Here is a 109,069-nt window from a genome sequence, read left to right on the forward strand (position 1 = left end):
CTCATTGGAGTGTCCCCCCCTACGGTAATCTTTAGTAAAAGCGGAAAGATTATTGCGCGGATTTGAGGATAGACCTGAGCGGTGTGTTTTGGAGCCTCGGCTTCGTGTTCTTTCATTTTTCTAATCGGCATTAACCTGCTATAGCCTAGCTGGTGCAGGGTTGTTCCCCTTTTTATATACGTTGATTTTGTTTTTGTAGGGAACATTAATTTTTCCCCTTTTTTCCATATGCGCCCTTCCCCACCTGGCCCCCCATAACCAGCCGCAGCTGATCCTCCAAGGCGGGGCTGGACAGCAAGATCTCCCATTGCTCGCTAGGGAAAAGGGTGGGGTTATTAGGCGAGGGGAAAATGAGATGTCCTTTCGTGGTGGCTTGATTAGCATGGCTCGCATTGCCAGAAAATGCGTCTTTTGCGTATCGCTCAACCATTGTAGTAACACCCTTGCACTAATAACGAGGCTGTGTCCATATTGTTGTCCGGCGATACAATAAGTAGTGCACTAAATCTACGTGCGTAGGCTATTCACGAAATATTCCGTGTGCCACTAATTCGCTCTTTCTATCCTAAGATTGGGACCTATGCCAGCCTAATCTTAAAAATTCGAATCTCGTTCAGCGGTGCTCCTATGTCTTCATAACTGGAGCTATATTATGGGCTACGCTATTCTGAGCGGGCGTCTTCTCGGCAACGGCAAGTTTATTAGGTACACTGGTGCAATAAAATCATTTGCAGTTCATCAGAAACCATTGGCAAAACAGAGAACACACCTCTGAACCGAAGCGCCAAGTATACCCCAAATAAATGTAAAGAAAGATTGATTGCATATTCGAAGCCAAAATAGAGTTCTTTATTGTCATTTTAACACCACATACAGCATCACTTTTTACCCATGACTTTTTGTGATGCCGCATTACCGTTAGTGTGCCTAATACGCTTAATTCGTGAAGCTTAGATAGAAAGCAGCCATTTTCTAAAATGCGTCATGACTTTATAAAGTGAAATTTATTCGGAATTGCTGGAGATCGGAGCCTTTTTTTTTTTTTTTTGCAGCGACTTCAGCGAGGAAACTCTGCTGAAGATTCGGCAGGTATAACAACACGTTTCATGCTCTGGTTCAGGAAAAGGAGTGTTCTACCTATTTCCCGCCGAAACCTACACCTTCACGGTAAGCAATCGACTCAGAAATAAGTAACGACCACTTGTGAACACGTGATGCGGGTAATTCTTTGGAAGGCCTAGCTGACCGTTAGCGCATATAGGGCTCCTGCGCTCGAGCGATGATGATGATGATGATGGATGTGGTGGTGTGGTGGTGATGATGATGATGATTAGAGGCCCTCTTATTGTATCGGGATGTCGGTTGCTACCAACCGACTTGCCTGTGTTATTCTACTTATTTACCCTAACCTTAACTAACCTAGTGGGTCAGCCACCTCCCCCCGTCACCGGTTTTAAACTCCCATTTATTCCCCCCCCCCCCTACCTGCCCTTGCAGACCTGTTTACCTCCCCTTCTTCTGTTCTAAATTCTAATTCGGTATATTACTCTTCCTACGTCACACTCTCTCCCCTACTTTTCTTCTAACACCACTCCAGCCGCCTCTTCGTCTCCTCTATGGCCCTGAAGTTGAGGCTCCCCCTCACACCAAATCCCAAAGCCTCCGTCAACGTCGCTTCCCCATCGTCCCGTCGCGATCGTATCTCTGTGCAGTCTAAGACAACATGCCCTACGGTTTCCGGATTCCTGCCGCAGCATACACAAGTTTCGTCCTGTTGCCTGTAGTTATCCGTTTGTTCCCGTGTTGTCATACACCCCGCCTGTGCTCCAAAGAGCAATGCAATGCCTCGCGTATTGCCATAGAAACATTCATTCCTGATTTCGAGCTTCCCTGTTCTATAAAACTCCAATGTTCTTTTTCCTTCCATTCTCTGCACCCAATTCGTCGTCTCTGCTGCTTTTACCTGCTTTCTAACTGTTGTGTATACCCCACCTTCCCCTACCGAATTTCCGTACCGCGTGGTCAGCTGTCTGGTCCTCCGTCTCCACCACGTCTCCATGATCCTCATTACAGGTACCTAAACACTCTCGCGTCCCATTTTTTCTCCTCATTTTCTCCAACAACCTGACAAACATTTTGAGTTTGATACTTTTTTGCGCAACTGTGATGTATGAAAACATTTAAAAACTTGTGTTCTTGGAAAGTGCATTAAATAATGGGCATTTTATGTTGCTTAAATTAGCGGCCAACCAATATGTTTAGCAGAAAAAACGCTCCCGTAGACCCCTAAATATCGGTCAATTTCCCGCTGTAACGATAGAGTTATTCTGCCGCAGGGCATAGGCAAGGGGTGTGGTTAAAGGGAGGGGGGAAAGGTAGGTATTGGATGATGATGAGGTAGCGTGATTAGATGAGCATGGGTGCACAGTTAAGGTGATTGGAACATGTTAATCGCGTTCTATGCCTTGTAACAATGAAACTGCTCCAAGTGTTTTATTTCCAACATTGTGGGAGTTCGGGGACTCGCACGGAACGGAAAATCCAGGAGAAATTGTTGGTAAATACAAGTCTGCGGGTTGGCCAGTCCTGGCGAATCCATTTCTGTGCCTCCGCTCCAGTTGTCACTTAGGAGGGGAATCTTGAGTCGTACTTCCACGCAGTTCTCACCATTCGGAATAGATCTCCATGTCATTTCTCGGTTTGTTGTTGTCCAACAGCTTTATCGAATGCCTCTTTGCCAATCCCACAGAGCGGGTCATTTTATGTCGGCCATTGTCATAATCACCAGATGCCGTAGAGTTTCTCACTAGCTTAAACTCTACGCCAGATGCATCCTTCTTTCATGGGTCATCGTCGTCGACATGGTTTTCATCGTCACCATCATCACCATCGTCATCGCCGTCGTCATCGTCGTCGTCCAGCCTGCTTGACGACGACGCCACCCATGCTCAGCAGGGCATGCGCAGTGCTCAATTTCATCGCCGTACGTCACAGTTAGTGCTAAGCCGAAATGCACCGGCCAACCCGGTTGTGCAGCTTCCCTTGACGTCGACCACGGAGAGGGACGCGACCAGTACGAGTGTGACAAAGCGGGCCGGCAAGAGCAAAGCGACGACGTGGCCGCTGCGGCACAACAAGACCGTGCCGGCAACCCTAACGGCTGCGGGCGGCCGACAGCAGCGGCGGCCACGGCCCGAGTTTCCCTGGCCTGCGGTGGCCGCAAGGTGATTTACGTCGGCGGCGAAATGGCAGGGGCCGGTGCTACAAGTTCGTGCCGCTGCACGGACACGTTGCTGCACCGTCCTTGCCGATATAGAAGCCGAGAACGCCGCTTACGACCTGCGTGTGCTACCCCGTCGGAGCATGGTGCCGTCCCAATGGTGCATCCCGGAATACCATCCCACGGGGACGCCCCGCGGCTCACGGTCCACCGCGTGTACAGCGCTGGTAACGTAGGCGTCATGGCCGTGGCCTGGATGTACGCGCTGTACAGGCCAGGTCGGGGCTGTCGTTCAAGGCTTCGCGGTCTCGACCCTCTTCGTTCTCTTCTGGGTGGCATTTGCTTGCATTCGCTTTCCGGCGTTCTGCTACCCGTGTGTGCTCCGCTAAACCAGAACGATTCAGACCCAAACTCTGAAATCGCTTTGTTCCCCTTCGTATTCGAGTGCAGCCAAAGATAATTTACGTTCTTTTGCTCAGGCAGATAATGGTTGAGGCCTTCGATGATAAAAGAAGCTTTGAAACTGTGGGTGGCTGAATTAAAGGTTTGAACGCTTCCGGTTGTGTCTTTCGTGCACGCGATAAATATTGGCCCGTTTGCGTACGATCTTTGCCGTGGTGCTTTCGTTGTCTCATCAAACGCGTGCTTATTAGATGCTGGCCGGTATTGTACAGCAGGCATTCTTTAGGCAGACGCACGCTGCTAATATTTGTATTAGCCCATTCTGTGTCGGCTTTGTGGCGCAGTGGGTAGAGCACCATGTACATTGCGTTCCGCCCGCAGGGTCGAGGGATCGAAACCAGGCGCCGGATAGTATTTTCTTTTATATAGTGTAGGGGGAGGGGTGCGAACAACGACGGTTCGGACTACGACGGGACAACGCGGGTGACATCGTGAGTTACTGAAATGCTCTGCATTTAAAAAAAAGCTGTTTTGCGCACTTTTCATCTCACCTTCGAACGCGTCGTCCAAGCTCGTTGCGACGGCTCCAACGGCGTGGTCACGTTCGTTCCTCCTGTTGCAGGCCTCGTGACAGTAGTCCGGGCCGACCTTACTGCAAATCCTTGAGCCGAGATTCTTTTTCGAGTGTCCAAAAAGGCGTTCTCTTCATTGTCTCTGAGGGTAACGCGACAGCGTGCGCGGCTTGTCTTCACCGTGAGATCTTAAGAGTCGCAAAAGAGTGCGAGAGATGGAGAGATAAGCTTAGAAAAGAGCGAAACGCGGGCTCCGCGTGAGAAACAGACAAGCGTTCCTCGCCACATCGGCACGCGACGCCAGCGAGGCCATCCGATGATTTCGCTCTGCTAAGGCACGTGCCCTTCGCGGAGGAAGGAGCCAATCTTCTGCTGTCGTTCTTTTTCAGTATTTTTCCAGCGCATGGCGGAGTCCTAGCAGTACGGGCAGAGCAGGTGCAGTGGGTCGGTGGAAGCGGCGGAGCCGTATTGGCAAGGTGCTCATCCTTGGTAGGAAGCTATGGGTCGATCTCCAATGTGCGGGTGGCAAGGGCTGCTGCCTTATGTTGTACCTCAGAGACAGGCTGGTTGGCTTCATATTGTCTGAACAGCGTCCTGACCTTGTGTCAATCCACACTGCTCGTCCTTATCCGCAGGTCGCTCTTCGGACTATTTGGAGTCAACTTTATCCAGATAGGATGGAGGTCAGAGCCTAAATGCTCAGGGTTTGTCCTCCACTGTCTCACCAGCGAGCTGCTGGAAGTCCACGTGAGGTCTGCCGTCTGGACTCGTACAGTGCAGCCCTCTTTGGAGGCCGTATGGGATGGCGCAGAATGACAAGCCAGCTGGCACAAGTGCGTGGCCATAACATCATGAAGAAAAAGGAATTCCATTATGATGCCGCCACTCTACGCACTTATTAATTTTGGTTTTTTATTTTTATTCACGCAATACACCATTGGGCATAATTAGGGTCCGCGAATGACAGTAATCCTGGCTTTGTCGCCTTGGAGTTGGAGGGAGTGCTCTCGCCAAGCTTCCCTCCTCTTCCAAACTAGCGTGCTTGTGCAAAAAGCAGAGAAGCAACCATGCTTCATCTTACAATGTGTATTTCTGGCTTGGCACGTGGCCGTAAAACTTGGAGCCCTCCAGTGGCTTCGGGAAACAGATACTCTACAACGGCTGAGGCGAACAAGACACGTCACAGCAGAAGTAAGCTTGTCTAACTTTAGTGATTCGCAGATAAATGGCTGACGTGACGCTGGCGGACACAAGGCGTCGTCAGGCAACCATAGTGCATGCGTTGTCTTCGAGCCGTACCGTACGACGAAGGTGGTCATGGATTCCCGAAAGGCACAGCGAGCGGAGACGCGTAATAGTCTAACCCAATTAACTGACGTCATTACATTTTATTCACGAAAAAAATATAAAAGTACAAAAGAACTTATATTCACGCACCGAAAGAAACACATTGCCTTATTCCCCGAAACAAAGCTTTTAGGAGTAAGCAAGGCTACATTTAATCCTAAACTCTTTTATCGTCATTTTCGTATTATTTCAAATAACTACCCTGTGCGCCTGCCACAGATCCTCAATTGTATACTTCAGCGTGTCATTATATCCACGATGACTAGCGTCCTTGCCCAACCTAACCCCAGAGATAGCGAGAGATGTGTCCCACCTCCCTGCCCAACCATCTGACGGTTTATCATCTCTCTCACTCCCCACTTACGGAAGAGAGTTTTAACATAGCGGCTAGCCTACGCTAACGCTACGGCGGTGGGTTACTGGGTCCCAACTGTGCATGCGCGCGCAGGGAGGGCGAGGAGGTCGCCCCTCACCGGAACGAATGCGGGGGCTCGGCAAGGCATGGGCCACCATCCCCGAGGAACGAATTCGCACCAGCCCAGTCGTGTCCCGGCACCCACGGCCGTAGCGTTTGCCTACGCTAGCCGTCATGCTAAAAACTCTCCGTCGTCGTTTTCGTCCACCGAGTCCTCTACTCTCTGCACTCTTCGGTCATGTGTTTAACTTCAAACAACATTCGCTCTATGCGTGTTTTTGTGAGGTCACGTTTGTAGCTCGACAGCTGGCGCAGTTCCCATAATACGCGGAGGCAGAACAGAGCGTCAACGTCGGTCTTGTGAAGTTCTGGGACCACGAAGCAGCTGCTGCCATCCACCGCCGACTGACTTTCGTTTTCAGGGACCATTCTCGTGACGTTGATGCTGTTGGCTGGTGCTCTTCTGATGCCATGACCGCTCGCTTCAGACACCTCGTCGAAAGCCGTAGACGAGTTTGGCTCGTTCTTGACGCAAGGCGGCAGCGTCGGCTGGAAGACGACAACGACAGCCTGTGAGTATGAGAATTGTGGGTTGCTAAATCCAACATACCAAATATTTCTACATTTTATGAATTTCAGCTCCGCCAATAGTGTAATTCTTCTACAAAAAAAAAATTGTGCAGGTTTTTACACCATTGGCTAACTTTTTCGCGCAGAACAAACGTGTTGCACTATATATGTAATGAATGCTATTAATTCAAGCAATTGGAGGCAATTCAAGCAATTTCCAACACGATATCACGATCAAGGCAGAGTTTACTAACGCAGTGGGCAGAAACTCCACAGTGGGATAAGTTAGGTGTGGCTGGCACTCCACCCCCCCCCCCCCTTCCGCAGAGAAGAGGTCCTCCAGACGGCCAGCGTCACCATATTTCAACGTTCATCCCCGTTTCGGAATGGCTATGGCGTTGTGCTGCTGAGTCCGAGGACATGGGTTTGAATCCCGGCCACGGCAGCCGGTTTTCTGATGGCGGCAAAAGCGAAAACACCCGTGTGTTCGAGATTTCGGCGCAGGTTAAAGAACCCCAGGTGGTCAGAATTAATCCGGAGCCCTCCACCACGGTGCGCCTCATCGCCTGCGTTGCGTTGGCGCGTTAAACCCCACAATCAATCAATAAATCAGTCTTACTCTTAACAAACGTACTGCCCCTGACGAAACCAGCCAGTATCGTCACATTTCAACTGCTACCTTTTTCGGAAACAGCGCAAGGAGCGACACTTACAAGATAAGGCAGGTCGACGACTTGTGGCCCGTCTTCGGTGGCACGGATTACTGGACGGAGGAATTCCCAGGACCGGAAGTGCGTCCAGGGGGACACGTAACCTGACTGTCGCATTCCTTCTTCTTTCTTAAGCTCCTTCACGAAGTAGTCGCGAAGACTCTTGATTTTATCCTTCACTCTGGGCACTGCGGGCGAGAAAAATGTGCTCATGACCCTCGGCATGAGGAGAAAGAGAAAAATACTCCGAGCACACATGAAATCCAGTGTGCGGCCAACTTAGGTATAACGTGGTATTTTTGTACTACGCCAGGGATTGCGACCATGCGAGTGCGGTTTATACACGGTGTGTTGCCGGGGCTACATCTACAGAAACATAAAAATGGAAGCGGTTGGGCAAGTTACCCTTCCCACCTTCGAACTCGTTGTCCAATCCCCTGGCGATGGCTCGCAAGGCGTGCTGGCGTTGCTCCCTCTTGTAGTAGCCCTCTTGGCGGTGGTCCCACAGCAGGGCGAACTGGCTGTACAGGCTGATGAGCCTAGCCTCTTTATCCACCGTCCACAAGGGCGTCCTCTCGTGCACTGCAGGCGCGTAACAATCCATTGTCTAGAGACAGCGTCCGCGGCTTCTCCTTGAAGAGTCGCCAGAAAGCGGGAGAGACGGAGAGCTAAGCCTACGAAAGAACGAAACGTGGGCTACGCTGTTCAGTACGATAGTCTGCCTCGCGTGCTGTGCTGCGAGACGCGCTTGTGAAGCGGGCGAGCGTTCCTTGTGAGTCACCTTCAGCAGCGCCTCTTCCAAGGAGGTTATACTAGAACTTTCTTTCCACCGGGCACGCGCCATGGCGCGACGCCGGCGAAGCCGTCCAATGAGCTCGCGCTGCTTCGGCGCGAGCGTTCGCGGAAGGAGAAGCCATTTTTTTAAAGACGATAGTCTTTCTTGGGCTACTTAAACCCAGAAATTTTGGTCTGTCTGTATGTCTGTCTGTCCGTCTGTCTGTCTGTAACTCGATTCAGACACCCGGCCAAAGTAAACTCCTTACTGCGCAATAGTCTTATATACACACAGCCAAATGTAAACGTCTAAGTCTGGTTGATATGTTCATACTTGTCAACTTTGTTGAACAAGAACAAGACATTACGCGAATATAAGACAGGAAATTAGTACACAAGGAATATTTACAGTGTTCCTTTATTAAAAAATTCATGAATGCTTGGTTTTTCGATATAAAATGATACTCTACATCTATTAAAGAAAACCGCCGCCTCCTGGCGGCATATGAAAAATCACGCGGCAACAGCAACGAAAGGTTCCACTAGCTAGGTTGCACGTTCTGCTTGGAACGCACGTGGAGCACGGCCACGCGGTTCTATAAACCTTGTAGTCGGCCGCCTCCATTCACGTGCGTCTCCGCCGTACTGCAGCACTGGCATCGAGGAACCCGGCCTGTAGCAGTGAAACGCGGTAAATTCAAATCGCCTTGCGCAAACCTTTAATGTGTTTACCGATGAGCGCGACGGTACAGAAACAGCATGAAAGGTGAGCGGGAAAGCAAATGCGGGGGGGGGGGGGGGGGGGGGGAGGGGCATTTCTTCGGCAACTGTCTGCAAAGACTATCGTCTTTTGACGACATTTGCAACGAAAGGAGCAGATATGCGGCCATTTTTTGTTTTTCTTTCATTATCTATAAATCCTTATCTAGCGTATGGCGAGGAACAAGAAATTGCATTGCGCGCCGTGGCGGAGAATGTAAGCCATCTAGCGTTGGGCCACAGCTCCATGCCACACGCTTTCGCTTCCGAAATACGGTGGGGTCAGGCATATGCATCGACTTGTAATAGCCAAGTTCACTTTTAAAAAAATCACGCCATATCCACGGAATGAATGATGATAAGTGGGGCGAAGCTCGAGAGGGGGAGATCATCGGTAACCGTAACTCTCCCGTGAAAGTTCGGCCATTACATCATTAGAAAGACGTAAAACTGTGTGCGTACATTGTACAAATCAACTTTTATTTTCGGAGTCAATGCTCCCAGGCCCAGACCTGGTGAAAGACCCCGCGCCATCGAGGACTACCCCGCACCTCCACCACAATTTGTCACGTAGGATGGGACACAACGGTAAAGAAAGAACTTTTATTAAGGGCGAACTTGTGCCCGAACAAGACGAGAGGAAACGAGCAAAGGTCCTTGCGTCTCGTTCGATCTCCGAGAACGACTGCCTGCGTTCGTGGCGTGATCTCTTGCGTGATCTCCCCCTCGCAGTGCACGTGCGCTCGCGCCTCCGTTGGCGAACACAGACAAGCCCGCGCTCCGGGTGCCGAGTTTGCGCTGCCGGTTGCAGCCGGTTCTTGCGCGAGCAACGCGGCCCACTTTGCGACATCTCCGAAAGCATGCGGCGGTCACGTACCACGAGACACAAGGGATGGACAGACCCATGACTTAAGGAGCTTCGCCCCTAAAACTATTCGTGATTGCAGAAGCCGATATACACCTACCTACCAGACCAAATGGCTCTCGCCCTCACCATTTGTGCACGCTTACAAGTTGCCCCTCCCTCTAACAACATGCACGCGGAGCACAACTAGGGCAGGCGCCGTTCCCGAACCGATGCGCTAGCCCGCCCACGTGTGCTCTACACCAGTGCTGCCAACTACCCAGCCGGATGCACCACCAAAGTGGCAGCGGTCACTACAGCTAGCTACTGGCCATGCGCACACATCGTGCTCTCTCCGCACCAACTCTAGCAGGGTGGCCAAGGAAACGGCCATGGCCTGTACCCACATCCCCACGGCACGGCCCGCGGAAGCTGACGATACCTGAGCTCTTATTGCAACAGGCTCCCAAGCCCCCCCATGCATATTCTTCCGGACTGCTTTCTGTCCTAAAAAACAACGTTACCTGATGCTTTGACCATCCACGCTTTTCTCATTTGTATCATCTGGACCTCTGGCCATGCCTCCCTTCCTGGTAATGAGCGCGCACAAATGACCTGCCGGGCGTCAGTAGTGGAAGGACAGATCTAGGGAGCCCCACAGACATCAGCTTTCATCACCCCACCCCATTAACCTCTCGTCACGCTCGCCTACCACCGCACACAAAGATAACCATTGCCTCCGTCCCCACCACTCATTATCCCGTGCCGACGCCACGTCGTGGCGGCAGCCCCAGGGACACACGTTTCTCAACTTGCACCAGGAGCACCTTTCGTTTCCAACCTAGTAATCTAGCAGCTGCTGGCTGGCAATATCCCCACTCTCAACCTCTACCATTCACTACGGGAGTGACCGCGACCACCAGACGGGCTTACCCCTATGCGCATCCCCACCCTGCCCTCTTGGAAGGCTGCTCTGTCCAACACTGACTCGCAAAACCAGCAACGGGTCCGCCACTGGAGTCCTGGACTGAGGGTGACGCTCAACGAGGCTGCTCTTTCACCGCCTAAAGAGTAAAATAGATGTTTTAACATTACCGTCCCTCTACTTGATGTTTTCGAAAACTCACCATCCGAGCGAGTGTAAGCTCGTAAGCCTACCACTGGGCCAAATCCTATGGATATCGAAAACCCCATACAAATAGCGATTTATTTATTTATTTATTTATTTATTTATTTATTTATTTATTTATTTATTTATTTATTTATTTATTTATTTATTGAGTGAGTGAGTGAGTGAGTGAGGGAAATGTTTACTGGAGCCGAGCAAAAATGAATGTTTCCGGCAAACATACACAACTCATCATTCATCAAGAACAAGCGTGCCATCGTACACACACCAACCAAGGATTTCCCAATACTGTCAAAGTACACCTAATACAGCCTTCACCCAACTGTACTACCTCCCACTTCCTCGGTGCCCTTCAGCACTTGAAGCTGAATCTGAAGATTCCTGAGGAACCCTCACCCAAAAATAACCACGTCTGACGGTCTGGGTAGCGGAAGGAGGCCCTGCGCAGCCCAGAGAAGGAGGTTCAAGCTTTACTGATCTCCCGGGTGGCCGTGGTCACTGCCAAAATGGCGCTCACCATAGGCAACTAACTCTTCTCGACAATATGTGTTTCTGCAATCCAACACATGCCCTCACAACACCTTTTCCGTGCCATGTTTTCTACACATTACCCAGGTACATGTCAACACTGTCCACCATTGTGCACTCACCTTCAATTACGTGCATGCCCACACACCCATTAACTTTTCACCCCCTCCTTAGTATAACGCAGAAGCAGTATCGCTGCGTGCGCTTCCCAGGTTGTGCAGATTGGGGGCCCTGAAGATAGAAACATGGCGCGGCGTAAGGAATACGGTGCGCTAAAATAGCTGCAGCCAACGAACGAGACGTTAAAACAGAGAAGGCAGTGGAACTCTCCCTAAGAAAAGCCGCGGTAAATGTTCGCCAGCGCACACAAGGTGCTTTAAGTAACGTCGAGGCTCCATGCTGTTGGATCGCCCTCCAAACACGCTGGTCGCTTGGACATTGTTGGTGTTTCGATGCGTCGTCGTTTCAGAAACAGCACAAATCTCGGGGCTTTCCGTACCGTGGGTCAGGCACGCAGTTGAGCGTTCTATTGAATTTGAATTACCCGCTATGGTTTTTACCAGGATATCGTTAAGGGAATTGAGAAATGTTGTCTTGAGTGTTACGCGCCCACATCTGTAGCGGTCCCTGCCATGCTAATAAAGCGTCCGCGGAAGGACATCATCACCGACAACAGAAGACAACGACGGTGGCAGCCAGAAGCGAGCGCCCACCTCAAGCTGGAATTTGGCAGTGCTAAAACTTAAACGTGCAAAGGAGGAAAGAGTAAACATATTTATGGTTTTCTAGAAAAAGTATTTCGATGTCGTTCCGGTAGGCTTGCCGAAAATATATACTACGGCGCAGAATAAAGACTACTTGATATCAGCAAGTGCCGCACCTGTGAAGGGAAGTCCCCTCGCTCACAGCTGCAGGGTCTCAAGCCATCGCGGAAGCCATTGTACTTCACCAGCATCGGACGAACCACATTACAGTCCGCACGGACAGCCAGGGAGCACTAGGAAGCTTCGCCATGGATGACATTTCATCCCCTCTCCACACTTGCCTGACAACATACATGCAAGCTCATCCCCATTTACACGTTTTCCTCGAATGGATACCTAGCCACCAAAGAGGGTAATGAACGAGCTCACGCTCTGGACCGCGACGCTAATTTCCCGGCATCCCTCAGCCATGACCTGAGGAATACAATCCAAGAGAGGATAGAGCGGTGCATCATAAAAGGCACCACGAACATCTCGTTAACCTCCGGACAGCAAGAATGCTACCTCCCTGCCCGTCTAAATTCATGTCACGAAGACACGCTACAGGTGCAGACGTTGTCCCTCCCCTGTGATATCTTTCTCCACTGCATACAGAAGTCACTAGGCCGTCCGAACTGTCAGGTATGCGGTGGCTAGCTATCCGGACAATCAGCACACGTATTGGCGCTGTGTACGGGCCACTTCGTCTCCCACATTTCTTTCCGTCAAACCCTTACCCCTGATATTCCGTACTCGTGGTCTAGATGGGCCGTTCCCCCCGAAAATCTACGGGCCGCTCTGTGGTCCCTGTTGGCCCTCAGCCAAGCCCGCCACCGTCGGAGGACGGTGCGATGTTGCGGAGGAGACGGTAATGATGAGTTATGTCCCTTTACATGAGAAGGAAGGATACGGGATATCAGCGAGCGTCGCGCCTGCGGAGTTTTCTAAGTAGACCAGGGGTTATGGGCTGACTTCGACACATCCCGCCCGAAGGCGTAATAAGAGGAGTTCAACGTAATGAGCTCAATAGAAGAGAGGGTTTTTATAAATTTTTATTGCCAAAGAAGTTGTGCACACAAAAAACGTTTAGGCCCACAAAAAGGCGTATTGCCGTACTTCTAGAAGCAACGCATTTTTTGTGGGTAAATAAAGTTGCTTTCAATTCCTTTCCCCCCTCCCTCCATTCCTGTATCCTTTGAAGTACCTCCCACGAAAGCATCACACGCTATAAGATGGGCCCTCAGCAGAGTACTCACCGTGCCATTCGATCCATCCGCGACAACCGACATGAGCCGCCAACCTCAGCACAAAGACCGCGCGACACGTGCTCGGCATCCCTGTCCATCCATGTGGGGCGACAGCATCAAGCTCCCAGTTTCCTCTGCCGGATGGCATTGTCGTGTGCGGCGACTGCAGCCCATGCTCTTCGTTCTGAACGCCCCTGTATTTAACTTCGAACAAAACTCGCTGTACGAGTAACACTGCGACGTCACGCTCGTAGGGAGACAACTGGCGCAGTTCTGACAAGACCCGGCGACAAAACAAAGCATCGGCGTCGTTCGCGTAAAGATCTGCGAACACGAGCCGGCGGCTGCTGTCCGCCCCCGTAAGATTTCCGGTTGCAGAAGTCGTTCGGGCGACTTCGGAACTGTTGGATTCGTCATTTCCGGTGCGGTGACCGCAAGCATCGTACGCCTCGTCAGAAGCCATGGAACAGCTGGGTTTGTTCTTGATACTGAAAGATAAGAGCGACATCGGGTGAGTATGGGAATGTTGCATTGGTAAAATCCACATCATCGAATAATTATTTTTCCCGCAAGTAGCCCCAGCCTGGTATGTAGCAACGAGACATTCCAGTGCAGCATGCGCGCACCTGCTAGTTTATGCTCCCACATAAGCAGTGTGTCAAAGTTCTCGGGGAGAAGTGGAAAATGAAATTTAGTTCTTAAACTGAACACCTGCACAGTTCTTTAAACTTATAGTCTTGGTAGAAAACTTTTATAGTTTCGGCCACCGCCATGAGCTATCTCGCTAAATATGAAGCCGTCATGCTGCTCTTTTTAATAAAACTCCATCATGTGCCCCGGGAAGCAAAACACATTGCGTTGTGAGCCGGCGATGACCAGAAAATTTGGTGTGCATTCAACTCGGAAAGAAAGAAAACAAGTCGTGACAGAACATGACCGAAACCAAGCACGCGCGGTTACAGACAGGAGCGTTAGCAGTTATCCTACACCTATTTTTGTCTTTACTATGCTGCTCTACACCTACGACACACGAAATTCATTTTTTAAGGCACACTTAAGTCGCCTTACGTGCTTTGAATGCAACAGCGTTTTGGCTGCCCTGGACGATACCCCATATATCCATATCACTTGCATCATGTCAGTTTCAGGAAACTACGTACCAGATTTGGAGTCACTAGCACGGACTTCCGAACCGCATACTACGACGATGACAGCTGTCTTCAAAAGTTCCCTGGCGACTCTCCGATTCCCGTAATTCCCATGTGGCTGCGACAACGCACCTACCCATTCACAATTTCTCTTGCACAAACTCAGGGATGATTGCAGTGGGTCCTCAAACATTACCGTTTGAACAAGATTTAGAGATCAGATGCAGTAAACACGGGAAGCGTGGATCTATTGCTCCAAGGAAAATTGTGCAGCGTACCCACCTGAATATGCAACTAAAACGGAGTTCCTCAACTTCTCGGACTGCTGTTAAATACAGAGCGCTACCAACTTTCTTCAAATCAACAGCGCGGCCTCTGCACGGCTACAGTGTTGAAATATACTTTTCCACTAAGCCAGGGTTTGCAGCCATAAGAGTCGGCCGATCCCTCACAACACGTACGCGCGGTATGTTACCAGGGCCACAGATAATCGTAAAATAGGAGCCGTTCTGTAAGTTGTTCGTCTCACCTTCGAGCTCGTCGTCCAAGCCCGTTGCGATGGCTCTGATGGCTTGGTCGCGTAGTTCCTCTTTTATTAGGCCTATTCACCGTTGTCCGACAACAGGCCGCACTTGCTGCAAAGGCTGCTGAGCAAGCTTCTTTTCCGAGCATCCACATGGCCGTTCTCTTCGCCGTTGCTGAGGGTCACGCGACAGTGCACGCGGCTTCTAGCCCCTCAGTCCCCCAACTGCCCCGCATGTGGCTTGAAATTTGACACCATCATTCATACCACGTGGGCATGCAACAACGACCCCTTTCCACTCATCCGTACCACCGAGCAATGGGAGGCGGCGCTAGCTCCGACCCGCAGATGCAAAAAAGTCTGACGGAACGGGCTGCCTTGGTCACCGGCAAACTGCAACTACCGGTCACCGCCCCCTCCTAGCTACGTATCGCAATAAAGTTTATTTCTCTCTCTCTCTCTCTAGTCCCAGTGAGATCTCTTGGAGAGTTGCGACAGCGGGAGAAACGTAGAGCTAGGCCTAATAAACGTGGGCTCCGCTGTTCGGAACTGTGGGCTCCACGTGAGGACGAGCATTCGTTAACCGCCTTCGGCAGCCACTCTTCTAAACATCCGCACGCGACGCCAGCGATGCCAACCGGTGGGCTCGCTCTGCTAAAGCGCGTGCTGTTCGCGGAAGGAAGACAACTCTTTTGTTGTTGTTGTTTATTAACTGTAGAGCACTTTAGGTGCTCGCCTTGTCGTCGTAGCTCGCTGCAATGCTCGATGTCAAGCGATGATGGACCCAAGTAGAGCATTGCGCACCGTCGTAAAACGTCCCACACAGGCTTCGAAAAACAAGCGTTTCAAATAGGTATGACCGTTCGAAACTCGTGAACTGCTGGCGCTTGTCATACATCTCCCCATTGTTTAGCGCGAAAAAAAAAAACTGGAGGTACATATTTGAGGCAAAATATATGCAATTAACCGGCAGCACCCGCGTTCATTTAGTTCGTAACGCTCGTTGGGTTGGTTTTTGGCGAAAAAAAAAACCGGCCGACACGTGCGGGAGGAAAAGCAAGCACAAAAAAATTACACCATCTTCCCGTGAGGAACCATGAGGAGGATGCGAAGCATCATGAGGGTTCCGTGTAGGTTCCATTGTGTTGCCGTTATGTTGTTTCATTTATCGGAGCACGAATGGGAACGTGGTGTGAACCCCCATGTAGAGACAGAGAAATGTAGAGACAGCGAAGAGACCGACACCCGCGTTACCTGATCGAACACCTCCTGGTTCTCGTCTTTCTTTATTGCGTGCACGCGCTTCCCCGCTGCCCGCCCTCTTCGTCCTCTTCTCTGGTTGAGCTGCGGCGCGTGGCACTTCCCGCCACAGCTTTCCCACGGGAAATTCAACATCCTCCTCGAAAGTTTTCAGTTCGTCGTTTCCGTTGACGTTCAGCTTCGCGTGCCTTCGTTGTATCAGTAGCTTCTTGACGTAGTTTGAATGAGTGAAGGACATATATAGGCGCGTTCGTAGCACATGCCACCGTCTCGGTTTGTAGCACAGTGGGAAGAGCCCCACGTACCTCCCGTTGCGGCCAGAGAATCGTGGGATCGAAGCCGGGCGTCGCCTATTTCTTTTTATAGTGGACTGCGCTGACGTCAGGCCAAACTCTGACGGGGCTGAAGAGACGCGCATGCGCAGTAGAGTGCGGACGGCGGACAACCATGACAACAAGGGAGGGAGGGACACAGCTAGCGTCACTAAATAAAGGTTTTAGACACAGCCACTAGTCCTTCACTCTGACACAGCCCAGAGCATGAGATGCTTCGCATCTAAAAGAACAGAACCCTGCCGGCGCTGTTTGAGGCAGGGGGTGCTAGAACACTGCGGAGACGGGAAATTTGAGTTACATTGGGTGGGAGCAGTGAGAGGATAACGGCGCTACAGCTTTATGGCGAATCACTGCTCTGTACTTCTGGCAGCTTTCACGTTAAGTGGAACGGCTTTAATATTTTTTTCCTCCGGAGTGGGGCGCAACGTGTAGTAGAATGCAAGGCCAGCTTGCACCGTGGTCGTAACACCGTAGAGAAGAAAATACCATGGAGTAATAAAAAATAAAAAAAAGAATCACTTTTAATGTGTAGCATTCTTTGCCGAGTACCCCCTAGCCAGCTAACGCCCAACATTTCCACAAAAATGCAGATTTTGAGGACGTCCCAACTGTAATGGCTATAATGGCGTGAAGGGAGATAATTGGGCGAACAGAATTGGTCGAAAGACAAAAATCCGAAAACGGCGAACAGTGTAACGCCCTTCATTTACACAAAAATTCAAGGAAGCTGCACTCACCCGCAGTACGATGCAGCCCCGCGTGGTGGGCGGGAATGTGAATGCCGAAAAAGTACGCCATGGGGAAAGAGGCTAGAACCACTGATCTCCACTAGGGTTGCTGGATGGCGCTTCGCCGCTGTCGCGGCCGGGCGCACGCACGGCCACCGGAAGTTCAACGGCTCGTCCCGGAAGTCGGGCGTCTGCTACGCTTTTCAACCGCCGATAAGCATCCCCATTGGCGCGTTTTGGCATTTTGTTCTCACTTTACTGCATTTTGGCGATAAACATCGCGTTCAGATCGCAACTTGTGCTATATCGAAACATGCGACGTTAATATGAACCAGAATTTAATTGCGAAGGAGAACGAAAATGTCATTGGGTCTTGGTTTGAGAGGAGACGACGCAGCTCGAACGGGATTTATGCTGGCGAGTGGACTTTATGATTCGTGTTAAGATGCACGTCTTACAATAAATGAACAGTCGTGAAGGGACTTGTATTAGTCGAAAACAATACATTAACAGCCGTGAAAGGACTTGGATTATCCGAAAATCAACTAGCCAAGCGAGTTCGATATCAACGCGGAGGAAGCAGCCTGAAACAGAAGAACCGATTTGAGGTTTGCTACGTGCAGACAAAAAAAAAAACCTGAAAATGACTGTGAACTGTTTCATTCGGATTGAGAGGCCTGCAATTGTACGAAAAAATCAACAATTACTCAGAACGTGTGTGCACATGTCCTTGTTACTGACAACGCAGTGCCCGGAGATGGTTGGCAATAGTGCATGCACGTTATTTTTAATTATTCTTCCCGCCTCGTCGCTGGAAAAAAAAAAAAACAGGCATACATGCACAAAGATGAATTTTGCGTGTTTATTGTACTGGAAGAATCTAAGAACTGCGATAGATAAGACCGTTTCAGTGCATTTTATAGTAGTTGAAAATTAAAAAAGAAATGCAGTTTCTTGCAAATGTTGAGTTCATAGATTTTCATGCAGCACTTAAGTCACACAATTATTGTCACATATGAAATGATTGCAATAACGTGAAGATTAGATCCCATGTTCCGGCAGTTCGTGACCGAGTTAGTTCGAGCTCATCGTTGGAGCAAAGCTGACTGCTCACGTACAGTATGCTCATCTTGTCAAGAGATTCACAGTTCCCTCGCCCACCCTTCACCTGGTTCTGTGTGACTAGTCGCTTGTATGCAGCCACAAATTGAGAGACTGTGGGATTGTTATTCCAGCCCCCTTTAGAACGCACAGCGGCAAAGAAGAGTTCGATGTGATCTTGCGAGAGTTTGTAAGTAAGAAAGTAACTGAGCGGAGAATTGTCCGAGAGGAGGAGTGCGGATGCCAGACCGATGACACTTTCAATGGTCACGAGAAATCCTAGAAATGGAGTTTTTCTGGGCGTCCTGAAAATGGGAACACCTGATCCGTCAGTGAGCCCCCTAATGTACTGCTTGGCTTCTTCGAAGAAGTTCATCCAGGTTCCCTTGTTGCTAGGTCGGAGCGGAGCTTTGAAACCCTTGGCCACTGGATTGCATGAATTCAGAAAATCAAACAGTTTATCAAACATACGAATAAATTTCACAGTTCCTTCTGAATTTTTGAACTGTGGGAGTTCTAAGTCTTCACGACAAAAATCTATGGCGTCAGCCACACTAGCGCTTAAAGTCTGGACAGCAAGGTTGACTTTCATCTTTTGTTTCTGCCACTGAATGTGTGCAGCCCGTAGTTTTGTTGCAGCACGCAGGCCTTCTTTGTCTTGAAGGTGTTGTAGCTGCACAATGTAGTGCCAGCTCACCGATGCGCCTGATGCGTCCCTGAGGCATCCAAGAGCAGAAAGAGCATTTCTAACTAACTTTACCATGTGGCATGCATCTAAAAAGCAGTACACCTTGTCTTGTGTTACAGGGTGAGGGAATGATGTTGACATCGCTGATGCTTCTTCAACGGAGGCCCCCAGGTCTTTGAACATTGTAAAATTACAACGGAGGCCATCACATGTCAATGATGTCACGTGCACTCCTGTCTCATGCAACTTCGTCAGACAAAGCTTCACAATGTTCGCACGCTCTTTTCCTGAAAGACCATTGATCAAAAAATAGCCACATGGTACCTTCCAGTGGGAGTCCAGAGATACGAGCATAAAAACAAGGGCTTCAGACGCCACTGCATTACTATCATCGTCTATTTCATTGCCAATATCCACGTAGCCTCGAAATTTTTTGCCATCCCATTCAAGGTGCTTTCTAATGGCCATTTCATCAACAACAAGTTTGCAGAGAAGCTGTTTGTTGTTCGTCTTGGCCTCATTGGCTTTTGCTCGGATGGCGTTCATTGCTTCGCCTGTGAATCCAGGTTCTCCGTTAATGGAACTATACCACTTAGTTATAGTTGATGGATGTGGCAAGGCACATTCAAATGTCTCTCTGACATAGTTATATGCCTTTGTCGAGTAAAACTGTACATACGCAGTGCAGGAGAATATTTGTCTCGGCTTAGCTTAGCAGACGACTTGTCGCCTTCAGTGGATGTTTGCTTGAGCAAACGTTTCGTAACTTCCAAGGGAATCCCCGTGAAGCACCTTTCAAGCATTGCCGAGGCATCTTCTGAAATAGAGCTGCTTGTGCTTGAGGTCATCAATTATTTCATTAAATGAGTTGACCTTCCTTCTTAATCGACGTTCTTGTTCAAGGCTGAGTTTCAGCTTTCTTTTCACTGTAGCTGCTGAATCTGTGCAAGCATCCAGTTTCCTCTTTAGTGTTTTTGGCGTGTCAAGGACCGCATAGTTGTGCTCGCCGACCTGAAAACAAAACACTGAAAGTTAAAGCTGTTGAAAGAGACACATTTCACGAAAACCACTCATCATATGACAGTCTTAGTAAAGCAGGCATCTGTTAGTAGCTTACGTGGTTTAACGCAGAAACTAAGCAACCAGGTGCACAGTGGAGTTTAGAAATTACCATTCATTTACCGGTGCACTCGAAAAATGCCACATCAGACAGGAATTTTATTATTTTCCCTGGATTAGTAAAACTGGTGCTGCAGCCATGAAAAAAGCAATGTTCTGCTCAGCCGCACGCTTAAGGCACTGGGCAAGCATAGCGAGTCTCACTGATTCCTGCCGCCATATTTAATGTCCATATAAATGGGTGAGACGTTCTATACCGCAGTGTAATACTACAAATAGCAAAAAATTTGTTATTCTCAGATTAAAAAACCTGGCTGTATTATTTTGCTCATACACACTTCTATATATATATACAAGGCAGTGTTTAAGAGTTGTGGGTAGATGAGAAGCATGACTGCTAACTTGATTCAAATTGGATGCTAGCTTTGGTGTGCATAATGTATACAAAGCTATCGTGTTGGTTACCACAAGATTGCAAGAATGTGGCCTGACTAACACTGGACTAATCACATTAAACCGAGGACCGACCGAGCAGCTGCACTGGGGCAGCGTAATATGAAAAAGGCAACTTGCATAGGCTGAGTTCTCTTGCGTCGCTGTTGGAGTGCTGTCGTTTGGCTGTTCCACTGGGGTCGCATCCACGATGGCAGTTCTCAGCTTAGGCGGCTTCCTCTCAGCAGTCCTCTGAAACGGCCGTGGTTCATTCACAGTTATGCTTAGTTATTACTGCGAGTGCAAAATGGTGTAAGTAAAAAAATATGCTGGCGTCAAGCATATTATAACAGTCTAGCAGTTTGGGAATTATACCACTACCATCTTAGACAGCTATTATAGCACCACTGAGATACATAATGCAGATACAAGCATTTCAAAAACTGAAAGAAAAAATTGGGTACTTAAAATTCAAGACCTCTCGCTTTGTAACGTAATGGAAATGTTTTTTCCAATTACGTTTTATTGCTTACATTACATGGTTTTCGGAGTAAGTTTGCAAAACAATTCTTCCTCAACCACAGCTTTTCACAGCTCCATGTAGATTTTATTGTGCTCCGAGCTAATTTGTAGGGCGTCATTTTTAAAGCGACTCTGGAAATATACTACGAAAGAAGGTAGCGCCCATCCAGGCGATTTCAGTGTCTAAAAAACGTAGCATCAGCTGCAGGGGAAGTTATACGAACGCTAAACGAGCGAACGGCGATGATCGAACAGTATTCTTTTTTTTCAAGGCCGCTATAGCATAATGCCAAGCTATGTACTATACCTTTTCCAGATGCTTCGGGAAAGAAAACAACGTGGGCACGGCGTCAGGCTGTAGCCGAGTTCGTGCCCCCGTTCTGTCAAAGCAGTTGTCAGTGAAGTGGTCACTGCAGAGCCTGCTGCCTGGGGATGGAGTCCATTTGTCCCTTCTTAAGTTTGCCACCCAACGCTGGTATAAATCGGGCTTAGAGCGAGGGAATCTGCGTAACAAGAGCCACAGCTTAAAAACGAAACATATATGACATTTGCGTTTCGCTGCGTATCACGCACGTCGTACAGAATATTGCAATACCTACAAGTGGAACGTCTTCCCAGACGACTTTTCTGGTCTGCTTGTGCAGTTGACGGCGCAGCAAGCAGGCATTTTTGGCAGAATGCGCGCGAAACCAGCCCATACGTAGCATGCGCTATGCTGGAACAAACGTTGGCTGGAACCACAGAACAGGGAGGATTTTAGAGAAGCAAAGGTCTAGCTTTGCCTGTAGTGCCAGAAAAAGCGTAGTGGCGGCGTCGTGAACTACCCAGTACGCCCGCTTGATGGCGCTGTAAACACGGCTTTGTAAACATGGCGGATGCTTTTTGCACAGGCCGCTTGAGCTCCTTAATAACATGGCTGCCCTCGCACGGCGGCCGCTGGCTCGCTGCTCCACGGCCGGACTCGACTCTCCTCCTCCCGCGCGCGAAAGGGGCGTCGAGTCCGGCCGTGGCTGCTCCTGCTGGCTCCTGGCTGGCACGCTGGTCGCGTGTTTACTTGCGCCGCGCTAGTGAAGTGATGTTACGCCAGGTGACCAGATGGCCTCGACTGGCACAGACCACAGTGAGCAGCAAGTGAGAACAAATCGTTTATTGACATCCGCAAGTTTACAGAGGCCAGGACATCATTTCATTACGATCGCTGCAATTGTACGTCGCTTTCGTGACAACATTTTTTTTTTTTTGCCATAACAACTCGTTCACTTGCGCTAAGATTTCGAACGAAGGGCACAAATGAAGTATTGACGGCGACAACGGTTTCCTTTGCACCGTCTTTCTAGCGGAGTGCATAACACTCACCTTCTGTTGGAAGAATCGAATATTCTGGCCTCGACAGCTGCCTTCCGATGCGGAATTTCCCACATTTGTCATTCCACAAGCACTCAATTCCCGTGTTTTGCCAGTCCTCTCAACAACTGATGGACGCAAAAGCACATAACAGCAATAACAGTCACGAAACCGGTGCTCCGCGCACATTGAAACGGTCGGCCGTTGCAGCGGTTTCAATTTGAATTGGCGGCTTTGTGGTTGCGAATTCAGAAACGAGGTGGTGCACCAGTCGGCTGTTCGTAAAAAGTTGCGTACATTTTTGCTCAACGGATGTTTGATGCAGAACTTGTTAATAGTATTTTTAAATAACACATTGTAAGCGAACTGTGTGGGCTCTTTGAGTCACGGAATGAATGTTTTGTATTCTATACCAAAAGTAACATTTTGCCTGCGCCGTCTGGTGGGCTTGATGGTCGAAAACAGCGCTTTAGGTTGGTCACGTAGGGCGTCGATTTTTACGCCGCCTATAGGGAAGACAGGGAACGTCCAAGCTTGAGCTGGAACGGCGGGCGGCATTGGCAATTTGCCCGACTTCCGGGACGAGCGCTCGAACTTCCGGCGGCCGCGCGCCGGAGAGCTCGAAGCGCCATCCAGCAACCCTAGTGGAGATCAGTGGCTAGAACAGCTCGAAATGGCACTCGTCGGTACCACTGTGGGGAGGAAGCTGCGAAAGCGGCCCGATGAGACCAACGTCGAAGTTCAACAGAAAGCTTGACAGCAGAACAAGAAAAAAGACCACTTAGATTTTGCCTTTTCAATTCTTGGTTTCGGTTTCGGTTTTACATTGCTGCAGTATTGCATTTGAAAAAATATTTAGATAGTAAAAATAAATAAATCCAAGCACAATATATTAGCCAATTGCAAAATGTTATTGCAGCGTTTTTGTTTCGAAACCAAACCACCGCTGGTTGTCATCGACAACAAAACATGGCGGCCTCCATGCGTTGTTTTTGGGCATGTTTCGGCGTCTTCGAGCGGTGGTCGTCTGCACTACGCTCTTCTTGATTTAGCGAATTGCTACCTCAGGTTATAGTTCTAAGAATGCACGCACTAATTTCCTTAATGTTGCGAAGATGTCGAGTGTAAAGCCTTGATAGTAGCGAGTGTGCCCGCGAGCGGTTGACATTGCCCGTCATACCCTGTGAACGGACGATGCTGCAGTCACTGCGAGAGTCGGTGCTTCTTTTCAGGGCATTTAGAAAATGTCAGAATGTATGCAGGGCGGTTCCGTACACTACAATGCGCGCTTACTGTGCATCATCTTCAGGTAAGGGGCCGTGTTATTTGTAAGTAGGTACAATGTGTGCTTAATTTAGTGTCGGTGTGTACCTTCGACAGAGTTCATATTGAATAACTCTGTACTCGCTGAGGGTGCCTGTTCTTCGCCCATGAGAATGAAGAGAAGCGTGGAAATGCTGTTAGTATCATTAGTGAAAGGAACGAAATTTGTGCTTATGTGTTGTGAGGCCAAAGGTACAGTCGGGGACTTAATTTTGCAGACCACGCGAGCGCGTGGCAAAAGCCTCCGATGCGCGCTCTGGAGGCCCGGCGCCTGTTGTCGAGACCAGCGCGGCGCGCATGCGCGTCCTGTTTTACTCGCGGGCACGCCGATTTTCTCGCTTCCTGCAGCGGTGCTGCAATGGTCACTCAAGCACCGCATCGCGACGCCTTTGTAGCATTCCTTTCTTCCCGATGGCACATTTGGCGCCTAACGTGACGATTGCGAGGGCTTTGACGCAAGTGCTCCCCGCGTCCTGATAAACACTTGCGCCGATTGCTTTATTTGCTTGTTTGGTGCTTTATTATTGATAGACGATGAGACTAGCGGCTTGCGAACGGCGTCCCCGAATGAAGCGCGTATGAAGCACAGTCTCACGGTACCGCGCTACCGACGACGAAATGCCGGCTATATGAATAGCGAACCGTTATTCACCTTGTTTATTTTGTAATTTGGCCACTGAACATATATTTCAGCTCACTCTCCGCTGTCCATAAAGTAGGCGATTTGCAAGTTTTATAAAAGAAATCCTGTTTTATTTTTAATGTCTGCTTCCTTACTTAAAAATGATTGAAAGACGTACTCATTTTAATTGTCTGTTCGTTCTGCGCGTCGGCATTATTCAAAACGACACCTCGGGTTCCCATCGAAGAATGGCATAACATTATTCGCTACTTTTCGCCGTAATACTGATCGCTACTTAGGGCCTTCCGAATGTTTTTGTCACTAATGAACGGGTGTTCAACCCATGAAAAACAATCAGCTTGTCCTCTGGTTTCGTTGTTGACCTTGTCCTTCCGTCCGCTGGGCATCTGCAAGGTGGCCCTTTTCTAATGGTGGCGAAAAGCGAAAATGGTCAAGTGTGTTCGGGATTTCGGCGCATGTTAAATATCCCCAGGTAATCAAAATTAATCCGGAGCTTTCTACTACGACGTGCCTAATCGCGTGTAGTATCGGCGCGTTAAAACCTCATAATGATTCAATGCAAGCCGACCTTGAAGAACTGTTCTGGCCTTGGAGCAATTCATCCCAGTAAGCAAGAATTCCTGGGATAACAGAATGTCTTGGTCTATTAGTAAGCCGGCAAAGTTCGCTTTGAAAAACGGATCTCAAAGGTAGCGGATAATTTTGCAGCATTCAATGGGAACCCGAGGTTCCATTTTTACGAATGCGATGGGCAGAGTGAACAGACAATTTATGTGAGCACGTATTTTTATCATTTTGATGTAATTAACTAGGCAGCAACAACACCGAAATAATTGCTTTTATAAAACTTGCAAATCGCCTACTTTATGGGCAGCGGAGAGTGAGCTGAAATATATGTTCAGTGGCCAAATTACAAAATAAACAAGGTGTATAAAGGTTCGCTTTTCATATAGCCGGCATTTCGTTGTCGGTAGCATGGTACCGTAAGACTGCTTCGTACGCGCTTCATTCAGCGACGCCGTTCGCAAGCCCGTCGTCTCATCGTCTATCAGCGATAAAGCACCAAACAAACAAATAAAGCATTCCGCGCAAGCGTTTATCAGGACGCGAGGAGCACTTGCGCCAAAGCCCTCGAAATCGTCACGTTAGGCGCCAAATGTGCCATCGGGAAGAAAGGAATGCTACAAAGGCGTCGCGATGCGGTGCTTGAGTGACCATTGCAGCACCGCTGCAGGAAGCGAGAAAATCGGCGTGCCCGCGAGTAAAACAGGACGCGCATGCGCGCCGCGCTGGTCTCGACAACAGGCGCCGGGCCTCCAGAGCGCGCATCGGAGGCTTTTGCCACGCGCTCGCGTGGTCTGCAAAATGAAGTCCCCGACTGTACACGACTGCACCGTGTCTGAATGAGGACCGTGGTCATTCTTGTCACCATACGACAGTTCCAATTTGTTAAGCAATACATCGTTCTATTATTTCGTAGATAATCTCCGCGTGGGCATGTGCTGTGTGTAGGTGTGGACTAAGGGCAGTTTTATTTCGATTTCCCGCAGTGATTGCTTGCGGGGTAGGGGGAAGGCTTACCTAAACGCTTTTATCAGGGGAGATAGCAGTATAAACACTTTGCCACGCGGCGACACTAGTCTGGAGTCGGACATGGGTTTTCTTTTTGGATATGATGAGAGGAAAGCCCGTCAGTCACGTTGCATTCGCCTGACAACAATTTTACTTCATTTAGCGACAGTCTGTTCTAGCCGTAGCTAGATTAACAAGCACCTGTACATCTGGATTAACACTAATTTAGATTTATATTAATCTAGATCTCTGATCGATATTAACACCTCTACAGATTAACACCTTTGTCCTCTACAGAGGACACTTCACTTCATTGGGATTCACACGCTTCACTGAAACAGCATTTGTATCCCAGTGCATAGAACGCAGTAAGTTCTCGGGCGGTGTGCTACATTTCTATCAATGCATCAGCGGGTAATTTCTATCAATTCTTGTCCTGTCACCATATGACGATGCAGATTCCTCTAGCAATTAGAAGAGAATAGAAATTCGACTTTTTCCTTTGTTTTATTGCTTCCTTCTCCCTGAACCTGTTTTTGTAATGCAAAACGTACTTTTGAGCACATATTGTCGACCTGCTGAGAGTTTTTATTTCTCTGGATATGCTGCCTCTCTGTCACATGGGTCTTTCTTTCTCTGCGTTCACTATGATGTCTCAAGTGCTGAACCAACTAATCACGAGTTCACGGGGTAGTTTCCTAACCACAGTGGCGGTTTGTCTGATGGAGGTGAGAAGCAAAAACATTTGTGTTTGTGACAGTTTGACGGCTGTGTAAGAACTCTACAGTGGTCTAAATTGATTTGCACCCCTCCACTATGGTGCCCACCATTGGCACAAGTGTAGCTTTAATGCGTAGAACCCAAACGTCAATGTTTAATTTGATTTGATTGATTATGGGGTTTAACAAGCCGAAGCTACACCTGGTCTGGGAGGCGCACCGTAGTGAAGGGCTCCGGATTAATCTTGACCGCCTGAGGATATTTAACGTGCGCTGAAATCTCATTAAACAAAGCTGCCGGGCAAGTTGGTGCATTATGATTGAAAAATCGAGTGAGACTTGCACAACTACACGAGGATAAACATTGAGACAAATGCTCACTTGGAACTAGTATTTATTTGGAATATCTTGTCATATTTATAGCTGGTATTGATTAAAAAGTTTAGCTGTCACTTTCTTAGTTTGGCAACACTGAATTGGCCACAAACATGGCTGAAGCGCCACGGACATGGCGCGGCTTGTGCCACTGCGGCTGCAAGCCGAAGAAAAATATAACACCGGCGTGCGTCGTCTGCTCCGTTTCAACCCGATTCTCAACGGTGGTGTCAACAGAGTTGTTGTTGGAGTCGAGGCATTACTTTGCGTTTAGCGGGCTAGAGCTTGGAATGTCCAACCCATATGATGCGCTTAGCACGGACAAGTACCGCCATCCCGCGGAGCCCGACGTAACCAGCGACGGCGCACTCACATGGTTGCCTGCATGCGTGCCTCGCCAGTGAATACAGGCTATATAGGTATTATCACTCTGACCCTGTACACTGGAATACACTGTGCCGAAATCTCAACACGTGGGTGCTTTTGCTTTTTGCCTCCATCCTAAAAGCAGCCACCGTGGCCGGGATAACAGCCATATCCTTGGGCTCAGCAGCACAACACCTTAGCCACAGAGCTACCGCAGCGGGCAAAAGTTGATGTTTGAATTTTGTGTGCTTCTTCTTGTTACCTTGCAGGGACGCCAGAGGGGGAGAAGGGCGTTGCTGAGCTGGGGAACGCCTTCTCATGGCGCACGCACTCGTGCGGGGAGCTGCGACCTCGGCACGTGGGGCAGGCCGTGACGCTGTGTGGCTGGCTGGCCTTCAAGCGCATGGACCGGTTCCTGTTGCTCAGGGACGCCTATGGCATCACCCAGGTCCTGCTGCCTGACCAGGGGGTGAGGAGTGCTCTCGCGTGCTGCTTCATTTTGGAGATTTACTAGGGAACATGCATCCCGAGTGGGCATACTGGGTGGGAGGAATTCCTGTCGTGTGTGCTGAATCACGGGCTCGGTCAGATAAGTAAAACACTCACTGATGTGCTGTAATTATTCCCAAGTGCCATTAGAAGCATCATAGAGGCTGCGACGGGAAAATTTGACATTCACTTGAAATGCAGCCGTACAGCTACAAATGAAGCCCCATTCTGTTTCCCTGTGGCATTGTGGGTGTGGTACTTATGCAATGCCATCTACTGGTTCACTTGGAACAGTTCTTTTATTCTTTTGGGCTATTGCTAAAGGGATTCTGCTGTTCACCTTCAGTAGCCGAGGGGTTGAATCACAGGATTTAACATCATTGACGTGGGCTAGAGCCCCAGTAGTACTAGTTTTTTTCCCTAAGGACAAGTTAATTTTTTTTGTATGAAATGCACCCTTAGGTCAATTTTGCACATTCTTTTCGTAAATAGGCATGGTTTGGTATGTTTTAGGTCGGTTTAGGAGCAGTGTGGGGCGTATCAACACGTTTCATTGGTGTTCTGCATTGCACCAGAACTGTCGGGCTTGCTGGGGACGGAATTTCACCCAAATGAAAGCTACACAGCAATCTGAGGAACTTCGAAGATAAAGAAAGATTTGCCCTGATCCAGTGAGCTTATCTGGGATGAGGCGGGACTTTTCTCCAAGTGCAAAGTTCCTTGGAAAGCTTCTTCGTAGCCGTATAGCTGCATTTCAGGTGTATGTCGAATTCCCCCTAGCAGAAAATTACTGCGGCACAGGGGTTTCCGCTAAACTGGTCGATTAACATAATATGAGGGACTGCTCTGCTCATTTGTTAATCCGAAAGCATCAAGTGCCTATAGTACGAAAAACCTGCATCGTTGTTTTCTGCCATAGAAAATGGAGGAAGCAGGTACAAAGACTGAAAACACTTTCAAAATTGTTGGAATTTGTGCCAAAGTGCGCATTCAAGGATTTCAATGAGGTCACTCAGTTCGAAAAAAAAATTACGTACATTGGAGTTCGTATGGGAGTCAAGCCCAGATCCCGAGAGCAGGAGCTGAATGCGTTATCGCAACACTAAGCCAGTGTGTTGAGGACGAGGCAAATACACCAACCAAGGGCGTTTATTAAAAAGCAATCCCAACGTTTGGGAGTCTACTCGGCTCCTTAGATGCCCCGGGCCCGGGTGATTTTTTGCCATTTATGCCCACAGCCTGTGACATGCAAGGGCAAGAAACGAGTAAAAGAAAAAAGAAGCTATCGTATATAACTGCTGCTTGTGCTCGAACACAATCACCCCCGATGAAGGAGCCAAGGAGGCTCCGAAACTTTGGGACCACTTTTTAATGAATGCCCTTGGTTGGTGTATTTGCCCTGTCCTCAAGTTTAACACAACCAGCGAGAGTTCTGTTTAAAATGTTCACATTTAAATCACCATGTTGCCTGCAGTGGCAGAAGTGAGTCTATAGTTCGTACCATAAGCTGCATGCAGCACTGTGGAAGCTAGAGCGTCCACTGAGGGCGCCTAACTCACCATGAAGGGGGTTTTCAAAGGACCTTTCAGTCTCCCCTCTTGGCAGGTGGAACCGCAAGAGCCCGGCGCCTATTCTCGCTTTCCTTCGCGGTGATTTAGGCCCCCTCAGTGGGCGCTCTATTGACAACCATTTAGCCTCCGCAGTGCTGCATGCAGCTTATGGTACGAACTATAGAGCACGCACCGCTGACGTGATATTGCGTGACAAATGCAAGGGACGGCACACAGAAAGAACAGGTGCACCCCAACCATGGCTAATGCATACCTGCCAACTTTTCCGAATTATCCGTAATATGTATGAATTTTGCCGCATCTTACGATTTTACGAATCGTGCCTGAAATTTTACGAATTTTCGAAAAAAAATTGGACCATCTTTAAATGACACCGTGGTACCTGCGCCGCCACGAGAAAGCAATACGTAGTATTGTTATCACCAACTGCGAAGCAGCGATTTCTGTCTTCTCGGGGTGGGCTACGCATCCATATCCAGAACTCGCTGCATCTAAGGCAAGTCTGCTTATAGTGTGTTGTTCACGGGCCGGTTACGACTTCCGTGTTCGTGGCGCTCTTTGTATGACTGCCACGTCCTGTGCTGTAAGACCCGTGGTACGACCGCGGTAGTTCCTTCACATTGCAACAGCGGGCTCGAAGCCGCGAGACTACTACCAAGTGTTCTTGAAATCGTACATGTAAGAATTTGCTTCCCTGCCCAATGGAGTTGCTGCTCATTACTCTACAACACTGGCGGTTTGGACGTATGGTTCTGAAAACGTGAGATCAATCAGACTTAAAAATTAAAGTGTGCTGCCCCCCACTTCCCCCAGTCCGCAGTTATTACAAATTTCCATGTCACCAGGTTGGCAGGTATGCTAATGCTTATTGTGGGGAAATAATGCTTGATTAAAAGCGAGTGAAATGTCTCGTAACTTCTCAACAGGCCTGCAACGCGCGTGTGAGTGTGTGTGTGTAATGGATCCTGCTGCATCTACTTAAGTGGCACTCGCGAAATATTTCCGTATTCCCGCGCATAAGTAGTCTTAAGGCGATTCATTTTTCTCTTTTCCTAGGCTCTCTTTCTCTTCTCCTTAGCAGCACAAATGGCAAAACGGCATTGCAAGTATACCCTTATTGCAAGGAGATCCAGTTCTATGTAGTAGGCGGCACAGTGTTAGCTGAATCAAGCATGCGGGCTTCTTATTCCTTACACACAAAATTTTGGCCATGGTGGCTGCTTTTCTAATGGAGGCGGGAAGTGAAAACGCTTGTGTGTCGAGATTTTGGCGCATGTTAGCGATATCCAGGTGTTCAAAATTAGTCTGGAGCCTTCCAGTACAATGTGCCTCACAGCCCAGGTGAAGCGTCGTCGGGGTGTTAAAACCCCACAATAAATCAATCAGTGAGCTTGATTTCGCGTTGCACTGTCGATTGAATGACGAAAACGGTCACAGGGCTGACAAGCTATGCTTCAGAAATATAGTGCTCATAGAGTGCTGTTCCTGAGTGGCCTGAATGTTCAGTTTTTTGATTATGAGGGGCAGTGCAGGTTATTTCAGTGGGTTATTTTGCTTGTTCCCACATCTGGGGAGATGTGCTGGAGACACTCAGATGTCCAGCTTGCTTCAGGCTCGAATGGGAAACAGCGCAACCACACTCTCCTTCGCTGAACGCAGAGCGAGGCCATGCGGACACAGCTGGAGTCGCTGCCTCTGGAGTCGGTCGTGCAGGTGACGGGACAAGTGGCTGCCAGGCCCGCGCATCAGTGCAACCCGGTCAGTGGGGAATGCAACACCTCTCCCTCAGTTTCTCTTTTTTAGAGCACAGCAAATAAGTGTCCGCTGCTGTGGTTTGTTGTTTGCTACAGCGGACAAAGGCGATGCTGAAGACAGAAGGAAAACGGAGAAAGAAAGTGGGAGGGGGAGGGCGGTATGCCGAGGCGGCGCGAGACTCTCCCCAGCGGCGAGATAACCGAGAGAACGAAGAGGCCACTGAATATGAACCCAAATTGAAGTGAAAGATAAAGGTATGGCAGAAGTGTGAGGGGGACGGCACTATGCCGAGGCTGTGCCACAGAAGCGCAGCACGCGCTGTGTGATCGGAATCACTTCAAAACCGTGCCGCTAGATTCATTCATTCCTCATATGCCTATAACATTAGCGTGTCATCTTTAAAAGTAGAAATTGGCCTGTCACGTCTGTCTTCCCACCGCTGCATTGTTACCCTTTGCTTGTTCCGTAGACTTTTTCACAGTCCACGTACAATAGAACTTTATATCTCCCCACCATTTCGCACACCTTATCACATTGACCATATCTTTCAAGTTGCCTGTCAATGTTCCCGCACCGTTACTTGCTGCCTCATTTTTTCTTCGTGCAGCCAAAGACAGGAATGAGCTCTCTCACCACATTGTAGCAATCACCTGTTGATCAGAGTTTATGCAGAGCATCACAAGCCATTTTTCAAGCTGATCCATGTATTTTTTGTATGTTTTTTTTTGTAACCCCTCCCTTTATGTAATATCCCTCAGAGGGCCATTAAGGTAATAAAATGAAATGAAATGAATGATAAATTGAAGGTGATTGCTCGGGTGGGGAAGTACCTTGTTAGAGTGCCTTGTGCCATGTTACAGGTTGTATCAGGGTTGTATCATGCAAGCGACAACAAGGGAAAGAAGGTGCTGCTACCATTATCTCCAAAGTTCTGAAAATGGCCGCTCTGTAGGTTGAAAGGCCCGCTTAACAATGCTCCTGCGATCACCTTCAAATCGATCCCGACTTTACATCAGTCCTTAGGTGTCCTCCCCGTTGCGTGGCTCATCCTCGAACCCCATTACATTTGTGTGGGAGGTTCAAACATGATTTACAACATGCTCAGCGGCAGCGACGCGCTGCAAGATAACAGCTGAGTAGTGCATGCTGCTGTGTGCCGTGACCCAAGAGACTGCAGTTCACATTGCGCCCGAATTTCGCATTACGAAGTATAGTTATCGTCACCCATTTTTTTGCTTTTGACAGATGTTGTAGGGGATGCAGGGATCCAGGGGCCTATTTCATGCGCATTTTTGTTTCACTTTTTTTAAATCAAGATGCAGTGGGTTGGGAACCAGAGCTAAAAAGGGCATGCTATTTCTTTCTCTCCCTGCTCCTATCTGCACATAGATATTGTTACAGGGGGAAGAAAGGGATTGGCAGAGAGAACAGTTTTGTAGTCCTTGGAATTGTTTCATGCAATTTAGCCATGCAATGCTCAAGACATTTTTATGATCCTTGTTCTCGTAACACGAATGACCTCTCCTCCTTGCCCAACCTTCTCGTGCCAACAGCAAATGGACACTGGCAGCGTGGAGGTGGTGTGCCAGGAATTGCGGCCACTCAACCCAGCACGGTCGGACCTGCCTTTCCTGCCCAGGGAGTATCAGCAGGTATGGTACTCTGCTGTTATCTCCTGAAATGTTGGCAGGGGTGATCAAGACACATTTTTCGGGACGGTTTTGAGCATTGCTCATGGCTGAGATGCAGAAACAGAGCAATGGGTGCCATTGTGCTTGACAAGGTAAAACATGAACCTGCTGTGATAAAGGCGCCATTTTCTGGACAAGTTCAGTACCTGGGAGCGAGGCTTGTGCACAATGCACCAATCAGTGTACACCGTGCTATCCGGGCCCGACTCTTGCGACAGTAGTGAGGGACACTGCTGTGACAGTGGTTTCAAAGAATTGCTATCCTCTAGTTTTCTCCCTAGCCCTGTCAGCTACCCCTCCCCCCCCCCCTTTTTTTTTTTCAAAAATTGCAAATTGTTTTTCTGTGTGCGTTGCACATTTTTGCACTTCAGTAGCTTAGAAACGATCAAGTGAGCTGATAGTGCAAGGATTTATTAATGTGCAAACATGAAAATAATTGGGACATTAGGCGGTTAAATTATTTTTTTTTTCATGTAGAAATTGTTTCTTTATTTTGTTAAAAGATATGACATCCTGTGCCTACAGAGAAAAAACAAAGGTGGTAGTGCAGGTATTTACAGACTTAGGTACATTTCGACGAACCAGGATTTCACTTTCCTTACCCTTATCTTCATACCTTGTGTCCGCTGGAGCTTCTTCATTTTGATAGCATCCACCTCTGTGAAAATGCAACAATAGTCATGTCTATCGCTAGAGGCATTCTTGAAAAAACCTTGCCCAGAAAACTAACAGTTTGGTGTTTGTGAAATGGGTTTTCAAAATGGTTGCTTGCCACTGGTGCCACCAAATTTTAATGCGACATAAAATTAGTTCCAAGAGATGCATAAAAAAAACTGCTTTTGTTATTGCACTCACCCGGGTTCGTAGTATTGAAAAACACAAAGATTGCAGTTTTATGACTCACACTGTTTTGTCTGTTGTTCCACCAAAATGGCTAATCGTTTCTAATTATCTCATGAACTAATTGAGCAAGGCATATTTGAAATCAGTGGGAAAAAAACAGCAGGTCTGACGAATTTCACAGAGTTTACTTGAAAATTAAAAGAAGTTGTTTTAAGACGAGTGTCCCCCCCTAATTAAGCAAACGCGCTGTTCGTCGCTCTCCTTCCTCCTGTTCCCCCCTCCCTGCAGAAGCGGGAGCCCCTGCGGCTTCGGCACCGCTACCTGGACCTGCGCTCATCGGAGATGCAGCGCCACCTGCGCTTCCGCTCGGAGATGCTGCTCCGCATGCGCAACTTCCTGGCCGACAAGTGCGGTACGAGGGGCAACTCTTTGGCTGCTTGCCTGCCTGCCTGTCTCCTTCCTCCAACTACAGGAGCTGCGACTATCTATATGCGCTGTATGGTTGAAACTTGGGCTCTTGTGGCTCTAAAACAGCAGTCCTAACTTCCCCAAATAAGTAAGGCTTCCCTTTTACAGCAGCTTCAGTCAGATTTGTCGGGGCTTCTAGATTTCACTGCAATGGGAAACAGCAACACCGAAACTACCTGCGGGGGCTCCTTCAAAACTATGCCTGGTCTCACCACATGACACGTCTACGCAGATTGTGGGGGGGGACCAGGAATTGCAAAGGCCCATACCTTTCTAGTATACCTGGGAAGCCATCTGCCGTAGGACGGAAACCACATGCGTGCTTTTGGCACATGCACACGCTGAAGCTTTTTTCCACTTGTTGCAGGTTTTTAGTTGTAGCTCAGTGAGTAGCGTCCTTGGAGAATCATTGTGATCACATAGTAGTACATCCTTTTCCAGTCACATCTTGGGGGGGGGTTGACCATACGCATTTTTCTTTTACCATGAAACGCCTCTAGTGGTATCCAAGCCATCTGCGATTCTTGTACATGCACACGTCTGGCCTGAACTTGAGTTTACAAGTCATGGGAGTGGTAGCCAAAACTAACCCTTGCGCTGTCTGGTTGAGCGGCACCTGCTATCAAGACCGTGCACAGTGCAGGCGCAGTGTATCAGTATAGCACCCGTGCCACTATCGCCTGCTCTTTTGCAGTTGCCTGATGCGCTGATAAATTGGTGCCAAATGAAACTCTCCAGCCATTTCAGGCTGCTGGTTAAACACTTTCTGTGGAAAGAGCATGCTCGTGTAATCAGCGGTAACTGTTTTCCACAGGCAAAGTTGGTGTGCTAGTCCTTGTCTCGTGCTTATAGCTTTTTTTTTTTTTTTTTAACATCTCTGCAAAATATACTGAAGTAGCCGAAAATCGGTTTCCGAGCAATACGGTGGTGCAAGGCTGTGTTTCCCTAACCGGCGAAGTTCTCCTGGCGCTGATTTATTGAAGCAAGTGCCGGTCACGCAGAAGCAAGTGATAGTGGCTTGCATGTAATACTGATTGGCCACGCCTGTGTAGTGCATGAGTTTCAACAGCAGGCCAGTGTTCGTACAGGTCCTTGAAAACCATAAAAACCCTTGAAATTGGGAATTCAGTTTTCAAGAGCCTTGAAAACTTTGAATTTTTTCCTTCTCCTTAAAAACCCTTGAATTCTTTGGGAAATAAATAGGCCCGGATATGTGACCTGCTTTTTATGGCTTATCATTGTGGCCCTGCACGCTCCCCATCGAAAACATGATTCCACAGTTTCAAGCCAGCTTAGGAGTATCAGTGGGCTGCTTTATGCAAGGGCTCGTACCGGAATGAAATACCCGTATCAGATGAGAAGGAAATTAACACAAGTCCCTTTCCCATGTTACATACTGCTTTTTGCATTGCCTCGTCCTGCTATTTATTTTGAATATCTGTTGTGCCCTACCATAGCTATACCCCACGACGTTTCGAAAATGCACAGTGCTGATCCCTCCAGAATGACATAAAAATGAACACAGATAAGCAAGACTTGGAATCTAAATGTGAGAACACAGTGCATCTATCTTCTAAGCTTTGTTGGAATATATCTTATTTTGATGCGTGATGGCGGGCGGCAGAGTCAGTAGAACCCGAGGGGGGGGGGGGGGGGGGGGAAGGGATGAAGGATGAACACAGACATTTAGGGGATGAGAATATCGGCAGGTATTAATTGATGATCTTCGCTATCCGAGACTGAGAACATTAAAAAGTTAAAAAGTGCAAAATGGCATGTTTTTCGTAAAGCTCTCTCATTATTATTGTGGGTGGCACTAAACTTGACCACTTCCAAAGGCAAGTTGTTCCAAAGAGATTTATCTCAGTCTTCAGTCATGTTTTTTTTTTTAAACCTAAACAAGCAAATGTTTTGTGCGTGAGCAGAACAGTAGTAGAACAGTTGGCACATGTTCTCCCCTGCACCCTTGAAAATGCCTTGACAGGGCCTTGCAAGTCCTCGAATATCCTTGAATTCTTGTATCTGAATCCTGTACGAACCCTGGCAGGCACCATGGAACCAGACGTCGCAGCGGTTAGTCTTCGCCACCATTCCCGTGGTCTGTGATCTTTAGCTCATGGCAGTACATGCTTGGGCACCTTTGACACCAATATGAATGCAAAATCTTTTTACCGGCTTGCAAGCAGTTCTTCGAGCATTGAGACCGCTCTCACGACAATGAGAATATATTACCTAATAACGAACCGCTTTTGGAGCTTATTCGTGCACGTTCTTTTGTTTTTGCAGGTTTTGTAGAGGTGGAGACACCAACTCTGTTCAAGAGGACACCTGGAGTAAGTGGTGCTGCTCCTTCTTCTTTTTGTTTTTTTTTTTAATGTTAGCAAGCTCCTGAACTAACCTGTAGAGTCAAAAACTTCGCAAATAAATTTTTGTTCAGCTGTAAATAAAGCTAAGCAAAACCAAGCAGCCTTCATCTTAAAAATAAGTTTGCACTTGTTGTTCATTACGTGTGCAGGAGGAATTGCAGTCGATGGAGCAGAGCTCTAAGTACGAACCATGATGCAGGTTGTTAGCGGGTAACTTTAGGTGACCAATTTGCATGTTGTAGTTGGAAGGAGGCAGTGGTAGTTGTGGGACATACGTGGGCTTCAAGGCGAAGCTAGTCCTTGACATTGTGAATGTAATCTAACCAAGGTGGTGGACACTGTAGTGATAGTGATTGTGGCGAAGTTTGTCGCTGAAGCGGGACTAATACGATGCACTGGGACGAAATGATAGATTTCGGCAAGGTATATGCATTTTACAAAGGTGCAACAGGAACTGTAGATTGAGGCCACATTTTATAGCAAGTTCGCCCAAAGTCTGATCGTATCCCGCAAAGTTGCCGGAATAGCAGTGCTGCATCGTTATGGGTTGGTTACATGAGAAATGTTCCACTAGCTACCAGCAGCGGCATTCTCTACAATGCTGTCTCAAAGTGCCGCAGTGGCTCCGATTACAATCAATGTGTGAGGAGAGGTAGTGAATGTTATCAGACACAGCGCAGTCACATGCAGCGAGATTGGCATGGGGATCTGGTGTAAGAGGATAGAAATTCAGGTAGGAAAAATCTTTGTATAGGAAGTTGGTGTTATAAGATAAGTGGCAGCCTATTGGTGTACCCTGCCCCAGTTCTTACTCTCGCTCCATTTTGAACTCGCAAATGTGTTTATTGAAATTACCTATTCATTGATAGCTCCATGGCTAACAATTGTGTCGCTATTTGCCCCTATAACTAGTTTTGTTGTATTTTTTAAATGCAAACTTGTTTAAATGAACACAAAGACTTGTAAGATAAACGTTACTTTATTTTATGGTGTTGTGAAAGTGCTTTTGAAAGAGGTACTGAAAGAACCACCACAGGTGTTTTGTTTGTTGCTTATTTGGAACTGCAGAGTGCAATTTGACTGGCTTCACCCTTTGTTTCAGTATTTCGAAGAAGTATAGTCTTAGCTTACCTGTGAATTAGCTTAGAAGAAAATAAAAATTCAGCACCCTCCTACTCTGTAAAGAAGAATAACCAGCAGAGCTAGGTGCAGGGCAAGGAGGGCAGGCGTTTGTAATTTGCATTTGGTTACCCTTCCTAGTTAATTAGCTGAATGAGAAACTACTCGAACATGCCTATAACGCACTATATTTAAGTGTTTCAGATTTCCCAGTGTTAGAATCACTAAAGTGGCGAGAATGGTGGCACAACAGAACCGGCCCATATTGCGAGAATTTTTTTTAGTGAAAAAAAAAAAAAAGAATGCGTGCAAATTGGCTGAAACGACTCTGAAGGTGGCTATAGCATTCGTGACTTTATCCTGGCAATCTAAAGACTCCCTTTGGTGCCTCTTTGAGATGTTGTACGTCCAAAGTGAAATAAATGTCAGCAGTGGTAATGGCGTAGTGCTGACCCCCGGCACGGCTGTCACATGTGTTCTCTCCAGGGAGCCCAGGAGTATGTAGTGCCGACACGGCTTCCAGGCCAGTTCTACGCTCTGGTGCAGAGCCCCCAACAGGTGAGACCTTGCACAGTATACTGGAACAGTTCAACTTTGACCGCAGCAGTCCTTTTTGTTGTGGAGGGTAAAAACGAAGACGTCAGTGTGTCGAGACTTCAGCGCACGTTAAAGAACCCCAGGTGGTCTGCATACATTAACCTGCAGCCCTCCACTACAGCGCACCTCATATAGCCCAGGAGTAGCCATGACGCATTAAACCGCCAAAACTTGAGAAATTTTGATGTTCCCAGGCAGCACAGTTTTTGCAAACTTACTTCTTGCCAGCCGAGTTCGTGCTGTCTATCTGTGGTCATCACAAACTTGTGGTCATCACAATTCCGTCAAGAAAACAGAGTTTTGGTGGGGGTGGTACCACTGCAAGACAACGAATGCGTACTAAAATCATTTGGCTGTGGTCGTCTGTCTAATGGACTGAGCCTACTGTGTGCAGATGGAGTCAGTGCAAGTTGCCCAAGTGTGCATCCTTTGTGCTGATCACTTGTTGATATCTGTGATAGTTTCGGCATAAGATCTGTACCTTGGTTGTTCCTTTTTGGGTGGCCGCGCACAGTTCAAGCAGCTGCTCATGGTCGGAGGCCTGGACCGGTACTTCCAGGTGGCCCGGTGCTACCGGGACGAGGGGGCACGGCCCGACCGGCAGCCCGAGTTCACGCAGGTCAGTGAACAATCCGTCACCTGCTCCTATGTCTGTGGTGGGGCACATTTAATTTTAAGGCCAGAGTCTTCAGGGCTTCACATGTGTGAAAAACTGGCATTGTTGTTGCTATTTCCTGGCACACAAAATTGTTGCTGCTGTAAAGAGTAAATAGAAAAAGACTCCTGAGTTTGTACGAGACTTAAACCTGGGTCTTCAGAGTGGGTGCTGAGTATGTTACCACCATGCTACCTCATCACGCTGCCAGCGGCGAAACAAGAGTTCATCTAGTGGATGCGGTACGGAAGTCCTGTCACGTGACACGTAAACATGACGGCACGCACGTTCAACAGGTACACCTCAGCCACAGAGAATCTTTTTGGGAAAAGTGTGGCGTGAGGTGCCGCCAGTCAGAATGTCAAAGCAATTCGCACCAATATACGAAAAAACAATGGTGGGGAAAGAGACGCAAATGTGGTGTACGTATTAGTAAAGGACTCTTTGATTAGCATTACCTTCAAAGCATGTAAGCCAACGTAAGTGCATCGAGGAATTTTGTTTTTGTGTGATGAACGGTGGTGCGTTCATTTACTGACATTTGAAACAAGAAAATCTGAAATTTTGTTGGGCTGATTTGAGTTGATGTGTTACATGGGTTAGTGAATATAATGCAGTGGCTAGGAAGGGCAGAATTGTCGTGGCTTCCGAAGACGCGAGGGGAGATGGTGGAAATAACTCTGCCGACGCCCGCAGGTTGATGTGGAGCTGTCGTTCTGCAGTGCTGACGACGTGATGCTGCTCACCGAGGCCCTGCTGCGTGCCAGCTGGCTGCAGCCACGGGGTTCTTCCGCCTCCACCCAAGACAGGGAGCAGCAGGAAAAGGCCCTGGCCACACCCTTCCCACGCATGACCTATGCCCAGGCATTGGAGGATTACGGCACGGATAAGCCTGACCTGCGGCTCTCCTCCATGCTGGTCAGAGAGACAGAGCACGCACTCGTTTTACCCTCTGCTTGCAATTACAGTAACTTTTTTGCGTGGTCCAGTTGGGTTTGAGTTAAGGTTGTATTGTGTAACATGCACGTGCAGCTAATATTGCCTCCATTGCAAGGGTGCACCTTTTATTTGGCTGCATGGTCTAGTTAGAAGTTAGCATTGAGCTTTAGGCTAGTCAGTGGTTCCGCAGAGCAGGATGAGAAATGGAGCACCTCACCAGTGGATTATACTAGCAAGGAGCTCCAGAAGATTGGGGAGCGTGTTGTTGCGCAGTGCTTCGGTTCTTTTAAATAGAGCTACGCGCTCATTCAGCCAGCTTATCTGCACATCATGCGTCATCTTGTAATCTCGCCGCACACTGTTTTGGGCTTAAAAGAGGGGCCTTGTGCATTCATTTTGCTACTGGTGGGTAACATTTGCATTTCATGATTTTTCCTACAGAGGTTCTACAAAGCGAACATGTATTAGTCAGTGCTCCTTGCAACTTCTGTGTTGTTGTGGCTGGTAGTGTAGTTACTTCGATCTAACATGCTCTCGATTCTAACACACAGCAAATTATCACTACCGGAAACAAAAGCAACAGGAGAAAATGTTTCTTCACAGTACGAGTTATTTGCAAGTGCAAGGACTTCATCTATTGACGTTCTTGGACGGTTCTTCATCACCCTCGAATAACAACATGCTGTTTGTGCTATGTACTTGCATTAGAGTGGCACCTCCAAACTCAAGTCACAAAAACTTTCAATAAACACCCTTGGTTGGCGTATTTGCCTCTTCCTCAAGTTTAACCCAACCAGACAAAGGTCTGTCACAGATGTTCACATTCAAGAATAAAATATGTGCAGCAAAATTCTGTCAAGAGCAATTACACTGCTTTCAAGGGCAGAAACAGAGCACATTGCATGGTGTTATTTTAGCAGCTTTTTGAGCTTTGGAGAGAGGGGAAGGAGGAGGGGGGGGGGGCAAGGAGAATCACTAAATTTTCGAGCAAAGAAAGTAGGGGTGCTTGCTATCTGCGACAGTTTCTCTCTGTAGTCTGGAATACCGTTATCTTGTTGCGTGCAAAAAGATAAAATGTTTTACTTTGGTGTTGGTTGCCACTGGCTGCTCAGTGTTAGATGCCTTGCTTGCTCGAATGCACAGCTATGGTTGACCTGCTGTGTCGGTAATGATAAGCAATCATTAGCGCAGTTTCAGCTGGTACTTGATCATACCAGGCATGCCATTCTTGGTTTTATTTTCCCAGGACAAATGTGCATGCTAGAATAGAGTAATTATATTTCATGGTGTAGAAGCTTTTGTACCATCATCACTGCTGCATCCATCATCATTCGGCGGCTCACTCGAGCTGCTCACTCACTCGAGTGCAAGTTTTAATGGCTCACTCGAGCTGCTCACTCACTCAAGTGCAATTTAATGGCTCACTCGAGAGCCATTAAAACTTGCAACCTCTGCTGTTGCCTCTCAGTACATAGAGGTCTTTGTCCCTCAAACATGGCATTCAGCGTCTTTTGTACTTTATTTGTGGAGATACACACCGACACACGGCACAGGCGTATGCAAAAGGACTCAGTTCTTCTAAAAAGCTTCTTGTGGCCAAGTCACAATGTGTGTGAGGCAAGATGTGCAGAAAAATGCTGAACGCATCGCTCATAATGGATAAAACATGCATCGGCAACTGTGTGAGTTTCTAGTTTTTCAAAGCATGACAGGGTATTTGGGAAGAAGGGCACGAGTGAAGAGGGCTACAGCAAAGGAACTGAGGGAGCGCAAAGTCGTGTAGGAAGAGGTGATGATGAGAACCATGAGAGGTGCACAAGAAGGAGCTTTCAGGGAAAGTTAATGAGGGTGTGTTGCGAAGAGAGAAACTCAGTGTTCAGCAGGAAGAGTAGTGTGAAGTGGAATAAGGCAGTTGTGTGAGGTTTGAGTTCAGTGATGCGATTGACAGTCTACCGTGAATTTCTTTTCTTTTTTCTTTTTTTAAGCATAAATCCAGAGTGTCTGTCTTGGTACTTGCTCTGACTACTCCCCCACCCCCTTTCTTTTTGTGGGTCATAGGCGGCAATTAGTGGTGCTACAGAAAGTGCACTCTGCTAACATTGCATGTTTCTAATGGATTAGAATTGGCTGATTCGTCTACTTGGGTTCTTCCATTCCTTTTTTTTTTTTTTTTTGTTTTGAGGAATGGGTGTTAGTGTGACAAGGAGTCGGAGGAGATTGTTTTCGGCATCAATATGAAGTTGTGGTGAGATTCGTGATAGAAAAACGGTCTCTGATAAAGAACCTTTATTTTTTGGAGGGTTTCCTTATAAACCTGTTACTGTATGTCTGCGCCTTTCAGCATCAATTCTAGCTAAGTGAATCAATCTAAAAAATAAAATTTCGTAAGAAATTGTGAAAATGTCAAGGGGAAAAAGAAACATCCCCCTCGCGAGGGGCACGATCAAATGCAGAGCATTTCGGCGGGGGGTGCGCTTGCAAGTCGTATGGATTACGTATTGGTTGTTGTTGTTGTAATTGTTGTCTTCCAGCCCCCTGCCGCGGCTATGACGCAACGTGGAGCGGCTATGACGCAACACAATCTAACACAATTCACTTTAATCCAATCCAAACCAAGCCAATCCAAGCCAAGCCAATCCAAGCCAATCGAATCCAATCCAATGCCCCTCGCGAGAGAGTGTTATAGTGCCGAAATCGCGCCACCACACGAACGCGTGATGTTGACGTCGAGATCACGCCAGATGTTAGTGACCGGAGCGCGCGAACGACATATGTGGTTTAAGCGCGAACCAACCGCGGCGAGAGAGCACGATGCGAGCGCCCCCACCTGTTCTTGCGCGCGAACCAACTGTTGCTCTGCACGAACCCAACGCGGCGAGTGAGGGTGTTGCGCACGTCCCCACCTGTTGTGCGCGTGAACCGAACGCGGCGAGAGCGGGCGTTGCGAGCGGAGAGAAGGCGAGGAGGATGCGGGGGAGAGGGCGCACCTGTGGCCGACGGTTGAATGAGTCAAGGATATAAGACGCGTTCGTAAGCTTTCATTCTGTGTCGGCTTTGTGGCGCAGTGGGTAGAGCAGCATGTACCTTGCGTTTCGCCCGCAGAGTCGTGGGATCGAAATCTGGCGCCGGTAAGTATTTTTTTTTTATATAGTGTAGGGGGAGCGATGCGGACTATGGACGCCAACGCGGGTGACATCGTGAGTTACTGAAATGCTCTGCATTTAAAAGAAAAAACTTATGCAGTGGTTGATTGTTACTGCAAGCAAGTAACCTTTTCCTCATTACCATTTCCTCATTTTTGTGCAACTGTTGAAGTCAGCAACTTAAATTATATCAGCGAGTGGAATTAACAAGAAAATTCTTTGATGCAATGTTTCTTTTCAAATTCTTTTGTTAGATTTAAGGATGAGTTGATAACTGTGTTGCTGCCTCATTATCGTCATAAACTGTGAAGCTTGTGTCATAATTGCATGTAATTTGGGCTGCGTTTTGTACTTGCAGCTGCGAGATGTGACTGCAATGTTTCGGGAGCCACACTCTGGGATCTCGGCCGCGCTCACTGGTCCGGCTCAGACGGAGGGGAGCTCGGTTCTGGCCATTGTGGTACCTCGGGGAGCCGTGAGTGCAATTCACCACATCCTTTTGTTTCCTGTCTGTGGCAGCTGTGTTTTTGCTGCTGGGTACCGCGCAATTGAGGAAATGCGGCTGCTGACAGGGAAACACCTGCTGCAACTCTTCGGGATAATGTGGACATTATGCCTGTGCCATACTGTGATGTAAAACCACTCATCATAAAAAAACTTCTGGGCACTTGGCGGATACATTGGGATACGCAAACAAGAAACAAGCTCCATGCAGTTAAACCAACTATAGGCAGACGCACAACAGGAAGGCTACACAGATTCGTTTTAACCGTTTAACCGTTTCACTGTTGGACCCGCCGCGGTGGCTCAGTGGCTAAGGTGTTGCGCTGCTGAGCACGAGGTCGCGGGTTCGATTCCCGGCCGCGACGGCCGCTTTTCTGATGGAGGCGAAAAGCAAAAACGCCCGTGTGTGCGAGATTTCGGCGCACGTTAAAGATCCCCATGTGGTCAAAATTAATCCGGAGCCCTCCACTACGGCGCGCCTCATCGCCTGCGTTGCGTCGGCGCGTTAAACCCTAAAATCAATCAATCAGTTTCACTGTTGGGTGTTTCTGGCCGTGACGCACCCCCCGTGTCGGTTTGGTTTCAGGAATGTCAGGGAACAAGCATAGCCATTTATTTGACTGTGATTGCACCTGGAATGTGACGCATCGAAAGGGTGGGGGTGAGAAATTGCCTTTATTCCACATCATATTTTCGGTTTTCCGTGCCCGCTTCCGGGACGGCGGCTCCATCGTTTTGTCATGAGAACCTGATGCTGTGGAACTCAACCATTCCTTGGATGAGGAGCTCACCAAATACGAATCTGAGTTCGGCTTGTATTTTTAATCGGAAGAGCCATCTTTCCAGTCTGCAGTCGAAGGGCCCATGCGGTCAGTCATCTGAAAGTAACCGCGCGCACGGAGGGGGCACTTTCAGCAGCCCGCACAATGCACGGAAATGGCGCTTTCTGAAACCAAGAAGGCAGATAGAGATGGGAAGTGGATACAACATGGATACAACAGCCTCATTTGCTGCTGACAGCGTCAAGCGAGGACGCGGCGAGCGAGCAAAAGCTGCAAACGAGTCACATTTCGTCATATGGAAAGGCAATGGCCCGCATGCCTAACTTGGCACTTTGTAGCAGACGCGTGAACAGAATAAAGAAACCTACAAACCTGCGGCAGATGGCAGAACAACCCTTGCACCCGTAATCGCATATGCCTCATGGTCACTGAGTCCGAGAAAGTAGAGCACACGGAGCAACCATGTCCCACAGCAATGAAGGGTGGGTGTGATCGCTCTGTACTCTTCAATTTACCGTATTTACACGATTGTAAGCTGACTCGAATGTAGGTCGACCCCCAAAAGTTGCATCTCTCAAAAAAAAAAAAAAAATGCGAGCGCCGCCTAGAAAATTGTATCACAAAGAGAAGCTCTTCGTCAGCCCACACGGCGGCTCTACCATCAATGATCGATGTTCCCACAAGAGCTGTGCGCTCGCGGTATGCGCGGTAGGTGCTAAAAAAGAAAAGCTTTTGTATAAGCACCCAGAATAACCATGCGCTGTGGGTTGAGCGGTAAAAACACATTCGCTGCGAGATGACAACCATCGAAGCAACCCGCAGCGGCCACTGCCGCGCGATATCAAAACAAACAACATGGCGGCTGACAAAAGCGGCCGTGCGCCATTTACTTTTGACCGACTAACCTCCCACCATTGCATTCAGAAGTGCACTGAACAATGTGATATGATTTGAGCTATGTTAGCGCTGCTCATTGAATCAAGGGATTCGCTAATACTCATTTGTTTATTAGAGACGAATAAGACGCTTCTTGATGCATTTTTGCACGCGATTCGTGCGCGTCGGCGTTGAGCGGGCGACTTTTTCACGCCCGCGTTGCCGATTCCGCGCACGCTGCAGCTTCTAGTTCTACGTCGGCATAGAGGAAAAAAAAGTTTTTCTTCCTCCATGTACGTCGGTATGACGCGTGACGAGCGCAGCAGGGGGAGGAGCCTGACGACTTGCCCCAATGAAGAGGCGCGCTTTTCATGGCGGCAGTTTGAAAGCGCTCGGGACAGCCGGCTGACGCCGCCGGAGATGTTTAGGCTTACCACGGTGGCGGATATTTGATTGGCGCTTTCCCTAGCGGCGCGGATGATGCTTTATAGTGTCGTTTTCGACCACATTATCAGCTCCTTTCCTGCACAAACACCTTCGATATCTTATAGAGCGGTTAGAAGCGGTCGCTGGAGCTACGCGCACCTCTTCGCGGCTGGTGACGCCGCCGATCGCGTAGCGCGCTGCATGCGGGTGGTATTCGCGGCAGTGTCAGCGTGGCGCATTTTTGTGAGCAGAAAACGCCCCATGTGGTTCACACTTTATTTAGACCATAACCATGGGAATGAGGGTGCAAAGCTGTGCCCACCTTGTAGCACCCCCAATTTCTCATTTCTCTTGCCGTTACTAGCGGTAGACGGTTCGATTTCGATTATAAGTCGACCCCCCAACATTAGATTGTCAAATTTGAAAAAAAGGGTCGACCTACAATCGTGTAAATACGGTATGTACCAACATAGCGTGGGGTGGAAAATACAAGCTTCTAGAAAGATTTGACAGATGGCGCAAACAGTCTCGGCACGCTTTGGAGCTCATTTTTAAACACATAATAAAGAACATACTGGTACGTCAGTTACACCGTGGGGAGGAAACACAAAAACGTACCGGTACGTCAATGACAGCGGAAGGGTTAATAGGGCACACATATGGCAAACGCGGACAAGTTTTATATGGGAGATCACGTCCAATTTATGTTAGATTTGTGTTGTGTACTCCATGTGCTAATTGAATGTAGAGAACTCGAAACAGAATGACGCAGGCGTTTCACCGACCTATACACAAAACACATACAACACGCAGCGCACTTTTTATCAGATGAAGCAATAGTTAATGTCACGAGAGTGTGAGCTTACTTTGCGGACATTGATTTTCTAAAGAAAATTTTATACTGTCTGTAACCATAGCCTGCTCCTCTGTCATGAGAACAGCGCTGAAGGCTTTCTTGGTGATGGTCAGAGGTCTCGCCTTTTTGCCTTGCAAACCGTTCGTCTCGAGGCACCGTGTTTTGAAGGCCCCACGTACTGGCATGCCCCAAACTGTTTTTATATGTAGTTTTCATCACTAACCGCTGGCCCTATATACCAATTTTTGGACAAGCACCTCTAACCCGCACACATTGGTGCTCTTTGGCCAAGTAGCCTTTGAACCACTAAAACACCAGCATCATTATCATCCCACTGAATTTTGCGACTTCATTGCATCAGCATTCTGAGCATTTGCATTTTTCAGACAGCGCATGTACTTACCACAGTCTTGCCATTGTTGTGAGTGAGTGAGTGAGTGAGTGAGTGAGTGAGTGAGTGAGTGAGTGAGTGAGTGAGTGAGTGGGTGAATAGGTGGGAGGGTGGGCGGGAGGAAGGGAGGGAGGGGGGTTTAGTACACGCTTCAAGTCCGAAGTACCCATGCAACGTGGAGCCAGTGGGTAGCAGGAGATAATACCTGTGGCACAGAATTGGCAGTGAATTTAGGCTTACCTGGCAGCTGCGGTGACGTCGCAGGTCACGCGAGTTTTCTTTTGGCATGGCATGGGGTTTTCCTGACTAATGGTGAATTCCAGTGGCAGATCCGGAACATTTTCAGAGCAACATTTTTGCCCCATTTGAAGCAAACACTTCCCAAAACCAAATTCTTTTCCAGTGGCAGATCGAGCGCTCCGCGCTCCGTCGCAGCCAAGGTCGCTCCGTGGAGCAAAAAAGTTGCCCCGCCGAAATCGGCGGAGTAGTCTAAAACGTGCCTTCTCTTCTCTAGTGACATTGTTATCATCATCTGCTCCGTCCCTTGTTTCAAACCGTCATGGCGATTGCCCTGATGAATGCGCTTAACTCTTTCGCTGCCGCCAGAAAAATGGCCGATTTTTAGGGGTCTAAGAAAACATTTTTTTTCTGCTAAAAATTGTTTAGGCACTAATTACAGGAACACGAAATGCAGATTATTTAACGACCTTTCCAATAACACCAGTTTTTTAAATGTTTTTATGTATCATAGTTGTGAAAAAAAATATCGAAATCAAAATTTTTGTCAAGTTGTCCAAAAAAAATGATAAAAAAGGAGTTGTGTATATCAAACCACCGGTAGTAGAAAAAAAATAGAAAAAACATTTTGTAGAGAAAAATCTCAAAAACACACCCTAAGAAAAATGTGAACTTGCGCGGAACAGTTTGTCAGATATAAAAAAAATGTTAGCACGCACAGTGCTCATGTCATGCGGTGAAGCCCAACCTCCAATTCAAAATGTGCAATTTCGGGTGGTTCTCTGGAATAAATCTGGCGGTTTGACATTATCAGAGGCACCAATTTGCCCCAAATAACATGAAAACATCTTGTCAATGACTGACTTTGCAGTTACAGCAAGCACAATATTTGCAACAAGCACGCGATGCGGAAAAAAATGCATGAAGTTGAAAACGGAACGCCGTGGTTGCTGCTTGTTGACGTTCACGGTCAGTTATCTCTCAAAAACAGAAAGTTGAGCTTTATTATCATCTTCTTACTCGCAATTGTAGCCTTGCTTGCAAAAATGAGGTACGATGCGCTAGAATCGTGTCCTGCGAACTTTATCCGAGTAGCAGTTGCGCGATAGAAAAGATCAGCACAACAAGCCTCCTCTTGTGCAGCGCCACCTAACATTTTTCAAATGAAACAGTACAAAAACTTATCGGAGTCTCCGTCCGAATAGACAGTTCAACTAAGCAGCAACATATACCCTCGTATGGAAACGAAACTGGAAGGCGAACAGCTGGCGCTGTAAGGCAGATTGAAGCGCTGTCCTCGGCGGAGCAGATATCTAGCGACTGGGTGTGATCTTGCACCTGAACTTGCACCTGAAGTTCTTATCGCAGAAATCGGGTTTGAGGGGGGGGGGGGGGGAATCAGGAGCGGCGTGCTTTGTTCGAGGATCAGTCGCGGACGCTCAAGGTGCCACGGCAGGTAACCTTGAGGTTGGGTAACTGCGTAGTAGCGCTAAATATGAATTTCGGGATGCAGAAACGAAACTGAAACTGTTGTAAACTGTTCGCGAATAGTCCTGGGGTAAGTAGAACTACCACAGAACTTAGAACAACGTGCGCAAAGGCAATAAAGCTGCCTAAACTCATAAAGTAGCTTTGCAACCAGGCACTGCTTGACATTTTCAGCCGATTTCTGGGATTATTACTGTCAGAGCATGAACATGACAATTGAAAATCGTTTGCTGGTTCACCATTCACGCCCTGATAGCAAAAAACAAATGCTGGTGCAGAGTAATTACGAGTGGCACATATTCTTCTTCGATAGCAGTGACGTGCGATGACCACGCCCTTTTCCACACCCGGGTGATTCAAATGCGTGTCAAAAATCACGTTTTCGTTGCAAAAACGAAAACAAAACTGATTTTGAAAGGCCATTTTCTGATCTAACTCCAAACAGCTTTACTTGTTCGAGCAACACCTGGAACGCTATGAGAAAGCGGTCCCAAAGTATCGATCAAATTGATAGATTTTGAATAGGCGAGGTAGCGAAAGAGTTAAATGGCCACAGCCACAAGGGGAAAGTAGATGCTGCACGGAGTGTAGCGTTCATGCTTGCTACTTAATTAATTAAGGAAAGCGAGTGCGACTCAAACAGCTACTCAAACTCGGAGTCAAGTGGTGGAGCCCAGCTCGAATGACAACTGCATGGACATGGCGTGTAAACACACCTTTGGCCTTTCTCTTTTTTCTCATCTGCGTGCAGAAAGGCCGACGAAACTTTTATCATGGGCGGTGTTGGAAGCCGTTGAGACTAAAGTATCTTCATCGGGAAAAAGCCGATGAAAGGACTTTGATTGAGACTGGGAAAGGAGAAAGCGCTTGCAGGGAAGCAGGCAGTGTTGGAAGCGCCCGTCGTGAAGGCTGCCAGGAAACTCCTGTTCCCGTTATGCTTTGACATTTTCTCCAGCGGGAGCGGTTGCATTCCAAAGGCAGTTTCGGAGTACCTGCTCTTCGAGGGAGCAGCATGCTCTGCGGTAAAGCTCAGCAGCCACTTATGATCTGCCATTTGAATTCACCATAAGTTCCTAATTCCCACGTGTTAAAGTTTTGCTTCACTGCCATATCAGCGCATCTAAGGTGGTGCACCCTTCACAGGAGTGCTCTTCTCAGGTCACGAAGCTTTTTGTTAACGTGCCACAGAATTACACTGGTGAAGGCTGTGAGGGCTGTCACTCCAAAATACGTTCCCCATGCAGCTACGTGCAGCATTTAGTATGAGCTAAATTTCAGGCTTACAGTTACAGTGAGAACTGTATGAGGAGGGAACTCTATGAGGGAACTATGAGAACTGTATGACTTTACCGAGAAGATGGCAGGCGAGAAGATGGACTTTACCGAGAAGATGGAGAAGATCCTGGCAGGCTCGCCACTTTTGTTGCGCTAGGATCGTGCAGAACCCAATGAGAAGAATGCCGGACGCACACACAGGACGGAATGTATTTACAACCTATTTAGCCACTCAAGGAAATGAAGGTCACTCAAAAGAAGAAATGTTCGCAAAACGGGTTCGGTTAGCTTTCCACGGCAGTGGCTGTCGCTAGACCCGCAAAACAGTTGCGTTGAGCACGGCTCACAGGTATGTCTTGCTGGGGCGCAGTGGTCGTCGAGGGTGATGGTTGCAAACTTGGCCGGCCGCTTCACGGACAGGTCGCCAACGAGCTGGTGTGGGACGCTCCGGAACACCTCCGCGACCAAGCACACCAGGCCCGGAAGTCGTGGCCAGGACTTAGCAACTCGTCGGTTCGAGCAGGAGCATGGAGCCGCTGACGCACCACGAACGTCGGCCTCACAGCAGCAGAAACCCTGGCTCGAGCCGGAACGTGACGATGCGGGAGAGCCTTGCGATCACTCGTGCCCGAGCCGCACCCAGACGGAAGCTCGCCTTGGTCACCGATGGCGACGGTCTCGTAGCGGACGGCACGTCGACCGTACGTCTGACGTGGGAATGCCCAGTCCAACCGTGCCCTGTCTCGGTCGCCCTGCACTTCCCGGGTTCGCAGCGCTTGCTCGCACCACGCCCTCGTCTTCTTCTTCTCCGTGGCGTCCTTTTTCCAGCGGCCACTTGGAGTCTCCCGCGATGTGAAATCTTCTTTCACTACTTTCACCCTGCCGCCTCCGAGCCACTCTTCACAATGATGTTCATGCGTTATATGGTTCTCACTGTTCAGTTCTTTGTGCTCTGAGTGAGAAATGAAAATTTGTTTTAAGATTCTGGATGGGCTATGGTACAAAATTAGTATTTTTGACACTTTGTTTTCTGATTACAAGAGGCCCAGCATTAAAAATTGGGCTGCTACTATGGCTCAACACTGCAGCATTGTGTTCGGGATACAGGCTATGTGGCTGGGTTGGCCTGCTAGCAAAATATCAACTGCATTTGCGTTTCGCCCAGCAATTAATGTCACACCGGATTCTGTCCAGTATGTGTAGCGAGGTGTTGATGTTAGAGAGAATGAGAGTTTCTAAGAAATTCTGCTAATGCTGCTAACTCTGAAATTAGACAAAATAGGCGAAACAGACTGCATATTTGTGTGTCGTGTGTTAAAGTACACTAAATAGGTGAATCTTAAGTGCATAGGGTAAAAAAAAACAAAAATATCCTCAAGGCCAGCATCCCCCTAAACTAGCTTTTTTAAAAAACATTGTTTTATGGCCCTGTCTCTGTTCTTTTTAAAAATAGCTACAGCACGAATATAAACAAGGACACAGAAAGACGACGGGACGAGCTTGTTTATATTCGCACTGTAGCTATTTTTAAAATGAATCACCAACTCGCCCAACAGTACACCTTGTCTCTGTTCTTTGCTTCGTGTTAATCTGTGAGCTAAAATGGGAAACATGTCCCCCGAACAACTGTGAAGCAAAAGCTGCAAGGTGGCAACACTCGCCACGCTGGCTGGCATCTGGTGGGTTTCTCTATTGCAACACTTGGTGACGATTGCAGGGCATGCTTCGGAGGCGGCACCTGGAAGCGTTCAAGAAGCTGGCTAGGCAACAGCTCCAGTTCCAGGTCAGTGTGCACCAGTGTTGTCTGGTGAAGGATCTCAGCGATGTGCGAGCGCCATTGTACTCACCCTGCAGCCATGGGAAGAAGTGCAACCCTAGTTCCTTGCAAGGGGAAACATCTAAATTGTCTTCCTGCCCAAGTTAGTCTTCCCACTGTGTGTGCCACTTGTGGGGAAAATGATTGCTGTTAGGTGCTTGGTTGGAGTCTGACAGCAACCTTTAACAATACTTGCTTGGCTGGCTGTAGGGGCTGAAGTGGGTAAAGGTTGGTGTAAACAAACAGTTGCCTTTGTTTTTAAAATTTTTGGTTGGTGTCAGGAAGCTATGGGAAGCACCGTAGTTTCCAGTGTAGATCACTCTAGCACTACAAAACATGCTGCAGGACACAACTTGTTAGCTCTGACGAAACAAGAGTGGCATGCACTGTGCTATCGAGAAACATAAACGTATTATCATGCGACATTACGGCATGGTAGCTGGATCAACTGGGTATGGAGTGTGGTGTGTGCACCCAATGTCTTGAACTGTTCATAGGATGAACTTTCGGCTCTGAAGTTCACATGCCAAAAGCTTACAGTGACACATCGTCTTAGTTATGTTGACGTCAGCCTTACTGAACGAACAAGCAGAAAAATTTGTTGAGGTAAAGAGGCATGTAAGTACAACGTACTTATCGAAGTAGCGAGCTGCCTCTGACTATTCTTTCGATCCTCAGAATATCTAGATCGGTTACGTCGTCGGTAATCACTCTCTTTTTTGACACTGGGAGCCGTGTGGACACTCACCACTTTTTTGCTGCTCTCACTTATGACCGACCTCCAGGTTGGTCATAGAAAAAGTATACGAACAGCACAGAACGTTACAGGAAGAGGCACTACAGATGATGTCACTGATTGTAATCTAAGAAACCCATTATGGTAAGCGGTATGGGTGTAGCTTTGGTGCACTAGCACCTATTCACATTGGTTGACTGCGTGCAGTTGGTAGCAACAGTGGGGAAGGGGGGTAGGAGGTCCTGTTTAAAAGGTGATGCCCTTTTGCTGATGGGGTGCGGATAAATGGCTTGCACCCCGTTCCAGTTTTATGAAGCCACCTCGTCTCTTACCCTGGGGGAAAATAAAAAGACAGGACTGAATGTGTCCTTCATGGAGTTGCAGTGTAGTAGCAGGCTGCAGCGTTTGCAGCTTCTGCGAAGTCACGTGCCTTGCACTCTCTCATAGCAAGTAGTCAATTGCAGTGCATGTGCGTAGCCCCCAAAGTTCTTTTTTTTTTGGCCTTTTTCATGCAAGCGGGGACATAAATTAAGATCTTCTAGTCTTCCATTTAACATTGTTTTCCTCAACCAATCATTGGATTGCTCTTATTTCATTCTCATTCTCACTCAGAACTGAATCATAGACAGCTTGACGCCATGCTACGTCAGTGAACAAATGTGTCCCCAGACTAGTTGAAATGCACATTGCACTCTTTTACGCTACCAATTTTATTTACGTACCATGCTAACAGGGTGAAACGTTACGCAGGGAGTTCTGGCAGAGGTGCCATTGTCTGCGCAACAAGAGTCGCCATCAGGGGGCAAGAAGCTCCTCTCCTTTGAAGCGCAAGGGCAGCTGTCGGCCATGGTGGAGGCTCAACCTGGGGACTCGCTCCTTCTATGCGCTGGCCCCACTGAATCAGCGGTGAGTAGGACGTTGTCAAAGAAAATTGGCTCTTGAGATGCCTATGCTGAGATTCGTGAAAGACAAGTAGCAGAATTCGTAACGATGTGAGGGGGTGGGGAGCAGGAGTGTGGATGCTCGTATTTTTTTAACCAGCTCTTGTTATTGTGAAAACTGCGTTGCACTGGAAGATTCTCTTTATGTAGACCCGCTCAAGTGACCTTTTCTTAGTTCATTCAGCTACTACTGCCGCTGGAAGTTTTGGCAGGATGGAGCGGATAGAACAAAAATTTGAAGCAACCGTGATGCAGCTTCTAATGGAACTTCGAAGTGTCTTTGGTGACAAAGTGCACATTGTTCCAGAAACGTTTTACCGCAAGAGTTTTTTGCAAAAATGTGGTATTGCTGGAGGCAAAAAGTACCATACTTACTCGATTCTAACGCGCACTTTTTTTTTCGGAAAAATAGGCCGAAAAATCACATGCGCGTTGAATCAGATACGAAACCGAAACTGCCGAAACAGCTGAAATTTCGTCCCACCCATTGCCATCGCCATCTCCAGATGCGCCACAATATTGGAAACGGTTTTTCGGACGCAGGAAGCCTAGGCGCCGAGGCTTTTCTATTGGCATTCACACAAATCGTCAAATTGTTCCACTTGCGCGCTTGATAAGAGCAATGGCAGCAGCGGCAACGAAGGTGCGCCGCTTCCACGGCTTACGAGCGGCTCCCACACGTTCACAACGAGCGGTTGGGTGAAGCGTGCGCCTCTGGAGAAGCTTGAGGGATGGACGTGCGAGGCGTGGGCCACTATCCCATCGACCATGGTTGAACGTTCGTTCAGTAGTGTGGCATCGCGAACGCGCTTGATGGCACCGATGTCAAGATGTTGTGGTCAGCGGGAAGCGACAAGGAGCTCTCGGAGAGCGACGAGGAGTGAGATGAGTGAGATTACTTCGGGAAATAAATCGCCCGTTTTTCTCGCATTCGTTTTTCTTGCTCACAAAGTTCCTTGCATGTTACAATCAGAGGTGCAAGTTTTTTCGGTTTCCTTGCCTGGAAAATCGGGGGCGCGTTAGAGTCGGGTAAGTACGGTATAGTCACCAATGCTGGCTTCCAGTTTATTGTGAGGGGAGTGTACAAGTCTTTGGAAGAGCCAACGTACCACATGGTAGGGGATGTATTTTTTTCTGCTGCTGCTGCTCCTTTACGTGTGGATGGGTATCTTGCTGCTAATGCCAAACCTTCAGTGCGTCGTCTGGTTTATAAGTTACCTGAAATAAGTTACCATAAATTGAATGAAATGCCTGTGGTAAAAATTGCCTGTCATCTTTTCTCATGAGATCAGGACTGTGGGCTGACTGCTTACACTGGTACTGTTCTTGCAGGCTTATGCTCTAGGCCTGTTTGCTGAAGTAGCGATAGTTAGTGGACCATTGCAGATGGTATTTGCCCAGTCTGTGTATGCCCTTGTCGATCCCCTTCTCTGTGTGAGACCAGATGCAGTTTTGCACTGAATGCATAGTATTTTGTTAGGACTGCCACTTTTCCTGCCTGCTTGTAGTCCAACATAGATTTTCATACTAGTATGTACCAGAGCAAAATGTGAAAAGTGTTCGCGCTTCAGCGAGTTTGCCGTCATGTACCGGGTAGGAATGTTCCACTTGTCCTTGGCTTGGCTTAAGTTACCAACAAACTCGAAAGTTGCCTATGATTAAAAAAAAACAGCAATATCAATGTAAGGTTGTTTTATTAACAAAAAAATGGAGCTCCGAAGGATTTATTTGTCAGAGATTACTTGAAGGCTTCATGCAAGACGAACAAGAAAAAAAAAATTATTCCTTTGTGTTGATTTGGCTTTCAGAACGGAAAGAATCCATGTGCCTAGCCAAGCTAAGTTGCAGAGGAATGTTGCTAGGTGCTATGGCGGTGCCCTTGGCAGCATGCAACTGCAACAGCAGGTTTCTCTCGAGTATGTATTAGGATAAAACTTTGTGCAGTACCTGTGCTTGCCACCTTCCCCATTGGAAAATGTGTCGGGATGGTTCCTTGACACACATTCAAGAGGAAACAACAGGAGGATAAAAATGAAGAGTGGCCATTTACACTTGGTTCCTAAGATTCATAATGTAGGACCCCTGTGGGACAAGTCCTCCTTTGCTAGGAGCCTGTTGCCATTTGGTGGTTGGGGGTCTGGTCAAAGGGGGCGCTGATAAAGCATGGCAGAGTGAGCTTTACCCAGTATTTGCAGATTTATTTTTTGTTTTTCTAAGTGTTAATGAGCGAGCTGTGTGTCTCCCCCTCTCTCCCTTTCTCTCTCTCTCGCGCAGAGGCAAGTGCTGGGTCGCCTGCGCTTTGAAGTCCATGAGGTGCTGTGCGAAAGCAGCCTGGCCGAGAGGCTGTGCCCCGACGACTTCCGGTTCCTCTGGGTCACCGACTTTCCCCTCTTCTGCCTTGACGAGGAGGGTAGGGGCCAGGGCTTCCACGTTCATGCCTTGTCTGCTTGTAGGCTGCACCCACGAACCAGGACATTAGGAGCTTCTGTTTAATGTTAGCAGTGCCTACGACATGCACTAGGGCACAGGTTTTGACACTGGATTGCAGTGAAGTCCATTGCTTCCCTCTTTCTCACATCCATTTCTCTCAGTCAAACCCTCGAGGCATTGCAGAAAGCTTGCTTTGCTGCAAAGCTCATTAGGTCTTCCTCTGACTTTTGGAATGTGTGCTGTTATAAGGTGGAAACTTTGTGCAACACCAAATCTGTGCAGTCAAGCACAAGCACAAAAGATCTGCACACAATTGGTGCATGGATAACTTTTAGGAACAAGAAGAGGTTGTTATGGCAATGTACGTCGCATGCTGAGCCAGTTCTGCCATTAGAGTCCCCACCAAGTCTTTAATAAAATAATACACAATGTACTCGTGGTTAAGAGACAGTCTCGGGAAAAGAAAGGACATAACGGCTACTTTCTGGCAGATAAAAAAGTGGCACTTTAGGCTGCCATACCATTGCAGGGCCACCAGGGTAATTGTTCAATAGAGCAGCCCATGCTGTACTCAAGCTAACACCCCAGGAGGTTTAGAACGATAAGGTGAGCTCATACAGTGATGATGAGCTCGTCATCATTACTCTCTTATTTCTTGCACTTCTGGCTAACCCATGCAACTACTTTGGTACTACCACAAGAATAAGGAAACCTCTGTTCTTTTTCTTGAAACGACGGTTTTCTTTAGAATGCAATTGGCTTCAGCATTGCTCAAAAATTTTTCAACTGAAGCTCTTCTGCATTAGATATTCCAACATGAGGACAAGGGGTAGCGCAGTGTGGTCCCTTGCAACCATAAACACCATGGCATCCACAATAAGCCATTGTATTACTGTTAGTCTGTAACTCAGAACTGGCATTAGCTCCTCACGGCAAGAAAGCTTGGCTTGTTCCCATGCTTCATTTTCACAATATCGGCAGAATAGTTCTTGTTTCGTCTTCCCATCTTTTTATTGTCCCTTTATATTGGATATGGACCCTGTGGTATTGTGGTTAAATTTATTTCTTTTTCTTTTTTTGCCCAATCTGCCATGTGTCTTATTTTTAAGGACAGGAAGAAAGACTGGGCTTTACCGTGCATTAGAACCCACGCAAAAAGTTGACCAACATTCTCGTTTACTCTACCTTGTGTTTTTTACCTGCAGAGTTAAGTCATTTTTGTTGGCTAGTTTGCTCTTACTACTCCATGGTCAGGCAACATTCCACCGCAGTGTGATTGTGTCTGTGGTGACCTGATGATGCACCTGGCCAAATAGAAGCAGGGAAGTGGTTTCTATGAGATAGCAGTGCAGTTGGTAAATTATAAGACATTTTTATTACTGTGAGTGAGCAGTCTGCGTGTTTCTGTGAGCAGGTGCAACAGGTACATGCGAAAGTCCACGAAACCAACATTTTGTGGTGGCCATCCTGTGGCTGATGCCACCGGTGTTTGTATTATCCCCACAGGGTCCGTGAAGTCCAGCCACCACCCATTCACAGCACCACACCCTGACGACGCCCACCTCCTGCACACCGATCCCCTCAAGGTGGGCAAGAATTGTTTGGCTGGCTGCTTCCTCTGTCTGCCTCACCTTGGAACAGAAACAGGCTAGGCCCATGGTTGTATACTTACATTTTACTATTCAAGGGGTGATGCCAAGACTGTGTTGTGGTTTTGTTGCGTCAATGATAGCCATTGGCTTGCTGGTAGCAGGACGGAACACATGCGCATCTATGTCATCTTAAATTAGATAAGTAGCCTCGAGGAGGCCCTGCAGACTTCCGTTTGGCTTTTTTGATCCCTGGAATCTGTATGGGCTTGGAGACCTTCTAACAGAATTTTCATCAAAGGGGCTCATGTGGTTGGGAAAGTTTACAAATAAATTGTAGCTGGGGGTGTGGGTTGTCAGCTACAGTGCTGCAAAAAACATTTTATACAAGGTGTGTGTGTCACTTCTCTCTCTCTCTGTAGGATCTAGATACCCTTTTTTTGGGGGGCATCTACAGTGCCTGTAGATATGACCCCTAGTCTATTGCTTGCTACACTCTTGACACAAAATAGCGCGGGGCCTTCAGTGTGCATAGCTAGGCAAATGCGACAATGGAGACTTGGCATCTTCTCCTTCCAGAGCTCCTGCCAGGGCTTAACAATCACAATGAGCTAAGCAACATCACAACTTACTCTTTCCTTGTCTGTTACTCAATTGCAGGTTCATGTGGGTAACTGAATGTTGTTCTCGGTTATTCATTGTTAAATTGCAACTGTGAGATAAAGACCGGGCGTGGGCTTCTCTGCCGCCGTCAATTATGCTATTGGCTTTAGCAATTTAACTATATTTATTTTAATGCACAGCAACGAATCAAATGCAAAACTTAAACCGCCAAGTGCAAACATTTAGTCAAACTGGGAGGAAAGCTTACAAAGGTATTCTTATATCTGAAAATGAAAAATTCGAAACAATCCCGAAATCTAAAAAATGCTTCCACACTCATAAGAAAGCAGTTCAGAGCAAATTGATGTCCATGCTAGAACAATTTTCTAGCTAGGAAGAATTCCTTGAAGCTGCGTGCCACTCGACAAAGGCAGTTCATCGGGAACACCAGCTTTTAGCAGACAATACGAGTTGCTGCACAGCTTCTCCATCAAGTCAATGTCCTGACCCTTTGTTGGGTGAAATGTCGATCTTTGCTGCCTAGGCAGCATGAAATCATACCCAAATATGCAATCTTCCTATAAATTTAAGATTTAAGACAAACAGAGTCAATGACACCAATAAAACAGATAAACCAGCCACTGTAGAGAGCAGAGCCAGGCAAACGAGGGAAGCTAAAGCAACCGCGGAATTGCTGCCAACGTTCCATCTATGGTTCATATTGCCGTAAACCATGCCTTGGTAATCATTTGTGTACATTTTGTTGGTAGTTCCAGGCTGTGCTGAAATCACAGCATCAGCTTGTCCCTTGCGGCTGTGCCCGCCTATCTTGTTTGATAGAGAAAGAGTGTAACCCATGGGACACTCACTTAGACTGTTCTGGCTTGATCGACAATGTTCTCATTCTGACTGGGTGTTTCTAGAAAGGACTGCACTCCCCGATAAATGCATGCAGACCGAAGGCCACGGCATCTGATTTGACAACAGTCGACTGTGTGCATCATTTTGCTTGGCTGCTTCTTCAACGATTGCTAATAAAGCCGGGGCACCTTAGGGGCCTGGCTGGTCATCGTACCTTATCCAGGGTCACAGTATGACACACCGGAACAGAGGCTTTGAAAAGAAAACCACTTCCCCTGGTCGGGATCGAACCTGGGTCCCTCGCGTTACAAAGCTAATGTCAATCCCATTGCGCCACTGAGGCACATGCACGTGCAAAGTGTTAAAGGGGCCCTAAATAGGCTGCCAAATGTTACGATTTTGCGTGCGCGGTCACTGGAGTACTATCCAAGGAACGTCATCCCGCAAAAATTGTTTAAATGCGTTAAGTATTAGCCGAGTTATCGCTCATTAAAAGGGGCCACCCATAAGGCCTGGGGCTCTCCTCCTCTAGTAGCTCCTCCGAAGCACTGTGGAAGCCGCGACGTCATCGACCCGGCGCAAGACCACCGAGAGAAACAGGGCAATCCATCACCCTCCTTGATGTACGTGCAGTCATTGGCTGCGCCAAGCCCTGCGCGCGCTTTTTTTTTTTTAGCACTCAACGCGCATGCTCCGCCCACCAGATTCCGGTTGCACGGTGAGCGCTGTCGCTGTGGTTCGCGTTCGCGGCGCCGCACTGGGCAGTGTCTCGTGCGTCATAGAGGCGCGTCAGAGCCGGAAAGAACTGCGTCAGAGCGCGCAAGTGTGGCGGCAAGGTATGGTTGGTGAGCCAGGGGAGGAAGTGAAATCTTTTTTTCGTGTTTGTGCGGCCCCTGCTTTACGCAGAGGTGTAATATTTGGTACACGTTGTCGTGAAGGGGTACTCTAGCGACTGCGCGATTGAAATGGCGACATTCGGAAGCCTATTTAGGGCCCCTTTAACGGTGATCTTTGCGCTACACCATTGGCATGGATGCTACCAATGCTAGGCCACAAGTAAGTACACAATAATATAAAATAAGGAAGACATCATGAATTAACGCGTTAATTACCACAAGTAAATGAAAACTTAATCCAGCGCCTCTTTATACGCCTTTGCAGAGGCTGCGGCACTTTCTTTTGACTACTTTCGGTATCAATGCCAGGCTAATACTGTTACTAGTCAAGTGACGGCACCACAGACCCTCTTGGAGGGAGAGTAGGAGCAACGCCACCTCTATCAGGCAGTCTTATACAGGTGGCGTTACTGAATGTACAAATGTTGCAAAAAACAACAAGAATACAAGGTACTGGTGAATCACTGTTCTGCACTTCCGACAATTTTTACATTGAGTAGAACTGCTTTAGTCTCTTTTTTATAGTTTATTGCGGAGCACAAGTTTGTTCCAGTAAACTTTATTACATATAGAAGCTTCACGTTCGTGAGTATGTGACAGACCATGGTTACTCTCAGAACTGGTATCATCCACAAAGTCACTGATGCTAACATCATCCTAGAAAGCAACTGTGCGTGCCCCCATGGCATTGTGAGTTTTGCATCATTTGTGAGTGCACATAATGCAAGCCCAGGCAGCCATCACTCTTCAACACACGAGTTTAAAAACCGCCACCATATCGATAAAAAATGTACTACTAGTGCATATACTACAGAAAAGAGAACTGAAGCCTCCAAACAAGAAACAAGATGGCACAATGTGGCCAAAACTGCTGCAGGCGGCTTTGTAATTAGCCTTTCAATCGGTCATTCACGGATGATGCCTGTGGTTGTGTTAAAGAAAAGAAAAGAGCTGCCACACACAAACATACTTGACCTTAGACGTTGCACTGAGGAGGTTGTCCAGGGGTTGGCGAAAGAGTGTTACTGCTGTTTGTTCCGTGTGCTGCGCAGGTGCGGGGTCAGCACTACGACCTGGTGCTCAACGGCTGGGAGGTGGCGGGGGGCTCCATTCGCATCCACCACGCTCCCACCCAGAGGCACGTGCTCACCCACATACTACAGGTGAGGGTGGAGGGAGCTCCTCCAACACGCAATGGTTAAAAAGCAGGTAAAGGCAGCAGAGAGAATGATTTGGGCACAGAGAATGAGAATGAAAATGAATTCTGGAGGCCTACAGGACAGAGAAACTGGAAATTGGGAGGGAAGGTCTCTATGGCAACACGTGGGGCATCACATCGCTCTTTGAAGCACAGGCGGGGGGGCCTGAGAACATGGACATATCGTACGTGGGGAGCTACAGGCAGCAGAATGAAACCTGTGTATGCTGCTGTGGGAATTGGGAAACCATAGGGCATATTGCCACGGACTGCACAGATATACAACTGCGCCACCGGATCAATGAGGGCACAACTTTAGTGGAGGCTTTGGTATTTGGGGTGAGGGGGAGACTGAACTTCAGGGCCATAGAGGTGACAGAGAGGTGACTGGAGTGGTGGCGGAGGGGATGTAAGGAAGAGATTGGAGTAAAGATGGAGTAACCAAACGGATGAGAATTTAGGACAGCAGGGTGGGGGGAGAAAAAAATGTCCAAGGGCAGGAAAAGGGGAGAGCGGGGCATGAAAATTTAGAACCGCTGGGGAGGGAGTGAGGGGATAGGGAGGGAGCAGACAAATAAAGTTTGTTAGGGTTAGGCCAAATAATTTGAATTTGAACAGACAGACGGTTGGTGACAACCAACATCCTGATATTAACGGAGAGCGTCTAATCGTCATCGTCATCTTTTCATCATCATGGATTGCGATGCATGCCTGGCACCAGGCAAGAATTTGTTTTTTTGCTTGACTACAGGACGACACAGTGTCATCGTCACGGTCATCTTGAAGAGTGCCGCTTTATGAATCGAGTGATCACCTACTGATTTGAGTGTGTGGAGTGATGTGTGGGATGATAACCTCACTGTTCATTGGAGCCAGGGATAAGTTTTGCAGTGGAACGGAAGGTGGAATTGCAACCCCTCACCTTTCGTACGCATTCCTGGGGAACAATGTAGACCCTGGGCTATACAGTGTGTGAGAGCTACTGATGGATACAAGAAAAGGATGGAATGGCATACAAACTGCCTTGCTGAGCATTTACAACTTGTGGGCATAGTTTTATCCAGGTGGCTGTCAGAACATTGAATTGAAGTTCCTATGATGATCAAGAAGGATCATAATTAATCTCTGTTCATGCAGCTGCTGCTGTTGGCAAAAAAATAAAAGGGCAGCCTTTCAGCTTGCCTGCATGGGATCTAAATGCCCTTTGCTTAGCATCACTTAGGTGCACACTTACAAGTGATGCTTGCTTTCACTTTGCTCTTACTGTGGGTGGCACCCTACCCCACTAGAAATGTGTGTGTGTGTTTCACAGCTCATCACTTTCTATGCTTTAGCCACTGGGCTGACATCTAGTTACCATGAGATGTTACGAACAGACGCATGAATGATGTGTTCATCGTTGCTTCGTGATGCAGGAGGACGTAGGAGAGTTGAGTCACCTGCTTGAAGCCCTCGAGTCTGGTGCACCCCCACACGGAGGCATAGCGCTCGGTCAGTTTTCTCTTCTTTTATAGCCCTCTTGCAGGGCTTCTAATGAAATGTCTTGAACAGTCATGAGTTCCCCTTGAGTTCCCCCCTCTTGAGTCTTGAGTTCCCCCTCCGTGGGTGCTGCTTCCAGGTGTGGACCGGCTGGTGTGCATAGCCTGTGGGGCCCCCAGCATCCGGGACGTGATTGCCTTCCCCAAGTCGGCCGAGGGTCGCGACCTGCTGGGCGGCGCACCAGCGCCCATCGGGGACCGCGAGAGGCTGCTCTACCACCTGCCTCTGCCTAAGGAGGAGGAGGAGGCGGAGGGGTCATCAGCAGCCCAGCAAGACAAGCAGCAGCAGCAGCAGCAAAAGTGATCCCACACGGACCTCTGTGGCCTTAGCACTGCAGGTTAGTTTTTGTGGTCAGCCCGCTGTAGCTGCAGTAATGTCATCAGCTGGTTGGGCTTGCATGTACTGCTAGCATTCATGACAGCACTGAAGTAGTGCCTAACAAAAGCGCTCACCTGGTTAGCTAAGCAAGCTGACCAGAGGTGCTTAGCTAACCAGGTTTGATCTGGTCCGTTTGAACACTGTTGGCAATAATGCCTCCCTGTATTTGTGGTTTCGCATGGTTAATTTTCCCTCAGGAAGGGTGCAAAATAGTTATGGTTGTTTGTTTTTGGGATTTTATTTTTTTTAAATCGTGGGGTAAAAATCGGGGGCTATTTTTCAAACTGGTAATTGAAGAGAAATTGGATAATCGGATTTTTTTTAAGACCATTCTGAAATTCGGGTTTTTTTTAATTAAATTTACAGATGTACTGTGTGATACACTCAGTTTGTGTTATCAGAAGTTTCCACAAACTTTTTAAGTCTAACGCATTAAAATTGATGTCTGTTTCAAGCTGGTAATCATGGGGACATCAGTGTTTTCTATATACCAAATACTCTTGGAACTTTCATGTTTCTTTGGAAATGAATCAGTAATTATGGCATTAAAGAGCATTGATAACTTCTAATAAACGAAGCATTTTGATCACAAAAAGCTGGTCGTCAAGTTTTTACACATTCTTGTTCACATACGTTATCTCTGCAAGCGCAATATGTCGGATCCCATTCGAGGCCTGTCCCATCGTTGAACATATCCCAGCCAGAAGAAAGTTCTCTTGACAGCACAGCTTCCATTAGCTAGGAACAACAATGCCACTGCAGCATTTGCCAGCCTGCAGTAGCGAGTGGTAGAGGCATGCCAATACTCAATGAGTTCGACAGCTGTGTTTGTGGGTGCTTTTTTCCAGCAAGTACTGGTTGAGAATGGGGGACTGTCAGCCCACAACTGTGCATATCGCTACTTTAAAAAGGTCTATTCGTGGAGAAATTGGGTTCAACCCGATTCTCCTCAAACATGTTCAGGATGTAAAAATCTGGTAAAAATCTGGTTGCACCCAAAAACAAACAACCGTAAAATTAGCGTCCCGAAAGCAGGTTTGACAGCTAGGCTCTGCTGTGATGGCTGAGCAGGAGAGTCCTCCACTGCACTTCTGGCGTAGGATAACGAGATTGTAATGCAGTAGTGTCTCAGATGGGAAAGTACTGCCCACACCTCAGGGTGAGGCGCTTATGCGTGCAAAGGCTTGATCAAGAACTTGGGGTGAAAACGTATGAGAGTTGGACTGCGTTTGAGGCTCCCCTTGCCTCATCCCACATTCCAAGATGAAACACTGATTATGAGACCTGAGCACATGCCATCATTGCATGCTCGCATCCCATGCCAAGTGCATCTTGCGTCGCAAACTTTATGCTATACAACCTCTGTTTGTAGACCACACCTTTGATCGTGTGAGCTTTTAAAATTGTGAAAAGAGGGAATCTAACAGTTTATGGAACTCCCAAGCAATGAGTGTGTGCTGCGCAACTAAAACGGCACTTACACATCAACCGAGGAAAAAAAAAAAAAAATTAACCGAACGTGCATAAATCTCGCCTCTATTGAGATTTCAATTCTTACAGGTATGCTTGTTCGAACTACGTCTAACTGTCCTCAATTGGCGGTGGCACTGAAAATTTGGTAGGTTTTCTTCTACAGAAATTTTTTGTGGCATCCGGAATAGTCATAATACAACCACGCAGGTACTCTGGGAGAGGTTGAAAATTGTTACAGCTCATTCCGTCCAGTTATGAGGACAGGGTTGCCTTGAGAGGGTGGGGATCTTCGCGGCCAGAACCTGCAGGTTACAGCGCTTTCGTGACACACACAACTGCTTCAATCACAGCGGCATTGCATGTGAGGGAGCTTATGGACAACGTGCAATGCAGTCTCGAGCACCATGGGATAGCGCACTATGGAGGCTGGGTGTCTGCTTAAACTGGGACTTTGCGTCTGTATGCAGGCACCTCTGCAGGCATCAATGTCACTTGCGTCTGTGGGGCTAGCCCACGGTTAGCTGTACCCAGGCTGCCATAGGAATTTGTGGCACTGTGTGGCTTTCATTCGCCATCTGTACAGGGGATGTACTGATGAGGCAGAGTGAAACAGCCCAAGAAGCAGTGACGAGACGGAGGGATAACAGCACTGTGCTGTGTTGCTATTGCTGACTCTCATCGTTTTTTAGTGCTGTTTTATTTTCCCTTATCCTGCACCAACGCGCCCTTTGTGGGACATTGATTCTGTGCGGCAATAAGCACAGCATTGTTTGAAAACAATGAGTTTAAAGTGGTGCAAAGGAACGCGATGCAAGTCCAAAGCAAAGCAAAGTGATGCTGTATGGATCCAAAAAAACATAATGGCGTGATGCCCATCCAATGTAGCTCCAAGAAGGCTCCAATAGTATCACTGTATGTGGTGAAAGGGGCTTCGAACTTTGTTAAATTTTATGGCCATGTCTTTATTTATTTTAGCATTGATATTTGCCCAGACATCCACGAAGTAGAAAGCTATGGGATTAAAGTGGGAATACATAGCACCAGTGTAAGTGGAAGCACGTTGAGTAGCAAATGCAAGCTGCAGTTGTGGAACCAGAGAGACCTTGAATAAAGGCAGAATCATAGTGGCATTATAAAACACCCAGTGCACAATTCCACAAATGCGAGTTTTCTATAGAAAAGTGCTGTTTTAACTACACTATTATACACATCAAGGTTTCATTTATGTTGGTCTTGAGAGGTAGACAGCCAAAACATACTACCTGGATGCAGACATTTCTAGTTCTGCTGTTTAACTGCCAGCGCATCCATCTTTGCAAAAATTGAGCAGGGATCAATTGTTGCATGCCTATTTTGATGCCTACTTACCCAGTGCTTTTTTTTAGCAAGAATTAATGACTGGGCAGTGAAAGCCTGATGTCTGGAATAGAGTATGTCTGCTCTAATAGATTTTATCAACATTAATTTTTTTGTATATGTTCTTCAGTGCTTGCGAGCACATTACATGAAGTATGTGATCTGATACTCCAGCATTGATACAAAGGCTGCTGTATCATTGAATTGTCTTATATTTTTGTATTCCTCCTTTTTGCATGTGTCATCATTGTTTTTACATCGATGTTGCATAAATCACTGTCAAGCTCAACTTTCTCTGTCTTATTTCCAGCAGAGCTTGAATGGAAGATTGGCCTACTCAAGGAAAGGTTGCAGGACAGAACAGCCTTTCTCCCGAACACCAGAGAGGCAAAAAAATCTGCCCTTCAAGTGGAAGCCTTGTCCCACTAGTCTGATGTATTTGCCCCCACCCACTAGTCTGATGTATTTGCCCCCATTCCTCAGAATATCTCAATTAAGGAAAACAAGAGTCTTGGGAAGCCTGAGCATCGTTCCGGTTGTAACGCTTGTTTACATTTTACTTTTGGGGCAATGGACAGCTAATGTAGGGGCCATTTTCAACTCAGTTGAACGTCTAAGCTTGTAAATAAAATTACCTGATGCACCGTGAGAGCAGAGTGGTGAAATTTTGTCTCTGGTGAAACTTTTTGGCAGAAGAGCCCCCGACACAACCTCTGGAAGATTCAAAGCCCTCACTTTTCCCTGCCTGCTACTCCCATTTTTGCTTCTGCTATTCCCCATAAAGCACTTTGGATGCAGCCACGAGGAACGTGCACCCACGGAGCCATGAGGGAGTTACGCTTTCTTTTATTGTATTTTTGTAGCAGATGATGGCACACGGCGCATGGAATCATTCAACCCTAGGCCCCTTAGCAGCCTGTCATATCTGGCAGGAACACAACCCCAGAAAAGTGACCTGTGGCGCACGCTTGACCGCACTCCACTGTGTTTAAATTGCGGAGGAGCAGGGCATGTCTACCGCGGATGCCTTTATTGTCATGTCAGGTTGTGAGGATTCACACCAAATGCTACGTGTCGAAGGAATGGGGAGCGCCTGGAAAAGATCGGCGACTACCTCGCCGAATGCTGCGATGTCTTTGCACCGCAACTCCCAGAGTCTCGTCCGCCATTGCCCATGCACGCACGCTTCACCTCAAGTTCCACCAACCGTCAATCGCGTAGCCCTGAAAGCCGAGAAAACTGAACTCGGCGGCCCCAGGAGGTGAGGCCGTGTGCGTAAACATTTATGAAAAGCCTCCACTGCGACGATGACAAGGGTGAGATGCAAGGGACCAGATGGAGACCGGTAGCTGCACCACCCAACACGTGACATGCGACGTGTTTGTGCAAATCGATGGCCACAAAATGACTGTGTTGACCGACACTGCTGCAGACCATTCTGTAATAAGTAAGACTTTCGCCTGGGCACTAAAGAAGACACCGACACTTTGGACTGGCCTGCTGAAGGCCACCTGGTTAGTCCTGTGGGTAGGTGCATGGCATGGATTAAAATCAAGCGGTTCACACACATCAGCACCTTCGTTGGGCTGCCCAAATGTTTGAAAGACCTATTTCTTGGTATGGACTTTCTACGAGCAAATGTTGCAGTTACTGATTTGCAGAAATCAACAGTCAGGTTTAGCTCAAAGTGAGCCATGGAGAGACACATTGAACACCAGCAAGGCACGGCTTTGCGCATCACTGTCAGCGACGGTATCACAAGTGTATTCGTCAACATCAAGAACGTCAAGTGTGTTCGTATTCGTCAATTTGAGGACTACGAAGGGATAGCCAAAGGCAGCATGCGATTACTTCTAGACGCCCCCAAAGGAGTGTGAAGCAATTTAAAAGCAAGTCGAGGAGATGCTAAGCGATGATGTATATATATATATAATTCAGCCATCGAAGAGCGTGTGGGCCGCGCCCGTCGTACTTGTCCGGGAAAAAGACAACACGGTTCGCTTCTGCGTTGATTACCGCCGACTAAGCAGTATGACGAAACACGATGTTTATCTGTTCCAAAGGATTGATGACTTGTTGGACCGGTTGCGCGATGCCAAATCCTTCTTATCCCCGGGCTTGAAGTCCATATATTGGCAGATTGAATTTGGCGAGTGTGACCGCGAGAAGATGGAATTCGTGACACCAGATGGCCTCCAGGATTCACGATCCTCCCCTTCGGCCTATGCTCTGCGCCAGCTACATTCCAGCGCATGATGAATACCATCCTCGCTGGGCTGAAATGGCAGCTTGTCTTGTATACTTAGACGACAAGGTTGTTTTCTCTAGTTCATTTGAACAACACTTGTGCCGGCTCAGAAGTGCTCTGGAGGCTATTCGCTCTGCAGATTTGACCAATACAGTTGAACCGCGGTGTAACGAAGTCGGTAAAACTCGTAATTTACTTCATTACATTGAAATTCGTAGTTAAAATGAAGTGTTAGCCATTTGAAGCAGTCCTGCGAACTAAAACGTGGCGCGTACACTGTTTTTGTTTGTCAGAGCTTAATTGTCTACGTGGGCATCAGCGTCAACCGCATGGGGCATTTTCTGCAAGCAAAAACACGCCTCGTGAGCCACAGGCGAGCTGACACAGCCACGGAGACCACTGCGCGATGCAGGTAGCTCCAGTGAGCACTTCAAACCGCTCCCTGAAACGCTACACGAGGGGCAAACAAATGCTGGAAGAAAGCTGATGAAGTGGGCGAAAAGTGCACTGTAAAACGTTATATGCGCCGCTTAGGAAAGCGCCCACCGAAAAAATTGGGCTGCGGGAACTACAAATGTACGCTTGGGAAGAAGCACCTCGAAGTTACAAAGTGTATACGGCGCCTTTTTCATGCGGGACAAAAATCTACCCCATTCAATAATGAACAGCCTAGATGACCTTATAATCACTTACTTGTGCGCAGGTAAGGAGAAAAGCACTGACACATGTATCACCTCACCATTTACACATCACCGTAAAAGAACTGAGATAACAATGCACGCGTACCACGCTGACTGTGCCCGTCACGGCCTCTCGACCCGCATTTCGTTGTGACAGTTTCGTCCTGTGAGGCACAAAATTTTAGTCGCTACTTCTGGTCTGGAATAAATTGTGTTCTGGAAGGTGACCTGTTGCAAGTAAGGTTTTCATTATTCCGTGAAACAATAATACATACCAAGAAAACATACATCACAGTTGTTACAGAAATTACATTCAATTTTCAAGATTGTGAAACACCTAACTAAAGCCTATTTTGCAAACAAGCGAGATACCACGTGACTGCGGTGATCATCCATTGCCCAATGCGATGTCGTCTGCTAAACTCGGCTTCCAGAGGTACATACCTCGCTCGCGAACAACGCTGATCAGCACGTCAGTTGCATTACCAATGGTTGTTCTAGCATATATTTCCATGTGGTAAGTGTTAAGTAGGAGTCATCACCTTACCCTTTTTGCACTTCTACTCTGCCCAGACAATAAAAATTTCTGAGTGCGCAACCGAAAAATGTACCGGCTTTTTATCTGCACAAAGATAATTAACGAAGCTAAACCAATTAATAGTTTTAATTGTGTGTCTGTAGATGATCGGTAGCTTTCAGATTCATAAGGAATGATTGAAACGAAAAACAAAAAGAAAATACTCAAGCCTGCTTACGCCCTTTGATGAAGGCAAAAGCCTGGTACTTATTAGCAACTCCTTACTGCTACATCGTATTTACGTATCTTTCTTCGCATTCGTTTCTTCGTCTTGCGACGCGAATTACTTCGAGTGGCGCTTTTTCTCTACTACACCGTGTTTGCGTCTTTCTTCCCTCTGCTGAGCCCAAGGACGTGGGATCGATCCCAGTCACGGTGGCTGCTTTCCTGATGGCGGCGAAAAACGAAAACGCCCGTGTGTCGAGATTTCAGAGCACGTTAGAGATCCCCCAGAGGTCAAAATTAATCCGGAGCCATCCACTACAGCGCGCCTCATAGCTTCGGCGCTTTAAACCCCGAAATCCATTAATCATTCAAACCGTTTTCTGCGCTTTCATTTCTCCACCTAATGGCGCGAGTTACGTCTTTTTGTATCCAATTTTACATTTGCAGTTCACAGTTTTGAGAATTTTGGGAAGCGGTCATCAGTGCGCCTCGAAGCTCTCGATTCCTGGCCAATCCCCCTCGGGATATGGGCCACAGGAGGAACACCAACTTTTGTTCAACCAAGTTTGAGCAGCCCGTTCTCTAGCAGAGCGAGAGACAGAGAGAGAGAGAGGATGAACCGTGAACGTATTTATGAGAAATAAATTAGCAGAGTGGCGTCCTCATTTCAGGACCCAATCTAACCAGAGAAGTGAAGTAGAGAACTGTAGGCCATGTGACCTTATGGGCACATGGTTAAGCAACTAACGAAGCAGTGCAGGGAGATATTGGCTGGGCGTCGTTGGAAGTTGGAGAAGCTCGGAGTAAAATATGTTTTGAGGGAGCTAGGTTGAGAGCAATGAATCAATGCAGGTGGACAGTTGAAAGTTTAGGGACAGGTACATGGAAAGCGTGGACACGCAGCGGCTAAGGAAGTCTAGAAGGCTAAAGGTGAAATATGAAAAGAACAGTGGAGAATCAAAGACAGCCAAGGTAAGCAAAAGAAGCAAGGCAGACTGTAACAAGAAGAGCACACCGGGATACTAGTTTTCCACCGCCTCGCACTGGAACGTTTTATCTCCATGGGAAAAAATGTGTACTAAAATCCCGGGTCATCTCCACTAATCTGGGGAGGGGCGAAGCATGCAGTGTATAAGTGTATTCTTGGCGCCTTGGTATTTTTGCCAACGGAGATGAAACCGTTCCGGGGTAGAGGTATACAGCTTTGCTGTAAAAGTCGGGTGTCTTTGAAGCACGAAGCTCTCTAGCGCGAGGCATAAACGAGTGTCCCGGTGTTTCTTTTTAGTACAGTGACTAAATTAGACGACAGTTACGACGACGACATGAGACACCAATAGCCCGAGCCCCTAAGGGGCTTTGCCCCTAATATCTTCTGCGGTGGTAAGCGTAATCGTCAACACCAGTCATACAGTGCGCGCCTCCTTATTGGCGAAAGTCATCTGGCTCCTACCACTGCTCCGTGCGGCAGGAGTCGCCTTCTGACCAACGCAGAAGCCGGCAGCGGCGTGCAATCGCACACGCAGGCGTAAAAAAAAAAAAAATCAAACCACCACGCCGGAACGAACGCCAGCGCAGCTCCCCTGCCGTGGTTTGAACCGTGGCGACACCGACCGGAGCGGGCGGAAACTATAATGGCAAACTGTTCGCATGGCGATGCAGTGAAACATCCCCCTCGTGAGGGGCACGATCAAATGCAGAGCATTTCCGGGGGCGCACAACGTTAAGTAGTTTGCATTACGTTAATGTTGTTGCACTTGTGGCAACTGCTGACGAGAGAGCGCTCGTCAGCAGTAATTTGAATGAGTCAAGGATATAAGGCGCGTTCGTAGCCTCCCATTCTGTGTCGGCCTTGTGGCGCAGTGGGTAGAGCACCATGTACATTGCGTTCTGCCCGCAGGGTCGAGGGATCGAAACCAGGCGCCGGATAGTATTTTTTTTTATATAGTGTAGGGGGAGGGGTGCGGACAACGACGGTGCGGACTACGACTACGGACGTCAACACGGGTGACATCGTGAGTTACTGAAATGCTCTGCATTTAAAAAAAAAAGCGCGCGCAAGTCTCATAAACACTCGCAAATGCTTTGCCGATCACTTGCCGGACCGATGGAACCCAACAACTCAGATGAAGCGGAAACAGCTAGTCTCGCTCACAAATTAAATATGAATGTAGACTGAATAAAAAATATTTTAAAATATGAAAATAGCAACGCAAACTGAAAAGTTTACATTTCGACCAAACGGTCGCAGGAGATTTTAAAATGAGCACTCTTGTGGCGCGCAGCACACCGAAGAGAAACTCGGCAGCCTGTGAGGGATGCATGCTGTTAGTAAATGCCAGATTTGGTGATGCGGTGGTAGATCTTGACTAGTACTTACCTGCCTGTAGCCTGGGTTTGATTTCCGGCCGACGAAGCTTCGCAGGTGAAAATGATATTTTTTCTGGCTGGATTATTGAACCAGCAATTTCTTCTAACTAGAAATAGGCAGAATTTCTAGCTACAAATTTAGTTTCTAGGACATTTCTAGCTGGAATGAGGTGTTGTTCCAGCTGGCAGGTACTACTTCCAGCTAGCGTTTGTCCCTCCAACTGGGAGAAAAAGAAAAAAAAAACCTGTAAGCTGGAAATAATCCTCTATAGCTTGACTAAGAATTTTTCTAGTCAGAAGCTGTCGATTGCAGCTAGAATGTACTAATCTAGTCAAAAATGAAGCTATAAATTATGATTTTATGCTCGGAATGCTCTTTCGACTTTCACGGGGGTTGCCGTAACATTTGTAGTAACCTTCATTGAGGTCTATTTAAGGTTTTTTCACGCCTGTCACACATCTTTAAATCGGTTTTATTTTCTTGCGTTGTTCCAATGTTTTTTTCTCTCATGATGGCTCTGTTTTTACATAATATCTGCAACGGCGCAGTCAGTAGCTTTTCTCTGCTATAGTAGGTGTCCATTTTGTGCACTTCTGTTTACCTTTAAAAGCAGTCGCGGTAACTTATTGAGCATGGAACATATTTTTATCTCAAAGGAAGCCTACAAACGTGCACCTGCGTCTAATAGATTTGGCTCACACGCGTGGACGTCAGCCGCGTCCGAAACGTTACACGCACATAAGCTTGCAGCTGTGAAATGTTACAATAGCAGGTTTTCCTGCCATTATGAGGGCGATGTGGCGCCACGTGCTCTGATCTTCAGTTGCAAAGTGTCGCAGAAATGTCAACCAGGGTTGCTTGCGTTTCTTTTCCTGTACCTTCTTTAAATTTGGTCACCCACATATTACGGCAAACGGCAGGACAGACTAAAAGTTATTTAGTAATTAGTTTATTGGTTTATACAAGTGTAAAAATTATTGTGACATTATCAACATTGCAGCCAAATTTTTATGTGCTAGCCTTCAGCCCCCGGTATCACACGCCATGTTGCCCTGGGTGGGGTAGCAAAGCGCGACGTTTCCTGAGCATACTTACCTGGTGCCGGAGTATCCGTGATCCTCGAGGCGGAGCTCCCAGGGCGAGACGCGGGCATTGCACTGCGCTTGTGTTGACCCCTGCCACTACCCCAAACTGGGGCAGATGGGGCATGCAATTTTTGGTAGTGGGGGACTGCGTTCGCGCTATCCCCTTGCTATGCAAATCCAAAATCAGAACATTGCACGTGTCCCTTTGCATTTGTTAGACATTCCCTCTGTATGATAGCGATCGTGAGAACCCGTGCCGATGAAACCAATTAAACGTCGTTGAAATTCAGGTTTATTATCAAAGGGCCTATTAGGTAAATGCCTTTCGATATCCCCACCTGTCAGATTCCATTTTGAAGTGATGTGGTATGGCCACATAGTTCAATTATTGATGTTGGTCTTGCTTAGTATATGTCATTGCAGCAATTATATTGTCAGAATAACAATGTAATAATTGTCACTTCAAACACTCGCCCGTGGCTCGCAGCTCACTGACTCCTTGTACGCACTCGTACAGCCCGCTGCAAAACTTTTACAGAGCAGGCTCAGGCGACTGCGACTTATAACATCTGGAAGAATGCGTTCGTTATCTGTGCAAATTAGGCAACTCACGAGCGACGCCCGGCAGGGTATGTAACGTCGCGCTCTCGCCCCGCCGAAATAGCTCAGTTGGGAGAGCGTTAGACTGAAGATCTAAAGGTCCCTGGTTCGATCCCGGGTTTCGGCAAGCTTCTTTTGTTTTCTTTTTTTGGACAATGTAGCTTTGTCCTCCACCGCCTCTTGTTTTGCTTCTCATAGCCCCATAAATATGACCAGAAACAATGTCCGCAAAAACCAGTAGTATCTGCAGAGTGGCAAGTATCTGATAAGTGTCGGCAGAGTGGCACGTTCATCGCATACCCCATCCGTCAGGCCTAACGGTTGTCGGATCCATGACATCCCGTTGTGAGACACACCAGTTCTTGTTGATGGACGGACTTGGCGTTTGTTTGTTTTAAAGAAGTATGGGCTATTTCGATTGCGCAGATCATATGTTGTAGATTATTATTTACTGTACTGATCGAATATTTGCGATGTTTCGAAAGTTGCATTTAGAATTTGTGCCTTTTCATGTTTTTGATTAGTACCTATTTCAGGGAATACTTATCCTGCACGCAATTGATTTCATTCTTTGCACCAGCTTGCCATTACTTGTTTTTTTTTTTTTGTTTCTTTGTAGCGTATTTTAGATTCCCTTTTTTGATTATGTGGGTTTTTATAGAAGGTCTTTTAAACACTATAAAGATCATCCTCTTGCCGCGGGTGAAGTCCCGTGACTAATAAAGGTTATCTTGTTTATTCTAGTTATGTCACTGGTGTTTTCAATGCAATCTTAGTGGATATGCGGAATAGATGGAATACATTTGCACAGGCGTTCCTGGCGTTGCAAATGCATGCCTTTTTAGGAATTCAGCCTATGCCAAAATATCCCAATCTCCAAGGGGGGGGGGGGGGGAACTGCCCCCCCCCCCCCCGTTGGAGATAGGGATATTTGTATGCACTACAAAAAAGCTGCACAGCTTGTTTGGCCCGTAATTAAAATACCTCACCCTGAAGGGCGGAAGAGAAGAGAGAATGACACCGACGTTCTCTCCTTTGTCCCGTCCTTTAGCGCAAAGTTTTTAAAATTATGTACGTGAACCAACTAGCCCAACAATCCACGCTACTCAAATGATTAGCACACTTAGTATGGAACGCCCTTCAGGACTGCGGTCAACATTGCACTTTAGTCAGTGGGGCTCTTAGGTTTACAGTCTCGGACTCGCCACGGACTCCCGGAGAAGAAGTCCGGCATTCGATTTTCCCATGTATACCTATGGCTTCGGGGAATCCTAGGACTACCCGCGGACTCTCCGCGGTGAGTCCGAGACTGTAAATCGAAGAGCCCCACTGACTAACGTTGCCGGTCATGTGACGGCAGTAAAAGAGACTGCCTGTGCTGGCTGTTGAAGATAGCGAACAATTGTGAAAGGTTTGGACGTTTTTTTTTTTTTTTTCTAAACTCTAGATTTATGCAGTCTTGCCGCAAGAACATCAATTTTCGGACAAATTTGCAGCTAAAATCTTCACCGCTACACTTAGAAGGAGGAGTGCAACATCCTCCCGTGCCGTCGCATCACCTTGTACACCCTTTCCTTCGAAATTTCGAAATGTCCGCACCACCCAAGCCCCGAAACAAAACCTATAAATGAGCCCCTCAAAACGCTTGTACGCCTGTAGTGCATTGAAAGTCAGGGAGGCCAATAGTATCATTATTCTGTGAGCCATTTCAACAGACTTCATCACACATGTCATCTCGCAATTTGCCCAGAAAAACCCGATGAGTCTGCAGCTGCTATTCAAGAAAGACTGACGGAGTGCAGTTGTATGTATGTGAACGTATTGTGCTGTGTGCTGGTGATCAGTTGGCGTGAGTCGAGAAACCTCACGCAGCGAGACTCACCACTCTGCTTTACAAAGTGACAGTAAATTTTCGCATTTTCTTTATTAACTTTATTTTTTTGTTCAGTAATAAACTCCAATGTATATTCTCCAAGTCTGGTTCTAATTCGCTGTTTGCAATTATTGTAACCACTAGTAGCGCATTTTTGGTGCTATCCAACCGTACCCCCCCCCCCCCCCCGGTAATGGATGCCCCCCCCCTCCCCCCTCGCAAAAAGTTCTGCGGAAACACGCCCACATAGTACTCATCCCGAAGCCTCCTACCCTAGACAACTTGAGACCGATATCTCTCACGTCGTGCCTCGGAAAACTCCTCGAGCACGTAATTCTGAACCGTCTACAGCCATACTTCGAAGATCGCGAATTTTTTCCTGAAGCGATGTTTGGTTTCAGACCGAAACTATCAACCCAAGACATTCTGCTACAACTAAAGGAGGAAGTTATCCAGCAGGCCTCTCCGCACGGCGTCAGGGCAATTTTGGCGTTAGATCTGAAAGGAGCCTTTGACAATGTAGCCCATAATACTATCCTCGAAAATCTAATGGAAACAAACTGTGGCGTACGAACGTACAACTTCATCCGATCCTTTCTGACGAACCGAACGGCCACAATAGGAATCGGAGATCTCCGCACAGAAACCATAAGAACCCCGAACAAAGGCACGCCACAAGGCGCCGTACTTTCTGCAACCATATTTAATATAGCCATGATGAAGCTCCAATCGAAACTGCACGAGATTCTCCACACAATTCTACAGCACCAGCGACTCACCCGACAAGCCTTTTCCTCCTTCGCACAAATCCTTAACGAGAGAAGAAGCGACATTCTGGCGTCAACTACAAATAAACACCTTCCCGCACCTAGGAAGGCTCCACGCCATGTATCCTACAATTCACCCTTCGAACAAATGCCCTTCTTGCACAACACAGTATGCCTCCCTTTATCACAATACGTGGGCCTGCCCCGACATTCCAAAAATTCTCCGAATACCCAACCCAACCCTTGAGCAGTGGAAAGCTGCGTTGCTCAGCTCGGACCCGGAAGATCAGCGACAGCTGGTACGACGGGCCATGAGTGCAGCCAGAGCTACAGGGGCCCTGGAATAGGGGCACCTCCCCTCCTCAAGCAAACTACACCCTTTCCTAACCAGCGTAAAATAAAGTTATTCCTCCTCCTCCTCCTCTGCGGACGCCCTTGCCAACAAGCGAGCGAACTCGAACGCAGGGCAAAGCGGCGGCATCGGCGGCGGCGCCATACGCACTTCTAAGTTCTAGGCAAGGAGCCTGTAGGCAAGGAGCTCGCTCACGTACTCACGCGCAAGACTTGAATGGCGAAGCCGCAGGTCAGCATTGACGGACACATAGTTATGTTTCATTGTTCATTAAAGCGAAGCTTTAGTGTCCTGACACTCCTGGCGTTGTACGCCAGTACGCCCTGCAGGAAAGCCAACTTTCTCTGACGATGATGAATGAATGAATGAATGAATGAATGAATGAATGAATGAATGAATGAAAAACGATTTCCGTGGCCGGTATCGAACTGGCGTCCCTGGCCTTATGAAGTCGACGCCTATTCGATTGCTCCTCAATTTGGTCGAAGCGAATTCCAGGTAGCAGGTAATTCGATTCGCGCTGTACTCCCCAAACCCAAACGTTAGGCCTACAGAGTGCACACCCTAGAGTTGCTATAGATATTCTAGAAAAGTGGCCACTTGCAGTGTGGGATTGGCCAACCAAAGAATCCATCACGAGAAAGCTTCGCGTTAAACCATTGTCGTCGTTAGACGGAGGGGTGCATAATTTTTCCATAATGCTAGTTGTCGTCATCGTATGCCTCGGAAAAGTCGTCTTCGCGAGTGGTGGCTGCTAAGCCACTGCGCAGACGCTGCAACGCGAAGGGCTCATCTACGATACTGAGCGCATGCGCACGAAGACGCGAAGACTGGCTGTTATACGAACGAACCGAGAGGGGCACGCTATGATGTGGCTTATCGTTCGAGCAGGTGTTGCGACGATTACGGAGTGACTCTTTCTACGAACGAACTGAGGAGCGCACGCTATGACGTAGCGTTCGCGTCTTTTCGTTGTCTAGCGGGTATTGTGACAGCTGCGCGACAGCATATCTCTCGTATAGCTTTCTGCAACACTGATCTTACGTCCAGTATCAACAGCTCCGCTGTTAAAAATGGCGTTAGGGAGGTCCCGGGAATCGAGCCCGGGACCTTTACACCGCGTAACCGGCGACCTAACCACTGGTCTACCCAAAAGGCCCGAGGGGTATGGGTCAGCAGCGGTGTGGAACAATAACATGCGCAACCAAATTGAAAGAAAAAAAAGCTCCAAATGACATCTGCATTTCGGTCTTAAGATGTATAACGCACTAGCGTTTACTGCGGTGTCGATAGGGTGTTGTGGAAGAGTTGCTAAATTGAACATTTATGTTTTCCGGGTAGTTTTCCGAGTACTGAAGTTGACTGACGAGAGCTATAGGCTACCCGCAGGCGTAGGGACCACCGAGGCAGAGGAAATTCAGAAGACATCTACGCTTGCGTTGCTTAAGATATGGGCGTGAAAAGTTGTGGATAAGGGGTGTTGCTCAGTTCGAAAGAGAAAGCAAGTTTCAAAGTTTAAAAGGATTCATTGTGGTGATGTTACTAAACGTTTTGGTTTTTATGAGGCAAACAGCGACAGAGAGAGGGAGAGAGAAAAGGAGGGAGAGCCGCGCCATGTCAGTGGCGCATCGGCCATGCCTGTGGCCGTTTCCAGTGTTGCCAAGCGAAGAAATTGACAGCTAAACTTTTCAACGAATACCACCTATACGCTGCCCTGATGGTTTTTATCTAGCCTTCTTTAGTGGGGGTAAGTAGTTTCTGGTACTGCAGGCTGTACGATATCAGGCCCATGATCAATACATGCACAAAATTTATCATTTTTCGGTCATTCTGTGGTGGTGATGGTTATTGTGTGGGATCAGGCGGGGTTAGCCTGGCTGGATATGCCTGCAATTGCTCTGCCCATGCTCCTCCTACTAAGTCTATGTCAGGGTCCTTTCACCACGAGTTCGCCAGTTCCGTCTCCTGAAGAAAGCTAAGAAGAAGGCGCGGCACCTCCCTGTGCAGCATCCAATGTCCCCTTGGGAAGACGATGTGGTCCAGGGTGTTGTGTGGGGCTGCCAACTTTCGAACTTCTCAGAGCATTGCAGTCCGCTCGACATCATGTTCTGGGCAACACATTACATAGTGGTGTACATCCTCTACCACAGCACATGACGAACACAGAGGCAATCGCACGAGGCCCACCTTGAATAGCCATGCCGAGGTCTCCGCTGATCCCTATCGGATGCGGTACAGCAATGTTGCCTCCAATCTTGTAAGTCCCTCTGTGACGCAAGGCTGATGTAAGAATCTCCCAAGGGATTCCTGTACTTCCTCTGTACAGGCGTTTTACAATGTGGGCTAAATGGTCAAGGGTTTTCTGTATTTTGGCGATTGTATGGTCGGCTGTGACGCTTCTCTTTAGGGCCATGCCGAGAATTTTTACGACTTTTTCGGGTATCACATATGTGCTGGACGATTTTTAGACTTGTGAAATTTCCCTCCTGGCGCCATTCATCGTTAGCCTGAAAGAGCTTGTGCCGGTGACACGTCCGCGATAAATTATAAGGTATTTTAAAATTCGTGTAATTAGATGCCATATACACGGTTTCGTGACTACTAAGGCACATTTTAGTTCATTTCTCGTTCTTTCCAAGGTTTTTGAGAGCCTGCATGGTGTTAATCTTTTGCACCTGTTTAAGCCTTGTAACACAACGTTGGCAGCGGCATCATTTTAGGTCTTCGGAGAGGCGCTTTGATGGTGGCGTAAGTTGCGGCACAGCTGGCGACCTTGAGGCTCAGCAGGCGACTACGCAGGGCGTGCAAAACGAACTTTAGTGCGCAGGTGCGGCACCCGCTCAAATCGCGTATCTTTTCTTTTGCCTCGGCACTGCAGAGTATCATTGTTCTTCTTTCCACAATCTAACCGCCGCTGCTTGGTATTCCCGATTCCGGCGAGCCCTCGTATCTGGCTGCCAGTGTTGTAGCAGAGTCCTTCAATGCTTCTCTGGTCATGAAACTCCCGGCCAAGTTTCGTACGGGGACAAAGGCTACCGCGAGTGGCGCCACCGCAGATCGGAGGGCATCGGGCTGCCGCCGCTGCTCTGTAGCCAGACCGGCAGGCAGGAACGCAGTAGCAGCATGCCCGTTCGCACCAAATGTTTTCGCCACTCACAAAATGACAAGTCCATTTCAGCGGCCCACGACACGTAAAGCGAAAGCGCACAGCTGATAAGGCGGCGAGCGTCTGTTTTATCTTACTCCGTGGTTCGTTCCCTGCCAAACGCGCTCTGATCACGCCCCCGGCTGCCCTCCGATCAACACCGGCGCCGCGGCGCGGCAGCGAACAAAGATCTCCCATTGCGTGATGGCGAAGTTTCATGACCAGAAAGGCATTGAAGGACTCTGGTTGTAGTTTCCTTTTAGCATCCATGGCGTAGTACTTCCAAGGACGCTTGATGAGCGTGGTTAGAGCACCGCGGCAAAATGGAAAAACGATCCCATTAACACTAAACTAGCGCGTTAAAAAAATGCTTCCCGCCCCTTCCCCTTCCTCGGAGCAGTGGGAGCACGAGCTGGCCAGCTCACGGTGCGAAGACCAGAAATGCCTTGTCGCTCGCGCCCAGCCTGGTGCGCTGCGGCTTGCGGCTTTCTGGACTGAGAGAGCCACTCACTTTTATGCTCAATAAATTGCCATTTTTTCCTCCACCTCCTCCGTGGCCATAATCGAACCTGAGTTCCTGGCGTTATGAAACCAGCGTCTACCCGATTGAGCTATCATCGCATTCCGGGCGCGCAGAATTTCCTTCGGGTTCGTAGCGCGGGCGCTGGCTTTGGACTTGGCCGCGGGTTCCAGCGCGTGCTAGCGCGGTCCGCTTTGGGAGAGACGTGAAAGACTGCGAACAAAACGATCCGGGCCTGTCAGTCATGGAGAACTTTCAGCGGCAAGTTCAGAGATAGAGTGGAAACTTGGCGCCTTACTAAACACAGGCGAAAGGGAACTTAGGTCGGCTGAAAGGTCCATGGAACGAATAATGGTATAGGAGTAACACTTAGAGACAGTAGACGAGCTTTGTGGATCAGAGAACTAGAGTAGAAAATGTCATAGTTCAAGTAACGAAAAAGAAATGGCATTGGGCTGACCACGGAATTAGGCAAAATGACAATCGGTGGACTGCTAGGGTGACAGAGTGAACAACGAGGGACGGGCCTAGAAAAAGAACAAGGCTTATTACTGGATGGAAAGACGAAGTTAAGGAAGTTAGGAAGCAACCGATTGACTCGAGCGGCGCGGGACAGGAGCGGTTGGAGGTCCACTAGGTCCTGCAGTGGACCTAGTGGGCTGTTGTTGTTGATGGTGACGATGATGCAACACCCGGGTCTCTCTCCCCCCCCCCCCCGCCGGGGGGGGGGGGGTGTTATGAGCCGCAATCTCAGGAACCAAAACCTAAGCAAACCCTCAGTGCATTTGGCGCATATCGCAGCGGTAAGGCTTACCGCTTAGGCAGGGACGATGTGGAAGCATTCGAAGAGCTGTGCTTAAACCTCTGGAAATGAAGGAAGTGATGTAATCACAGCTGGTGGCCCGTGTTCAGTCATAATAATAATAATAATCATCATCATCATCATCATCATTATCGTCATCATCAGCCTATCTACGCCAACTCAAAGGCAAAGGCCTCTTTCACAGATCTCCAATTATCCCGGTCCTGTGCTAAATGCGACCAATTTATCCCCGCAAACTTCTTGATCACATCTGCCCATCTCACTTTCAGCCGCCCCCTGCCACGCTTGCCTTCTCTAGGATCCGATCTGTTACCCTTAATGATCAAGGGTTATCTTGACTTCGCATTACATGCCCCGCCCACGTCCGTTTCTTCTTCTTAATTTCTACTAATATGTCCTTAACACGCGTTTGTTTCCTGACCCACTCCACTCTCTTCTTGTTCCTTAACGTTACACCTATCATCTTCCGTTCCATTGCTCGCTGACTCGTCCTCAATTTAAGTTGAACCCTTTTAGTGAGCCTACAAGTTTCTGCCCTGTAGTTGAGTACCGGTGAGATGCAGCTGTCATGCACTCTCTTCTTCAGAGACAATGATAGGCTTCCAGGCTTGCATTCATTATCTGAAAATGCATACCGAATGCACTCCATCCCATTCTTATCGTGGACAGTAGCTCACTGGTTATCATCGGGCCATTTGTGCTTCGGTATAGGTAACCAAACTTTGCTTTGTCAAAACGTCCGAAGCCCAATGAGGTGTATAAGTCTCCTCATGTATGTACGTTGACTTAAGCCTAGCTGTAATGAAGGCCACCATATCGAGGATGCATTCGTGGCGGTCCTGCCTGATTGAATGTTGGTGCCTTGAAATGCTTCTAGCGCAAGACAGAGGAGTGACATAACCCGTACTGTTGCTTTGCTGTGGCGTAGGCATTTGCTACGCGCCGTTATGGGTTCGTTCCGCAACGGTGTCGGTATTTCCGGAGGAGGAAATATGGGACAGAAGTAATCGTATGCGCACAACACCGTTATTAGATACGCGATTTCGTTCATGAAATCGATACCGTTAAATTTACCGGTCTACTTTTTTTCTTCACTAGGTATCTTTTAGTAAGCAATCACTCAATTTCTCAGATTTATGTGCACCATTTTTGGAACTTGTAGCGCAGTAATGACTTTGAGTCGGTTTTGGCACGGAGCGTATAGAACATTACTCTACACCTGTTGGCGGGGGGGGGGGGGGGCACATATTTCAAGGCAATTGTGCATTTGATTATGCCACCACACGTTATTTTAGAAGTGGAGTAGTGGTACTTTGCAGTCTCCGTCAACACGGTGCGCATAAATATACTGTTTAAATATGTGGAATTTCACAAGTCGGGAGAATGGCTATCCAGCGCTGCTGAGCACGAGGTCGTGGGCTCGACTCCCGGCCGCGGCGGCCGCTTTTCTGATGGAGGCGAAAAGCAAAAACGCCCATGTGTGCGAGATTTCGGCGCACGCTAAAGATCCCCAGGTGGTCAAAATTAATCCGGAGCCCCCCACTACGGCGCGCCTCATCGCCTGCGTTGCGTCGGCGCGTTAAACCTATACAATCAATCGAGAATGGCTATCCAGCTAGTAGTACAGAATGTCATTCGTGTAGCATCGTGCAGACCATGGAGGAAAGAAAAGGTATTCTTTCCTTAATGGTGCAGACAAAGCGATCGTAGACAAAATCGGCATAGCCCGGGGAAGTTAGGCATTACCTGCACTCTTTCACTACCTTTTGGGGCGGCGTGTCTCGTGATTAGTGCTCGTTTATCGCCATGAGCTTCGTGAATTGGACATGCTTTGCTCTTCCACATCATACTCAGAATGGCTGGCGCTCTGAAAGACAGGAGCGGGGCTCGCTACCTCATGCATATATGGCCCAATGATTTCGCCTCTGGCACACCAACGACAAACGCCGAAACAAAAAAAAAAAGTACTGTTCAGCTAACAAAATAAATTTTAGCGAACAGCAATAAAAATTGCTGCCGTAAACTCAGCGGTATCGTGGAATGACACAAAGCAAACGTTCACCCCTTCTTGTCTTAAGTTTTAGTGTGTTTCTGTCCGGATGCGTTTGTTAGCTGAGAACAAGTTTTATCGACGAGAAAGGTCCATTTTTCCTTCGGTGGGAATCCCAAAATTCAGACACAAGAGAATGCGTATGTCTTGCAATTCGAACGCATGACATGTCGTGCAGAGTCAATTGCAGTAGACACAGCAACGATCAAATTATTTTTAGTTTGTATACTATCACGGTTTGACGTCGAAAGTACATTGCAGTGGGCCCAGTAGTGATAAAAGTATTGTGTTCACTCATTGTCACCGTCATGATTGTTTTCCTTTTGCGTCATGTTCTTTTCTGGGTTAAATTAATGAGAGGCATGACCAATAGTCGTTGTTAGCTCTAACAAATAGCTATTAACCAAACAGTGTTTCCTTGTTGGTGCGATTAGAGTGCGCATATTATTTCTGCAGAGGTCAGAATATGCCTCTCACTCATTCTTCTAAATCGATAGGACCGGCTTTCGTCAGCTGCAATTAAAGATCGGCTGTGATGCGGAGGACGCGTGTTTAAAATCCGATGACGCAGAAATAAAAGCAATCGCTAACTGTGGCTAAAATTGTCCCAACTCTAGACGGAGATTGATGCGCACGCGGTCACTGTCTCGCATACCCAATGGGGCCAGATCTGCGACCGGACGCAAGGAAACTTTAGAATAAAGAAGACGTGGCAGCTACTTAGACACCTCCTCGACCCTGACCGGAACAAGGCAGAACAGAGAAGCCGCATAACCAAAATCATCCACACGTACTCAGGCTCTGACGACGAACTCATGGCACAAATCAGAGACATGTACCTCCCTATACTACCCAAGATCGAACTACTCCCGTACATGGGTAACCCCTACAGCGACACAGGCATAACTAAAGCCGAGGCCCGATTGGCGATTCGCAAACTTAGGTCCAATTCGGCCCAGATCCTGACCGAATCGGGCAGATCCGAACGTAACCTAGATGATTTCTTCATAACCGCAATCACTGCTTTTTCAACACATGCTGGAGAACGGGACGAATTCCGGAGTCATGAAAGCATGCAAAGGTTATTCTAATCCCAAAGCCAAACAAACAAACAAAGCCACCCTCAGAGGCATCAATGGGATCAAAATATACAGTGGGCAAAAACGCTTGTCCGTAACACTCGAGTGGCTTATACTCCTCACTGCAGGAGAACATCTGCTGACACCGCCTGACATAGAGTTTCTTAGTAAGTATGCTAGAGAGGAAACTGCCCCTGGGAATCCATGTCGGCGTGGGGTGGTTATGGCCTTATGGGAAGACCACAGGTGCTGGCTTGGCGTGTCTATCGAACTCTTAAGCGTCATCGTGGGTTTGGTTTCTTGATATGCATTGCTCTGTTTACGAGGTAGCCAATCCAGCCGAAATGGCCAAAGCTCACTTAGCTTTTCTTTTTTCGATTCTCTCGTTTCGCTCTAAAACTCAAAATTCGCTCCGTTAGTTCATGCTAGCAGTACTTCATTGTGAGCAACTGGAAGGACTAGTGCCGGCGAACGACCATCTGTACATATTTAAACAAGTGAAAACCCACAATGTTAACACGTTCGTTTGTGGTAAGGAGAGCGCGCTCCCCGTTCTTTTTTCAGTAGCAGTACATATGTTAACACCGCCCGGATATCTTGAAATAGCGGGTAATTTACCGCCGCGAATGTTGTAGCAGATGGCCTGTTACGAAAACACGAACGAAAACACCGCGACGGCGAAGTTTTCATAGGTACGCGCATAAAACCTTTAAGAGCTTTTAAAGCAGTCTATTACTTGAGATGTTTGCAAAAAAGTCTTTAATGAGTTTCTTCCATAATTTTGCATTATTGTTAATTACCAGCTTGGCTTGCAGTATATTAGCCATGACCGTTCTGGCAGAATTTTAGTCAAAAGAACGATGTTTATTTTTTCTTTCTTTAGCTTTAAAACAGCGTGTTTTATATTACAATTGTTTAACTATCTGTTTGAGTTTTTGTGACAAGTATTGGAATTCTCGGCCACTAAAACGTTTCAATTCAAGCCAATGATGAAACTAAAGCGAGCGCTCGGTATACGCCTCGAGCATTTCTTTCTCTATGCCTCAAGCTTCGCGATTGCTGCGCCTTTCTTCTCCGCGGCGTTTACGGGATGAGCCCTGCGTGGCTGATAGGGGCTCATGCATTGTTTTGGACAGCCAGAGCGCTTCCAATCGGCCTTGAACACCGCCAACTGTTCATTGGCCAGTTTCGTTAGTACGAGGGTATGTGTCGCTGTGGAAGTTACGTTTCCGTGGCTTTGTTAAACAAAGAAATATCGTTGCTATCTTCTTGTATGTAATGTCCGGAGCGGACACGTGTTTGCTGTGGGCGCTGTAGGGAACCTTTTCTGATGATGTTTTGCAGTTTTGTAGGGATATAGTTGTTTCGTTGAAACAATACAATGTTAGAGTGCGCTCACCCTTGTTATTTCTTCTTTGTCCATATTTGTTCTGCACAATCGTTGACATGGATCGCTTCCAACTAGGCCGGCTCGCGGAGTTGTTAAAAAGTTTGAATTTGAAAAGTTTTTTCGCAATCATTATTTACCAAACATTACTAAAACTGATGTTGTTGGAAAGGGCGTTGAATCATGTGAATTTTGTGCCACTGCGCTGTGTGCCTAACCAATATGTTTAGCACAAAAAAGTTTTCTTAGACGCCTGAAAACCGGCCAGTTTTCCGCGGTAACGAGAGTTGAGGCTCTTAAGGCAACTTTTTCGCATCGCTCTGAATTGCTGCACAGAAGCCTCTCCACTGCATGAGAAACTTGAGAACGAGTTTTGTACAAAACAAACGACATTCAAATTAAATAAAGTGGGATAAAGAAACTAATAACCGTGAATTGTCCCTTCAAGGCTCTTGTGTCAGCGTTACCGCATCGCTCTTAATTTGTGGAGAAAAGCCCCTCCAGTGTGTAAGAAACTTGATAACACCTTTGGTACCAAATCGAAGGAAAGGGCTAGTAAAAAATGGCGAAAAGGAAACTAAATACATTGCCATCACTTAAACTGAAGGATTCGTTCAAAATTTTACTTTCTTGCTGCCAGTAAAAACATGAAGAAACTGGGGCACATAACAAGGCACTGGTGCCCTTTGTACTGACAACTTAGGTTTCTTCTAAATCAGTATTAGGTGTGATCTCAATAACTATAAGTTTCAGTATTATCTAGTGCTTATTGCTGTAACTTAAGTTAAATGCTTTTGGAAAAAAGAAACTAAACGGAGTGCAGACATTGAATGCAGGGTAGGGAATATAGTCAGCCTTGTTGAATAAAAAATGTCAAAGTTACTCAGTGAAGCACAAATAGAAGCTTCAGGCAAATTTCTGTCAAGCTTAAAAGCAAAATACAAGGGTGAAAGAAGCACGCCAAGCATTTTGTGCTTAGTGATTGCAGGGTGATCTATGATGTGCCTTTTTGATTAACAGAAGCCTATTTCCTATTTGTCTCTAGGGAATAAGGCTTTTGGCATATACCCACTTATTGCGAATCATGTAAGTGCAAGCCTTCCCTGGGCCAAATTCAATTTTTGGAAAGAAGCAAAGGCACTGGTTTGGGAGCCCTTGGATGTTTATTATATCAAGAAAAGGGCACACAGTGACTCTGTGTTCCTGTGTAGCAATAAATTTGAATATCGAGAAACTTCACTATGATTCCTCTGTCACCATTAAGTGTACCACGGTTAAAGGGTGTTAATTTCAGACGATGCGTTCAATAAACTTAGTTGCAAGCGAGCGCTTGTCCTACCATCTTTTTTTGTCGTGTGCTTTGCACCAGATTTTTAAGAGCTATGTACCAAATAACTCAACAGGTTGGGTTGAACTTCGTACACTTCCGGTTTTTTTAGTATGGACCATGCCCTTTGTGATGCAGGTGTCTCCGCGCAATTACTTATTTGTCACTCGTGCTGCTTAAGTACGTTTTCATACAATCAAAAGTGGGGAGTAGCAGCCTCCAGCACTCCTAAATTCTCAGTCTACCTCTCTGGTGCTTTAAGATTGTCTTAATGGCTGCAAGAATGTTTGAATCCCTTGCATATTTGGGGTGTCCATGTGTAACTGGTATTATACATACGTTCCCCCCTACGAAACATTTCATTACAAAGTGACAATTTGGTAAGCAAGCAAGTGTGAAGGCAAGGGGCTTGTTTCTTGTCCTTATTTTGTCAAAGACTGGGCATTTAGCTGGTCATCGATGATTTTATTGTGCATTTTGCAATTTCATTTTACTTTTGTCCTATGTATTTAATTTCTTTTCATTGATATTTCTGCCAGGTCCGAGACAAGGTGTTTGCAAGCCTATGTTACTGTACACTGGGGATGATCCGTGGGCACCTGGAAGCGTGTGCGCGCTCTGGGAAGGTGTGTGGATTGACTTCATGAAGTTCTTATGATATTCGAAGACTTCCATTAAACAGCTAGCAGAAAACAAGCCTTTAAAAATGTTTGCAGTTTATTTTCACACTAGTTTAACCTTGCAACAGCAGGTGTGAAGAGCTGGCCTTTAGACAACTTGTGATTTTTTTCATTCCTGTTAGTCTAGCGAACCTCTGTTGTGACAAGCTATAATAAACAATGAAACATGCTTTGTATCGGTATTATTATGGGCGATTTGTTCTTTTTTTAAATTTAAAACAGCGGTGAGAACCTAAGCAGGCTTTTCATGAAAATGTGTATTCGATTCGTCTTCAATAAACCGATTTTCAAATATTTGTGGTTTGCTTTGCTGTACTTGTATGAAAGGGTTCATGAAGATGCATGCATGTGGGCTCAAGTTGCAGTGATGTGAGCTAAGTTAATGTGACTGCTTTTATGTGGAACCAAAGTTTACATTTCATATTTTATACTTGCTCAGTTGATGTTGCCATTGCTGAAGGTGCAATTGAAGTTAAATCACACACACACCAGAGAAGTCTCTTAATGATTACAATAACTACCTTTGCTTGACAAAGTGACAAACGTACCTGATTGGCTGCCTCAAGACAGGGACAGTGGTCATGAAGCATGAATCATTTTACTCTTTTGGAACAACAGGGTTAACTAGGGGGTCCATTTTGACCACCTCCATCAGAGTTGCACGTATAGACGGTATTCATTCAAAAGTTTAGCGGGCGATTTTCTTCGCTTGGCCACACTGAAAGCCGCCATGTCTGTGGCCACTGTGCTAGCGCATGCGCTGTGCGCCCACATCTCGAGAAAAAAAAAAAAAACGGTGTCCCGTTTGTCGTCTGCCGCGTTTCAACCCAATTATCGGTAGTGGCGTCAAGAGATATACAGTCGAACCTCGTTATATCGAACACGGCTATATCGAATTATTGCTTATATCGAACCATTGTCAGTTTTTTTAAAGAATTACATGCATTTTTAATTTTCTGTATCGAACTCGGTCGGTTAAGAAATGGATATATCGAACTCAGCGCCGGCCGAAAGCGCGCGCTCCGGAGACAGGCGGCAGGCTTTCCCGCAACGCAGGGGAGAATAGCGCTGGCGCAGCAGGCGTTTGCGACTCAAACGCATGCCTGAGGCGCCGGTAGCGTCATTCAGGCTATGCGGCATACGCAGTTGGCTGACTCAGGCTCAGCCGGTTCACCAGTTGGTTCAGTCGTTGTTCATCAGCTTCAGTCATCGACGCATCGTCTTGTCTTGTTTCAGTCGATAAGCTCAAGCCTCAACGCCTTAACGAACTCTTCAGCGTCGTGCGTGGTTTAAACTAGCGGACACTGTTCGCGCAGTTACGTGACTGTGTTTGCAAGGCGCTGTGTCAGCCGCGTGCGGCGTGGTGATGGCGGCAAACGTGAAGAAATGAACGTCACTGACGTTTGCGACCAAGCTGGAAATCATCCGCCGCGTCGAACCAGGATGGCGAACCTGGCCCTTCGACCACCGAGGACCCCGCTCCGCTCCCAACTGCGGGCGAAGCTGTGGCCGCTGTGGAACTTTTACGCCGCTACTTCGGTGGAATGGAAGGTAGTGGTCTCGCGTTCGTGGACTCTTTGGAAACCATGGAGCAGGCTGTGGTACGACATGCAGTCAACTCGAAGAAACAGTCAACGCTGGTGCAGTTTTTTTCCCCAGGGAATAAATAGTTCACTTTAACGCTTCATGTGAGTAGTCATTCTTGTCGTTGCCTTTTTAGTGATTGAATCGCGCTGCAATTTGACGCGTTTTTGATCAAATTTTATATATCGAATTTCGGTTATATCGAACTATTTCACGGTTCGCGCACTGTTCGATATAACGAGGTTTGACTGTATTATTAATCGCATTCACATTACGTGGTGCCGCTCTACCTGCCATCGATAACTTCGCATCACCGGAGGATGAAACCGCGGCAGCGAACGGCCGGAACGGCGCGCAAAAGTCCGACACTGCTGTTGGCTGCCGCCGTGGATGCCGACGCAAGTGCACCCGCACCGTATCCACGACTTTGTCTGGTAAGTTCCCTCTAATACATGGTTGATTACAAAAACCGAATAATTTCTTTGGAGAGCTGTTTCACGCGTACGCCGAGTTAGCGATGGTAGCGAATGCGAGGCCGCTTCCCGAGCCGTGCTGTAACCCGAGCGCTGACGGATCGCAAGCGCCCTTTGAACAAATCCCTCGAGTTTGGCTTCCGTACGGCAACATTTTCTGCATATGCCTTCGGGCGATCGCTTTTCCGCGAGCATACGCGTGACTTATCGCGACGCAGTCGCACGCATACGTGGGCTCTAACGTTTTTATCGCTCTACCTACTCGTGCACGCCCCCGTGTGCCAACGTGTTTTCAAATAAATTGGAATGAAAACTTAGGCAGGCAGCAATGCGCCACCATCAGCTTCGCAGTCACCAGTCGCGGTCGCACGCTGGATGCCTTGTCGGTTGTTCGTACGAGGGATAAAAACAGGCGCGCTCTTGTTTTTTATTTAAATCGCGGCAATCACTGACACTGACAATCACTGACATCACAGATTTTCTTCAGACTCCAATTCCAGAGAAAATCTGCTGTTGCAGTGACCAACCCGTTCCGCTGGTGCCGTGTAGATTCAATGCGCAAGTCTTGACGCAGAAAAATTACTAGGACCCAGATTTCGGAAGTGTAGTGGACGCGCATTTCACGGCGCGCTGAAGGTGCGTTTCTCACGCTCGCTCGGGCGGCGGTTCACGTTACCGGACCCGCCGGATGTGTGACGCGTGAGCTATCGTGTTCCACGCCTGCGCCGCCGCGCCATCGGGGACCGGGGGGGTTTATTTCTCTTCCCTTAATAAGGCACTTGAGTTCCAGCAACCGGTCGGTGTGGTCGCTTTCATCGTCGCTCGTCAGCCGACGAGACATGGTGTCAGAAGTGGGATAAAGTTAGCGACACATCGATCAATTATTAATAGCAATCAGTCTAAGGTGCGTAGCCTGCAAAACACGCTATGGCGGATGGAGATCCTTCTATCCAGTTCAGCGCACCGGGCTTCAACCGCCACCGAAATTCGATTTTGGGAACCCAAGCTCTTGGAAAGAATGGGTCTACCAGTTCGACGACTATTGCTATGCATCTGGGCTCTACCAAGCGCCGGGAGAAGTACGGGTCAGAACGCTTCTTTACGACATGGGCTCCCAAGACGCCTGCCGCGTTCTCGACACTCTAGCATTGTCCAGCGAAGACTGGAGCTCGCTAGAAGAAGTTCACCGATCACTTCATCCACCCGGTCAACGAGGTCTACGAAAGTGTCCGCTTCCACCGTCGAACCCAGGGCGAAGGCGAGACCGTAGACGAGTTCTACACTGCGCTGCGTACACTTGTCAAAAAGTGCAACTACGCCTCAGCGGAAGTGGAAGAACGACTCGTTCGAGACAGGTTCGTCGTGGGTCTCCGGGACTCTAACCTTGTGGACAAACTGTGCCGAACACAAAAGCTTACCCTTGAAGAAGCAAGACTACAGGCTCGCATCAACGAAGATGCCGTGAAAGCCCGTGCAGCAGTGTTCCAAAAAGAGCCGAATCCTGCTCACGTTGTGGCCGAGGCCAAAGTTCAAAAGCGCTTCCAAAAGCCGCGACATGGCTCGAATTCTCAAGGGAGCTCCGGCAAGCGTGTTACGAAGTCCAACACAAGCGACGCTACCACGAGCTGCAGATACTGCGGTCGACCAACGCATCCTCGAGCAGATTGCCCAGCTAGGCAAGCCAAGTGCAAAGGGTGTAATCGGATTGGACACTTCGAAGCAGTCTGCGAAAAGAAAAGCAAGAAGAACATGGGAGCTCTCACACTGCACTCCGTAGCAGCCATCACCAGAGCCAAGTTCGTAAAAGTGGCCGTCAACGGACTACGCTAACTTCAAGGTCGACTCGGGTGCGGAGGTGACAGTGGTACCGGACTCGTTTCCAGGCATACCGAAACAGCTGCAAAAGCCTGAAGGTGAGCTTACGGGCCCAGGAAATTACTCCCTCACCGTTCTCGGAACATTCCAAGCGAAACTGAGGTGGAAAGGCAGGTCTACAGTGCAAACAGTGTATGTTGTGCCTTCGCAAGACCCGCCGCTTCTTGGATTCCCTGCGATACAGGCTCTCGGAGTTATACGGTTCGTGGACAGTGTAACGGATTCTACCGTCACTTTGAAGGACAGTCTCTTCGATGGCTTGGGCGAGCTGCAAGACGAAGACGTGATACGTCTCCAACCAGGCGCCAAACCGTTCTCACTCAGCGTGCCGAGAAGAGTACCGATTCCGCTTCACAAACCAGTTCGAGAGGAGCTCACCAAGCTCGAATCCCAGGGAGTCATCCAACGGGTGGACCGTCCCACACCATGGTGTTCCGGTATGGTGGCTGTTCCAAAAGCAGGAGGAGGCTACCGAATATGCGTTGACCTCACCCGACTCAACGAAGTCGTGCTTCGGGAGCGTCACATACTACCCTCAGTCGAGAACATCCTGGGACGCCTCGGATCAGCAAAGGTATTCTCTAAGCTCGATGCTACCGCTAGCTTTCACCAGGTGAAGCTTTCAGAAGAAAGTCAAGAACTCACTACGTTCATAACACCAATGGGAAGATTCTGTTTCCAAAGGCTACCTTTTGGAATCTGCTCAGCGCCAGAATATTTTGAGCGACAGATGAGCAGAATTCTGGAAGGCCTCAAAAGAGTTGTGAGCATGATTGACGACATTCTTGTCTTCGGAGCACCGCAGCAAGAGCATGACCAACGTCTCAAGCAGGTGTTATAGCGCTTGGAAGAAGCGGGAATCAAGCTGAACCGCAAGAAATGCACGTTCTCTGCAAACCAAGTCAAGTTTCTTGTAGTCGTGGTTAGCGCACAAGGAATCAGTCCTGATCCAGAAAAGGTCGAGGCCTTGGCCAAGCTACCAACCCCATCGGATGTCAGCGGTGTCCGAAGACTGCTGGGAATGGTGAACCATGTGGGCCGCTTCATTCCTCATCTTTCCGACATCACAGCACCGATCAGGGCATTGCTTCAAAAGAGAAAGTCATGGCTTTGGGGACCGTGCCAGCAAGCTGCTTTCGACAAGCCCAAAAGCTTGCTCAGTTCAGAGGTCTGCATGGCTAAATATGACCCATCGTACCCCATGGTTGTGTCAGCTGACGCAAGCTCATACGGTCTCGGAGCTGTATTGCTTCAAGATCAACCATCGGGAGAACGACGAGCGGTTGCTTACGCCTCACGATCCCTAACGGACACTGAAAGCCGCTACAGTCAAACAGAAAAAGAAGCTTTGGCTGTGACGTGGGCTGTCAAGAGGTTCGACCAGTTTCTGAGGGGCATCGCATTTCAAGTCGAAACGGATCATCGTCCTTTAGTCACGCTCCTGGGATCAGCAGAACTCGACATGATTCCGCCCAGAATCCAGCGCTTGCGAATCCGTCTTATGCGCTATCAGTTCACTGTTCTCTACGTCCCTGGCAAGCTGATTGCCACGGCAGACACGCTGTCAAGGGCTCCTATTCAGGGACACGATCCTGAGCGAAGTCAATGGCAGACAGACTCCATCGAGTTATTCATCGGGGAAGTCGTTACAGCAGCTGCCAACCTCATGTCCTCGCGCATGGATGCCTTACGCAAGCACCAAGCGGAAGACGGCATCTGTTCTGGGCTACTCCGCTTCTGTGAGAAAGGATGGCCAGAAAACGTCTCAAAGGTTCCAGTTCATCTAAGGGAGTACTGGAAGGAAAGAGGCAACATCACAGTGTGCGATGGCTTCTTGCTCAAAGATCGCCGCATCATTATTCCAAGCCTGATGCGCCGTGAGGTACTTCAGCAAATCCACGAAGGCCACCAGGGCATTGGACGGTGCAAGGCAAGGGCAAGGGACGCAGTATGGTGGCCTACCCTTAACAGCGAAATTGAGCAGCTCGTAACATCGTGTGAGAAATGCGCTCAGACGAGAGTTCAGCATTCGGAGCCACTAATCGCAACACCGACTCCAAATCGGCCATGGCAGCGTGTAGGCGCCGACTTGTTTGAACTTGATGGAACTCACTACATAATCGTGGTGGACTACTACTCTCGTTTTCCGGAAGTAATCAGCTTGTCGTCGACCACCTCCACAGCTGTCATTGCGGCTGTCAAGAGCACGTTCGCGCGACATGGAATACCTGATGTGTTCGTGTCCGACAACGGCCCGCAATTTTCGTCACGGGTGTTCGCCGAGTTCGCGCAGACCTACGGATTTCATCACATCACGAGCAGCCCGGGCTACCCACAGTCAAACGGCGAGGCAGAACACATGGTGCGGACCATGAAGGATCTTTTCACAAAATCCAAGGACCCACACATGGCGCTTCTGGTGTACCGCGACACGCCAGGAGCGAGCGGATACAGCCCGTCGCAGCTCCTAATGGGCCGACGTCTGCAAACGACAGTGCCGAAGATGCCAGACACCCTGCAACCGGAGTGGCCACCACACGACGAAGTTGCAGCTAAGGATAAAGCTAACCAAACAAAACAAAGTCAAGACTTCAACCGTCGTCACGCCGTCCACCAACTCCGCCCACTCGCTGACGGGGAGGATGTGTGGGTGCAGGATATGTCATGCGCAGCAAAGGTGCTCAGCCCAGCAAGAAAACCACGCTCATATGTGGTGGAAACACCGACATGCATCATTCAGCGCAACCGTCGGCATTTGGTGCCGTTCAACGGTGCAGGCATGCCTGATGGCCTTGCGTCTGACAGTTATTCAAGCACAGACGAAACACCAGCAGTGACGGTTGAAAGCTCCGCGGATCAAACCCACCGGATGTGTGACGCGTGAGCTATCGTGTTCCACGCCTGCGCCGCCGCGCCATCGGGGACCGGGGGGGTTTATTTCTCTTCGCTTAATAAAGGCACTTGAGTTCCAGCAACCGGTCGGTGTGGTCGCTTTCATCGTCACTCGTCAGCCGACGAGACAGGAAGTACCTTAATTTGAGGAATGAAAAAAAATTGGGCGTTTTAATTAGTGAACAAAGCGGAGTAACGCTTGTTCCATCTTTGGCTCGTTCCTTTTAACTGCGCTATTTTTACTGTGCACCTTAAAACACCCGGTTATTCCTCCCTCCCCCTCTGTGGTTTTACTACATAGCTGCATTTATTACATGGAATGGCGAGTTAATTTTTAAGCATTGCCTTGGGCACACATGGTATCTAGCAGGTTATTTTATGCACCATTCTTTTTTTAAGCAACCAACCTTCCCAACCGGCAAGCAGACTATTCATATGCTTGCAGGCTCTGTTCTCACCATCCTTGCGTCTGCACATATGTATATTTGTTAAACGTTGCCTGCATACCTTCTAGTCCAGACTTCATATTTGAAAAGCGGCAACTGGCCACAGTTGCCGCTTTTCTAATGGAGGCGAAAAGCAGAAATGCCCATGTTCGAGATTTTGGCACACGTTAAAACATCCCCAAGTGGTCAAAATTAACCTTAGTCCCTCACTACGGTGTGCCCCATCGCCTGTGTAGTGTCAGTGTGTTAAACCTCATAGTCAATCAAAGTGTTCGTACAAACCTTCTACAAAGCAAGCACAAGCCGTTTTCAACTTTATGTGGTCACTGGTGAACTGACTGTTGTAAAACTGTGCATCGCAGCATGTTTAAGTTCACATGTTACTACTCACTCTTGCAGGTCTGAAGCATGAGATCAACCACTGGCTCTCAACAGCCACTCCCCCAGTCCGGCAAAGTCAACAAAAAGCCATCCAGCCACCACTAGGCACACAAGGCTGCAGAAAAAACTTGGCATAGCGTATGCATGTTTCTGGCCTATTTTTGCTTCTCTTAAGAAGGTAAAGTTTATGCAGCCTGTGTTGCTTTTCAGTTTCAGTTGTACAACTTTTTTTTTATGTTGATTATGCATTTTCGTGTTGAAACGTATAAAAATGTGCAGTGCCAAAGAGACACTGCACCTCCAAGGCAAACTTCATTTTAGATTTTTTTATCCTTCACCTCCGTAAATGCTGGCATCATTACAGGAGTACTTGTCGAACGTTTTGATGTGTGGGTGTTTGCGTCTGTCCCGAATGCAAGATGGTGTGCCACGGTCCCTTAAAGGGGCTGGACCTACCCCACTTCTGATAGTGATGAAAAGCATGTCATAGTCTTCACATAAGCCATATTATGGCCAATTCTTTAAATACGTGTGAACATCCACTGCCTGACTACTCTTTATGTCCCAACTTTCAGCCTCTCATCAGTGCTAGTAAACATCCTACGCGAGGCTGACCCCTTTGCTAAGCTGCACAGAAAAAAGGTCAACCCAACAGCTCAGCCATTATCAGCAGCTGACAATCCTTGTGAATCCTCAGGTGCTGTCAAGTGCACAAATAACTCCGCCGTGTGCTCACCTTTGTGAGAGACAAACGAGCCAAGAATGCCCCAGCAACACATCAGTGATGACCTCCCAGATGGCCGATAGGATTCTCCAGGTACAGCGCGGAGGGGTTTTGAACCCCCTCCCCCCAACATTTTACTATGCTGCACATAAGCAAGTGCTAGCATTCATTTTGGCAAGGCTCCTTCCATTCTCCCATACCTCCATACACCCCCAACCCCTAAAAGTATTTCTGGCTGTACCAACAGTTTATGGACTGTGAAGAATGAGCACCCTGGAAAGAACTAAAGGAGGTGTTTCAGGTGTGCATTTGGAGGTTGTCAGGTGACACACTGTTGAGTCGAGTTGATACGTGCAGCATACCACGGTAGCAATGCACCAAGCATGTGTGATCCTGCATTCAAGGCCAGTGCACTGCAGGCGTATTAGTAACTGCACTTGCATTGGGTCAAATTAAACTACGCAGCTGTTGAGAAAAACAATGGGGTGTACTCACGGGAGCAAAACTCTAGATTGATGCAAGCAGCAGCTGAAAGGCATTACATGCTGCCACGTGAATAAGTGCCTCCTGCCAAGAAGACACTGGCTGTACGGCCTAGTTTAACAGTACGATGTTCATTTCGTGCTTGTTGCTTTGGCTACATGTGGCTTCGGCCTTGTTGAAGCGTTTTAGCGATTAGCGGTCAGTAATGCATTGAACGTTTTTTTCTTGACCTCTGATTGGGAGCTTAAGCACGCGACAGGCTTCATTAAAATCAAGTCCTAGCACTTCGGGATTTACACTCTATGCGCAGATTGTGACTATTAGTGAAGGACGAGGACAATAGAAAGGAGCAGTAAAAAATTCTTTAGGGCCTCATCTGGGGAGAGTGACCATTTGGGCTCCTTTCCTTGGTTGCAGCAAAGCCAAGGGAATGCGAGCTGTGGACCGGCGACCAAGGACAACTCCACCCGGAGCTGGGATTGTGTGCGCTGGACGTTGCGTCGTCGGCTGTCGAGCACTGAGGGCCAAAACCATCGAGAACTGGCGGCCATATCCATGCCAACAGAATCAACCTAAACAACAAGGTGAGCTGGGCAGCTACGGTCTCCCACGGCAAACACACTCAGAGACACATGGTCCCCCAGAGTCAATACACTCACGGCAGACATTCCGATTCATGCTCAGAAATTAACAAAATCCATCACATGCTTGAGTCCATTATCGTTGGAAAAAAAAAAGTTCTAAAAGCAGCCGTAACTGAACTTAAGGGAGTCGACACCACTGTGAACCCCGCCTCTTCCAAAACGTCAGACCAGCATCTCAGGCCATCGTTGACTCCAGCCACAGCAGGTTACCGACCTTGGGGTCCTCAGAAATTGGGTCCGCAGATGCAATGGACAATTCTCCATCTGGCTCTACTCAGTTAAAACACTGGGACAAGAAAATTGGCCTTGGCAATCCCCCCTTGCTTCGGGGTCGGATGATTAGTACGTTACGGAAGGTGTGCTTCAAAATTTTGGAGAACAGATCATGGAAACTCTCGTGCGACATTCAAAGCCATGTTAGTGCAATTTGAGGATAAGATTGGTGCTGAAATCACCGGTCTCAACATTTGCATCACCGGTTCTTTGAGGACGCTGCATGAAGGGGAATAGGCCTCCGTCAGCGACTGGCCTCCGTCAGCGGACAGTTCGAAAGTGCTCACCAATCGTCTAAAGGCACATTCCCACTGGCGACTTGGCACATTGCGTGACGTCGCAAGTGATGAGCCAGGCATTACTTTTTCTCGCTTTGCGAGGGAGGACAAGATCGTTCTAGGACTGAATCCCCTCGTTGCGCCTCGGCAATGCAAAACCGGATAGCCAATCATGGCTAAGGAGTCAGCTGACGTAGCTGCAAAGGAAAGATTTGTTTACATCCAGCAATGCAAACAATGGTGAGCCGCTGCTGCCGCACAGGGCTGACTGTGCCTGTCGGGTCAGGGGTCAGGCCGGCAAGGAATTTTTCATGCGCTTCAGTTCTTAGGTCAGTGACTTCAGGGTATGTGTGTACTAATCAACAAACAGTGTAGAACTCATCAGTGTGGAAAGTCTTTTCAAATGGCAAACATGGTGTAGAACTTGGAGCGTTCGGAGGCGTCAAAACTTCTGCGTCTGTGAAAAGAAGTGAAATTTGCCGGCCGGGATGCGAGTATTGTTGCATCGAATTAATTACTAAATGCAAAACATGGCTGACCGGCACGTTTCTCCTAAACGTTTGGAGCCCTTCTCGCAACACCTCCAAATTGACCAAGCTTTTTTAGAAAACTCTTGAAATTTTCCATTTCGACACATTACTCATTGTCGGTGATTTTAATGCACATCACACTAAGTGGGGATTGCAAGCATGACACCATTAAAAAGCGAAAACCTTTGGCTTGATACCCAACAAGAAGGCCTCACCCTTACCACTGACCATACGCATCCCACTTGCACCGGAAGTAGTGTGAGCAGTGATGAGCAGCAGTGTGAGCAGCGCCTCACTTTTACAGAACACACGTAAAGGAAGACCACTTTACGCAACACATAAGAGAATCTCGGCAGCGACCACCCGGCAACATCAAACGAAGGTCTGGTAGGCCCGCTTATCCTCATTTACTGAGATGCATTTCAAGGGCTCTGAGTGGTGCAGCGGGATTCCTCACACTCGGTGATTGGTCCACATATCTGAGAAATAACTAACATCAAGGCAAAGGCCGATCAACTGGGCCGAGATGCTGAGCAGGCAACTAATTATACATTTGAAGCAGGTAACCAATGCCAGGTTGACTTGCAGCTTCCCCACATGTGGGAGGCCAAGAGTGGTTTGCAACAGCAACTCCGCAAGAACAAAGTCAGTTGCAACGTGTTTTGTCGCCTGGATTGGCTTGACCAACACATTGAAGAATACTCAGTTATTGCGACAAAATTGGCATGCAGCTTGCGATTGCACCGTGAGAAGCAACTACCCAAGACATGAAACGTCGTCTGATGCTTAATCGATCTCAGAACGAGCCAAGCCATACATTGATGCAACCTAATGGGGAATTCCATTGAGAGAACAGGAGCAGTGGCATCGTGCAGTGAGGAGTAGGTGACAGAACACTTGGGGGCACGCGGGAGCAGGGCCACTGCACCTGCCATGAGTGCGGCACGCACCCGGAGAGCAGGTGGGAGAGGAAAAAACGACGAGGGGAAAACACGGTCCCGACCGGCTGTATGGGCATACATGATAGCATTTATCAGGTTAAATAAGGGCGATCCGGCTACATTACTTGCAGTAGCAGCAATATGAGGCCTGTCTGCAAGATTGGCGAGTGAGGAACAGGCGGTATCACTACGAGGGCGTCTCAAATACGACAAAAACCAGTAACAGAGGCTATTTTGCTCATATGCACCATCTCTCGGGGTGAAGTAGAGGTTAAACTGCCGGCTACTTGTTCTTGTAGTCGTTCATGCGAATCTCCCCGGTGCCGTTCGTTTTTTTTTTTTCTCTCGCTCTCTCTTCAGCCTTTAGCGTTTTTGAGAACTGAGAATGAATATTTCAGTAGAAGAAACACCCCCGCCCCACGCAGAATCGTTAAATGATGTACAACCAAAGTGGGAAGCTCCTTCACTGGGTCTGTTTACTAAACAGCACCGTTGATTCTGGGCATGGAGTTCAGTGAGAGTAAAGCCCCTCCTATGGGCAGGGCCGCGGCGGAGGGGCTTTAATTTAGAGCAGCCCAGCGGCAGCGCGGCGGCGCGTGCCATGTCGTCGCTCCATGTACCGTAATTACCCGATTCTAACGCGCGCCCTTTTTCCGGAAAAATAGGCCGAAAAATCACATGCGCGTTAGCATCGGATTCGAAACCGAAACCGAAACAGCAGAAATTTCGTCCCACCCATCGCCATCACCATGTCAAGATGGCGCTAAAGCTTTTAGCAACGATTTTTCGGACGCAGGAACCATATGCGCCTAGACTTTTCTATCGGCGTTCACACAAATCGTCAAATTGTTCCACTTGCGCGCTTGATAACAGCAATGGCAGCAGCGGCTCTCACGCGTTCAAAACGAGCGGTCGGCTGAAGCGTGCGGCTCTGGAGAAGCTCGCGGGATGGGCGTGCGAGGCGTGGGCCACGATCCCATCGACCATGGTTGAATGTTCGTTCAGAAGTGTGGCATCGCGAAGGCTCTTGGTGGCACCGAGGACGAGATGTTCTGGTCAGCGGAAAGCGACGAGGAGTGAGATGAGCGAAATTACTTTGGGGAATAAATCGCCCATTTCTCCCGCATTCGTTTGTCTGGGTTATAAAGTTCCGTGCGCGTTACAAACGGAGGTGCAAGTTTTTTGGTTTTTTTTGTCAGAAAAATCGGGTGCGCGTTAGAATCGGGGGCGCGTTAGAATTGGATAAGTACGGTAGCTCAGAGATTTCCCGCCGCGCGAACTTTGTCGTGAAAGTTCGCTCCACGTATTCCAGCCTTTAGGCATCCCAGCAATCTCTGCGGAAAAGCATGTGTGAGCAAAGCCGGGCAAAGCACGTGTGGCGGTGTGAAGCATTCGCATGCTCGTGGGGCTCGCTGCCCATTCCACAAAGTTGCAAATGCACGATGGATACTGCCGCGCTCCCCGATACAAGAGAGCAAAACACACACACACAAAGGGGAGGATATGACGTTAAAGGTCATGTGACTTCCTTCGTATCGTACCGTGCTCACTCCGACTTTTCAAGCGGGAGCAGATCGAACTGCTCCCAACTGCTCTCAGAGCACCGAAAGTGGTCTCGCACTACCACTGGATGACAGTGCTCCTACTTCTGTTCAACCACTGAAACACGCCTGCTCAGGAGAGAGCACTTTCAGAGTGCTTTTGAGTGCTCCTGCTCTCCCAATGGAATTCGCCATAAGTGTCATTCCCTATCAGTTTGGTAGCACGGACAAAGAACTACTGAAGGTTATTCAGGATCTTCATATTGCAAGCTGTGCTGCCAAGGTACTGCCCCCTACTCGAGCCGGAATAATGCCCTCCTCAACATTACCTCGGGCAAGGTACGCGGCTGCCATTACGGCCCTTTGCACAAAACAAAATGTGCTTTTAGGCAAAACGACATCAGGAACAAATGCTTGTAATCTAGGTTATGACTTTTTGGAAGCCCTCACTCATTAGCTCAATATGTGTTGGGATAGAGGCCACATTCTGAAACAGTGGAAAAGAGCTAAAAATATTTTAATCCCTAAACCTGAAAAAAAGCTTACGATTGAAATTCTCCAGCCATTATCTCTCATTCCATGCATGGGAAAGGTTCTTGAACATGGAGGAAAACTCTTTTTCTGCATACCATGATCAGTTTCAGACGTACACTTTCTACAAAGGTTAAGGCAGCATGAGCTTTAGCTAACAGCCAAACAAGGAGTCGCATTTTAAGCACATTGGACATTAACCTTCCTTGCAGCACGACTTTACAAGTAGCTATTCCAACAACGCGGAGATTGCATCCTCATTCCCCCTCTTCTCGTGAAACGCACCCCAATTACAACGACGAGCGACGATAGGCCAGGGCGCAAGCTCTGCGCAAACGCTAAGCTAAATGTGAGGACGTGGTTTACAGGGACGCAGCCAACTATTTTCGTCTCGACGTAATATTAGTTGCTGTAGTCAATAACCAGGGAAACTCCATTGCCTCTGGCCCGCTTCATACCCCAGTGGTGTATGAAGCAGCAGCCATTGCACTGGCAATGGTGGCCTTCACAAAAATCAGAACAGTAAAAAAATTCAGGGAAGCTTGTGCTCACGTGCAAGACTTGATCATTGACGGACACAAAGTTGAGTTTTATTGTCGTGGTGCCGTGGTTGACGTCGGCGGGATGGCATTTCATTACCTTACGTTGAGCAACGCCAGAGTGACCTCGTCGTTTTGGTCGACGTTTTCTTGTGCCGCCCTGTAAGCATGACTTATCGTCTCTAGCAGATGCTTTGCACGCCGAGCCTGTCGAAGCACACCGGCCTCTTCCTTTCCTCGGCCATGCCAACTATCTGTGGCCTATCCACTATGCGCGACAAACTATGCACACGTATCAAGGCACGCGAGCATGAATGGTGTGCATTTTCGTAGTATTTTAAAAGCTGCGGACACCATACAGAAATGATTTGCTCAACAGCATCGCTGTTAATTAAAACCTCCAAGTCTGCAATCCTAAATTTCTCCCGAGGGCAGATCTCCGAAGAGGTGTCCGTACCTCTAACTTTTGGCTTCGACCCCGAAAAACGAACCGGCAAGTTCTGGACCGCTAATTCTGGATCTAATCTGGACCACTGCCCTCTTTGGCATGGCCAGGAGTGAATCCGCACACAACGCCGCTTGCGGCTTCACCGACCTAGCGCACGTCAATCTGGACGGTGGCTTCATCTCACTGTCAGGCAGGAACAGAGTAGTGTCCTACACGGATATCCCCAACCACTGTCAGCTGACCTGAGCCTGTATCTCTCCTAGGAATCTGTGGTTTGGAGACACCTCCAGACAAATTCGTGTCGGAGCTTAATTGTCTACAGCTACTGTTACCCAGGACAGGTAACAGTAGCTGTCCCCCCACCCCCCCTGCAGAGTGCCACAGGTGCCAGGAAGGAGCAGGCCTAGCACACATGCTATGTCAGCGTCCTCACACAGCCACACCAAGTTGCAGTGTTAATAGCAGTGGGAGACCGTACTGCACAGCTCCTACTTGGGGAGAGTAGAACAAGGGTAGGAGCAGTAAGCACCCTGGAACTATCATCACATCTGTCTCTGGCCCTCCAACACCTTTCACCATATGAATTGTTCCAATTTTTACTGCCCCATTTGCTCAATTCTTAGTTCCTACCCCATTTTAATAAAAGGTGTATTGAATGTTAAATACTCCAAATCTTTGTGCATCAACCATAAGTGCATCTATCGCAAGTGCAAGGGGCATGAATAAAAGGGGATGCTTAGAATAAAAAAAAATTACAATGTAGCAGTGAGTGTGAATTTTAGCATGTTTTAGCTATGATGGGCATGTAAATTGCTTTTCAGTGATGCTGTGTGCCAGATACTAAGTTCCCTTCTATGTACACAATGACGAGTTTTTCCCAGCGGAGTCCTGGGTATCGTGTTTACAATAGTGAAAATTCACTATCTGCTACTTTTTTTTTTTAGGTCTTTAAGCAAAGCCTGCAAAGCTGTTAGTAGGCAACAGGTTAGTGGGCAACAACAGAAAAAGTTTATTCAGCACACAGTATGTCATTTGTGATGTCACTGCTTAAAATGATATTTGCATTTTCCTCGTGTTAAAAAAATCACAGCAACTGGACAGTATCATACACAGAAAAGTGTTGAAACAGTTCAAAGAAATAGGGATTTAAAGGCATTATACAGACAGGTAATAGTTTTCTGGTAAATACACAAAGTAATGCCACACTCTTAAACTAAAAAGATAATTGAGATTGATGTGATTTCTCTAACATAGCACGTTAATAACAACTGAACAAGACGACGAGCTGCAGGCTTACAAAATTGCTTCACCGATGCAGTTGTTGGAGTCAGAAAAGAAATCTGTAAATACAGGATGTGTTGAGTACAAATGACCATCAATACCAGACGTGCCCAGTAAGTGCAGTCTTCTGCTGAATGGCAAACACGCAAAAAAAATGACTTGATACACTTAATTTACAACTAAAAACAAACTGCAAAAAATGTGAGTATAATCAGATTGCAAGGTAAAACTGACAGGACTAAATTCCTTGGCAAGTTGCAGTATTTCAAAATGGTTTTACCAATGCTGCAAATATAACCCGCCGCGGTGTCTCAGTGGCTAAGGCGTTGCGCTGCAAAGCACGAGGTGCAGTCACTTTCATTTCCGAGGGTTGGGGTGGTCGGACCAGCGACAAGCGCCTTACCGAGTCTTGCGGCATCTTAAATAACCTTGTACCAGGTGACACAGTGTTGGCTGACAGAGGATTCACAATAGGTGATGCTGTTGGCATCCACTCAGCCAAGCTAGAAATGCCGGCTTTCACTAGGGGGAAATCGCAGTTATCGGCTTGGGACGTCCAAAAAACTCGAAAATTGGCTAATGTCCGCATTCATGTAGAACGGGTGATTGGGCTACTTAGAGGACGATACTGAATCCTGTCAAGCACTATTCCAATTGATCTTGTGACTGTGAAGCACAACGAGAGGCTCACCCAGCTAGACAAAATTGTAGCTGTCTGCGCAGCTCTAGCAAATCTGAGCCAGTCAGTTGTGCCATTCGAATAGGCATTTTCCAGCAAGCCGTGTGCATCAGTTTGGCTGAGACAACAATGTCTAGCAGTTTCCCTTATTGTGTGGGAAATAGGTGGGTGAGGCACGCCGTAGTGGAAGGCTCCGGATTAATTTTGGCCACCTGGGGCAAGAAGGGGGGGGGGGGGATCTTTAACGTGCGCCGAAATCTCGCAGACACGGGCGTTTTTGCTTTTCGCCTCTGTCAGAAAAGTGGCTGGGAATCGAACCTGCAATGTCCTTGGGCCCAGCAGCACAACACCTTAGCCACACAGAAGAGGATGGAATGGGAATGGCCGCAATGAAATGCCAATACTGGGCAACAGTGAAAAGAGCAGCAGGCATCCAATGCCACTGGTTAGAAGGCGAACATGACCATTAAGACAGCCAGGATGCAACGCATGGTTAGTGTGGTGTGTAATGGGTGTGCAAAAAATGTTGTGTGATGGGCATCTAAAATCGCCGCAAACCATGTGTATTTATTGGAAGTATGATTTAGGGACTACCCAGCGATGGGCATAACAGCACAATGCACAGGCTACTGTACCAGGTAGTGCAATTCCTGATGATTGACTTATTGATGCAATTTTTTGTTTCGCTGTAGTATCTAAATGCACAGATGTTTTGTTTTTCATTGTGCGATTTGCAGTTATGTTCTGTCATGAAGATTTTAGCCCTGGTCATCTGTATGAATGCACTCTTCTGTTCAAACAGAACATTATGAGGATTTTGCTCCTGTAGACATGAAAAGCTGTTTCCTGGACTGTTGACCGACGATTTACCTAATTTCTTGGCGGTGAAAGTTTTGATGTGCCGTAATGTGTAAAATAAGCCCTCCGAATTTTCCATAATGTGAAATGCTATTCCACGCAGTGAATGGCAGCACCCATTGCGAGCCTAAAGCAATGGGAGTCTAGATGAAGACATCAAGCCCAATTTTGAACTGTTACGCTCGTGATTTTGATTCCAATGGTTTAGGTAGGTTATTTTTTGTCAGTTGTTACACCACTGTCCATTTTATGCTGCTGCTGCTGCTCTAGTAAACATTCTTCAGCTTAGTTCTGTGTCTTCACAAAAAATACAGGGTGTTTGTAATGCTGCCCAATGTCAGTATTTCTTTTCCTTTTTTGTCCAAGCTGACATTGATGATTGTCGTCGTAGTATGCAAGTTTTTAAGAGTTGTTAATGTTTTGTGCAAAAAAAATTGTGCATCTTAGTTAGTGACATGAGGGGTCTCAACTCACATCAGTGAGCAAGCAAGCCACAGTCAAGAAGTTCAGTCCCACGTGGGAAGGTTGCAATGCAAGAAAGGCAGGGGGGAGGGGGGTGTAACAAATTGTCACCTAATGCTGCCGTTCAAACGAAACAAGTCCTTTCCCACACATTGTAAATATGCTTGGTCATTTCTGTATGGAATTTGGTGTCACCATTCGAGAAACATATCAGTACTGATCTCCGGGATGACTAAAATATAGGCACTGATATTTGTTTTACGGTGATCCTTTAATACATCAAAAGGTCAAAAAAAGAAATCAAAAGGTCTGCAGGCCACATGTGGCCCGGGTGTTTCACACCCTTGCTTTAGATTAACTGTGCACAATAGGGCATGGCTATGTGTATCAATCGTAACACAAAGAATGGAAGGTTGCAAGTGGAAGCACCCACACACAAAAACCGAATGGAATAGGAAAAAATGGTGTTTCCGTGTTCTAGATGCGGAGTGTCTTATGCTCGGGGGTATGTCACTTGTTGACCGGTGGCGACCGTCCGCACACCATCTGTGCATGCGCTCCTCTCCTCCTTTCCAAACAGCTGCGTACTCTCCTCTCCTCTCCTACCGTCTGCGCGCGCTCCTCCTCCGTTCGCTTCAGCTCTCTCGCGCGCATGCGCGGCTCTTCCTTCATAGTCCTTCATTCACTCTCACCCTATAAATCCAAGGAAAGCGTATATATTCCGGGAAAATGTATGTCTCCAGTTCACTGACGTTGATTTCTGTGTTGCAATTTTTTTTTTTTAATCCATCCCAGTGAAAGCATGTTGCCTGATTGATCCCCGTAATGCATTTATTGTGTAATATTATTTTACAATAATTCTGCTTTCATGCTCTGTTTTCTTTATGAAGGCTGAACAAATCAGCCTAGGCTGTTTTGCCACAATTAAACTGTTTTGTTCTATATTTCGACACTGTTGATGTCCAGTGAAGCGTCATTTTTTTTTTTTTTACCTCCGCTCTGATATTTTGGCCTAATCGTAATGAACGATCATCGCAATTGTTCATTATACCGTTATACCGTGTCCATTTGGTTTGTGTATAAATCTACATTATATTTCTGCTTATCTCTTCTGACTGCTCTTGTTTTACCGTTTTTTTATGTATTTTTTAACAAGAGGTCCCCCCACAGTGATAAACTATGGGACCTCTTTCTGTATTCTTTACCAATGTATGTACTGTATTATATGCAATCTTCCTAATAAACTTCAAACTTCAAACTTCTCTCTCGTAGTCTCCTCTCCTACAGCTGTGAATATAAATGGGAACTCGCAGAGCGCCCGTTCAGTGCTGCGCTTGCTTCGCTTGACTCCCGAGCTTCTTCAGATGAAGTAGGATGGAAGCAACAGTCCCGTCAGCAAGTGCGCTGACGCAGTTAAACATAACGGAAACGCAAACGGAACCCCCATGACACTCCGCATCCTGCTCATGGTTCCCTTCGGGGAGATGGGTGTAATTTTTTTTTTTACCCCAGCAAGGCTCCTTGTCTCTGTTTAGTTCCAAGTAGTAGTGCAGAAGTGACAACAAAAGAGAATCGGCAGACTGCATCGGTGCTCCTGTGACCTACTGCAAACTATCACTAATATTTAACTGATGGGTAATTACATTGTGAACTGTTGGTTGGGTGGTGTTTTATTGATGTGTAATAAAATGTTTCTTGATAGACATGTTCTCATCATGCCATTTTTAATAGTGTCCCAAGCTGCTGTTAGCAGTTACCCTAGGTGTAAGTAAGACAAGTTAACTTAAGCCTTGCTGCTGATGCCCGGAAACACCAATGTTAAGCTTTGGTGGTGCACAAAGAACATGGGTTGGTAAGCTAGTTGGTATTGCATAATGAAAAGTGGGTCTTACAAAGCAATATGAACAAAGGCAGGACAAAGCACTGAACTGTGACTGATTGTTTATTCAAGGAATAAACATACCAATGCGATTACAACCAATGAAAAGGCTAAAAGCACATCGAAACCAACACGTCATCTTGCCCCTTCCCTGCTACATAGCAAGGTTTTGATACACGATTTCTTTTTTTGGGAGTGCAACTGAAGGGTCTCTAATGCACACATTATTAAACATTCAATTTTAAGTACGCCTATCAATTCATGTGTGAACTTTTCCTTTTCTAAGCAATGAACGCACTTCCCAAAAAGTGGAACACAAGCGTAACTTTTCGCAGTGTGACAAAATGTGGCCAGATAATTGAATGAAGTCCTTGTGCTCACTGTACAGATCACCATTTCATAACAGTTGAATTAGCCAAAATGAAGGCGATAGCCATGAGTTATCATTTCCTGGCCAGAAACCACGTCTTGCAAAAAATATTCTAGCACATGAAGAGTATGACTAAAATGTTTTTTTTTTATATTCTAGCACATGAAGAGCATGACCAAAATGTGTTTCTTTTTTTTTTTTTTTCATTTTCCACAGTCATTGTAAATTTAAATAGCAGTAGCTGGAAAGGCACCTAAATGCACATAAAAGGGCACCGGTCGACCTCGCTATTTATTTCTGAATATTTCTGTAGATCAGTTTCGAAGTGTGCTAAACACCATCACTGTATTTAAACCTGCTGCTGCTCACGGATGCCGCAAAAAACGGCACTCTTGAGGCTTGCCCCGCAGGACGCACACCAGCTCTGTGAGGGCGCCGTATTTCTTTTCTAGCAGCTGCATACGCCTGCAATGAAAGAGAAAGAAAAAAAACGGGCTAAAGTTTGGGGTGAAGCAGAAAGGCACAATTACTTCCATTATGTGCACAATTAGTTTTTCTAAACCAAGCAGGAGCTACAAGTTTTGTACGGAGACTGAAATGGCAGTTCTGCTGCCCCTAAAAACACATAATAGTAAATTTCGCTAAGCGCTGCTGGCGCAAAACAACAGCTTGAGACGACGTTCGTTTCCGGACGGCGTGATCGAACAGCAATTTCTTTAAAAGATATATCGGCCTCAAAAGTGCGCAGGATAGAAGTACCCGAGGTTTTGACCTTTAACTGATGCTCGCCGGTTTCCTCACTCCACCCAAGGACAATCGAAACACAGGGCTTCATGTAATTGATCGCTGCATGCGATCCAATCACCGCACGAGAAAAAACAAGAAGAAAACACGTTGCTGCTTATGTTCGAGTTATTATAAAAAAAGCAGCCCTAAAAACGGCTTCCCTCAAGATGGCACGGGCGACACATTGGCACTGGGTTTCTCGTGCGCTAAATGTTTCACACTCAGCAAAACAACTCACCTGTGACATTAGAGCGCGGCGGCTGGCCATCAGCTGATCTGCGGCGGCGACTTGATACGCGTCTGGCGATAGGTAGATCGCACTGTACTCAACAGTACTTAGCGTCGAGTTATTACTTTGCGTTCAGTGGGCATCAGTTTGGAAATGATGCAGTTCATGCTGACAAACGACCAATGCGCTAACGATGCAACCTTTGCGCCCCGACCGGCTCGCACTCGCTCGTAGGTGTGCGCAGAGGCTGGGGTTGAATTGCAGATAAGGTTGTCACACTCATGAGCGGAACCATGAATTTTCGCGTAACCAACGCTATTGCGGTGCAACAGACTATCAAGCCACTCGCACACGCCTTGCACGAAAACACAAGCTCATATCGCGGACCGCGACCTGCCTGGCCGCCATGAAGGCACGGAGGAGAAGAGGAGGGCCTGATCTGCGGGCCGTGCGCACGCGTCGCCTAGCAAC

The 109,069-nt window shown here is 47.7% G+C and overlaps 3 protein-coding genes, 1 long non-coding RNA gene, 3 other non-coding genes and 1 pseudogene across 11 annotated transcripts in view; 5 read left to right on the plus strand and 3 right to left on the minus strand.

Annotated features, from left to right (window-relative positions):
* The window catches only part of LOC144178010 (U5 spliceosomal RNA), a 126-nt gene extending 44 nt beyond the window's left edge, over positions 1-82 (minus strand). Inside the window, exon 1 of the small nuclear RNA XR_013323915.1 lies at positions 1-82. This exon is cut by the window's left edge and continues 44 nt beyond it. This is a non-coding gene — a small nuclear RNA (U5 spliceosomal RNA).
* The window catches only part of LOC144177998 (uncharacterized), a 9,809-nt gene extending 5,521 nt beyond the window's left edge, over positions 1-4,288 (plus strand). The window contains exons 3-4 of the mRNA XM_077705544.1: positions 3,037-3,498; positions 4,245-4,288. Coding sequence (XP_077561670.1) covers positions 3,037-3,498; positions 4,245-4,288 — 506 coding nt within the window. The remainder of the gene's footprint in view (positions 1-3,036; positions 3,499-4,244) is intronic.
* A 1,877-nt stretch (positions 4,289-6,165) lies between these two features.
* LOC144177984 (uncharacterized) lies at positions 6,166-8,053 on the minus strand. Its single transcript, XM_077705538.1, has 3 exons — positions 7,651-8,053; positions 7,240-7,424; positions 6,166-6,505 (listed from the first exon to the last, which is right to left on the minus strand). The coding sequence occupies exons 1-3, from the start codon at positions 7,838-7,840 to the stop codon at positions 6,173-6,175; spliced, it is 708 nt and encodes a 235-aa protein (XP_077561664.1). The 5' UTR covers positions 7,841-8,053; the 3' UTR covers positions 6,166-6,172.
* A 10,049-nt stretch (positions 8,054-18,102) lies between these two features.
* Positions 18,103-21,864, minus strand: LOC144178002 (THAP domain-containing protein 6-like; annotated as a pseudogene). Its single transcript, XR_013323911.1, has 4 exons — positions 21,716-21,864; positions 21,424-21,619; positions 20,736-20,846; positions 18,103-20,054 (listed from the first exon to the last, which is right to left on the minus strand). The product of XR_013323911.1 is annotated as a THAP domain-containing protein 6-like (transcript).
* A 1,595-nt stretch (positions 21,865-23,459) lies between these two features.
* LOC144178003 (aspartate--tRNA ligase, mitochondrial-like) lies at positions 23,460-66,341 on the plus strand. 4 transcript variants are annotated; one of them, XM_077705551.1, is made up of 18 exons: positions 23,460-23,528; positions 27,728-27,927; positions 31,178-31,276; positions 32,827-32,925; positions 34,096-34,219; positions 36,562-36,608; positions 38,247-38,318; positions 38,872-38,976; positions 39,709-39,930; positions 43,453-43,569; positions 51,647-51,712; positions 53,232-53,387; positions 55,697-55,832; positions 57,359-57,438; positions 60,854-60,964; positions 62,415-62,490; positions 62,618-62,875; positions 66,056-66,341. In XM_077705551.1, exons 2-17 carry the CDS (start codon positions 27,862-27,864, stop codon positions 62,839-62,841), a joined length of 1,800 nt encoding a protein of 599 aa, XP_077561677.1. In that variant the 5' UTR covers positions 23,460-23,528; positions 27,728-27,861; the 3' UTR covers positions 62,842-62,875; positions 66,056-66,341. The 4 variants fall into 4 exon arrangements, with proteins under 4 accessions (XP_077561677.1, XP_077561675.1, XP_077561676.1 ...); XM_077705549.1 differs by lacking the exon at positions 23,460-23,528 and adding an exon at positions 23,541-23,769; XM_077705550.1 differs by lacking the exon at positions 23,460-23,528 and adding an exon at positions 23,541-23,769 and having other exon boundaries at positions 66,059-66,341.
* A 6,529-nt stretch (positions 66,342-72,870) lies between these two features.
* LOC144178009 (U1 spliceosomal RNA) lies at positions 72,871-73,034 on the plus strand. The gene has a single exon (XR_013323914.1). It is a non-coding gene; the product is annotated as a U1 spliceosomal RNA (small nuclear RNA).
* A 488-nt stretch (positions 73,035-73,522) lies between these two features.
* Positions 73,523-73,595, plus strand: Trnaf-gaa (transfer RNA phenylalanine (anticodon GAA)). The gene has a single exon. It is a non-coding gene; the product is annotated as a tRNA-Phe (tRNA).
* Positions 73,596-89,312: 15,717 nt separating this feature from the next.
* On the plus strand, positions 89,313-97,479 carry LOC144178005 (uncharacterized). Its single transcript, XR_013323912.1, has 3 exons — positions 89,313-89,489; positions 95,141-95,260; positions 96,747-97,479. It is a non-coding gene; the product is annotated as an uncharacterized LOC144178005 (long non-coding RNA).
* The last annotated feature ends 11,590 nt before the right edge of the window (positions 97,480-109,069 follow it).

Source organism: Haemaphysalis longicornis, unplaced genomic scaffold (genome assembly GCF_048455015.1).
Source record: "Haemaphysalis longicornis isolate Haplotype H1 unplaced genomic scaffold, Haemaphysalis longicornis Haplotype H1 scaffold_37, whole genome shotgun sequence".
Classification (NCBI taxonomy): domain Eukaryota; kingdom Metazoa; phylum Arthropoda; class Arachnida; order Ixodida; family Ixodidae; genus Haemaphysalis; species Haemaphysalis longicornis.

Bases quoted from the DNA above. Each gene is read 5' to 3' on its own strand.
- LOC144178003 (XM_077705549.1), top strand. From the start codon at position 23,655: ATGCTGCAGTCACTGCGAGAGTCGGTGCTTCTTTTCAGGGCATTTAGA. The intron at 53,388-55,696 runs GTGAGTAGGACG...TCTCTCGCGCAG, and splicing joins CTGGCCCCACTGAATCAGCG to AGGCAAGTGCTGGGTCGCCT. The intron at 57,439-60,853 runs GTGGGCAAGAAT...TGTGCTGCGCAG, and splicing joins TGCACACCGATCCCCTCAAG to GTGCGGGGTCAGCACTACGA.
- LOC144177984 (XM_077705538.1), bottom strand. From the start codon at position 7,840: ATGGATTGTTACGCGCCTGCAGTGCACGAGAGGACGCCCTTGTGGACG. The intron at 7,425-7,650 runs GTGGGAAGGGTA...TCTCGCCCGCAG, and splicing joins ATTGGACAACGAGTTCGAAG to TGCCCAGAGTGAAGGATAAA. The intron at 6,506-7,239 runs GTAAGTGTCGCT...GTCGTCTTCCAG, and splicing joins TCGTCGACCTGCCTTATCTT to CCGACGCTGCCGCCTTGCGT.